Genomic DNA, 127,374 nt, shown 5'->3' on the forward strand with positions numbered 1-127,374 from the left:
TGGGCCTTGGTCTTGTGTCGAGGCCTGGTCTGGGACCAGTGCCGTGTCTCGAGGCCAGCGTCGGGTCTGGAGCCGGTTCTGGGAAGGGGGCTGGATCTGGCTCCGGGCCTAGAGTCGGTTCTGGGACCCAGGCCCGGATTCTGGGTCCTCGTGTGGGGATGGTCCGGTGCCGGATCTGGGGTTGGGGTTGGGGTCGGGTCTGGGGCCTAGTATGGGCCGAGGCTGAGTGTGGGGCTGGGTATGGGGCTAGGACCTTGCCTCGGGCCGGGTCCGCGGCCGGGACCGAGTCCTGGGCCTGGCTGTGACCGGAGCAAGGCAAGGAATAGGGCTTGGGCTGGGTTGAGCAAAGCTGGAGGAATTCGAAGGTTGAGCTGATCACCAGAGTTGTTTGGAGCTGGAACTGGGGCTGGGTGGAGCTGGAGACCCAGCCCCACTAGCCCTAGTTCCAGCCCCACCAGCCCCAGCCATTCAGTCCCACCAGCTTCATCTTTATCAGCCCGACAGTCCCAGTCCTCGTGCCCACCAGCTCCAGCACTCACCAACCCTATTAGTGTCACAGCCAGCTCCAGCCATACTCTCCAGCCTTAGCTTTCAGCCACAGACCCAGCCCTGGCTACAGATCCGACGTCGATCCCAGACCCAGCCCCAGACCCAGCCCTGGCCCGAGTCTCGATCATAGAGCCGACGCCAGACCCGGCCCCAGGTCCAGCCCCGTCTCTGGGCCCGGCTCCAGACCGACTCCGGCTCTTGAACAGGCCCTATACCAGACACCATACCCATCCCCGGGCCCGGGTCCAGACATGGATACGGACCCAGCCATGGCACCAGGCCGGAGACCCGACCCCAAACCTGGTTCTGGTCCACTCAGCCGACAAACCTGGTTAGCATCATGAAAACGGGTGCATCGTTAGAGCATAACGATTAGAACAATTCATGAATGTGATATGGAAAGTGATTGACATGCAAACTGAAATATAAAAAATGAATTTATAGCAGCATTGACGGACTACAGATTCGTGCCCTAAACTAACCTACCAACTTGACGTTGCCCCCACAAAAAACGATCGGTTGGATCCGCCCCTGTACTTAGTCACCTGCTAGTTTGTAATCCCATTATCCACTCCAGCTTTCTCTTTCAATTGCTAACATACCGTATCCCTTCTATGATGTCTCTGCGTCTTCTTGCAGGGAGTTCCACGTTTAAACTTTAAGATATCGCAGTAACAGATTTCCTTTCTACTTTTCTGTTGGTGTTACGCCTCCTCTTTCCTTTACATTATTATCGATGCACCTTTCTCAGTTACCGAAGTCCCATTAGTGATAGCTTAATAAGTTGACATCTGATAAGTAGAAGGGTATTGCTGTAGCTATTGCAGTCGGGTATTATGCTAGTGGTATTCGATACTTATAGCTTTCTTAGTGATCGACACCCTGAATCAACTGGGTATTTCGAACTTGCGACCACCGAGAAAATGAGCACAGTGTAATGGACACTGAATGGGTGTCATACTGAAGTTTGGTGATTGGAGTGCGGCCACCCCCCCCCCCCCCCCCCATATATCCCCGATAGCCGAGTGGTTAAGGTGTCTGGACGTTTGGCCGGCGTGATCAGTCGGTGGTTGCCGGTTCGAGTCCGGCCCGGTCCTTTGCTTTTGTAACGTGCGCCGAGTTTGTGTCCGTACCGCGCTGTGATTGGTGGTGACGTCTGACCCGAGGTCACGACCGGTGCGTGCCGGCGGCGGCGGTCAGTGTGTGCGTGGCGGTGCCCGGGTAAGTGCGGGGACACCTGAGAGGTTGACCGTTTTGGGAGGGCTCCTGTAATCATAATAATCATAATCATGTATTTCGGAAAACATCCATCGGGTGGGTTTTCAGTTATCCACGTCATACAAGTACCCAACATAATTCCTACAATATATCACACAAAAGAAGGACATGTACCCGACTAAAATCCTTAAAATGGTTAAAATACCTACAAGGTCTCAAGCGAGATCACTAGATCAACCGGCACCGGTCACCTGCCTCTTGAAAGAAGCGTAGGTGGCGGAGCTCCTCACACATCGTGGCAGCTCATTCCACGCCCTTACGGCTCGGGCGTAGAACGACCGTCTGGCGAATTCGGTGCGCGTGCGCGGCACCTCGAGTTGGCCATCGACAGTGGCCCTCGTCTCACGTGCAGCTACATCGGAACGACTGGTAATCCGTGTGCGTAACACCTCCGAGGCCCTGGTATCGTGTAACAGTCGGTACATGACACAGCTGTCGTGCTCAGTTACCATCTGCTCGATCCGTTTCCACCCTAGCTCTCGCAGCGTTTCCGTGACATGTTCTCGGTATCCTAGGCCGGTTACAACGCGAGCGCCAAAGTTGATGCACTTCTGCAGTCTGCGTTTCTGTGTGACGGAACAGCTTCCCCACACAGAGCTACAGTACCGCAGGTGGGGAAACACCAGCGTCTCCACCAGCAGCTGCCTCGTCTCTCGAGGTATACGGCGCTGCATTCTCGCGAGACCAATCAGAATCGAGTAGCATCGCTTGACAACCGCCGTTACATGCTGCTCCCACGACAGACACGAGTCAAGAGTCACACCCAGAATCTTGGACGATCGTACAGAGTTAATAGAAGAGCTGCCAAATTTCACTGTGAAGTCACCGGTGACAATTTTTCGAGCTGATTTGAGAAGAAGCATGTCGGTTTTCGTAGGGTTGACCTTAAGCCTATTTTGGGTGAACCACCGCAAGGCGACAGACAGCATGTTCTCCACGCGACACTTCAGCAGAGGTAAGTTCTCCGACAGGTCGGTGTCCAAGAACTGTACATCATCGGCGTACATGACAAGCTTGCCGTACGGCACGTGCTGCGGCAGGTCGTTGGTGAACAGGAGGAACAGTACGGGGCCCAGGATCGACCCCTGTACCACCCCGTGCGTCACCGGTAGTGTCTCGCCTGTTCCTCCCTTCACCGTCTGACAGCGACCAGAGAGCCACGCGCGAAACCAACGCTCGTCCACCCCATACCATCCCAGCTTCTCCAGGAGACGGCCATGCTCGACGCTGTCAAATGCCTTGGATGTGTCTGCCGTCACCAATGACGTCACGCGTCCATTGTCCACGTTATCGACGGCGAACGTGACAGCATCGAGCAGGGCCGCCTCCGTGGAGAGTCCGGGGCGGAAGCCATACTGTTGGTGGCACAGAATGTTATGGCTCACGAGGTAATCAGTGAGCTGCGTGCATACAACACGCTCACAGAGCTTAGAAACGACAGGCAGTATTGACACAGGTCGGTAGTTGCTCGGCACATCCACGTCACCACCCTTATGCAGAGGAACAACTACAGCGGTCTGCCATGCCAGTGGCAGCTCACAGCGCGTGATGCAGCTGTTCACAACATGCAGTATGTGCGGTCCGGTAACACTAAAAGTCATTCGGAGCATCGCGATGGTTATGCCGTCAGCTCCGCTGGCCTTTGACGCCCCCATTCTCTGAAGCGCTGCCGATAGCTCCGGCAGCGTGGCCGGCCGCGGGCTGAATGCCCCGCTGCAGACGCGCGGCGGCCTAGGGCTGAGCGTCTCTCCAGCATTCTCTTCTGCCAGGGCTTCTGCCACAGCAGGACCGACGGTTGCGAAGTCCCGTCCGCTGACCGGTGCTGCTGCCTGGGTTGCTCCAGAGGTGCTGCCGGACCCAGCCATTTTGCCGCTCTGCTGCCCGGGTGCTGTGCGACCTGGGGTAGCGTCTCAGTTGTACATCGCCTGGGCTGTGGGGAACGAGATTTGTGCCGCGGGTTGGGTGGTCGGAGGTGCCTCGGGTGTGGTCCGAGAGCCACCGGCGACTGATTCCGCCGTTCACCATTCTTGCGTCGGCCGGCCTCGGGTAATTCCGGGACGTCCGACGTGGGAAACCCACGGCAGCCCTGTTTGGGGGGAACCAGTGGGTTTGGGGTACTCGAGTTTGTTCCGGGCCCCGGGTTAAGCGAAGGGATTGCCGGCCTGACTGGTATTAACGGGGCACAAATACAGGCACAAAGAGCGACACACTTTTTACTGCTGAGGCTGGACGGCGGGGTCGTCGGATTCTCCGACAGAGCGGAGCGACCGAGCACAACAATAGCATGGCTTCCCGACTAAGAAACTAAATTTATGAAGATGACTTTACGCAATAACGCCGACTCCGATCCCTCCCGAAACTGTCGACTCCGACTCCGACTCCGCAGCCCTGCCATGAATGACATTACCGCTGACACTACCACATCGACATCAAACCCCACGCCACTCAATAACTGACGGGTTTATTGACCTCCGGTCAAGCACATCGTTTTGAAGCAGCGCGCACAGTATTGTACACAAAGTACTTAACACCCTTCCAAGTTCGGCTGCTCAGTGCATTCTCGGCAGCGATCGCCCTCTCGCACGCCACCTTTCCAGGTATTTCCAGCCTGTCCAGGAAGAAGGACAGCTGCCACCTGACCGCGGCTTTTTCTTCATCCGACTGCATGTACTGCGTCATAAGCGTAGGAACCATGGGTGCAAGGGTGCAGCTGCACCCACAATATTTATCCAGTGGGTGCAGACAATGTATTCTGCACCCACAATAATCTGAACCAAAAACCCCTTTTTCATCAACACCCTTTCATTCCCATGCAGCACGGCAAATTCAGGATATGTTGCCTACTATCCATCTTTCGAAGCATTTGCTACTGTGATCAGTGATGGTCTTCAAAACCTACATTTGTGCTGAAAAAAGGGAAATGGAGCATGTGATTGAACACATACCGAACCGATGACCCACTGTCAAAAATTTTAGCCCGATATCTTCGAAAATGGCTAAATTGGCCGCTTTTACTTTTTGCGGTAGTCAATATTGACAATATTAGCCCTCGAATGTGTGCAGCGTTTTCCAGCTTCTAATGTGTAGGGGGAGGGGGAGGGGGTCGGTCGGACCCCCTGCCGTTCGGCCCCTGATCGAGCTAGAGCTTCGCGGAAAAAAACGAGGGTGTTGCCCGTGACGAGAGGAAGCCGATGATACCCAATTTTAAGGTCCTACTTCATTGGTTGACCTTCCAGGTCAGGTCAATATTCCAAAAGTCGGGAAAATCGGGACCTGCTAGAACTGCGTAAAGTGAAGCTGTTATCGACTTTTTCGAGGTGCTGATCACAAATATCTGATGTTAGTTTTGATCACAGATGATTTCTTCATGCATTTAGGCCAGATCGGGTTAGGTCAGGTCAGGTCAACCATTAGGCGTCCTACCGGCTATCCATAGTAGGTGTCAACTACCACTGACGGCGTCGTAGCATGTCACGAAAGCACTAAAACTACTTCGTAAACGTTCAAATGGATGCTTAATTCGAAATCAACCCTATTAACTACCCTAGAAACATGTAAAACCCGAAAAAGTGAACCGAGGTCATCAAAGGTCAATGACCTGACCTGACCTTCAGGTTATCTTCACACCCACCGTGATGCATGGGAAGAACATCATTTCACATGTTTGGACGTCTACAATCACAAAAAGACTGGAAACGCGCGGATAATGTGAGCTGACATACGCCAAATCGCGATTCCGGCCGAACATAGTCTCGAGAATCAGGTCACAGGTCAAAGGTCTTTTGGGTCAGGGTCACGAAATTTTTAGAGTAGGTGTAAAACTGATCAACTCGAGGGTACTAAAAGTTTCGTCGCGATCGGCCGCTTTTTGCGCGAGTTATTTGCGAACAACCATTGGGGGGGGGGGGGGTCATCCGACCCCCTACACATGCGAGGGTCTTCTTCTTCTGTCGTTGGCTCCATCCATCGGATGCAGTGTCGAACTTGCCGACCGCCTTTCCGTTACGTTAAACTGTTTACTACGCCATCTGACGCCGGGATTAGGATAGGTCTGTGGGTGGATATTCGTGTTTGGCTAGGAATGACCGTGTGGGGAGCTCTGATTCAGCTCCTTCTCCACTCTTGCCTTATAGATTTGATGAATCAGGCAAGAGATTTGATGATGAGGGTCAATGCTTCCAAATGCACTTATCGGTTGGTACCTTTTCGACATGGTACACCCTCAAAGCTCGTAACGAGCCTTCGCTCGGGTGTCGCCCCCCCCCCCCCCCGCTTCACCGGCCATGGCTGGATTTCTGCACCTATGCACCCACAATGTTCCAGCCGTTCCTACGCCCATGTACTGCGTCGTGCCCGCCGCGGCGCCGATGGACCCGCACCGTGCGCCGTTGGCGCGCTGCGTTCCCCTGCTTCACCCCCGCCCTCTGGAGTAGTCATCTCCTCCCGGACCGTCACCCCTGCTTTCCGCTCTGCCACCCATGTGTCCCGTCTCAGGAGCCGCTTCATACTCAACCGTAAGCTCGTCAAGGGTTTTGCCATTTAAATTCCCCACACCGCGTTCCATACACATCAATATCTTACTAATTTTGGCAACCTGCATGGTTGCCTCAGGCAGGCGGTAAAATTCTCGATGGACACGAACGTCGTGCCCCAGAAAATTGGCCAGCATGTCCAGCCCATTGTCCCGCCGAGCTAGCACCTGAGATAGTGTAGCTATGTGCCGCCTGAGACCTGTTGACGTAATCGCCTCCAGCGCAGTCGCGCCACATTCAGCTGCACACTTGCGAAGGCAGTCATTTCCCCGCAGCGCGTTCTGCTCGGTAGCCGTGGCGTTCACGAATATGTACGGGTTGTTGTCGTCAATACCAGGGGGGCGACACGGCTATTCGCGCAATGTATTAATTTATGGGCCGCGCGGGGCCTCGCGATGACGCGGCTGGAGGCAACTGCTCAGCGCGCTAGGATACTTCTGGCGGGGCGGGGCGCTGAACGGTGTGCAATGAATGGGTTATGGTCGGGCCGACAGAGATGAGGTATTGAATTTGAATTGACATCAGCAATCGGGTGGGGAAGGAGAACGTTCCTAATCGAGCTTGGGTTGGGGAAAGCCGAAAATATCGCGATCGGCTCATAGCTCAGACAGGGCCGGGTGCCGTACCATGTGTTGTATACATATTTAGGCGGGCAGACAGAGATGAGTTATTGGATTTAAATTCACCTTACCATCGGTTTCTGGTGGGGTTTGAAAATGGTTTTAGTCAAGCTCGGAGTGGGGCAACCCACTGGCGGATCCAGGGGAAGGCATTTGGGGCAAATGTCTTCCCCCACATTGGCAGCGCCCGAAATCGCTTTTCGAGAATCAAAGAAAACTTCACAACTTTTCTGAGGAAATGTTGGTTAATCACACTGCACAGCAGTGCGCAAGGAATCGAAATCAGAGTTTTTTTTTAATTAATTCCGAAAAACCTTTTTGGGGTAAGCCCCCGCAGTGTCCAAGACCGCTTCCTGGATCCGCCAGTTGTGAATAAGTCACGGTCGATACAGAGCTTCGGCGGGACCAGGCGCTGTATACGTTGTTCTTTCAATGAAGAGGTGGACAGACACCTAGCCCCACATCCTACTGCTATGCCCGTGCTTCTGTGGGTGAAGCACTAAAGCATCACGGAATCCCACAGGACCTGCGAGTCGACGAGGTGGGCCGCTTTGGCCGCCGGGTACTGCAGCTCCCTGGAGTTGCCTGGGACCGATGGCAAAACAACAGCTCCGGCGGTGCCCCTATGGGCCGTAGTAATTAGCGAATTCCTGTAATGTAGAGATCATATCCTCAATAATCTCCATTACCATTTTATATTCCTAAACAGTATGACAGAACAATTATGCTTGCCTACGTTCAGGCATTACCTCTGATGGTCATACGTCCAGTACAACATGTGTTGTCTGTCAAACAACAATCGACGACGGGATCTCTTCTCATTATCTCTTAAGCCATCGGTTGTCAATTCACCCACCCCGTTTCCCTAAAAATAGACGGTCAGATTCGGCCTGGGTCCTTACGACCCCTCTAGATTCGCCAGAGACGGGATCGGATCGCCGTTATTGCACCCGTCTTAGTGTCTTTAATACTATGACAGCTTCGACCACGGACTTCGGACGGGGTGATCGTTCCACGAATGTACGAACCATCCAGGCCTAGAGTGCATCGAGGTTTAAAAGAATGCAGTCTGTAGATCAATAAACATAACAATGGTGGTATACAACCACATTAAAATATCTCCCCGGCTCCCGCAACGTTCCAACGCCCCTCCGTTATGCATTCGCCTTGTGTGTCCGCCGAGCCGGCTTGCCTCCAATGACGTCATCGGCCGGCCGGCGGCGTTCAAGGTCAAACGGCTGGTGTCCTTACCTGGAGTTCTATAGCCTTGGTCAATACCAACGGCGTTCCTCTTCTCAATGAGGAGTTCAATGCTACTTTGCAGTTCATCAGTGAGTAGCACGGGCACGCCGCGTCCCTTTTTTCCTTTGATAACAACTCGTGTCAAAGAGGCAGCCAGTTCTTTTTCAAGAGGGCTGAGAGAGTCCACAACGACATCATCGGGAGTGGATTGCCGTCTCATAGAAAAATCTGATACTTTCATGCGCCCAGCTTCGCCTTGGCGACGCCGATTAAAAAGCATGAGACGGGTGAGAATAACTTCTGCGAAGGCTTTGTGAGCGGCGGGCGAAGCTTCATCCTGCAGCAGCACAGTCCTTCGAGACTGCATTTCCTTGTCCAGGTATTTCTGGAGAAGTTCAACATCCGTCGTCAAAGGGATGAGTGGAGGCTTGTTCCAGTGCTTCTCTTTGAGTGTGTTCAACGCTCCTCTGGCGACCTGGTCCGTCCACTCCAGGTCATAGAGTTCCAGAAACCTGCACACTCCTGTGGTGTCCTGACCTTTCTGAATCTGCTCTGCTTTCATGATAAGGGCGCACTTCACCAGGCTCTGGCCAATTTTAGGGCTAGGGACGGGACGCCGTACTTGTTGTTAACCCTATTCCTGGCGGGGGGGGGGCCTCAGGAGCCCCCCCTGAGGTTTTTTGGTTATTTCTCCCAAACGCGTTGAGCTAGGAAGCTCAAATTTTCTGACTTTTCCTAAAAGGCTTCTACGCAACATGTCTGAAAATTTTGAGTTGATCTGACCTCAGGTCAGGTCACCAGAGGCGGTTTGGTGACCCTACCTCAGAAAAGTTTGCAATCACGCCAGAGCTAGAGTTTCTGACCGATCAATTTCTTCTCTTCAGGCTTTAGTTAGGGTACCAGTATGTGCAATTTGTATATCTCGGAATTTTGATATCGGTGACCTAAGGTCAGGTCAGTTTCACGACCTCCCCATTATAAGTCAATGGGGGAAAAATCAACTCCCTGTTTTTACCACTAAAACGGGTCGGAATGGCCCCATATACCATACATGACTTCATATACGATCAACCTTCACTACCTTGAGGTCTGTTTTGCTGTTGGGCAGCTGTGAGGTCATGTGACGTCATCAAAGGTCACCAAAGGTTTTTGGCCAATAACTCCGTACAGGAACAAGATACAGACGCGTGGATGGTCTCATTGTGTTCAGCTCGTCAAGACGCATCGAATGATATACATGATGACCTCGAGGTCACGTGACCTGAGGTCAACCTTTGACCTTGACCTTGCGAGGTCAACATATATATCATTCGATGCGGATTGACGAGAGGATCACGATGATGCCCTTAGTTTGTTCCTATATTGACTAATTCGAAAGTTATTCGAGAAAAACTCTCTCCATATCTAGCGCCGCCATTTTGACTTTTTCGACCCCTGTGACGCCATCTTTGACCTGACCTGAAAATGACCTTTGTAAAAATTGTAGATCTTGACCGTGCGTATCCGATGCCGTTTACCGTTTGTCGCTATCTTGCTTCGTTCTCGAGATCTCAGGGGGGGCCGAATCGGCCCCCCCCCCGCCAGTTTCTTGTCCCGGCGGAGCCCGCCAGGAATAGGGTTAAGGCCTTCATATGATCATAGTGTAATAAATAACAAGTGAAGACACTTCACCAATGTATAATGCAAACTCATGTAACAACTTTTCTTCAGCTGGGAGTGGGCTATGTAGCTACTCACGCTGCAGTATGACGTAATAAAACGTCATAAAACGTCACTCCCTAAATCATTGAACGTTATCCTCAGCCTACATCATCGTCTTCCATGCCCCGTCATGATGGATTTTTTAATTGACTAAGACATGAAAACCCACGTTTTTTATTCCACTAAATGAAGGTAAATAATCCCAGTCTCTTACAGAATGCCTTGGTACACACAAAACCAGAGGACATCGATGTGCCACAGCCCGATGAAAGTCCTACTCGATCTAACTGCGCTCTAACATGCTGAACATCGTATCAGCATTCACTCTTATTCCGTAACGTTACTCTCGAGAACCCACTGTTTTTATTGCATGTATGGTCGTTTACTGAATGCAATTTGACAGAACCGGTATGAAAATATTCAAAAACAGAGGACATCATAACACCACCGGCTCCTAAAAAGTGTAGGGTATTTTGACAACGTCTCTAAAACATAACCCATTTTGATCGGTCCTTTGATTGACATAGACTTGAGAACCCATGTTTTTTATTGCATTTAATGAAAGAAAATAATCGCATTTTCTTATAAAATGCGTGAAAATATTCAAAATCAGAGGACATCGATGTGCCACAGCCCGATGAAAGTCCTTCTCGATCTAACTGCGCTCCAACATGTTGAACATTTTGTTTGTTTGTTTGTTTGTTTGTTTGTTTTGTTGGGTTAGGCCCTTTCGGTCGACAAGACCATTGCAGAGCCGGAAGGATGATAGGAATTAGGGGGAGACATTGGTCTGGGCAGGCACCCTAGTGAGTCGCCGGGGCTGAGCCCGTCCAGAGGACAGGCCACCCAGCCCCAAGGCACTCACTGCACCCGGCTACGGGGTGCGCTCCCTCAGGAGCAGCGGTGCCGCTCCAAGGGAGCAGCCCGCATGAGATAAAGTTGCCTGTCCAGCCCGGAGGGGGTTGCGGCGTGGAGGAGAAGGATTTCTGTATCCTGAGGATAGAAGCACGGAACGGTGACGTTACTCTTGAGAACCCACTGTTTTTATTGCATGTATGGTCGCTTACTGAATGCAATTTGACAGAACCGGTATGAAAATATTCAAAAACAGAGGACATCATAACACCACCGGCTCCTAAAAAGTGTAGGGTATTTTGACAACGTCTCTAAAACATAACCCATTTTGATCGGTCCTATGAATGACATAGGCTCGAGAACCCATGTTTTTATTGCATTTAATGAAAGAAAATAATCGCATTTTCTTATAAAATGCGTGAAAATATTCAAAATCAGAGGACATCGATGTGCCACAGCCCGATGAAAGTCCTCGATCTAACTGCGCTCCAACATGTTGAACATCGTATCAGCATTCACTCTATTCCGTAACGTTACTCTTGAGAACCCACTGTTTTTATTGCATGTATGGTCGCTTACTGAATGCAATTTGACAGAACCGGTATGAAAATATTCAAAAACAGAGGACATCATAACACCACCGGCTCCTAAAAAGTGTAGGGTATTTTGACAACGTCTCTAAAACATAACCCATTTTGATCGGTCCTATGAATGACATAGGCTCGAGAACCCATGTTTTTTATTGCATTTAATGAAAGAAAATAATCGCATTTTCTTATAAAATGCGTGAAAATATTCAAAATCAGAGGACATCGATGTGCCACAGCCCGATGAAAGTGCTCTTCGATCTAACTGCGCTCCAACATGCTGAACATCGTATCAGCATTCACTCTATTCCGTAACGTTACTCTCGAGAACCCACTGTTTTTATTGCATGTATGGTCGCTTACTGAATGCAATTTGACAGAACCGGTATGGAAATATTCAAAAACAGAGGACATCATAACACCACCAGCTCCTAAAAAGTGTAGGGTATTTTGACAACGTCTCTAAAACATAGCCCATTTTGATCGGTCCTTTGATTGACATAGACTCGAGAACCCATGTTTTTTATTGCATTTAATGAAAGAAAATAATCGCATTTTCTTATAAAATGCGTGAAAATGTTCAAAATCAGAGGACATCGATGTGCCACAGCCCAATGAAAGTCCTACTCGATCTAACTGCGCTCCAACATGCTGAACATCGTATCAGCATTCACTCTATTCCGTAACGTTACTCTCGAGAACCCACTGTTTTTATTGCATGTATGGTCGCTTACTGAATGCAATTTGACAGAACCGGTATGAAAATATTCAAAAACAGAGGACATCATAAGACCACCAGCTCCAAAAAGTGTAGGGTATTTTGACAACGTCTCTAAAACATGACCCATTTTGATCGGTCCTTTGATTGACATAGACTCGAGAACCCATGTTTCTTATTGCATTTAATGAAAGAAAATAATCGCATTTTCTTATAAAATGCGTGAAAATGTTCAAAATCAGAGGACATCGATGTGCCACAGCCCAATGAAAGTCCTACTCGATCTAACTGCGCTCCAACATGCTGAACATCGTATCAGCATTCACTCTATTCCGTAACTTTACTCTCGAGAACCCACTGTTTTTATTGCATGTATGATCGCTAACTGAATGCAATGTGACAGAACCGGTATGAAAATATTTAATAATAGAGGACACCATAACAGTTAGTACCAGCCCCTAAATGTGTACAGTATTTAAACGAAGTCTGTATTATACGAGTCATTTTGATCGGTCTTTTCCTTCACTTTGACTTGAGAACCTATGCTTTTTATTGCGCGAAATGAATGAGAGTCATCGCATGTTCATTGTTCCTATTGAATGCATTATAATATGCAAAATCAGGGGACATCGATGCGTTTCAGCCCGGTGAAATGCCCAGTTGATGAATAGCTGGTTGGCTCATTTTAACACTGCGTCGGCATTTACACAGCTTCCGAACGATATGCCTGATAAGAGAACATGAATTCTTAGGTATTGCGAGCTGTGGGGCCTGTCCCTGTGTTCATACGCTATACCCATTCTGGCATAAAGAAGACATTCTTAGCTTGTAAAGATGTGTAGTAAAAATAGGTTTTTGGTCTTCTCATTATGTTTAAGTGATATTTCATTTCAAGTTGCGTGTAGAGGGATTTATTTTCAGTGTTTTTTAGAAAATAAGGGTGAATTAGCTGTTAAAACCAACACTTATATAACTACAAGCTTGGATAGTAGTTTCTTGGGTTAAAGTTTTCACTACAGGGATGAAACTTTTGCACTACAATGACAAAAACGTCATCAAACGTCATCAGATATCGTTGATTTTCTGAGAGAGCACTTCCGGCAGAAGAAAACGCATTACACAAAATAATCGAAGTGTCTTCACTTGTTATTTATTACACTATGATATGATGCAATGCTCCTCACAGACTCAGTGACGTCTGGGAACTTCTCAGGAGACAGGTGGGGCATTCCACGATAGATCGTACCAGGCCCGTCACCCTCATCTCTAAGATTTTAATGAAAATCCGTCCTAGGGGTAATCATAGGCCCCAAAGACGCCTGGCAAAATATCAGACTTCTCAGATCAAAACTTTTTGAGTTATATTGCATTACATTTTTTTTTAACTTTGGTTTGTAACGGTGAGTTTGATGGCATATAACTCAAGAACGGGTTAAGCTACCAACAAACAGTAAACAACACTAAGCTTGCGATGAATCAAAAATTAATATTACCATTTAAAAATTCAAAAGAAAAATTTTCATTGTTTAATGACCTTTGGGACCAAAATTTTTCAATTTTTTTTTATTTTTCAAAATAAACTTCATGTCATTGCAAATCGACATGCAAAATTAGAAAGGTGTTCTTTCTATAAAATCCTCATTTTCCCGCAAACAAAATGGGTTTCGGAGGGGTTGATACGACCCCAGCACGCCGTTTCGCTTCTAATAGAGCTAGAGCTTCGCGGAAAAACCAGCGTGTGTGCCGCAACAAGTTGCAGCGATTGGTACCCGATTTTAAGATCTCAATTTAACCGGTAGCGTCTGAGGTCAGGTCAAGTGACTGAAGTTACGGGTTCGGTTTTTAGTAAATAGCTTCGCAAAAAATGGACGCAGAGCCGCGATTTTGGCAGCATTGTCTTCGCCTAGCTCAGGTGCATCGAATGGTATTTTTTTTTTGCTAGGGTGAGGTCAACTTAAGTAGTTGACCTCGGATCAAGGTCAAGTCAGAGCCCCTCAGGTCACGAAGCTGGGCAAAGGGTATCATATGGCATATCATTCGATTTGGAAGGTCTTCCCGAGTCCATTGGTGGCCTTTCCGACTCTCTAGCTCCATTTGATCGAGAGTTATTGACGAAAAACTCGTACAACCCTAGTGACGTCATAAATGACGTCACGCAAGGTTACCAATGCAAAAGAAAAGCATTGGACTTTGCAAGAAGAGCATGAAATCACGATACCATGTACGTGGGATAGTTTTAGATCATTCTCGGCGCCAAAATAACAGTTTTTTATATTTCCCCATTGACTTATAACAGTGATGTCACGTGACCGACCTGACCTCACGTAACCTTCAAAATTCCCAGATATACAAGTTGTGAGACCTCTGGAGGACACCATGTATGCGTCCTGTAACTTGCATCTCGGACAGATATGGTCGTTGGCGTCCAAAACAATTTCAGAACCAAACAGTCTTTTTCACCCTCGCGCTTATAGGAAAGAGGGTTGGATGAACCCTCTTTTCACTTTTTTCAGATGACTCAGACTTCAATTGAAATTTCAGTAACCCGTGATGTCACTAGGCAGCTTTACCACGCCATTTGTAAGCTCCCCTCCCGAAATCACTATTCGAAACCGTTATCGTGACGTAAAATAAATACCTTAATAGAAAGAACACCTTCCTAATTTTTTGCATATTTGTTGACAATGAGCCAAATATTTTTTTAACCCGCGCCCTGCTGGGGGTCCTGGATTTCCACGCCCTGCTGGGGGGGGGGGGGGTGTTTGAACACCCCCCCCTTCTAACTCGGCTCCTGGGCCACGTAGCGATACGCGGAAGGCGGCGTTCGAAAGAGCGTCAAAAATAATGAGGAAATCACTTCGGTCAATTTTTTGGTCAGGTCAAAGGTCAGGTCACCAGAGGTCATTGAAGGCAAAATTTCGCCGATTTCCAGGTCGAATGTCGACAATTTCCAAGAAGCCAACGCATAACTCGGGAACCAATAGAGCTACAGCGCCGCGGAAAAGCGCATTCGATAGCTCTACTAACGCCCTTTCTGAATAATTTTCTCAGATTTGACCTAACCTCATCGGTTTTGCCTGCAGGGGGCAAAAACTGCAAAAATAGCCGATTTTTTTTCGGAAACAGTTTTTCTGCAATAACTTTTGACCCAAGCCTTGTACGAGCTTACTTTTACCGGCATCGTGTTCCTCTTGTCAAGACGCATCGAATGAACTATAATTTGACCTTGAAAGGTCATTTTGAAAATTTGACCTCAGGTCAAGGTCATGACCTGACCGGAAAGGGTAATGTTGCATATCAGTCGATCCGTATCTTCGAGCTGAACACATCTAAGGCGTTTTTATCGCTCTAGCATGCCTCTATCAAAAGTTATTTGCGAAAAACTGTTAGATACCATTCGTGACCTAAGATGACCTCAGGGCATAAACAGGGGTCACGGACACCATTTTCATGTTCAGTGTGTCTAAACCACTTGTAATTCAGTGTTTGGGAGTGTTTATAATGTCTTTCGTCCAAAAGTGGCGCATTTCAATTTTCTCCCATTGACTTATAATGGGGAGGTCGCAAAATTGACCTGACCTTAGGTCATCGATATCAAAATTCTGAGATATACATTTTGTACATACTATTGCTCTTAGCAATCGCTTAAAGTTTCAAAGCGATCGGTCACTCGGTGTAGCTATGACAGACATTGAAACTTTTTATGTGGTGAGGTCACTTCAAGTGACCTGGTGACCTGACCTTGAATGACCTTGGTCTGAAATTTTCACAACATGTGTAGAATTGATGTATGATAAGGTGTACCAAAAACGGCGGCGCTCCGCGCCGCCTTTTTGAGATACCTATACGCGAAAAACCACAAGGGGGGTGTTCAAACACCCCCCCCAGCAGGGCGCGGGTTAAAGAAATAAAAATGAAAAAATTGGTCCCAAAGTCCGAAAAATACAAATGAAAGAAAACTCGATATGTCATATATCAAAAATAGTGTATTTTTCGAAATTTCAAAAATACATATTAATCTCTGTTTCATTGCAAGTTCAATGCTATATAACATTTGGCATTTGAATAATCCGTCTTAGAGTTACAGCCCGCCAAACTCAGCGCTGCAAAGCAAGATCCAAAACATGTTATACACCATAACTCAAAAAATACTTATCTGATAAGCCTGAAATTGTTACAGGTGGATTCAGAGCCCCTGATTACCCCTGAGACCAATTCTCGTCAAATTCCGAGAGATGAGGGTGTCAAATTGGAAAAAAGTGGTACGATCTATCGTGGAATGCCCCAGGTAGTCACTCAACGCGGACCCCGGACTTTTATTTCTCAGAGCTTTCAGAAGTCTCCCGAGTTCTCTCATTTTGGTACTTATATAGTGTTTCTGGTGTGCTTCATGACCCAGCTTTGAAGTGGAGCTTTTCGCCATACTTCAAAATCATTGGGTCCGTCTTGCATATCAGAGATATCTCATCCACAATCATGCTGTCTAGGACTCGCTTCAGCCCCTCTGATGTTCCCTGGTTAGGAGGAATCAGGCTTCTGACGCGGACCTGTACACGCCCACGACTGGTTTTGCCACTCTTCTTCCCGCAGTTTCTCTTATGGTGCCACAGAGTTTTGCGAAAGAAGAAGGCTTGTCAGTCCTCACAGACCAGGAAGTCATCCATATCTTTTGCGCCGGAACTGCTATCACCAGCCGCTCTACCCCATGGCACGAGCTCTCCGTCCTTAGCTCCCCTTCTCACCTTCATGCTGTGGATGTAATTACCCTTGTTTTTCAGCTCCTGGAACGCTTCGAATCGCTATTTCGAACGTTTTTTCATTGCTAAAATTCGCTGCACTTCTACATCAGAGGCGTGATGGCGCTCCAAATGTCGCGCCATCTTCATGACCATTCGTTCGCAGAAATAGCAAGCATTCTTACGGTCCCAAACGCGCTTGGAGGAGGTGTTACCTGTGCTTCAGATGTCCCTGGCTGTTCACAACATGTTCCAGAAGCAGCTCCAGGCGACGTGAAAAGAAAACGCCAGCGACGTGCGGGTTTCTCACGACGCGGCCGTTCCTGCCACCATCATCAACGACGATGTCGTCCACCGCTGCACCTTCTTGCTGCATCATCAGGAGCTGCAGGTCAGGCCAATGAAGGTCGGCTGCGCTGGTCGTCAAGAAGAAGGTGGGCATGCCAACCTCTTCTATGAGGTCCAGCAGCTCGAATCGTCGAGCGCGCTTCCATTGTGGGGTACCGCGCAGGCTGCTGGCGAAGTAGTGCAGCTGGTGTTCGATGGTCCTGTTCCCGCCAGCCAGCACCTGTTGCAGCTCCTCAGCCGAGATGCCTCTAGCCTCCTCGTCTCTTTTCATAAATACACGCCCGGTCTGGGCTGCTCGTTTTTGCTGGAGAAGGTTCCACACATAATATCTGAACCTCGGGTGACTTGCGTAGCGGCCATCCGCGAGCGACATCAGGTGAGCCAGCCACTCTCCATACTCCACGCGTTTTGTTCTGGGGCAGGTCGGGTCTACATGGCTGATGTCAGCAGAGGCCTTCGGTAAGAAGGTGGGGAACGTCTGGGTGAACAGTCCGATGTGACTATATTCGTTCACCGGCTGCTGTCCTCTCCGCGGCCATTCCAGTAGCGGTTCGGCGTTGCGCCCCACGGCCTGAGCAATGCGCTCGAGCTCAGTTTGCTGTGGCCTTAGCTGGTCCACGGCCGTGACGGTGGTGGCCTCCTCCCGGTCAACATCTCCGGCAGCCATGTCTGCGCCGCCGCCAGGCGCCTCCTCTTGCCAGTCCAGGTCGTCGTCTCCATCATCCTCCAGCTCAGGCAGGTTGTCCGGGACTCCGTCTTCAGGTAGCTCGGTGATGCTTCAGGTAGACTGATGATGATGTCCCTGTAGTACGGGTTGTTCTGCTGAAGCCAGTGTAGAGCTGCTGCTACTTTTGCCTGCCGCACCCGGTAGTCGCGTTGGGTGTTGTTTATCCCCCGCTTCCTGATGAGCAGCACACCTGTGTCCGATGGGCGTCTGGACAGCTCGACGGCGAGGCTTTCCAGCTCCTGTGGGAATGCGATGCCGTGGTTTGAGTAGCCGTACTGGCCTCCACCACGGAGGCGGCAGACGTAGATGTTGGGCAGCACCTTACTAATCAACATTTCCTCCAGGAAAGTGAGGGAGCTCAATTCCTCCGGCACGGCGTCAGGAATCATACCGTTAGCGGCCGAAAATGTATGTGGCATCGCCCCCTCCCGATGACAACGGGCGCAGGTGCCGGATGTATTTATCTTGCTGCCGGAGAGGATGTCCACTTCGTGGCAGATGGTAGAGGTCTTGGTAGAGCGTAATGCACTCACTGCAACTACGAAGGGATGCATGCTTTGTCTTGTTCGTGCAGGCTCCGAGAACGAACGGAATCTGTTGCGGAGGTGGATGTCCGCGTGCGTGCCTTCAGCACGGCGCCTCTGGGAGCGCTGGCGTTGGTCCAGTTCGTCTGTGCCTTCGGCACGGCGCCTCTGGGAGCGCTGTTGCTGATTTAGCTCGTGCGTGCCTTCGGCGCAGCGCCGTTGGGACCGCTGTTGTTCGTATGCAGTGTTGTCTGCATCTCGGCGCAGCTGGGAGATGTCTCTCAGTTGGTCACGGCGTGCCTCGCGGTAACGCCGCCGGCGCTCAATGGCTAACCTCCGACGTCTCTCCGCAGGTGTCTCTGAGTCAGCAGGCACCGGGCCCACTTCCATGATAGAATAGGATGTGTCTAACCAAGTGGATATGATTGATCCAGGGATATGTATAATCTGCCAAGGAAAGAGGAATAGTATGTAATAAGTATGTATGAATGAATTATGTAAGTATGTATGTATGTATGAATAGTATGTAAGCCAAAGTTAATGGCGCTCCGGTATATAACGAAGAGAAATAAGAGTTTTAAATACATGCAGACATCCATCCGAGGCCTCTTGCACCAAACTACCTACCCAGGTAAATTCAGATTTTACCTAGATTCTCTTGCACTAAACTACCTACCAAAAAACGCTACCGTGAAAATTTACGTAGAAATTCTACCGAGCGGCATAAGAACTTACCAATTGTTAAAGTCCGACTGGCTGTTTTCCTCTTGCACCGAAAGCCGGAAAGAAGTACTCGCGGAGGAATTTTTGACGGTTTGACGGTAAACGCGGGCTTCCAAAATAACTAGCAAAACCTTAGGTAAAATGATTCAATTAGTAACAATAGGCACAATACATGATAATCAACGGGTACTTTTATGTAAATTAGGCATTACAAAATGTTTAGACAATGGTAAATCAATATTTTATGAGTGAATAATAATATTATTGACCAAATGCTCCATGGGTTCACAGAGGTGCTTCTCCGTACCAAGGCGATAAACCTCCGTAGCAGAACAGCCAGGTTGAAGACTCACGTCGTTGCCATGGAAACGAAGCTTATTTGTTCATGTGGTCGCCGCGCTCTATCGTTTCCTTTTTTCCTTCCGTTCCCTTATCTTTTGTTCCAATATGATTTGTCCGTAGTTCACCGTGCGCCTTTCTGGCTCGACGCCAACTTGGCCGGCTACCCGAGCCTGTAAATGTGACCACTGCCGATAGATGCCGCTAATGATTAACCGCGAGTGACCTGAGAAGTAGTGCCGTCCGACACAATATAGCATAAGCGTTTTTATATGTATCTGTAATTGCAATTGCTTAAAGTTGATTGTTTCGGATGCTTATTTATTCAACAATATTTCCAACACTGTTATAAGTATCCCGATGTTGTGCGATTTACTTTCGAGCTGCCACGTCATGTGTTCGTGCGCGGGGCGTGTCGCAGTGACCGGCGACTGGGTCGCGGCGCCATTGCTGGTCGAGAGGCGATAAGCGTGTGACGTTGTGTGCTGTGCTCCGTCGCAACTGATGGTGAGTTGAGAGACCTGAAATTGATATTGTTCTTTTATTTACGTCGGCATGAAATATGTGATATTCAGTTCAGTGTTATTGGCGCAGATACCTGAGAAAACTTATTGACCTGTTCTAGGTATGATTCGATGGTGACCGTCGTGTCAGGAGCGAGCCGCGTGGAATGTCCCGCAGGAGGCGTTACCTGTCGGTATGTAACGAATGATATTGGTCCCTGGCACATTGAAATGTTACTGCTGAACCCATTTACTATCGGATTTGCAAGCTGAAGTTAGATGTTAATTATCGGGAGAATTGCCGCGCTGTTCGGATTATGTGAGGGGATTGGCGCACGGTGACGTAATTTGTCTCGTTAGTTTTATTGTGTTATTTGCTTTTGTTGTCGCCCGCGTTATGTGCATGTTTTGCTGTTTTCGTTGCATTAATTTTCGTAGGTACTGTTTGTTTCTACAGAAACGACCAAATACAGGCCAGTTACGGCTGAGCGCCGTTTGTATGGGAGCGGGTACCGCGGCTACAGTTCAAGTAATTTAATATCAAAATAACTTCTATCGGTATTTGCGTAAATGAAAAATGATTTCATAATCCCAAAATGTATTTTAATAAAAACAATATCCAATTAATTGTTTTCTTTATTTACTATTTGTTTGCGCCCACAAATAATTCGTCGCCAAACAGCCAATCAAAACAAATCCTATAAACGCGAGCTGTCAAATTTACCTAGGTAGGTAGGTAGGATGGTGCAAGAGAAGCTACCGCCGTAGGTAGTTTTACTAGGTAGGTATTTTGCCGATTCACGTGCACGTGCAGAATGCCACTTCCAGATCCCAGGAACGGCTGGGCCGATCGCGTAGCGACCGGTTAGAAGGGTGCCTTGCATAAGTCCGTTGGAAGTACCCTCTCGCCCTTCCGCACGTGCAGGGCTCACTAGCTCGCTCGCTCGTTCTTCGCCCAAAAGGCGTTTTACTGGTAACATAAGGCGACGTTCGAGTTTTTTAGGCTCAGTTTCTGCCCGTTTCGCTGGCTAAAACGCGTGCTTAGTTGAAAAACATACTTTTTCGGACTTTTCGAGCGAGCGAGCGCAGCGAGCGAAGCGAAATCTTTTCAATGTAACGGAAAAATCTCAGTATGAGCGGCCCGGCCCGGCCCGGCCCGGCCTGTAACGCTTTTGAGAGGCTTATATCTCAGCAACCGCTGGACCGAATGGCCTGCGGTCTTTTTTGCTGGGTAGCCCCATCCCTTCTACCCCGTAATTGACTACTTTTGATACATCTCAGTGACCGTCGTGGCACGTGCCAGCTGGGAAGCTGGGGCATAAACTTCTCTGTCGGTGGGGATAGAGGGTAGCGGGGAGGGGGAAAGAAAGGGTTACGTCGGCGCCGACGATTGGCTGTTTTGCCCCGGGCTTTCCGTGCGCAGCCGCCAGCCGGCGCCACCGTCGGAAGGCCGGCCATGCTGATTGACAGAGGCGTCGTCAGGTGAGAAGCTGTGGAGAGTCGTTCAGCCGACGCTGGACCAGAGGGTGTAACGCTCTTATAGTAGGTGAATACCACCGCTGAAAGTTTTGCAGCATGTTGCAAGGGCTCAGAAAGTCGTATTCTAATGAAGAAACGAATGAGCCTAAGTTTTGAGCCTAGCATAGTTACAGGTGACGAAGATTAATGAAACTTTGGTCACATATTTTGCCAGTATTTAATGTGAAAGTTTGAATGTGTTTGTTATCGTCAGTATGTATTATGTAATAACACAGAAGCTATGTCCAACTGATCATTGCTTATTGAACGACCTAATTACGGAGCGAGCGAAGCGAGCGTAGTCTTTCCTGATTAACGGAAATTTCTGAGTATGAGCGGCCGGCCGTGGTCACGCTTTTGCGAGGCTTATATCTCGGCAACCACTTGACCGATTTACATGCGGTAAATTTTGTAGGGTAGCTTCATTCCTTCTACCAAGTATTGGACTATTCCCGATGCATGTGGGTGACCCCTTATGCACGTGCCACGTGCAAAACGAAGAGGTGTCAGTTTTGTAATTGTTGCAATATCTCGGTAACTACTTGGCCGATTGCGCTGAAAGTTGGCATGTAGGTAGGCACCCACTAGGCACTGCATATCCATGTGCCAGAGTTGGGGTGCTGCTGCACGTGCGCACGTGCAGGGGTCGTTTCCAGATCTCGAGAACGGCTCGACCGATTGCGCTCAAATTTGGTACACAGTTAGGGACCGGTTAGTAGGGTGCCGTGCACAAGTCAGTTGGGACCCATTTTGCACGTGCGCACGTGCAGGGTGCCGCTTCCAGATCTCGAGAACGGCTGGGCCGATTGTGCCCAAATTTGGCACATCGCTAGAGACCGGTTAGTAGGGTGCCGTGCACAAGTCAGTTGGAGGTACCCCCTCGCAATTTCGCACGTGCAAGGCCCACCCTCTCGCTCGCTCCGTTAGTCGCCCCAAAAGGCGTTATACTGGTAATAAAGATCTCAACGTAACTGAGTAGACCTCACCCGGTCCATGTTCCAAATACAGGGCCCGGCGAAAGTTTAGTCCTCTACCTATGACAACAGTTACCCGGTTCCCAATCTAAGGCATAACGGGGGTTTTGGCATGATGTCAAGGTCAGATCAGGTCTGACCAGGTGAAAACGCTTAAACTACGCATACAAGCTGCACCCCTGCATTGCACGGTCATTGGCCTAAAAACTGAAGTGAACGGATCTCGGGCCATGGGTCACCGAACTACGGCCAGTTTCACACAGATTGTCCACCCGAACGGCAGCGTCGCAGAATGAAGGTCAGAAATTTCTGCATCGGGAAGCTGAACAAGACATTCGGTATCCTCCAGGCCGAACTGACACGGCATGCCATTGCTGATCAGTTGGGACATCTGCCTGCAATTGCATAGTCCGGCGATGGTGGGATAAACATACGGCTACTGGCAGTGACGCCGATCATCCCAGGTCGGGCGTTCGCCCACCATTTCGACCGTGACAGAAATCGCATTTTAAAAGGCGGTCGGGAAGAGGAGCCAGTTGTTGACAAAATTGGCCAAGCGGCTCACGCGCAAGGACTATCTCATCTCCAGACAGACCGTGAGACGCTATTAGAAGAGCTCTCTGAGGCCCATTACTTACAGCTACAAGAGCCTCCAGCGGCTCCGAGTTCTGTTCTGAATCGACGCACGTTTGATGACAGGTCGACATGCATTTTCGTGCAGGACGGACTCAAACGGCTCATCGTTCTGCCAAGGCCCAGCGGTGGTGCGAACTGCGAATCGAACCTGCCGGACTTCTGAAGGAAGGAGGTGTTAGCCGGCTACCATCCGGACCAAATCCTGATCGAGCTATCGTCCAGCAGGGCCTGAACAAACAGAAGCCGGCGGCCAGCCCCGGCGCCCTGCAGTTACAGCTCAAAAGGGAATGGTCGAAAAGCAAGCCGTCTGTGCTGCATAACCTGATTGCCAGCAGACCAAATCGTGCTTGTGCTCAAATCCCTGTTCGTGGGGAATATAGGTGCTGAACGTTAAAATGAATTACATATATGGCATCTTACAGAGTTTTTAACATATTTTTGATACGACAAAACTCATGCCAGACCCGATATAGACACGCAACTAAAATGAGATGAGTGTGTACGTACAATACGTTACCTACACTGATACCAAAATGAGTTGTGGGTACACTGCTGCTAACCTGGTTGTCAGCATGACAAATTGCGTTTGTGTGTAAATCCCTGTTTATGGGAAACATACTGAACGTTAAAAGGAATCGCCACCTTTTATGTAGAAACTCGCAGATGATATTTTTGAATAGAACAAAACTTTGCCGGACCCGGCCGGAATAGACCTGCAACTACATAAAATGAGATGTACATTGCTGCAACTAAAATGAAATGTTCACTACCTTTTCGCCACTTTCTAAACGTGTCCTCTTCCTTGCAAAAGCTCCTCTGGCATTGAATGCGCTGGAGACAGCAATATTTTGGGACCGAGCAGATTCACTTATGTCACAGATCAGTGACCTCACCCTACCTGAAAATGAAATTGTTGCCAAAAGGTCCTGTCTGAGTCAAATGTCAGTTAGGCCACCTTTCAGCTATCTAACGTGTTCCGTTCAAAGGTGAAAGAACTGTGAAATGCATGACACCAGAATGAGCTTAACCCTCGCCCGTATTGGTGTTTTTCCAGCCGCGAACGTATAGGGGGGGGGGGGGATCAACGGACCTCCCCTTGCCGTTTCGCCCCTGATCGAGGTAGAGCTTCGCGGGAAAAAACGAGCGTGTTGCCCGTGACGAGAGAAAGCTGAAGATACCCAATTTTAAGGTCCTAGGTCATTGGTTGACCTTCCAGGTCAGGTCAATGACCCAAAAGTCGGGAAAATCGGGACTTGTTAGAATGTCGTTAAAGGAAATAGTTCACTTTCACGAAATTATTTTTTTTTGCAACGATTTATTATTTTTTATGTTCAAAATAATCAGCAAAGAAAATAAAACCTTTTTATAACAAAAGATTTTTTTCTCTATATTTTGATATAGGAAGAACTTTTCAGTTTCTGTAAGGCACACGCGATCCAGTATGAAAAGAGCATGGGTCCCGAAAATTCTTCAGAAACAGAGAAATTATCGCAGCCACCGGCATTTGGGCGATCTGCTCGATCTAATAATGTTCCCCTGAATGTCCTAATTGATCAGTACGAGAATTTCTCTAGAGTTCTCGTAGATAATTTCTCTAGTTTCTGAAGAATTTTCGGGACCCATGCTCTTTTCATACTGGATGGAAATATATGCAAGGCACACATCCTCAACGCAAGACACCTTTTTCGGGACGAGAAATAGAAAATCTTTGCCTAGGGTGATCGTTGGGCTGTAAAAGCTCCTGATTTATGCTCGTCTCAGCCCAAGCTACGGAACTGCTATTCCAGTTCAAAACCCATGTTAAAAAGTGAACTATTTCCTTTAAGTGTGGCTGCTATGGTATTTTTTCGGGGTGCTGATCACAAATATCATGTTAGTTTTGATCACAGATGATGTATTCACGCATTTAGGCCAGGTCGGGTAGGGTCAGGTCAACCAGTAGGGGTGCTGCCGGGTATTCGTAGTAGGTGTCAACCGCCTCTGACAGCTTCGTAGCATGTTACGAAGGCACCAAAACTACTTCGTAAACGTTCATATGGTTGTTAATTTCTAATTCAGCTAAAAAAAAACTGGCCTAGAAACATGTAAAACTCGAAAAAGTGAACCGAGGTCATCAAAGGTCAATGACTTGACCTAACCTTCAGGTGACCGACACCCACCCTAATGCATGGGGCCAACATCATTTCAGATGTTTGAACGCTTGAAACTACGAAAAGACTGCAAACGCGCCGCTAATGCGAGCCGACATACGCCGAATCGCGATTCCGGCCAAACATGGTCTCGAAAAGTACCATGTCGAAAAGTAGGTCACAGGTCAAAGGTCATTTGGGTCAGGGTCATGAAATTTTCAGGGTAGGTGTAAAATTGATCAACTCATAGGTACTGAAAGCTTCGTCGCGATCGGCCGTTTTTTACGCGAGTTATTCGCGAAAAACCGAGGGGGGTCCATTCGACCCCCCCCCTATACGGGCGAGGGTTAAAGTTAAAGTTAGCTAGCGCATGACGGGGTTATTCTCCATAACGCAGCTGACTGGGGTGTTGGTGGTGGGGGTGGGGGGGTGGGGTGGGGGGTTGATCTACAGAGCCTCCCTCCTATATCCGAAGCTGCTAGGCTGATTGTCAAAATTCAAATAACGTCTGATAGCCATGGAAAAAGTACAAACTGTCTTGTGAAACCTAATTTCATTGCCCTTGAGATCACCGATGACGTCACAAGTCAGGTCAAAGTAAAAATCATCAATAGTTTGGCTTGTTCACCATTTAGGCTCTGACCGCCGGCTGCCTCGCCAGACCAGGCTCATTTTTGTTTTACATACTCATTGATATATGCCTAAGATACCCTGAGGGTATCAAACTTGTACTAAGGATTTGTCATGTCAAGGTCAGGTCATCATAGGTCACGTAAATTTTATATCACGCATCGGTTACGTGACACATGTTTTATGGTTCATTTCAGCAACATATTTCCAAAACAGTCGTCTGTGTCAATTGATGCCATTTTCAGCTGCATTTAGCTGAGGTCAGGTCACGTTCAGGTCAAAAAGGTCAAATTTTCAAGTTATAAATTTTTCAACAAGTAAGTTGTTTACCAGATGCAGTTTGAGCTCAGGAATACGTTGCGGTGCTATTCATTTTGGTGTGCGATGTTGAAAACGTATACTGAAAAATTGTTTTGAGAAAAAATTGATAATGGTGAAATGCTGACTACAAAGTGTATAACTTAGCTATTTTTGAAGATATTGGTCCAAAACTTCTTAGAGTAGATTTGGGGTCGGCAACTCACGGTTCCGGTTCCGGCTGGTCGGATCCGGTCCGCAACCATCTGACGTCCGGCCCATGGCTGGTAATCAGCAACTAAGATTGTGTTCCGGCCCGCGGTCAATTCAGAAATATACTTTTCCATGCAAAAGTGACTAAAGTGTGCGTTGACACAATAGTCTTTCCTACACTATCTGATATTTATGTAGGTATAGGTATCTAATCAGATAATAGAATAGGCACAAACATTCCTTTTATTGTCAGACTCGCCAATTCCTCTGCCAGAGTCTGTCTTTAAAAAAGTCGTGTCATGGCAATCGCAACAAGCGCTGCTTAGTAGGGCACCCGGGCCCACAGCCACCCATTCAGCCATTCGGACAAAATTTCTATTAAAAGTACGTTTCATCCTTTGACGCAGGACAAAGCATGTTAGCTGTCACAATTAAAAATCCGCTACGCGCTACGCTACCATATTTCCCAAATATTGCGTATGAACTATGATTGTTGCAAATTGTTATCATACTATAGGGGAAAACGGGGGAACACCGACCCCCTTAACCTTTTAGGGTCTAGTCACGTAATTTTTGGCCAAATCAATCTCTCAAATGATCAAAAGTGATCAATCTCTCAGTTTCATTGGATTGTCGCATCAATGCTACATACATTTCAACCAATTGTTTTCTTGTAGTGTCGTTCATAATTGCATTATTCCACATTTAGTGAGGGCCTACATTTTTTCGGGTTAACACCGACCGTTGTTTAACACCGCCCGAGCTCATCAGGCAAAGAAAGTTGCAGATTGCTGGACTATTAAGGAAAACATCCGAGATATAAGTTGTGAGACCTCTAGAGGATACCAATTCCTGTAAGTTTTATCTCCCTGTAAAAGCTTCTCTGGCACTGAGTCTACATTTTCAGACCGTGGAGAAGTTCACGTATGACGTCATAGGTCAGTGACCTGACGCGACCTGAAAATGCGGTTGGTGTTTCAAGGTTTGCCTTGAATCAAAGCCATGTTTCCTGGTCCCCAGCCGTGTACCAAATTTGAGCGCAATCGGCCCAGCCGTTTTCGAGATCTGGAAACGCCCCCTGCACGTGCGCACTGCGCACGTGCAGTAGCACCCAAGCTGCAACACGTGGGAATGCATTGCCTGGTGGGTGCCTACCTGTATGCCAAGTTTCAGCGAAATCGCCCCAGTAATTACCGAGTTATTAAAATGGGAACAAATTTGACACCTCTTATTGTTGTATTTTGCACGTGCACTGGGGGTGACCCACATGCATCGAGAGTATCCTATTTTCGGTAGAAGGGATGCAGCTACCCTACAAAAATTACCGCAAGACAATCGCCCAAGCGGCTGCTGATATATGAGCCTCTCAAAATCACTACTTTTGCAAAACAGCTTGAACACCCTTGACTTTTCACGTGGCACGTGCCACGACGGTCACTGAGAATTATCAAAAGTAGTCAATTACGGGGTAGAAGGGATGGGGCTACCCAGCAAAAAAGACCGCAGGCCAATCGGTCCAGCGGTTGCTGAGATATAAGCCTCTCAAAAGCGTTACAGGCCGGGTCGGGCCGGGCCGGGCCGGGCCGCTCATACTGAGATTTTTCCGTTACCTAACTACATATATTGAAAAGACTCGCTTCGCTCGCTGCGCTCGCTCGCTCGTAACAACGCAGCAGTTCGATAGACGACAGACGGCCGCTTTGTGGCATATCCCTAAGCTAATATGCACGAGGTTGCAAATCAGCTAAAAAAAAGCCAGTGAGCGCAAGCGAAAGCGAGCTTCCAAGCACTTTTCAAGCAGTTTCTAGCATTGACCTGGTATTCGTCTTAATCGGCGTAATTAACCAGATCCAAGACCAGATCGAAACCAATGACGGGTTTGAAACACCGATGCACAGAAGCTTTTTCGATTTGTGAGTGTGTGGTCAAACGGTAATTGTTGGAGATGAGCAAGAAAACTTCCTAGTCTTTTTTTCTTCTAGAAAAGAAAAATAATGTAGAAATTCTATAACAATAAGTAGAATAGTGAATACGTCTACAAACATTGAAGTTCGTCTGAGTAATACGTGGCACCGATAAAGAAATACTGTGGAACATACGCATTCAGATCATTGCAGAAAAGAATGTCAACTTCAAGCATCGCTAGTTGTGGAGGAGCGTCCATCCGCAGTCAGGCGGACGCGTTCAGAGCCGTCACAGACCAACAGGTGAGAGCACACTCAGCAGTCAGCGCGCGCCACCCGCGGCAGAGCAATGAACTGGCACTTTAGCCAGCCAATTGTTTCAAGTCAGGTCAGTTCAGGTCACTGACCACTGACCAGTGGCCAGTAACTTATGACGTTATAAGTGAGACTGAGCCTCTGCAAGGTCTGAGAACGACGCAACTTCGTAATACCCTCAAAGTCAGAGGAGCTTTCAGAGGGAGAACCTCTTTTCCGAGACCATGTTTGGCCGGAATCGCGATTCGGCGTATGTCGGCTCGCATTAAGGCCTGGCTACACTATGCGTTTTCTGCGTGCGTTTTTTGCGTGTTTGCGGGTTTTGCGTAACATCGTTCTAGAGAAATAAACGATATTACGTTTTTGTGATGTTCTTTATATTCAATTGTAGTTAATATAAGAGTTATAATAACTTCTGCATATAACTAATGTAAAAATTATATTATTTTTTACTTTTTTCTTGAACGATATTAGGCAAAAAACGCAAACCCGCAAAAAAACGCACGCAGAAAACGCATAGTGTAGCCAGGCCTTTAGCCGCGCGTTCGCAAGCTTTTCGTGGTTTCAAACGTTCAGACATGTGATTTGATGTTGCTCCCATGCATTAGGGTGGGTGTCAAGGTCACCTGAAGGTCAGGTCAGGGTCGTTGACCTTTGGTGACCTCGGTTCACTTTTTCGAGTTTTACATGTCTCTAGGCTAGTTTTTGGAGCTGATTTCGAATTTAGCAACCATTTGGTCATTTGCGAAGTAGTTTTGGCGCCTTCGTAACATGTTACGAAGCTGTCAGAGGTGGATGACAGGTACTACGAATACCCGTCACGACCCCTACCGGTTGACCTGACCTGACCTGACCTGACCTGACCCGACCTGGTTATACGCTTAACGACATCATCTGTGATCAAAACTAACACGATATTCGTGATCAGCACCCCGGAAAACCCCTTTGCAGCCACACTTTACGACTTTCTAACAGGTCCCGATATTCCCGATTTTTGGTCATTGAACTGACCTGGAAGGTCAACCGATGACCTAGGACCTTAAAGTTGGGTATCATTGGCTTCCTCTCGTGACGGGCAACACGCTCTTTTTTCCGCGAAGCTCTAGCTCCATCAGGGGCCAAACGCGAGAGGGGTCGTACACCCCCCCCCCCTTGTGCCGTCGAAGGACTCAAATGGCCTGTGCCGGCGAGGGTTAAACTATATCAGGCACATGGAATCGTAATTTCATACACTCCTTGCAAGGTGCGTTTCACTTTTGAATCGCTGACCCTGCGTGACGTCATATATGGTTACGGTTATGAGTTTTTCGTCAGTAACTCCCGATCTAATTGAGGTAGCAAGTCGGGAACGCCTCCAACGGACTCAGCAGGTCCGTTGGCAGCAGTAGCCATATTAGTCTTATGCCATATTAGTCTTACATTGTTTAACCCTCGCCCGTAAACGGCGATCTGCCACCTTCGCCCATGCAGGGGGGGGGTTGGTGCGACCCCCCCCCCCTTGGCGTTTGAAAACGGAGCGTCGTAGAGCTTAGCGGAAAAGATCAACGGATTGCTCTCGCCGAGATCTCGCGATTGGTGGTATATTTTTTGGTCCTAGGTCAACATTTGACCTACTTTTGACCGGTCAAAGGCCAAATTTTCGGAAAAATAGACTTTTTTCAACTTTCCGCGGCGATTGCGGCAAAACGGTGGGAGATATCGACTTGAAACCTTCACTATCGTGTTCCTTGATCAATTCTCTATCGGTTGGTATGTATTTCGTTTCCCTAGCTCTAAAATGGCGCGTTGGGAGCGCCGGAAGTCGGCAAGGTCACAGTCGGCGGCAGAAATCGAAAAATCAAAATTTAAATTTTTGAAATCTGATTGTATTTTTGGATTTGGAAGGTCCATTTGCTCCCTATAGAAGCTAATATTGCTGCATATTCCCATTGAGGTGACAAGAATTAGCAAAATAGTGGTTCGGGCGCTTTTCAAAAATAGTACCGGACGCTGTTCCTCTTGTGACGTCATAGCTCCGTGACCTGACCTGACCCGGTCAAGTTTCTTATACCATATGATAGCCAATACTTGCCCCAACATGCATGGGAAGTTTCATCACGATCCATCAACCGATGTCCGTACCACCGGCAGGAAACCTCGGGCGTTGGCACTCAGTTTGTGAAAATCCGGCCGGAGGCTGTTCCCTTTGTGACGTCATAACTCCGTGACCTGACATGACCCGGTCAATTTTTTTTATCAAAAGATGCGCAAGGTTTGCCCCATAAGGTACCCAAAATTTGGCGGCGCTGCGCGCCGCCGTTTTTGCACTATTTCCGAAAAACCTCAGGGGGGTTGCACCAACCCCCCCCCCTACATAGGCGAGGGTTAAAAGAGGCCGTGCTACTTATATGGCACGAGAATGTCATTAATATCCTTTGGTGGGATCAGTTAATTCGGCGCTTTTGTGACGTTCAATAATCTGTACATTTCTGTAGGGGGATGTCGTCCCGGTTCTCCCCATGTATTATTCGCCAATCAGCTTAACACTACCAGTGACGTCACTGGTGGATCGCCAATCGCGGCCGTCCGGCCGGCCGGGCCCGTAGAAGGCCAAACGCAGACGTTTTCAGAAAAGCGTAAGCCGTATAGACACAGTCGCGGATGGAGTTTTGCTGTGATTCGGCTCTCCAAGAGTGCGTCAGCGGACCAGAAACCGGTTAAAGGTCATAGCGGCGCCGCTGACCCATGGGGGGGGGGGGCTGCTAATTAGTTGAGCCGGAATTGGGATAGGATAAGCCGGTATGGGATTGGGATAGAAACTCAGCGAGACTAAGGGATTGTGTTGTGCCTTCGGTAGGCCCCCCAAAATCACCGGTGTAGTGCCCTCAGGGCCGCCGGTTATGAAGCCTTTGGAGGCACTGGTGTGGGCCCTCACAGGTAGGTACCGGTGTGAGGCCCTCAGAGGCATTGGTGCGGGGCCCCAGAGGTGCCGCTGTGGGCCCTCTGAGGTGCTAGTGTGTGGCCCTCAGAGGCGCCGGTGAGGGTCCTCACAGTTGCAATTGTGGGCCCTCAGAGACACTGCAGTGTGGGGTCATCAACTTCGGGTGTGGGACCCTTAGAGCTGCTGGCTCGAACTCTATAAGACGACAGGGGCTCTCAGAGACCGACAAGGGCCCTCAAGAGGTCTGCGGTGTCTTCAGGAGCCCTGTGGAGTCCTCAGAGACCAGCAAGGTACTCTCAGACGCCGGTGGGGGCCCTCAGAGTCGTCGGTGTGGGGCCCTCAAAAGTCACCGGTGAGTGGCCGTCCGATGCGAAGGTCCCGTCTTAGGCCGTCAGAGGCTCCGGCGTTGAGCCCTCAGAGCCGCCGATATATGGCCTTAAGAAGCACTGGTTTGGGCCTTTGGAACTTCATTCAGGGGTGCCGGTTGAACTCAGAGGTGGCAGTGTGGGGCCCTCAGCTGGGCACCGGTTTGGGGCTTTCACAGCCGCCGGTGAGGGCCCTCGCAGGCGCCGTTATGGGGGCCTTCAATCATTGGGTTAAGGGGTCATCACAGGCGTGTGTGGAACCCTTAGAGCTGCTGGTCCCTGATAGGCCGGTAAGGTCCCTCAAAGGTCGCCAATGGGCCCTGAGAGGCCGGCAAGGGGCCTTCAAATGCCGACAAGAAACAATAAAAAGCCGGTGTGTGGCTCTTATGGAGAGAAGTGTGGCTATTCGGAGCACGTAACAGTGGTCGATAAAACTTCCAACGTGCCAACGCTCGTTGGAGCAAGATATTAGCAATACTTGGAAGAGCTGGAGACAGTCCGCCCGTCTACATGGATGCTTCCTTACGCCTAAAATACAGCATTGACTTATGACTTTCTAATCGTCCGGTGCTGTTATCGGCTGCTCGGTACCGCGTGTATGTTCCCTCATTCACTCCTGGTCATCCTTCGGTCACCCCTCGCTGGGTCGGGCCAGTCGGCTATTTTTATCCTCTTTCCGGCTAGGCCACCCGCTAAGCTCCCGCCGTGCCGCGCCGTCTGCGAGGGACCTGACCCTTCTGCCGGCAGAGGTTTCTCCAGGTGTCTCCAAGGAGCCATCGTAGCGCTAAGGGTGTGCTCCGCATACACATGCATTGATTTTCGCCCTTACTAGCAGGGCCGCTGGCACGCGTTGGCAGCGCCCCGCGGGCATTTTTTCGCTTAGGGTCATTTTGTGGTAAGGAGGATCAGAAAATCACCCTTCCAACTTTCTCCAGGCCTGGGTGTTTTATCGAGCGCGCCTGAAAACGCACAGTGGACCGGAATCACACTTCGATTGCGTTACTTCGTATAAGGTAATACGATCAAAAGTGCGCTCTTTTCTCAATCAATAAGGACAAGTGCGTTGAAACACACTTTTAAAGTTTTAGGTTAAAAGCTTTAAAATGCTAAATTTCAACATTTCTACGCTGATGATAATCGTTAGTTGTTTCAGACTTTGGCATGAAAACGTAGGCATTCAGATCCACCGTGTGACCGGTCACCGTATGCAGTAGTGTGATGGTGTGACTGTGAGTTGGGGAGTCAAGGCCGTGTGGGGATAAGGTGAGGAGATGCCGGTGTGCCGACGCGGCAATTGGCAGTGATTAGACAGTTGTGCATGCATTGTTCATCTAGCATATCATTTGCTTGGGCAAATTTATAGGCATGGCGCCTGTTTATCCGTCTAATTCAAAGGAAAGGTGTGAGTACCAATACCGGTCGTACTTTTCATAGTCATAGTCCAGGTCCTGAAATGACTGGCACCTGAAATTTTCAGGATATGTAGAGGCTCATTCCCAGACGTTGTGCCAAATTTTGCGGCGCTACGCGACACCACCTTTTACGCTATTCGCGAAAAAAAACTTAGGGAGGCTGCATCCCCCTCCCGCCAGTCGAGGGCTAAGTTGGAGACAGTGATGGGACTAAGATGTTCGTTGGAGCAACTCCAAGCATTTTATCGACCTCTGGCACGTAAGGTGTTCTTTCGAGCCCTGTGGGGCCCTTCTGAGTCGAAAATGCCATCGTGGACCCTCAGCCGCCAATTGGCGTCGCAGGGCCCATCGGGCCCGAGAGGCCCCCTGATCCGATGGGGGCACGTGCCCCCTGCCCCCCCTCCGGGTGCAGATAGAGAATGAAATCGGCTTGCGGGACACAACAATTGCAATCGTTCCTTCTCCCGTCGCGAGGTCGCCCATCCGACCCATATCCCAAGATTGTCAACCCTGGGGCTCGGGTCGGCAATGTATCGGCAAGGAAATTAGCTTTAGGTGGGTAAAAAAGTTACTAAGAGTCATTAGTTGTCGTTACTTTCAGTAATAACAACGATAAAGTGCCAAATGTACCCGACGTACGGCTTGGAGCCGGGCGCCGCGCAGTCTCCACCAGTGATGTCACGCTAATGCTTAGCGACCAGTCCATTGGAAATTGCGGGATGATTCTACCTCTCTTATACGGCCTTGCATTTCTGTGCCTTGTATAGTTAACTTTTGAACTGAAGAAGGAACGTTTCCGAAATATATTCATTCATTTTAGGCTAATTTTGGATTGTTAAAAGATAGTGAGCATACGGTTATTCTTCTACGATATTCAATTATGCTGCTCATTCGAGTACTTCGCCACCTTATTACATTTATCATCGCCTGTTTTACTGACGACGGGCAGTAATAGCCACATGTTCCAGTGGAATGTCCTGAATAAATTGTTACGAGCGAGCGAGCGTAGCGAGCGAAGTGAGTCTTTTCAATATAACGGAAAAATCTCAGTATGAGCGGCCCGGCCCGGCCCGGCCCGGCCCGGCCTGTAACGCTTTTGAGAGGCTTATAGCTCAGCAACCGCTGGACCGATTGGCCTGCGGTCTTTTTTGTTGGGTAGCCCCATCACTTCTACCCCGTAATTGACTACTTTTGATACATCTCAGTGACCGTCGTGGCACGTGCCACGTGAAAAGTCAAGGGTGTTCAAGCTGTTTTGCAAAAGTAGTGATTTTGAGAGGCTCATATCTCAGCAGCCGTTTGGGCGATTGACTTGCGGTAATTTTTGTAGGGTAGCAGCATCCCTTCTACCCAAAATAGGATACTCTCGATGTATGTGGGTCACCCCCAGTGCACGTGCAAAATACAACAATAAGAGGTGCCAAATTTGTTCCCATTTCAGTAACTCGGTAATTACTGGGGCGATTTCGCTGAAACTTGGCATACAGGTAGGCACCCACCAGGCAATGCATTCCCATGTATTGCGGTTAGGGTGCTACTGCACGTGCGCACGTGCAGGGGGCGTTTCCAGATCTCGAGAACGGCTGGGCCGATTGCGCTCAAATTTGGTACACGGTTGGGGACCAGTTAGTAGGGTGCCGTGCAAAAGTCATTTTGGACACCGTTTGCACGTGCGCACGTGCAGAATGCCGCTTCCAGATCTCAGGAACGTCTGGGCCGATTGCGTTCAAATTTGGCACACCGCTAGCGACCGGTTAGAAGGGTGCTTTGCACAAGCCCGTTGGAAGCACCCTCTCGCCCTTCCGCACGTGCAGGGCTCACTATCTCGCTCGCTCGTTCTTCGCCCAAAAGGCGTTTTACTGGTCTATTGTTATTACGAGCGAGCGAGCGCAGCGAGCGAAGTGAGTCTTTTCAATATAACGGAAAAATCTCAGTATTAGCGGCCCGGCCCGGCCTGTAACGCTTTTGAGAGGCTTATATCTCAGCAACCGCTGGACCGATTGGCCTGCGGTCTTTTTTGCTGGGTAGCCCCATCCCTTCTACCCCGTAATTGACTACTTTTGATACAACTCAGTGACCGTCGTGGCACGTGCCACGTGAAAAGTCAAGGGTGTTCAGGCTGTTTTGCAAAAGTAGTGATTTTGAGAGGCTCATATCTCAGCAGCCGCTTGGGTGATTGTCTCGCGGTAAATTTTGTAGGGTAGCTGCATCCCTTCTACCAAAGGTCGCATACTCTTGATCTATGTGAGTGACCCCCACTGCACGTGCAAAATACAAAAAGAAGAGGTGCCAAATTTGTTCCCATTTCCATAACTCGGTAATTACTGGGGCGATTTCACTGAAACTTGGCATACATGTAGGCACCCACCAGGCAATGCATTCCCATGTCTTGCGGTTAGGGTGTTACTGCACGTGCGCACGTGCAGGGGGCGCTTCCAGATCTCGAGAACGGCTGGGCCGATTGCGCTCAAATTTGGTACACGGTTGGGGACTGGTTAGTAGGGTGCCGTGCAAAAGTCAGTTTGGACCCGTTTGCACGTGCGCACGTGCAAAATGCCGCTTCCAGATCTCAGGAACGGCTGGGCCGATCGCGTTCATATTTGGCACACCGCTAGCGACCGGTTAGAAGGGTGCTTTGCACAAGCCCGTTGGAAGTACCCTCTCGCCCTTCCGCACGTGGCACGTGCAGGGCTCACTATCTCGCTCGCTCGTTCTTCGCCCAAAAGGCGTTTTACTGGTTTTAACCAGCCAAGTGAGTCAGTAATTCCGAAGTCGTGCTTACTCTTGTACAACAGTCCATCATGCCAGATCTCGTCAAAGTATTTAGAAATGTCGAGGTATATAGCAGTAAAGTCTCGTCCCATGTCAAGTGATTTCTACAAGTTGTGAGTCAGATATAAAAGCTGTTGTTCTATACTGTGGCTACGCCGGTATCCACTCTGCTTATCGGTCAAAAGAGAATGATTCAGTAAATGGGAATATATACCTTTGAAGACGATTTTTTCGAAGACTTTAGATAACGATGAAAGTATACTGATGGGGCGGTAACAAGTGTACAGGGTGTTTCATAAAGAATGTCAATTTTAAATTCGCCATATTAACCATATAAAACAATATATTTGCACACTTTACAGATTCACATACACCAGAAGACTTGGACATTTGATTTTTGTCGGTTCTATTTCCTCTATCTAGACAAACGGTTCCACTATAGCCCCGTGAAGATCAACGCACTATCGGGCCCGTCCACGGATATGGCGCACGGTTCGGGGCACTTCTTCTCAGTCCATGGGGAGTCAACGAAGTCTTGCTCTAACTCTAAAATGAACTCTAAAGTGAAGGGTAAACTCTTAAAATGAAGCCGAAACTTTCTCATTAATTTGGAGATGTTCTTAAGACTTCCGAGCTGCAACACTATCCACGCCTGCTGTTCTTTCGAAAATGGCTTTGAGCGCGGCGAGCCGCGAGGTGACCCCGACACTGCCCAATCCCGTTCTGAAAAAGGAATGACGACAACTTTGGTATTGAATGCTACTAGTATTTATATAAAATGTCCATCAATTTCCAACAATTCTTGAAAGTTTGCACGTGCTAGACACATTTTTATTTATGAACTCCCAAGTTTAAAATTGACATTCATTATGAAACACCCTGTAGTCAGAAGGTGATCCTTTGTTTTTGAAAATTGGTTTTATGTCCGCTTCTTTAAACTTCGATGGATAAATTCCCTGACTTAGTGACATATTAAAAAGTTTGGATAATGGTTCTGCGATGATAAGAGTGGTTAACTTGATAAGCTTAACTGGGATTTCATCGGGGCCTGTTGATTTGTTAGAATCGAGTGAATTTAGTATTTGGAGAACCTCTCTCTCGAATGTCATCAGTTCACCCAGAGTGGGCACCGGCGTTCTGTCTGAGTCATGATTTAGTGGATGTCTGTGTGTGCCTGTTAAGTCGACCGTCGCTTGACTGGCGAAATGATTGTTTAATAGCGTCGCTTTTTCGAAGTCGTCAGTTAATATGTCTCCGTTATGTCCCTCTAGTGGTGGAATAGCGTAGTCGCGTGTTCGTCCTGTCATTGTGCGTAGTGTCTCGTGGTACTTGTGTGGGTCGTGCTTAACCCTATTAGTGGCAGGGGGGGGGGGTTGTTTTCATCCACCCCTCAGGTTTTTCGGGAATATCTCCGAAACCGCTGAAGCTACGATGCTGACATTTTCTGACTTTTCCTAAAACTAAATTGGGCACATTCCCTGAAAATTTCAAAATCATAACTTTACCAGGGGCGGCTTCAGAGCACTGGGAATTGGGGGGTCCTATTCGCGAAGCGAGTCATTTGGGCGAAGATCCCGATGCTGATGTATTATAACTGTATGCACCAGTTTTACGAACAGTGAATGAAAGGTATCATGTGATAACATATACAAAGTTATTGTGCATCCTCTTTTGACACGGTTTTGCTATAATAGGCGAATCCAGGCGTCCAAAAAGGGGGGTTATGTTTTACCTCCCAACATAGGTGCCCTGACACCGCCTATGCATGACCAATACAATTGCAGTCCTTCTAAAGATCACAGTCGCCCCATCAATCCGAGGTCGCTGGCGCCCCTCTAGAGCCACTGGCGCCTACCTGAACCGGGACTTCAGTCGGCCAATCCTTGATCAATGGCGCCCCTCTGAAACCACTGATGCTCCTCTGAAAATCCCAGTCGGACCATCCGAGATCAATGGCGCCCCTCCAGAGCGTCCGACGCCCTACTGAAGGCAGCAGTGACACCATCCAAGTATTGTACCCCTCTAGAGCACCCGGTGCCCTTCTGAAGATCACATTCGCCCTATCCGAGGTCGTTGACGCCCTCCAGTAGTCACTGACGCGAAACTGTATGGAGACTTCGGTCGCCCCGCCCCATTCAAGATTGATAGCCCCCCCCCCCGAAACCACTGACGCTAGGCAAGTATTGGACAATGGGGCTTTTTCATCGAGACCAAGGGACCTTTTCAAGATGCAGCAGCCGAGCTGGGCTAGGATGTGCCAAGCGTTCCTTATAAGGCTGTCTCGTAAGTGCCACCCCTCGTTGCGATACCGCCCCTCAATGCGACGCTGCCCTTTCACCCTACAATGCCACCCCTCAATGCAAGTGGCGCCCCTCAGCGCTGTGCCGCCCATTATTGCGATGCCGACAGCGCCTAGCAGTGGGGTGCCGCCCCCAGCGTAAGCGTTTTTTTATTGAACGTGCTGGGGGTGTTTGAACACCCACTTCTAACTCAGCTTGTGGGCCACGTCGAGACACGCAGTAGGCGGCGTTCGAAAGAGCGTCAAAAACTATTACAAAACTACTTAGATCATTTTTAAGGTTAGTTCGCACTGGTCGAAGGTCAAGTCACCAGCGACAACCGAAAATCAAATTTCGCCGATGTTGACATTTTTCGACAGAGCGGCGCATGTCAGGATTCAGAAAGAGATTGACCTACAGCGCTTCAGCAAAGCGCATATTCGATAGCTCTTTTTATGCTCTCTCTTATTGATTATCTCAGATTTGACCTAAGGTACACGTTTTAGCCTCAAAATATACTTTTCGCGGAGGACGTTTATCTGTAATACCTCTTGGCTCAGACCTGCACGAGATTAGCTTATCCAGCATCGTGTTCCATTTTTTTCGAGACAGACGAGTCGCTTGGCGCGCACGATCAGCTGAGCGCCGGCAGGGGCGCTCCCAGGCACACAGAGGCGGTCCAAGTACACACCCCCTATACCCGATTAACACAACAGCACACACCCTAAAAAGCAAAATAATCGGTATTAAAATATCGTCATGTTTTGTCATTCGCGCGCCATAATTGCATTCAACATTCTTCTGCTGTCAAATGTTTTGCGTGTTATTTTCTTTCAATAATAGGATAATGTGAACTATCATTTATACGTTTTTCCAACAGCATCATTATTTATAATTTAATTAGGCAGCTTTTGACATGAATACTAGACAAAATTTGATAAAAAGAAGCAATATCTTTAACATGCTATAGTTCTTGATTTAAAACAATTTTACTGTTTACAAGTTTATTTGCAAACTTTTTCTTATCGGAGGTGCCACTGGCGATGAAGCTTAGTGAAATCGGTTTTTGTGTAGTTGGTAAAAATACTTATGAATTGTTAACTACAAACACTTGTAATTACAAGTTTTTAGTGAAACAGGCCTCAGGTCATAAACGTTCACCAGCAGTTTTTTGGCTATAACTTTTGATAGACGTGCTAGAGGCGGCGAAAACACGTCAGATGTGGTCAGCTGTTGTTGTTGTTGTTCGTCCTCTCGGCGTCTAGCGACGCGAAGCCTCGCGGCTTAGCATCCCTCTGCGCGCGGCCGCCATGGCCGCGATGTAACTTGTGCTCCTTGCAGTCTCTCTGGTTGGGGCGTGTATGCTTCCCGTCAGGCGGAACCGAAGCCCCATCTGCGCTGGGCACCGCAACAGAATGTGATCTGGGGTGTCGGCTTCCTCCTTACAGAGTGGGCAGAGGGCTCCGCCGCATGCTCGTTCATTGCAGGCGTCGCACTGCCGTGTGGGGCTCTTGCCGATGCGATGCAGGTATTGTTGCGACCCTGACCAGTGTCCGGCTCTCAGCTGGTGGACGTCGATAGCCGTCAGACGGTCTAGGCCAGACACTGTGGGTGGGCGCGTTGTCCCCATCAGGGTTCGGAACCAGCCTGGGGGTCGCTGCTCTCGTGTGCGAGCGTCCGCCGCTCGCGCCGCTGCTCTATGCACTGTGCGCATGTCCACCGGTACCTGCTCTTGGGGGAGAGATGCCGCCTCCTTGGCTAGGCTGTCGGCCATCTCATTCCCAGGCAGCCCGCAGTGGGACGGGACCCATTGTAGGCGCACCTGCCGCTCTCCATTGTCGGACACCAGGGCCAGAGCGTCCCAGACAGCTCGGTTCAGCTGCGTCCTTTGCTCGGCCGGGCCACTCCGTAGGGCAGATAGAGCTGCTTGCGAGTCGGTACACAGTATGATGGGGTCCTCCTCATGATCAGTGTGGTTGCCGATGTAGTTAAGTGTCTCGCGGAGTGCCACCATCTCCGCTCGGTAACTCGAGCAGAGCTTGCCCGCTGGTGCGCGGAGCTCGTGGCTCCCCCGTCGGGCCACTCGATATAGCCGCCCGCTCCACCGTCCAGCACTCCTCCCGTGGCGGATCCGTCCGTCCAGGCCCAGGTCGCGCACTGGGGGAGGGACGCCAGGTGCAGGGCGGCCGCCTGTCGGCGGGTCTCCGCGGACGCTCCGGAGGGGGGTGTGGCTCCTATCCCCAGGTCAAAGACCACCGGGGGGGCCTCCTCCCACGGGGCGACGCTGGGCGGCAGCACCGGCTCGATCGGGGCCACGACACCTGCCATGTGCCAGGCCTCCAGACCCACCGTGCGCCAGCCCGTCACCGCCTTCAACCGTGGGTTGACGGTCGCGTCCGCTACTCGGCGTAGTGGGTCCTCTTCTGGGAGGGCTCTTGCCTTCGCGAGGAATCGCGCCGCCAGGGTGGTTTTCCGGGCCGTCACCGGAGCCAGTCCTGCCTCCGCCATCAGGGCTTCGGTGGGGGTTGAGCGCGTGCAGCCCGTTATGACGCGGGCGGCCTCCCTCATCTCCCTCTCCAGTACCTCCACGTGGGAGGGGGACGCGGCCGGTAGCCACGCTGCGGCGGCGTGCTCCAGCGCGCCTCTGACGTAGCCGTTGGCCACGATGCGGAGTTGCCGCTCTTCCAGCCCCCAGTCCCTGCCCGTCAGTCTCCTGAGGTGTTGCAGTCTCGGTCGGGTTCTCTGTCGCATCCTCTTGCAGTGCGGGCCGAAGTGGAGGAGGCGATCCAGCGTTACTCCGAGCAGGTTGAGAGTCTCGCGGGCCTCAACTCTCGCTCCAGCCACCCTGATGGACAGGTCCACTGCGTCCTTCGGCCACTGCGAGAGCACCAGGACCTGGGTTTTCTCTCCCGAGACGACCATCTTCGATGTCCTGGCCCATCTTGTCAGCGTGTCAGCGGCTTGCTGGGCTCGGTGTCTGGCCGTCTCGATGCTCGCACCCGCGCACAGGGTTGCAGTGTCGTCGGCGTACATATAGGGTGTGCATCCTTGGATCGCCTTGAGGGAGTGTGCGAGGGGTGCCGCCCACAACAGAAACAAGAGCGGGGACAGGACGCTACCTTGCGGTAGGCCCGCCCGAAACACCCGTTCGCCACTCTTCACTCCGTTCACCTCGACGGCGACTCGTCGGTCTCGGAGCCACTGCCACGTCCACTGCACCATGCAGCGCGGGAGTCCCAGTTCTAGCAGTCTCAGACGTAGGAGGCGATGGTCCACCACGTCATAGGCGCGCGCGAAGTCATACCCGACCAGCACGTACTTCTGGGCGGTGGTGCCTTCTGGTGGGTCTGCACGTCTGGACTTGGGCCGATTCCATCCGTCTTGCACTTGCTGGACGAGTCTGCCGATGCTGTCCTCGACCGATCGACCAGCCCTGAAGCCGACCTGCTCCGGTGGGACCAGTCCGCGGGACTCGGCCAGGAAGGTGAGACGTCGCTTGATGAGTCGCTCAGCCAACTTGCCGACGTGCGAGGTCAGAGCAATGGGGCGGTAGCTCGCGGTGAGTCGCTTGTCCTTCCCCGCCTTGGGGATGGGGACCACCGTCGCTTGTCGCCACTGCCTCGGGACCTCTGCGGTCCGCCACGACATGTTGATGATGGTCAGCAGGACCTTGCGAGCCACCGGTCCCAGATGTCGGAGCATCTCGTTCGAGATGCCGTCTGGTCCGGGGGCCTTCTTGAGCTGGAGTCCGCTGAGCTCTCTGACCAGGTCCTGCAGGCTGAAGGGACCGCATGCTCCTTCTCGACGATCGCCGCACCCGCGGCAGGAGCGGTGCTCTTCCCGTAGCTGCCTCTTGGTATCGCGGTCCAGCTTCGGTATGCGCACCTGCTTCGAGACCCTCGCATACTCTTGGACGAAGGCCTCTGCCTTATCGCGGTCGGTTACGATGAGGCGGTCTCCCTTCAGCATCGCTTGGCCGTCCCTGGGCTCATCGTCACAACATCGCTCCCACTTCTTCAGCGTCTTGTGGACCCTGCCGACGTTGGCTGGCCTGTTCAAGGTGGTGGAGACGAAGTCCTTGAAGTGTGCGATGGTGGCCTTCTTCTCCAGTTCGGCCGCGCGCCGCTTGGCCGCGATCCAGCGCTCCCGGGACGGTGTGTCACCATCGCGCAGGGCCGCGCGCGCCGCGCGCCGTTCTATGATCGCCTCCTGGAGGTCGGGGTCCAAGGCCCACGGGCGAGGATCCGCCCTGGCGCCTCGCGGGATGTGGCGCACTGCAGCCCGTTGCAGCGCCGACTCGAACCGGTCCGCCAATACCTGAGTCGTCAGGTCCGGCTCCAGTTCGGCCAGCGACTGCTCGCAGTCGGCCGCGAACGCCTGCCACTCCGCCTTGTGGAACGCCCACTTGGTCTTGCGGACCCTCCTGGGGGCGCCGTCTCGGACCTCACCTCCACCACCATGGGAAGGTGGTCGCTCCCAAGGTCAGGGCCGAGAGACCACACTGCCCTGCGGGCCAGGGGGGCACTGCACGCGACGAGGTCTGGGGCCGTCTGAGCACCTGATCGGTAGCTCGCGAAGGTGGGTTCTCCGCTGTTGAGCGGGACCCATCCCTCCGCTTCCATCCAGTCAGCCATCCTCTCCCCCACCGCGTCAGCCGCTTCGCAGGCCCTGTCCCAGCTGGGGTGATGGCCGTTGATGTCGCCGATGATGATGGTCTTGTTGTTGTTGGGGAGGCATCGCAGGTCGAAGCGGTCCTCTCGGTCGTCACCCGTCGCCCGGATGGGCGGTCTGTAGATGTTGAACACATCCAGTGTCTGCGGTCCTAGCAGACGGACTCCACAGAGCTCCGTGGTGTCGTCCGCTGCCGCCAGGTACCGGTCGGAGAGAGGTGAGAAGTGCAGTCCAGCTCGGACATACACTGCGACGTCTCCTCCCTTCGCCGACACCGCGCCGGTCTGTCTTCCGCGCGCCCTGCGCACTACGACGGGGGGCTGGAACCCTGGTATGCTCGGCACCGCCTTCGGCAGCTGAGCCTCTTGAATGGCCACTACATCTGCTTTAATCGCGGAAAGCCAGCCTCCCAGTTCTTGCACCTTGGTGCGCAAACCTTCGGCATTCCATGAGACAAGCGTCACGTGGCTTCTCCTGGCCCGATTCTTGCGGTAGCGGCGGTTCTTGAGGCGGCGCCTACTGCCAGTCCCCACCCCGTCGGTGCTCCCTCCTCCGGCGACGGAGGGGGGCGCGGCCGGCGCGCTAATCACTCAGCGGGCCGGGGCCGCGCTGCGAGCGCGGCTCCCAGGCCCGCGGGGGCATTGAGCGCTGCCCAGGCGACGGACGACCCTCGGCGAGGAAGAGTCGGTAGATGGAGTACGTGCCACCAGGCAGTGGCCGCGCGCAGAGGAAGAGAGGCAAGTTGAGTCCGTTTGGCGTTCCGTCCGCGGCTGTCCACCGCAGACGGCGGTCGCAGGCGACCACACCCCCCACCACTTGAAGGCGGACTCGTCCAGGGGGCTGTGGTCAGCTCGACGATACGGATCGACTGATATGCAGCATGGCCCTTTCCGGTCAGGTCATGACCTTGACGTGCGGTCAAATTTTTAAAATGACCTTTCAAGGTCAACGTATAGTTCATTCGACGCGTCTCGACGAGAGGAACACGTTCCGCGGCGCTGTAGCTCTATTGGTTCCCGAGTTAGCCGTTGGCAGTTTACAAATTGTTGAAATGGACTAAATTTTACCTTTGATGACCTCTGGTGACCTGACCTTTGACCTGACCTAAATATTAAAACGAAGTCTTTTCCGTCAGTATTTTTGACGCTCTTTCGATTTCCTCTTACTGCGTGTCGCTACGTAGCCCAGGAGCCGAGTTAGAGTGGGGACGTGAAAATGCCCCCCCCCCCCAGCACGACACGGAAAGCACAGGCCACCAGCACGGCGCAGGTTAACTACCTAATATATAATGGAGAGGTCGCAAAATTGACCTGGCCATCTCAATGTAGATATTTGGTCGTCTGAGGATTACGCAAGGCGAATGTTCGGTGAGATCAGCAGGTTTCTATGGCGCTTATTTAAAGTCGACCATGCACACTCACATCATCAAAAGTCGTCTTCTATACTACGCCGGCCGAAGACATTCTTAACCTTCGTGCCACTATATGGGACAGTCTCACGCCTCACCCATCTGGCACTCATGCAGTCATGAGTGTCTGAGATTCTAAGCACGGCCACCCCGGTCGACCAGAGGCCCACAGGTCCACAGGTCACTTTGGATCAGTGAGTGAACCTGTATGTTTTTTTTTTTTTTGCAAAGAATACAGATTGTGCCTATCGATCCACGTATATTTTACCGTTTCGAATTCGCATGGGTGTGTGTTTTGAGAATAACATGTCCGTAGCCTGAGCTCGTTTCCTAATCCTAATATCGTGCTAAATATGCATAAAGATCAAGGCTTTTGATAAAAAACACCGGGCTGCAAATTGCATTGGATTTTATGAAAAATCAGCGAAGCGTTCTTATACTCGTATTTTGCAACACCTAGTAAATAATGCATGAATATATGACGTTACATTTTAGATTGACCCCCTGTCACTAGCTCACAATGGCGCCCCTCTCAAGGGAAAAGTCGCCCCCTCGAGCACCATGCCCCCCTTTCGCTGATTTCTGGCTACGCCACTGTAAACAGCCCCCCCCCCCCGCCACTAATAGGGGTAGCCAGGAGCCTGCCACTAATAGGGTTAACGCAACTTTTGCCGATCGATAGAGAATGAACCAGGAATTCACATGGATCCTAAAAATATGCATTTTCAAAAATCATAGGCGGATACAGATCATTGAGATTGGGGGTACACAAAAAGTATAGTAAATAAGGTTTTTGTTGGTACTATTTCTAAAAAGGGTGGTAATGGTTTTGTTATGTTACAATTTTCTTATGAGAGAACGACTACAATTGTATTGGTCATGCATAGGTGGTGTCAGGGCACATATGTTGGGAGGTAAAACATAACCCCCTTTTTTGGACGCCTGGATCTGCCTATTATAGCAAAAACGTGTCAAAAGAGGATGCACAATAACTTTGTATATGTTATCACATGATAACTTTCATTCACTGATCGTAAAACTGGTGCATACAGTTATAATACACCAGCATCGTGATCTTCACCCAAATAACTCTCTTCACGAATAGGACCCCCCAGGACCCCCCAATTCCCAGTGCTCTGGATCCGCCCCTGGTAAAGTCACGAACTTGAAATTTTCAGGGAATGTGCCCAATTTAGTTTTAGAAAAAGTCAGAAAATTTCAGCATCGTAGCTTCAGCGGTTTCGGAGATATTCTCAAAAAACCTGAGGGTTGATGAAAACAACCCCCCTGCCACTAATAGGGTTAAGATTGGTTCAGAAACCTGGCCGTGATAAACAGTCTAAAATGTATCTGCAATTTGCCCGTTTTACCCCCCCCCCCCCTCTACCCCCCTATTGACATTTTTTAATTTTCATTTTTGTAGAAATGTAGATCACGTTGAGCGAAATCGAATGCCGTTTGAATTGTGAAAATCGGCCCGTTAGATCTCGAGATATCAGGGGGGGGGTCGTAAACAGCCCCCCCCTGCCACTAACCCGGCAGTTGCTGGGGTATTTCGCCACCCACCGTTTGCTGGGGGGGGGCGTTAAACGCCCCCAGCCGATAACTCGAGAACCAATAGGCGCAGCGAAACGCACGAGGCGGCAAACGAAAGAACGCGACGAGACGCTTCAGATGAGTACTTTAAAGTTGAATTTTGAGGTCACAGGTCAGGTCAAGGTCAGGTCAAACACCTGAAATCGGGCTTTCAGTAGCATGGACTTCAGGACTTCGCAATGGGCGCCTCTCGTCATAAACTCTGTCAAAACGGTGCACAATCCATCATATAAGGCCTACAAGAGTGTCAGCTCCATGCAGGGGTCAGTCAAGCATAGGTCAGGGTCAAGGTCAGGTCAACCGGGCAGGCACATATCCCCGAAAATAAAAACTGATATTCGCAGCCTGTGACTCATGTTTTATGGGTAATTTGGGGCGTAGAACACGATGGTGACATTCATTTTATCATATGTGTACGTGTTTGGCTAAAAAAGTTCAATTTAAGAAATTCATGTATCATGGTCGTGAAGTAGTCACGAGAAATTGCCAAGATTCAGTTCAAGATTTTGGAAAATGCGGAACGATAATCAATAATCGAAGATAGCCATTTGATTCTCCATGGTATTGGCAGTCTAATGGCGTTTCTGGCATGTCTATATGTCTATTTGTGATTTTATATGATTTTTTGAACATATGCCGTTTTTGGTCGAAAACTCAGAAATCATGACGTCACTAAAACCTCGATATCTCAAAAATTTCCCGACCGATTTTTTTGAAACTTTGTCACAATAAACTTCAATCAATTCCCTACAGGTACCCAAAATTTGGCGCGCCTGCGGCGCGCCGTTTTTATGCTATGGCCCGGCGAAAAAAGTGGGGGCGTTTAACGCCCCCCCCCAGCAACTCGCGGGCTAATAGGGGTAGCCAGGAGCCTGCCACTAATAGGGTTAATATGACAGTGAGAGTTTATTCATAAGAAATAAACAATAATATGTTCATGTTGCATAATCAATGCATTGTTAACAGTGTTTAACTTCCAAGCAACTTCCAAGCACATCCCCCGGTAGGTATCCCTGGTATTCTTGTCTTCTAGCACACAATTACAAATATCCGCCGATCCGAAGTCCGAGACCTAGGAGTAAATAATCCTCGACTCCAAGCTTACGTTTGCCGCCCACGTTGACCAGACTGTTGCCAAGGCAAACCGGATGTTAGGACTGATTATCCGTAGTATGCAACTGTCTCGACGCTACAGCAGAGCCGCCTTTGATCACAAAACCATGTTGTGTACGTACTACGCTCATGTGCGTTCAATCATCGAGTATGGCTGTGTCATATGGGCTGGAGCGGCTGCATCTCACCTGACAAGGCTCGAGCGAGTGCAGCACAAGTTTCTGATGTGGTTAGCTCGTTACTCTGACAGGCGCTCTGACGACATGGACTACTCGGTTTTACTCTCACATTTTAAAGTGCGCTCCATCAAGTCTAGATTCATACAGTACGATATCATGTTTTTATTCCACATTCATCGTGGGAAGCTGGACAATGATGTGTTAGTCGGTGCGTTCGGTCTTGCCGTATACCGGCACGGAGGACGAGGAGCACGGTTCTGTGGAACACACCAAGATACCTATAAGAAACAGGTAGGTCCGATGTTTTGAGTAAAGCCCTGGTGACGTCACTGACATTTCTTATATGGAGAATTTCGCCCATAAGGAAAATATTTTACATACGAAAATTTGTATTTCATTAGGAAAAAATACATTCTTTCAATTTCATCATGAAACTTATATAATTTAATTAAGAAACTTGAAATCCTTTGAGTGCTTGTCCCAACCCCTGCTATACCTTTGGTCACGTGACTGTCATGATAAACTTTGTGTTTTGCAATGTTATGACTTAAACAGAAGCAATAAATGTTACAAGCGTATTATTTATGATGTTTTAGGCAGCAATCGTGCAATAACATCCTTGAATTACATACATTCTGCTTAAAAGAGGTCACGTGATACTACCAGATTGTGCTCGGACAGCATCTTCTTGAACTTCGATTTTGAGTACTTTTTACCTTCATTGAGGCCTAATAACGGACGTTTTTAGTTATAAAATGAAGCAATGAATCTATTGAGGTCAATATTTAATCATTTTTGCACTTTCAAGCCGGGCTATCCTGGCATGAACTTCGGCCAGTTTGTGTGTGAAGCCTATGGTGAAGGGAAAACTTCACGCCCGGCTGACGTCACAGACCTCGGCTACCAAATCGTGTCCGGTGGGGGTCGGAACACACCGCGTGCGCGAGTGAACACTGTGCAACGATGTCTGTTTGTCAGGATCCCAGCTGCATGCAACTCATTCTTGCTCCACGACCCTACCACCGACTTCTTTACTGGTAGTTCATACTCATTTAAAACACGCGCTATCGGATTCACAATTACGCAAGGCACTTTCATGTGATCTTTTACATCATACTCACGTGCTTTACTTTTATCGATCTTGTATGTAGGTAGAGGTACCGTTTACGAGACTTCTTACTTATTAGTCATAGTGTGACCTCTTACTCCTTAGTCATAGTTCTTTCTCATGAACCGATTTTATGTCTACTGTTCTTGTGATTTTATCTTGTACTCAATAACTGTATACTCCTGCCGATTATAAATTTACCGTATTTATCACATTTTCTTACGTTTACTCTAATGTAGGTACTGTCATCTTGTGTATTGCTTGCAGCTTGTGTGTAACTGACTTAGTCAGTAAAAGGGCGATGGGCCTGTTGGCGATCTAATAAATACAAATACAAATATAAATATACACGTGCGCGTGACAACTGCATGACAGAACTCTTAATTTGATATACTTCACAACAATACGTTCAAGGGTTTGGAAGATATTGCCGAAAAACCGGGGGAGGCTCAGAGCCCCCCCCCCTAGTCATGCGCGGGTTAAATGATCGCATGAACAATTTTGTTTGTTGTTGTATGGTTTGTGACAATGTGGTGTGTTTTTTTTTTCAATTTCGAGCCTAGGGTACCAAAGGCTGATTTCACCCTGACCGGGAATGAGTTGAGCTCCGAGGCCGCGGACCGTTGACTGGGATGACTAGAGACTGGGGTTGACTGGACGCCGACCGTTGACTGGGGTGCGCGCTGTGCCGCAGATGGACCAGCTATCGGACGAGCAGCTGCAACGCTCCACCGAGCAGCTGCAGACGGCCGTCCGGCAGCTGCAGCTGGAGACAGACGTCTTTGAGCGCTTTCTCCAGCGGGTCGACCCATGGGAGCACGCCGCCAGCGCCGCGCCCGCCGCCAGCTCCGTCCAGTCGGCCACGCCCTCAATCAGCCCCGCCCAGTCAGCCTCTGACGTCAGCACCAGTGACCAATCAGCGCGCAGCACTCTACGCGGCGCACGGCGCGCCGGCAAACCGAGTGGCAAGGTATGTAGGGGAGAGTGAGGTGGGTTGTATCAGTTTTTACTCCGAGACCCATAACCTCGTAACTATCCGTGATAAACTCATTATTTCCATACTATCCCCTTCCTTGATTCTTCTGCTTTTTTGTGCAAAGTAACTTTTCCGCTACCTCTACCAGTTTTTCTTCTACGGTCTCCCGAATAGAACAATGTTTTTGATACAACTTGCCCCATGGCTTGGGTGAGTTGTATCACATGGTGGGGTAATTTGTATCACTATTTCACGTTTCAGGGAGTGTGCTTGCTACTGGTTTTGAACATAACAACAACATTAAATGGGGTCAATGCAATGTATAGGTATGCTCAAAGGCTTCACTTTATCAGACCAAACTTAGGTCAATGCAATCCGAACGAAACATCAACAGACTAGACGCAAAAGTGGCCCGTTAAGAGCAAAGAAGCTAACACATTGTGCCGAAATGGAACGAGCATTGACTAGCTACCTACAAACGCGAGCCAGGGCTTAGCTTTCGCGATCAAAAGCAACATACCCATACATACATACATACATACATGTTACAACATACCCCACCCGGCTCTGATACAACATGTACCTAGCCGCCATCTTGGAAAAAAACATCCTCGTGCTAAAAAAAACAGCGGACAGCTGGAGAAATCCGTTTTCACTCACGCAGCCTTAGAACCTACCCTCACCACCGCTACGGAGATCTTTCAAATTCGTGCACATCTAAATGCCCAGAACACACATTTTCTTGCAACTTATTTTTTTAGAATGACATTAAAAAAACATAAAATCGGCTCTCACCTAGAGACGCGTCCAGTCAGCCACAAGACAGAACAGGGAAAGATGGCGCCCGGAAAACCTCGTCGGCTGGTCGTGTCGCGAGCGCCATCCATTGGATAAGTTTGGCACAATTCGCCCTGATACAACTTGGACATGATACAACTCTCCCCGCTCTCCCCTACGTACGGCTCTCCAGTAAAACAGTGGTTGGTTTTGCTTTTTAGGTTATATCTGGTCTTACATCAAGTGCAAATGCATAAGTATTTTGTGCCCGATTTGTGCGTATGCACATTTGCCACGACACTGTGGTCTGTGAAATTGCATCGTCGTAAGCCAAATACTTTCTGAGATATTTAGCAAAAACCTCATTTTCTGCCGTTTGGGGCATTCTGGCCGCAGTCTTCCTGGGATCGCCTATGACATCCGTGGTGCCACCTAGCGAGAGGGACGCAGAAACACAGAATCATGAATGAATCGAGCGCGTAGTAAACGGAGCATGAAAGGGAGAATCAGCAGAGGCTATCCGGGTGGCCGGCGCGCAGCGTGCCCTGGCACCGGCTGACCCTTCGGCCTTCGGACTACCTGACATGATGCATATGAAACAGTGGCGTAGCTAGGGGTCTAAGGGGACACGTACCCCCCCCCCCATCGGGTTCAAAGGGACCCTCGGGTTCGAAGGGCCCTGCGGCGCCATTTGACCGCTGAAGGTTAACGATGGCCATATTTCGACTAAGAAGGGCCCCATGGGACTCGTTAGAGCACCTCATGGGCCCTAAATAGCCACACTAAGATCTCCATAAGGACCTCACACCGGCTTCTGAGGACCTCTTGCGGTTTTAAGGGCCCCTCGGTGGTCTCCAAAGGCCCGTTACTGGCCTCTGAGAGTTCTTACCGGCCTCTGTGGGGCCAGTTCTAGGGGCATTTCCCACATGTGATGGTCCCATACTTATTTTTCCGAGGGCCAAATAACGGTAACTTTGGGGACCCTCATCGGCGCCTATGAGGGGGGCCCACACCGGTGTCTCTGAGGGTTTCACACGCCCAACTCCAGTGCCTACACCAGAGTGCCTACACCAGTGCCTATTAAAGTCCTAACACCTGCGCATCTAAAGGCCACCCACTGCACTGGTGAGTCCTGATGGTCTTATAACCAACACCATTGAGTTGGAAATGAAAAACTGGCCATAAAACATGCATCGCACAGCCTTAGTAAAGTTGGGTATGTGGTGACTAGTGATGTCAATTATAGAAAATCGGAATACCGATACCAAACCAAATACCAACCAAAACCACGGAGAAATACCGAAACCGAACCAACTTGGGGAAATGACAGTAATACCAACTTTTTACCGATTTCTTAGCCTCTCATGCATTAGGGAGAGATCATGATTAGTGATGTCAATTACGGAAAATCGGAATACCGATACCAAACCAAATACCAACCAAAACCGTGGAGAAATACCGAAACCAAACCAACTTGGGAACATGAGGAAAATACCAAACGTTTACTGATTTCTTAGCCTCTTCAACATTAGCGAGGGTTCATGATACCAACAAAATACCAAACACATTGGGATTGAAATACCAAATACTGAGTTGGTATCGGTTTTGTATCATTATACCAAAAAGTTGGTATCCGATTGACATCTCTAGTGGTGACCCTTGGTGACCTTTGGGCTTTGGTGACCTGACCTGTGACCTGACCTGGTATGACCAGTGACCTCTAAAAGCAACATATGTGCTAGACAACTGACGCCCTATCGCTGATTTTCGACAAAATGCGTTGTACTCGGTGTTATAGCGCTTTCCTTAGAAGCCCCGTGAACGGTGAAACATTTTATCTTTGACCTGACCTGTGACGTCATCGGTGACCCCGAGGTCAATGAAATTTGGTTTCCCTTGGCAAAGATGACAGGGCTATCGAACGCCGTTTGAATTTTCCGGATTCGTCCAGTAGTTTCGGAGATACGGGGGGGGGGGGGCAAAAAATGCCCCCCGCACCGCGCGGAAGGTGGCCGGGAGGCCCACCGCCTGCCGGGTTAAAGTATTCTGTTCATGTAGGTAGATACAGGTCTCGCGGGTTTTAACGGTAGGTTTTGCACCTGTGTACTTCATGCTATATCTTCGTCGTCTTAAGCTTTTAAGTGTTGAAGATGCGATCGACTTGTTGGGTAACAAGCCGGCCATGATCGTGTAAAATGGCTTCATCGTAGATCGATTAGTTTCTGAGATATAACCGGAAATGTAAAAGTGCAAAACCTACCGCTTAATCTCGCGAGACCTGTACCTACCTATCTTTCTTAACCCCTTGCAAGCTTGTGCAGCTATGCTTCATGAGCTTGAGAATCTATAGCCATTTGCAATGTGCTATTGTCTATATGTTGAACTAAAAACAACTTATTTTTGCTATTTGGCTGCCATCAACTTGGCTGACATCAAAAGTAGGTATCCACGGCCGGTTGACGGCTGGCTGCCCACAGTTTGCCACGGCTGTGGGTGGCTGTGGCTGTGGGGCCACGGCTGCGGGGCGGCTAGGCTGTGGAGCATTGCAGCCGCGCAGAACTCTAGTCTCTCGCCATTAAAAGTCAGCGGGGAAGGGGGGAGGGAATATGGAAATTGCTAGTTTGGCTCCGGAAATGATCTGCAACTACATATCTCAAATTCTCAAGCACATGGAATCGTGATTTCATGCGCTCCTTGCAAGGTCTGATGCTTTTCTTTTGCTTTGTTGATCTTGCGTGACGTCATTTATCACGTTACTAGCTCGCCCAGCCTGTGCCAGCCTCTAGGCGGGGCACTGACGACCTTAACATTATCAGTCAATGACAAGTGCCTTTATTGTTCATTTTTTATTAACAGACCATATTGATAAAAATTAGGTAGGGATCTCAAACTACCAATGCCAAAGTTTGGTTAAATTCAAACGCATATACAATGAGAAATAGCCGAAAAGGAATGTTCTACAGGGTCTGAAAAGCATAGTAGTAGACATTTCGTCTAGTCTGAAATGTGTCCTATTTTTCATACAAAATGTATTTTTTATCTTTAAGCGCCCGAAAGATATCGGCGCTTTGGGATAGCATTATAAAAAACGCTCGTAGGTATAAAAAAAATAATTCAAACGTCTCGCCTATCGGCTCGACGTTTAAAAAAGACCAATCTGTTAGGCTAATCCGTTCCCGTTAACTTGAAATCTAGGCTCTTTCTTGCTAACGTCATACACCTCTGGTCATATCTGGCAAAGACCTTGGCAATCTGGTAAAGACAATCGAAATTGCTCTCTAGCGCTGTCCATTTATATTTTTGAGACGAATGGCTCCGGATTATGTGGTTTTAGCATATAACGAGCAAAACTGCTATCTCAACTCCATTCCCCATGTTAGATATGAACATGTCCATTTAATATTTTTATTTTTTGCTTTCCGCGGTGTTTTGTGGTGGCGTTTTTCTTCTCAGGTGGACCGCGGTGGTGCGGTGCGGGCATTTTTCTCTTATTTTAATTGCTATCTGTTTTGTTTCTTTATTTTGTTGTTTCTTTCTTTTCCGCATCGTTTGCGGTGGCATTGTTGCCGGCGGGCTGATGGCGTTCGGTGTGGTATTTTTTCTTATTTTTATTGCGCTCGCGGATATTTTTTTTTTTGCGATTCGGAGCGGGCGTCCACGGCGGGCAGGGCGGCTGTTTTTTATGTATCGTTTTTTTTTGTTCATCTTTATTTTTTGGTGTTTGCTATGACTTTTTTCCGGCGGGCAGCGTTTCATTTATTTTTTATTTCGCCGCGTTTGGGGTGTCGTTGTTTGCGGTTGACTGCGGGCATGCGGAGACGTACAGTCCATGGCATAAGTAATGTGCGGTTTTAGTCCTGGGTATGTTCTGCTTTTGAACCTGAAGCTTAGGAATGAGTAGCCAGACCACAATGAAACTTTGAATGTAGCTAACCTGTATCGTTACCCTTGCAGCTGCAACTTTATCTATTGACGTCTTCTTTTCGATCACTCCGCATTAAAAAATCGCCAGTCACAGCCATCCATTGAGATTGGTAAAACCGCACATTACTTTAGCGGTGGGCTGTACAAGGCGGGGGCGTTTTTTCATTGTTTTTATTTTCCTGCGGCGTTTGTGTTGTCATTGTTAGCTGCGAGCGTTTCTTTCTATGTATTTAATTCAATTTCTAGGTCCTTTTTTCCTTTGGTCCGGCGATGGTAGGTATTGCATTGCCACTCCGTGTATCGGACTGTCAATAAAGAAATATTTCGTGTGGTCTGATAAATTTGTGACACGGAATGGAAAGAAATATACCATTCCAAAATGTCGGAAAATAAGATATTGGCCACTTGTCAGCCGCTGATAGTCTGTTTAGGTCGGCTGTGACGCCGCCCCGCGGCTGTGCGTGCAGGGACGGGTCGGCCTGAGCGGCGGCGTGCGAGGAGCGCCACTCAGTCGGCTGACACCTGAGCAGCGCTGTGACGTGGCCAGCCGGGAGCTGGAGGAGCTCAACGACTCGCTGCGCCAGCAGGAGGGCCAGCACGAGCGCAGCCTGCACAACCTCAGGCAAGCTCAGCGGCTGGCGCCAGGGGGGGGGAAGGGAGGGAGGGAGAGAGAGAGAGAGAGAGAGAGAGAGAGAGAGAGAGAGAGAGAGAGAGAGAGAGAGAGAGAGAGAGAGAGAGAGAGAGAGAGAGAGAGAGAGAGAGAGAGAGAGAGAGAGAGAGAGAGAGAGAGAGAGAGAAAAAAAACAGTGGTCCACGGTCAGTATTCTCTTCCCGCCGCTCTGCTTCCGTGAAACCATCTCACCGGACTTGATCTCACCATTACGAAGTCAGGATGAACACTGGCGCCATCTACAAAATTAGTACAAAACGACATCTGTTCGTGGCATTTAACCCTCGCCCTGGCAGGGGGGGGGGTCGATGCGACCCCCCCTAAGGTTTTTCAAAGATAGCGTAAAAACGGCGGCGCGCAGCGCCGCCAAATTTGGCACAGCCTATGGGGCAACCTTTTTACATGTGACCTGAAAATTTCAGGTCCGGGTGACCTTGGGTCAGGTCACCAGGTCAGAAAAACCGGTACAAGGTCATGGTCAAATTTCAATTTTCTTTTCGCACCTGTCCTGCTCACAGTTTTGAACTGATTTCCTTCAAACTTTCAGGGTGTGCTAAGTTCACCGAGTTGTATAACATATAGTTCGGGTTTTTTGAGGTCACTGACCTGAGGTCAGTTAGAGGTCATTACGTCGTAATGTTAAGCCTATGGGAAAATACAAAATTAGGAAAATACTGGGGATATCCGCTTCGTTCTATCACTTTTGTGCTTTGAAACCACAGTACTTAACAGCAGGTCACTTGGTGCTTCTTTGTTTGGTGTACTTATCCATGGGTCAGGTCAAATGAGGTCAACTGAGGTCAAATGACGTTTTTGCCAATAACTTGGCACATAATGACGCTAGAGCTTAAAAATAGTGTCATTGTGTTCCTGGTGATCAGCCGAATCGAATGATATGCAATATGATGCAATTTGGTTAACTTGAACTTAATTGATTAATTAAAGTTTACTTAAAAATTAAGAAAAACTTTAAGTACACGTAAGAAAGCTAAAAAGTATATCATTCGACGCGCCTTGACGTGCTGAGTTCACTGGTGCTTTTCTTTCTGCTCTATCTTAATTAGATCAAAAGTTATAAGCGAAAAACTTTTGACCTGTTTTTAGCGAAATTTTTACATTTATACCCCCCAAAACCCCCCTAAATATTGACCTAGAGCAACCAACTTTGCACAGGGGCGAGAACTCCGGGGGGCCCACCTACCTACTAAATTTGGTGTTTCTAGGTGCCATAGGGGCCAATCGCGAGGGGGGGGGGGGGTCGCATCGACCCCCCCCCCTGCCAGGCCGTGTTATGAAAAATGCCCTGCCAGGGCGAGGGTTAAGCACAATTCACTTCGTGGACGCAAATGTTTTTATGCAAAATTACGTGGACGATAAGAAAAGAACCCAAGGAAAAAAGCGGGGTCACGGAGTTGGAGTTGCTTGACGTCATGGCGACTAGCCAGGGCCAAGTCTTATACAGGGCGTTAACTGGATATTAGCGGTACACGCTGCTCTCGATTTTTGAAAGTTGTGGGTTGGTGTAATTTCCCCCCATTATTTCACGGCTCCTGATTCCAATGATGCTTAAAAAATGGAAATCAAATAGCTGGTCGGACTTAAACAATTGGTAAGTTCCTATGCCGCTCGGTAGAATTTCTAGGTAAATTTTCACGGTAGCGTTTTTTGCAGTGGTCGATAAAACTTCCAACGTGCCAACGCTCGTTGGAGCAAGATATTAGCAATACTTGGAAGAGCTGGAGACAGTCCGCCCGTCTACATGGATGCTTCATTACGCCTAAAATACAGCATTGACTCATGACTTTCTAATCGTCCGGTGCTGTCAGTGGTCGATAAAACTTTCAACGTGCGAACGCTCGTTGGAGCAAGATATTAGCAATACTTGGAAGAGCTGGAGACAGTTCGCCCGTCTACATGGATGCTTCCTTACGCCTAAAATACAGCATTGACTTATGACTTTCTAATCGTTCGGTGCTGTTATCGGCTGCTCGGTACCGCGTGTATGTTCCCTCATTCACTCCTGGTCACCCTTTGGTCACCCCTCGCTTGGTCGGGCCAGTCGGCTATTTTTATCCTCTTTCCGGCTAGGCCACCCGCTGAGCTCCCGCCGTGCCGCGCCGTCTGCGAGGGACCTGACCCTTCTGCCGGCAGAGGTTTCTCCAGGTGTCTCCAAGGAGCCATCGTAGCGCTAAGGGTGTGCTCCGCATACACATACATTGATTTTCGCCCTTACTAGCAGGGCCGCTGGCACGCGTTGGCAGCGCCCCGCGGGCATTTTTTCGCTTAGGGTCATTTTGTGGTAAGGAGGATCAGAAAATCACCCTTCCAACTTTCTCCAGGCCTGGGTGTTTTATCGAGCGCGCCTGAAAACGCACAGTGGACCGGAATCACACTTCGATTGCGTTACTTCGTATTAGGTAATACGATCAAAAGTGCGCTCTTTCTCAATCAATAAGGACAAGTGCGTTAAAACACACTTATAAACTTTTAAATTAAAAGCTTTAAAATGTTAAATTTCAACATTTCTACTCTGATGATAATCGTTAGTTGTTTCAGACTTTGGCATGAAAACGTAGGCATTCAGATCCACCGTGTGACCGGTCACCGTATGCAGTAGTGTGATGGTGTGAGTTGGGGAGTCAAGGCCGTGTGGGGAGAAGGTGAGGAGATACCGGTGTGCCGACGCGGCGGATGGCAGTGATTATAGACAGTTGTGCATGTATTGTTCATCTAGCATATCATTTGCTTGGGCAAATTTATAGGCATGGCGCCTGTTTATCCGTCTAATTCAAAAGAAAGGTGTGAGTACCAATACTGGTCGTACTTTTCATAGTCTCAAAGAGAGCCTGAAGAAACACACGGAAGGATTACATAAGGACCGGCCTATTCGGAAAGAAAAATGCTGGCGTCGGCATTGTTGGGCACTGGCCAATATCAGTCTGGGACACAACCATCAGGTAAGAAGGACGTTTAAATTATCGTTGGTTGTATACGTGCATTCTTGCATTGTTATGTTTTCTAATGGTGGTCATATGCAAGTTAGTGTAGTGTTGATGTTTGTATGCTGCTCCAGAACGTTTCGGTGCCCAAGTAGATATCTTGGTCGAAACGACACCATCCTTTAGAAATTAGTCACGGCTTAATTAACCCTCGCACTTAGAGAGGTGGGGCCTGAGGGGTGTGTCGAAAGCCCCCCTCGTTTTTTTTTCGCGAATAACTCGCGCAAACAGTGGCTGATCGCGACAAAACTTACAACATCTACAAGTGAATTCATTTTGTACATACCATAAATGTTTCATGACCATGACCCAAATGACCTTTGACCAGTCACCTGCTTCTTCAGATTATTCAGGCCGGAAGCGAGATTAGCGCATACTCGTATGTCAGCACACATATTCCGTGTGTTTTCTGTTTTTTTTTTGTAGCTATTAACGTTGTAACATGTGAGATGTTGTTTGTGCCATGCATAATAGTGGCTCCAAAGGTCACTTGAAGGTCATGTCAAAGTCATTCACCTTAGATGACCTTAGATGACTTTTCGGGGTGTACATGCTTGTAAGGTAGTTTTTGGAGCTGATTTCGAATGAAGCGTCCATTCGAACATTTAGGAAGTAATTGTGGTGCCTATGTAACATGTCACTATAAAGTTTTAGCCCGATATCGTTGAAAATAGCTAAGGTATACGCGTCATAGTCAAAACTTCACTATAATTAACTTTTCAAATCGTACGTTTTTTTCGTGCATTTTAAACATCGTACACCAATATAAAAAGTACCGGCGAGTTACTGAGCTTAAATAGCATCCAATAGACATCCTTTTTGTTGAAAATTTTCAACTTTAAAATTTGACCTTTTTGACCCGAAAGTGACCTGACCTCAGCTATACCTATTAAGCTGAAGATGACCTTCAATGACACAAACGTCACTTATTTCAAAATCTATGGCCTGAATGAACCATATAGGTCACGAAACATGTGACATGTGACCCGTGACCGAGTCATGATTTAAGCTTTCTGTTGTGATGACCTGGCCTTGACCTGAAAATCAAAGTACAAGTTTTTCAGCCTCAGGGTATCTTAACCCTCGCATGTGTAGGGGGGATCGGATGGACCCCACCCCTCCCCCCATGGTTTTTCGCAAATAACTCGCGCAAAAAGCGACCGAGCGCAACGAAACTTTCAGTGCCCTCGAGTTGATCAATTTTACACCTACCCTGAAAATTTCATGACCCTGACCCAAGTGACCTTTGACCTGTGACCTATTTCTCGAGGCCATGTTTGGCCGGAATCGCGATTCGGCGTATGTCGGCTCGCATTAGCCGCGCGTTTGCAAGCTTCTCGTGGTTTCAAACGCTGAAACACGATATTTGATGCTGCTCCCATGCATTTGGGTACATGTCAAGGTCACCTGAAGGTCAGGTCAGGTCATTGACCTTTGGTGACCTCGGTTCACTTTTTCGAGCTGTACATGTTTCTAGGCTAGTTTTTGGAGCTGAATTCGAATTTAGCATTCATTTGAACATCTACGAAGTAGTTTTAGTGCCTTTGTAACATGTTACGAAGCTGTGAGAGGCGGTTGACACGTACTACGAATACCCGTCCCGACGCCTATTGGTTGACCTGACCTGACCTGACCCGACCTGGTCTAAATGCTTGAAGACATCATTTGTGATCAGAACTAACACGATATTCGTGATCAGCACCCCGAAAAACCCTTTAGCAGCCACACTTTACGACTTTCTAACAGGTCCCGATATTCCCGACTTTGGGTCATTGACCTGACCTGGAAGGTCAACTAATGACCTAGGACCTTAAAATCGGGTATCATCGGATTCCTCTCGTCAAGGGCAACAGGCTCGTTTTTCCGCGAAGCTCTAGCTCTCTTTACTCTCAATCTTTACTCTCGCCAGCTGCGAGGGCTTTTTTCATAACGCGGACTGTGAGGGAAAGGGTTGATACGACCCCTCCCCCTTGGCGATTGGCTCCTATGACACTGTAAATAAGACACCAAATTCACAGGGTAGGTGGGCCCATAGTGAATCTCGTCCTTGTGCAACGTTGGTGACTTTAGGCCAATACTTTAGGGGATTTTTTTGTGGGGGGCTGGTACCTATAAATGAATATTTTTCTAAAAGAGGGTAAACGATTTTCCCTAATTACTTTTTTCATATCGCAAATCATTCGACTCGGCGGATCACAAGGAATGCAATGAAATCATTTCTAGCCTAGCGTAATGCTCTAGCCATGGTGTGCCAAGTCATTAGTAAAACCGTAGTTTGACCTCAGTCGACCTCAGTTGACCCGATTTAGTGTTCTTGCAGCATGCAAACACCAACTTGATGAATACTAAGGTATCACAACACACAAACGTTGAAATCGAGCATATGTCTCAAGTTTTCACAGTTGGAGCCATTCGGGAAAATTTATTTAGACTTCGTCATGACCTCTAGATGACCTCAGGTCAACCGAATCGGAAAAACGGGATGCATGTGATGGTATGCGATGAGCTTAGCATATCCTGAAAGTTGGAATACATCGATGAACAACTCTAGATTTTATGGAAAGAAATAGTGTTTTTCGCAGGCATTTTGACAATGTACCGGTTGTTTACCTTGGGATTTGACCTGAGGTCACCGGAGCTCAGTGCTCCCAGGACACGTGTCAAATGAATGCTTCAAATTGTGTCTGATACTTGGTAGCGCTACGTTCCACGGCACTCACGTCGAAAAGCTCTTCATTCGGTTTCCGCTCAATACTCGTATGTCCAATTTAACCTGACCTTGTACCGATTTGTACCGGTTTTTGTGACCTGGTGTCCTGTCCTGAAATGACTGACACCTGAAATTTTCAGGATATGTGGCAAAAGGCTCATTCCCAGACGTTGTGCCAAATTTTGCGGCGCGCGCTACGCGACACCACCTTTTACGCTATTCGCGAAAAAAAAACTTAGGGAGGCTGCATCCCCCCCCTCCCGCCAGGCCAGGGCTAAGTTGGAGACAGTGATGAGACTAAGATGTTCGTTGGAGCAACTCCAAGCATTTTATCGACCTCTGGGTGCTGTTATCGGCTGCTCGGTACCGCGTGTATGTTCCCTCATTCACTCCTGGTCACCCTTCGGTCACCCCTCGCTGGGTCGGGCCAGTCGGCTATTTTTATCCTCTTTCCGGCTAGGCCACCCGCTAAGCTCCCGCCGTGCCGCGCCGTCTGCGAGGGACCTGACCCTTCTGCCGGCAGAGGTTTCTCCAGGTGTCTCCAAGGAGCCATCGTAGCGCTAAGGGTGTGCTCCGCATACACATGCATTGATTTTCGCCCTTACTAGCAGGGCCGCTGGCACGCGTTGGCAGCGCCCCGCGGGCATTTTTTCGCTTAGGGTCATTTTGTGGTAAGGAGGATCAGAAAATCGCCCTTCCAACTTTCTCCAGGCCTGGGTGTTTTATCGAGCGCGCCTGAAAACGCACAGTGGACCGGAATCACACTTCGATTGCGTTACTTCGTATAAGGTAATACGATCAAAAGTTACTCTTTTCTCAATTAATAAGGACAAGTGCGTTAAAACACACTTATAAAGTTTTAAGTTAAAAGCTTTAAAATGCTAAATTTCAACATTTCTTCGCTGATGATAATCGTTAGTTCTTTCAGACTTTGGCATGAAAACGTAGGCATTCAGATCCACCGTGTGACCGGTCACCATATGCAGTAGTGTGATGGTGTGAGTTGGGGAGTCAAGGCCGTGTGGGGAGAAGGTGAGGAGATGCCGGTGTGCCGACGCGGCAATTGGCAGTGATTAGACAGTTGTGCATGCATTGTTCATCTAGCATATCATTTGCTTGGGCGAATTTATAGGCATGGCGCCTGTTTATCCGTCTAATTCAAAGGAAAGGTGTGAGTACCAACACTGGTCGTACTTTTCATAGTCATAGTCCAGGTCCTGAAATGACTGGCACCTGAAATTTTCAGGATATATCGCAAGAGGCTCATTCCCAGACGTTGTGCCAAATTTTGCGGCGCTACGCGACACCACCTTTTACGCCATTCGCGAAAAAAAAACTTAGGGAGGCTGTATCCCCCTCCCGCCAGGCGAGGGCTAAGTTGGAGCCAGTGATGGGACTAAGATGTTCGTTGGAGCAACTCCAAGCATTTTATCGACCTCTGGTTTTTTGGTAGGTAGTTTGGTGCAAGAGAATCTAGGTAAAATCGGAATTAACCTAAGTAGGTAGTTTGGTGCAAGAGGCCTCGGCTGCTTTCCTCTTGCACCGAAAACCGGAAAGAAGTACTCGCGGAGCAATTTTTGACGATTTGACGGTGAACTCGGGCTTCCAAAATAACTGGCAAAACCTTAGGTAAAATGATTCAATTAGTAACAATAGGCACAATACATGATAATCTATGGGTACTTTTATGTAAATTAGGCATTACAAAATGCTTAGACAATGATAAATCAATGCTTTATGAGTGAATAATAATACAATTGACCAAATGCTCCATGGGTTCGCAGAGGTGCTTCCCCGTACCAAGGCAATAAACTTCCGTACCAAAACAACCACGTTGAACACTCACTCGTTGTCATGGAAACGAAGCTTATTCGTTCAAATAATTTAATGTATAAATAACTTTCATCGGTACTTACATAAATGAAAAATGATTTCATAATACCAAAATGTATATTAATAAAAACAATATCCACTTCATAGTTTCCTTTAGTTATTATTTGCTTCCGCCCACAAATAATTCGTCGCCAAACAGCCAATCAAAACAAGTCAAATCCTTAACCCTCTGCAATAGGGTTGGGACCTATCTGTATGCTCTGTATGTTTTGGTAAAATAAAAAAGCTCAAAATTTTTAATGATTTAATTTAAAATCACTTTGTTAAAAAAATGCCTAGTTAGTTCAGAAATTAATTATTTGTGGCTGAAAACAACTTGCTTCTGATTGGTCGGGCTAATCATGACGTCACATGTAGGTATATGACTGTCTGTATATTTGGCGCAGTTGAGACATACATTGTCTATGTATTTTCCTATGGTAAATCGGAGTGATTGGTCGTGTTTTCAGTGTCTCTTTATTTTGCGCTTGTATTGCGTGGCTAAGAAGTTTTATAAAGAATGGCATATACTAAAATGTTCCTTTAATAATGGAGCTTCAATGTCTGTGAGTTTTATTGGCAAGCGAAAACTGATTTCGCTGTTATTTTATCTGGAAATTACTCATTTTTTTAGGTCAATATTCAAAATATTTTACGGGAACAAGTTGGCACTTTTCTTGATTTTTGCACTCAAATCGCGTGCGATTCAACTATATTGGAACTTACAAAACAGCTTGGTGATTAATTAACTGTGTTGTTATGGCACTGTTTGCAAAGCATGGATAATGAAACTCTGCCAAAGACTTAGCTACATAGCAATGCCTCAAGTAATACGCAGGAGGGACAGAATTCAGAGTCCGATCGAGAAGAATCGGTGCAAATGCTACGAAGACCAGGCAGCTCTGATACAATAGCTAGTCGTCTCACTACTCTCACTCCATTAGACCAGCTGATTCCTGACAGCACCGACTCGGATGCAAAGATGGAGCTCATCTTCCAAGCCAGAAACCAGTTCTTTGATGGAAGATGTGATGCTGCCTCTGTCTCTGCTTTGTTGGCCAGTTTGGACGGGGCGGAGCTCCGCTCCTTGCGTGAGCGGTTATTCGCCTGTCATCCAGAAATAGTTCCTCCGTTTGCTGGCCGTTCCCTGATTAGGTGCAATACGGGGAGATGTAATCAGGGAAGTAACTTTCCATATGAAAGTGGTGCATGTGCACCCCCGTCCCCATCCACTAGAAGTGCACCCCCATAGGCTAAGCGGCGCCCCACACGCAGTGTTGCCAGGTCGAGTGATGCCAATACCTCCAGAAAATGCTGTAAAAATCTCTAGAAACCTCTGTTCCATTACCGCTGATTATGACTCCTATACCTCCATACTTGCCTCCGTATCACAAACCGTGGCGCTGTTTCAAAGCACGCTGCCAGCGCGTGATGACATCATCAAGCCCATTGCTGCAACACTACCAAAGTGTTGACGTCAGCGCGCTGGCAGCGGCTGGCAGCGTGCTTTGAAACACCGCATTTGTATCACCAATGAAGATTAATTAATATCGCTCATCTTTCGCATGCCTTCGCATTTGTCGACAATGCTTGGTGCCCACGGAATGACGATCGAACTTTTAGCTGCAGCCGGCTGCCTGTCGCCAGACCCTAAATTGTGATCAAGCCAAAATGTTGATAATTTTTACTTTGACCTAACCTGTGGGCTGTGACGTCATCGGTTACCTTGAGGTAAATGAAAGATGGTTTCGGTTGACAGTTTTATCAGCCGTCATTTGAATTTTGACAATCGGCTCGGCAGTTTCGGACTTCGGAGATAGGAGGGGGCTCTGAAGTGCTTCTCCCTCTCCCCCCCCCCCCAGTCAGCCGCGCTATAGAAAATACCTACCTCAGTCAGGCGCGGGTTAATCAATTACATTTCGTTTCCATCAATCTGTAAAAAGGGTGTTTTAGCATGCAATACTTTAAAATAATTGCATGAAATAAAGTATCTATGCAAATAGTTCTCAAGACAAGAGATATTGATGCTACTTCTCGCATTTTCAAATTACCTCTAGAAAAAACCTCTAGAATCCGGTATTTTTCGAAAACCTCCAGGAGCCCCAAAACGCTCCCCTAAAACCTCTAGATCTGGAGGTTTACCTCTAGACCTGGCAACACTGCCCACACGCCGCCCCACACGATTAGCTCTAGAGCAGATGGCGAGGGTGATTTCCCGGCTACATTCCATCTCGGCGTCGTGATGCTTGTGGGCTTGGAAAGCGTCCAGTCGTATGTAGGGTAGTGTAGGGGTAGGGTTGAGTTCAATAAGGTCCTTACATTTGAAAGGTTTGAACAACCCGCAATCAGCACAACATACCACAAGTTAAATAAAAAACTACCACTAACTCTAAAACTAAAAAAAACTAACTCCGCCCAACTAATATTAATAAACATTACAGCCAAACTAATGGCCAAAATAAAAATATATCTCAAATCCTAACAGTTATCGCGGGTGATGACGCCATGAGTTGCTATTATCCAAAACAGATGCAAATAAACATGTTTGTATGTCCTATGTATGTTTTTTTGTCTTAGATCTGGGTATGTTTGGCATCTGCAACTCTTCATATACACATTAACCCTATTTCGGACGGGGAGGCCTTTCAGGATTTTCTTGTACAATTGCCAAACGCCGCGAGACATGAGCGGGTTTGTTGACCCCACCTCAGAAAAGTTTGCAAACACGTCAGAGCTTGAGTTTTTCACGAAGTTATTTCCCGACCCCCACCAAACACGATTTGGCAGCACTGTAATGAGGCCTGCTGGGCGTGAAGTTTTCCCTTCACCATAGGGTTTACACACAAACTGGTCAAAGTTTGAGCCAGGATATACTAGTCTAAAAATGCAAAAAAACGAACAAATTTTGGCATCAATAGATTCAGCATTTCATCGTATGCCTCAAACCGTCCATCATTTGGCCTCAAAGGAGGTAAAAATTGTTCAAAATCGAAGTTGAAAAGATGCTTTCTGAGCACATAATCTGGTAGCAATCACGTGACCTGCTATAAGCAGCTTATCGATAATTTACAAACATAATTATTAATATGCTGCTTTAAACAACATTAACCATACATTTTGAGCTTTCAGTACTTCAAATAAGGTCAAAACATCGCAAAACACAAAAGTTAATACAATAGTCACGTGGGTGTCAGGAAATGTCACAGGTGCGTCAAATTTGTGACTGGGGCTTTACTTTCAAACATCGGATCTACCTGTTTCTTATAGGTATCTTGTTATTTCCTCTCATCAAGTCTTCAAAACAGTACCTGCAGTATGTGTCGTTCGTATATCTCAGAATTTTTGATCTGTGACCTGAGGTTAGGTCAGAGTCGTGACCTTTACATTGCAAGCCTATGGAAAAGTATTGAAATGCGACCTGCACCTCGGGTAAACGAGTCAAAACCACCCAATTCTTTAAGAATAATGACAAATTATCTTATCTGTAATGATCCAGGTGCCATTTACTGACAGGGACACCGGAGAGGGTTATCTGAGCCGAGATCATGTGAGGTGATATCTATCATACATCAATGCTCACAATACTTACAATATTGACAATGCTTTTGCTTACAACACTTACAATACCTACTTACGATGAGACCAGCAAGCACTCTGCCGTTACAGTTCTAACTTCTGTTTCGAAAACCGACGTTACACACATTCGCTGCCAGCATAACATGTATTGCTTGACAGTAACAAAATACAATTGACATCTGAACCCCAAACGGACCGCCATCCACTCAAATTTTATTACCCTGACCGGTCAGGGGGCGAATGGAGGTCATCTCCTGGGCATTACACTCAGCCCTTGCACAAAATATCTCACCTCACAGTGATCATTACAACAATAGCACCGACTTGATAGTGGATTTCAAAGTACTTGCATCAGCTCTTCCTGCTATTGCAGACGATCATCTCCTCAGGGTAATGTTGTTCGGGACATGAACTAAGATCGTTTTCGGAGTTTCATAAGTGCTACTGCAACAGCCTGGCACAGAACAGGACTTGTACGCTCTTCTCTGCACTTTGCGCTTCAGTATATCACAAAAGAATTGTTTAGAATCCATCTTACGCTTCTTTCACAGTCTCCCTTGCCACCGTATGGGCGTAGATAGATTGCTGTTGCTGGTAAGTTAAGGCACGGTAGATAGAAATTGCCTCGGCTCTCAACGCCTTAAGCTATTTTCATAAAAAAAGAACAAATAAATGATCAATAAGATGACAGGAATGTAAACATTTTAATCGTAAAGTAGTCCAAATATTGGAATGAGCTTTTGCTTTTCAGCATCCTCCGATTCATCATCTTTATCATTTGAAAATTCGAGGTACATAAAATGTTTATCACGCGCTCAATGTTAAGTGGGAATATAGTACACGGCAGACACATCAATTTTTGACACTGAACATTTCATCCGTAAATGTTTTAGCATAATTTAAAGTTAAAAACAGCGCGAATGGCAGAGTGAAACAAACAACATCTTTCACCCATTGATATAACATGTAATCTGTGGTGCGCCAGATGCGCCATTATTTGTCAACCGCAGAAGGTGACATGTGACGTAACAGCATCAAGAGCATCTTTTTTCAAGAACTTTTCAAAACAAGTTTCCTACCTTTCTTCCCCCATTTCTCCCAGGATATTGATTTTATGAGGCAATGGTATGCACCATAAATTATGTGAAAATAGTTTGATCATTTTCATGCATTCTTAAAAAATCGAGTTCCCAACCCCATTGAATGACGAACTTTAGCGCATCTATGGCCATTTCTTTTTTGGAACGCTGAAAAGGAAGCGGAGGCAGGAGTGGAGGGATACGTACCGTTTTGTCAAGTCACAGAACATGACCGTGATTTTATGAGTTATTGCGCCAGGAAGCACCTCCAGCGCGGCTGAGGCCGCCGCCACCACCGCCAGCCGCGCCGAGGCGAGCACCACCGCCAGCCGCGTCGAGGCGAGAGCCGCCGCCAACAGCGCCGTGACGCGCACCGCCACCAACAACGCGAGGACCAGCGCCACCGCCAACAACGCGAGGACCAGCACCACCGCCAACAGCGCGAGGACCAGCGCCACCGCCAACAACGCGAGGACCAGCGCCACCGCCAACCACGCCGAGGCAGAAGAGCAGGAAGAAGAGCAACATACAGAACACAAGAAGACTCGGAAAATGAGGAATGAGCGAGAATGAAAAAAGCAATGGTAATTGTTTACAAAGTAATATAAAGGCATGTGTCGGGTGGGCTACCATTTATATATTTTCATTTTTAGTTAAAAAAAATATTCATAGTGTCAGGGCTGTGACGAAAAATAAGTGGCCTAAATCCGATGAGAAAACAGGATTTGGGGGTACCCTAGGTTTGGCTCCTGCATGAGTTGGCCCCCCCCAAAAACGCAAGCCTGGATCTGCCAGTGCTAGGTTTAGATCCAGGGCTAACGGGTGTCTACTAATTTTTGGCACAAAACTAAATGTCTCATAAATCACATATATTTTGCTCAAACGTCACCAAATTTCACACATGGTTGGAAGCACTCATACTTAACGCTATCAGATCAGTGCAGGCTGCTGTTGACTCCTCGTCGCTCGGCACGGCGCACGCGATCCGGGACCCTCTCCATCATGGTGCGCGGCACCTCCTCTCGGATCGAACGAAGAACCCTCTGAATACGGTTCTTCAGCTGGACTTCTAATGCCACTCTCCATCCGCCCTTGTATACTTCTTGCTTGACGATGCCCCAGAAGTCCTCGATGGGGCGCAGCTGAGGCACGCAGGGCGGGTTTTCATCACGCGCAACAAACGGCACCCCAGCCTCCTCCAGAAGCGTGACCGTTTTCTTGGCATAGTGGGCCGGTGCCAGGTCTGGCCAAAAGATAAACCCACCATGAGGGTACTGTTTTCTCAAAAATGGGAAAAGTTTCTTCTGGAGACACTCTCTCTTGGCGGTAGAAGTCGCCCCCTACGTTGTTGCGGCTCGGGCAGATGACAGGGCTTGACACCCCCCTGGGAGAGATCGCCACCCAGACGAGAAGCTTTCTCGGGAACTTTCCCACAGGCCGGAATCTGACGTCATCCGGTACATCTCCTCCAGGGCCAGCGTAGAAGCCGGAGTTTGCGGGCATATAACTTCCTGAGAACGTAAAATAGCTCTCATCATCCATGACCACCTCCAGTTCGGCGTTCCTCGAGAACGACCCACGGGCCAGCCGTCTTATCCGGGTCTTCTGCCGCTTTTCTTGCTCAGGAGTGACCTCGGGCACCTTGATCCTTTTCTTATACTTTATGTTGTTATCATGAAGGATTTTCGCCACATACTGATGAGATACGCCAAAACGCCGGGCCAGCACGCGCAGGGATGTTCCAACGCGTCCCTTGGCGGCATTCAAAAGAAGGCGCTTCTTCTGGGGCCCAAGTTTGGAGGGTTTTGCGCCAGCTTTCCCTTTACCGGCGTGCTTAATGCTACCCCTAGTCTCAATGTTCTTTAATATACGGTAGGCAGTTCTTCTCGACACTCCTGCTACCTCCAGCCGTGACACAAGCTCGCTTTTTGGTAGGAAATGGTGTTCTTTGGCAAAATCGGCCACAAATTCACGAACCTGCGTTTTAGTGAAAGTCTCCATGATAAGTGAATATTGCACGAAGATAAAATAAAAATGTTGTGGTGCGTGCACAATTGTCAGGTCTTCATATGCAAAGAATTTCAGTGACATTGGGTGACGTTAGTGTAAATAAAAATAAATCAAACTTTTGTGCCAAAAATTAGAAGACACCCGTTAGATCATTCTCGGCGTCAAAATTACAGTTTCCATATTTTCCCCATTGACTTGTAATGGTGACGTCACGCGATCGGCCTGACCTCATGTGACCTCTAGGAGAAATCCGAGATATACAAGTTTTGAGACTTCTAGAGGATACTAGGTCCTGTAACTATCATCTCGCTGTGACAGCTCCTCTGGCACCGAGGGCATTGCGGAGTTTCGGTATTTTGGGACTATTGCAGAGGTTCACGTGTGACGTCATAAGTCAGTGATCTGACCTGAGACGGAAATGCAATTGGTTTCCAAAGATGCGTATGGAAGCAAAGATAAGGTGTGCCAAATAGCAGCCCTCTAGCTGTAAGGTGTGTTGAGCTATCGCCAAAAGTCGTGAGTGAAGCGCTACTGACTCCTCCGGTTGGCCGCCGGGGGTTAGGACTTAGGAGGCGTGCATGGTATCGGAAAACCACCTGGTTCTTAGCGAATTTTGCCGATAAAAATACGTTTCTTATGCCGACTTATAGCCAAAAGACGACTGAATCTCAAACCAGTCGTATCCTTGCACTAAATGGCTTGGTTTAGACACGATAGGTCTGGAAAGAAAAGGTCCCATGTATTCTCTATGGGCGCCGCGAGGCCGTTGGCACCAGAGTTTCGGGAAGTGCCCTCACCACAACAGAACGTGCAGATTTGGACACGTGACCAAGCGCATTTGCCGCCACTGTATTTATCTATATTACTATTTGAGGAGCGTGCGTCTGTCCGTTACCGAGGTCCCGACTTGGTGGTGCTTTGCGTGGACTACAGGCCAGACCGTTGCACCTAGCCCGGTGAAATTTGCACAACTTATAGATCAAGGATGCGCGACGTGCCTTTGAGGGGTCTCAGCTCGATCGGATTGATAGGGAGCGCGTGGCGCGTGCTCAAAAAGTGCAAATTCGCGTCATAGACTTTACATGTATAAATCGGCGTGCGAAATCGGGCGAAAATGGCTAATTTTGGCCGACACGGGTCCAGTCCCCGTGCAATATCTTGGTGACCAGGGGTCCGACCGGCACGGGGAAAACAGCATCGTGTACAGAATTGAACGGGCTATTGAATGGTGTGCAATGCAGAGGATAGCACGCGCCACGTGCACCGGAGAGGGCACTTTTATTTGAAAAATTGCGGTTTTTGAGGGATTTTGGAATTAATTTTATTTTTAGGTGACCGTTAAACGGAGCGAGTTGAATCAACGCCTATTTGCAAGAGAAAGGTACCGCCTCTCATATAAAAATTGTGAAAAGCTGATTGATCCAAATCAAGGTGGTGCAAATCACAGGAGAAAATGGTGTTTGTCAATTTTGTGCCACTTTATTAATCACACGGGGTTTGCTGCATAACCTGATACCTTTGGCAATTGAATATGGTACCATTGGATAGAGCATTCAATTTTGTCCAATATTCACTCTTCATTTTTGCATGATTAGCAACAGTATCCTTAAAAATGTAAATGTTGCAGACCATTACATTGTCATTTTTAGCGAAATTCATCGATGGCCTCAAAAGACTTAACGCCAGTTTTCGAATCATTCTAAAGTAGAACGCATGATAATACGACACGGGCACCTCGATGCGATGTATCTTTTTGTTTTCTTACAAAATGCTTGGCCGTCAAAAAGCAATCGAACGAAATGGATATCTACCAACCAAATCGACACAGACCAACCCAATACCCACGGGTCAAAAAATCCCCCCTTCGCGTTGCGGAGCACGCGGGTAACCCTAGTATACACTGTGGAAAACGTGGAAAACGCAAGCACCCAACCTATCTTAAAGGAAAAGGGCCACCTTCGTGAAACATGAAGATATCGTTGTTTTTCATTTTGACATTATTATTTTTCATTTTCTTTTTAAAACTGGTGCCAGAAGTGCACAATTCGCGAAAAAGTATTTAAAACTATTTAACATATTGGTACTATGTTGATACTCTCTACGGCACCTACTGTATGATGGCATAGCGATGACGTCACACTCAAGCCAATCAGCGTTCAGAAGACAGACTCGTCGGATTGTGTCAGATAAGCTGATTGGTTAAAGCTGAGCTGGTTGAAGCTGATTGGTAAAAAAACAAAGCCTCGCCGCGGGTGGCTGTATAGTCGGATAAGAACGCATTCCTGGGATAAGGACGCATTCCTGGCGTATTTTCTTTTAAAATTGCCGATAACTACGAATGGAGGCCGAAATCGGCCGTAAGTAGGTAGACAGGAAGGTTTTCGGACACGGGCTACAAGATGGCTATCTCAGTTTCAATCCCCATGTTAAAGGTGGCCCTTTTCCTTTAAAGGGACACTCCCACCTTTACATGAGTTTTGAGTTGAGATAGCCAAATTGGTGGCCATGGCCTGCAAATACCGGTTTGGGCACTCACAACATCGAAAAATGCTTTAATTCGAAGATATGGAATTTCAAACTTGCAGTTTTCGGATTCTAAGGGGCTAATGCATTGGAATGCCCCCTTAGAATTTGTGACGTCAGCGGAGATCTAACGATTTTTAAATCTTAGACTAAAACCATCGTTAACACGTGGTGGTATACGCTGCTTTGCGCGCAACGTCTGCCGCACTTTGAGGCTGCCAAATTATTGCTTCCAAATAAAGTCGCTAGTAACAGGGGAGATCCCAAAAAGTAAACAAAAGTAAAAGCCTAATATCTTGAAAACCAGTGAATATTTTTCGGTGAAATTTGGTAGATATTCGTTTTCGCTCTTTCTGAACCAAGGAACATCACTTTCATGCCAATTCATTAACTTTTTTGAAGGTGGGAGGGTCCCTTTAACCCTCACCGGCACAGGCCATTTTGCGTCCTTCGACGGCACAGGGGGGGGGGGGGTGGTACCCCCCTTCGCGTTTGGCCCCTAATCGAGCTAGAGCTTCGCGGAAAAAAAAACGAGCGTGTTGCCCGTCACGTGAGGAAGCCGATGATATCCAATTTTAACCCGGCACCGCCTGGGCTATTTCCGTACCCACGACAGCCTGGGGGGGGGGGGGGGGGTCGCATCCCTGTTATCTCGAGAACCAATGGTCGTATCGAGCCCCGCGAGGCGGCGTTCGAAAGGTCTCTACGAGACCTTCCCAAAGCATTGTTAAGATTTTTAGATTGAGGTCAACTTTCGGGTCAAGGTCAGGTCAAAGGTCAAATTCTGGGGTTTTGCATGATTAGGCTTACGGACAGCGGAATCGATAGCTGCTGCTCGAAACTCACCAAAAATGACCTCAAAGGCCTAGTGAAGGTACGATGTGCGTATAGGGGTCATACTAAGTACGGGTCAAGGTCAGGCCAGGTCACGAAAGGTCACGGTTTTCACTTTCTGCTACATGGGCGTGCGACACATGTTTTATGGCTCATTTTTCACGCCGAATCCGATGGTAATGGTTATATGTGACCCCAAGTCACTGTGCTGGTGATAAGTGTGCATTGAAAGCATAAAAAATCGTTTATACCATACATAAGTGTTGTGCCCTCGGGGTGGGGGAGGTTTGGACAAACCTGCGTCCGCCTCACTTGCGGTTTATTCCCCCACACACACAACAGAAAAACACATGGCACTATCTCGGCCAAGGTCAAGAACGGAAGAAGCTCTAGAGGTGACTCGACACCTCTTTGTCCTTACGACCCAAAACAGTTGACAATCATAAAGAGAGGGGGTGAACAGGTTATGCGAAATAAAGGATCGAAACTGAACAAAGCCATTTCGAACCAAACATATTACTAACTAAGTGTCGATCGTAATATAAAATCATAATCACCGCAACGACCAACACTATCAACAAAGGCGTAAAACTCAAACGATAATTGCGCGTCCGCGCCAATCGGCTGCGCGGTCAGCGCCACTAAATTAGTTCTCGCCACAACACCACCCCTCTCTTTAATGGGAAACACTCCCGCTTCTTAAGCCTCCCACTATCCGCGGAAACCATTACACTCACAGCTATCAAACGTAACTTACGATGATAGCCCAATCCTAACGCTACTCGCCCGGAGTGAACCGATCTGGGCCTCTGCGACCCCGCCTGCTACGGCGGGGCCCTGGCTCACCCGCCGGGGCGGTACACTTTGGGGTTGGACAGCGGCTGTGAGCAGGACTTCTGAGTGCCGAGGAGCGGGTGCGCACTGGCGTGGGGCGGGGCTCAGGAACTGGATTAGCACCACCGCCGGGACCACCCCGCGGCGCGGCCGCGTCCTCACCTTCTGGCCGGCCGGGCACCAAGCGTCTAGCGTGGACACGCTCGCCGCTGGTGAGCCGGTAACTTACCGGGCCAGTCCTCCGGCTGATCTGCACGGCCTTCTGGCCCTCCACACGCCCACTCACCGGCTGTCGGACCCGAACCCAGTCGCCGACGCGCCAGCGCGGGGCGCCAGTCGACCCCCGGTCATATCTGGCTTTGTAGGCCGCCTGATACTTTTCGTGTCGCGCACGAAGCTCACTGCCGGTGTCCGGCGAGGAAACCTCACCTGGCACGACGTCCAGCAACGTCCGTGCCTCCCGCCCCCGCATCAGCCGGAACGGCGTCTCTCCCGTACCGGCGTGCGGGGTAGCCCGGTACTCAGTGAGGAACCGCCTCAAGTACGCCGAGCGCGGCTCCCGGGCCAGCCGGGCCGACTGGATGGCGTCCTTTACCGTCCGATTCAGACGCTCCACCATGCCGCAGGACTGCGGAGAGTATGGTGAGCTGAAAGTCTGCTTGACCCCCAGTCGGGTCAAAAAATCACGGAGTTGGGCAGACCGGAACGCTGGACCGTTGTCGGAGACCAGCTCCAACGGCGTCCCCTCGCGGCTGAACACCGCCTCCAGGAAGCTGATTATAGACGCCGCCGTCGCGTCCCGACACAGCGCCACCTCTGGCCACCTGCTTAACATGTCGCACAAGACGATGCCGTACCGCTCGTGCTGGGGCCCCTGCATGGGCCCAATCACATCGATCATGAGGCGCTGCCACGGACCGTCCGGAAGAGGAATCGGCTGGAGAGGGGGCCGCTCCTGCCGCACGTGGCCGTCATGCTGCGTGCACACCTCACAGCTCCGCAGGAGGTCACGTACCTCCTTGTCCAGCCGCGGCCACCAGAACTGCGCGCGCAGGCGCTGCTTGGTCCTTGTCTCACCTTGGTGACCCTCGTGGGCGTTCCTCAGGACGCGCTCACGCAGCGCCGCCGGCACAACCAGTCGCTCGCCGCGGAAAAGCAGCGGTCCGAGCTGGGACAGTTCGTCTCTCACCTGGTAAAAACCAGTCGCCCGAGGATCGACATCCCTCTGGCGAGGCCACCGTCCGGCGAGGTACCCCCGGATCACGTCCAGACACTCGTCTGACGCCGAGGCGTCCCGCAGCTCCTCCTCCGTGACTGCTGCCGCTAACGACAGAGCCGCGATCTGGATAGAATCATCATCAGGCCACCAGGTCTCGGCGACCGGCAGACGGGACAGGCCGTCCGCCACTCCGTTCCGCTCCGACCTGACGTACTCGACGTCGAACGCAAACTCCAGCAGCCGGGCCTCCCACCTCGCGACTCGCCGGCCGACGCGGTTGGAGCCCTTGACACCGAAAATGGTGCAAAGAGCCTGGTGATCGGTTCGGAGGGTGAATCGCCGACCCCACAGGTAGTGGCGAAACTTCTCGACGGCCCATACACATGCCAGCGCCTCCTTCTCCACTACCGAGTAGTTGCGTTCGGCCGCCGAGAAAGACTTCGAGGCGTACGCAATGACCCTGGGCTGACCCGAGGCGTCCATTTGCGTCACGCACGCACCGCAGCCGACGTCACTGGCGTCAGTGGAGAGCACCGTTCGTAGCTCCGTGCTGAACATGCACAGTGCTGGTGCTTCGCTTATCGCGTCCTTGACGCGGCGGACCGCGCTGGACAGCGCCGCCGTCCACTCGAACTGGTCTGCCCGGAGCGCGGCCCTCAGCGGCTCTACTGCGTCCGAGAACCGTGGCAGAAACCGCGCATGATACCCCACGGCACCGAGGAATGCGCGCAGGCTCTTTTCGTCCCGCGGCTCGGCCGCCTCCAATAACGGCCTGATCCGCTCCCGGTCGATGCGGACACCCGCTGACGAGACCAGATATCCCAGAAAGGAGAGCTCGCTCTGATTCGTCACGCTCTTGGGCCAGTTGACCCGCACCTTGTGGGCATCGAAACGCCGCAGCACTTCCCTCAGACGGGCGTCGTGCTCGGCCTGGGACGGCGCGTGGACCAGGATGTCGTCCAGGTATACCTCCACGCCTGGCACCCCCTCCAGCATGGACGCCATCACTCTCTGGAAGCACGGCCCGGCGCTCGCGAGGCCGAAGTTGACGCGCCGGAACCGGTAGAGCCCCTGATGACTTATAAAAGTCGTTAGGTCTCTGCTGTCAGGATGGAGCTCCAGCTGGTGATATGCATCCTTTAAGTCCAGCCTGGAAAAGACCTGAGATCCACTCAGGCGGTCAAGGACATCTTCGATCCTGGGGAGCGGGTAGCCATCCGTAATCACAGCTTTGTTGACCCGCCTCATGTCTACACACAGGCGGATGGACCTATCCCGCTTCCTTCCCACCACAAGAGGAGAGACCCAGGTAGATGCACTGACCTTTTCAATTATCCCTTGCTCCTCCAGCTCCTTGAGCCTGGCACTCACCTCGTCCAGCACTGCCAAGGGCAGCCTCCGCAGGGGCTGGCGCACTGGCGCCACCCCTGGATCGATGGTCACCCGGTGCTGGTAGCCCAGGATGGCTGGCTGCTCTCCTGACGGAGAAGCAGGTCCAGTCGGAGAGGCAGGTTCGGACGGTGAGGCAGGTTGACCGGCGTGAGGGCTGGCAGGTTCGGCTGGCCCGACGGGCGAAGGGACTGGGCTGGCGTGACAGGACGGGTCTGTGGACACAGAGCATACACTGTCACCAATGATGCACACTTTGAACAGTTTCATCATGTCCAGGCCCATCAGAGCACGACCATGCGGCACAACATACACAGTTACATCATGACACTCCCCCCTGCATGACACATTTACACTTTTCACCCCTAACACATCTAACACACTCCCCCCATATGAGCACAGGCGCTCTGCTGCTGGCTCAAGGGCCCCAGGCGCCAGGTGTCTGGGGAGGAGGGACACTGGGGAGCCAGAGTCTACCGTGAACACGACCTCCCTCCCCTCCACCTGGGCTGTCAGAGTCATTGGTGATGCCCCGATTGCCAGCACTTGAACACTGGACACCACTCGCTTCTGGACACAGTGCTGGGCAAAGTGATTCACTTTCCCACATTTGGAGCACCTCACATTGACAGCAGGGCAACACTGGTCCCCTCGCCTGTGTCCAGCACGCCCGCACCCCCAGCACAGGCCACTGCTACTCCCTGCCGGCCTCGGCTGCTGAGGCTGCTGCTGATGAGTGGAGACCCGACCAGCAGCACGGGTCCTGGCCCCACCACGCTGAGGCCGCCGACGCTGCTGCTGCTGCTGCTGGACAGCCTGAACAGGAACTGGAGCAGCTGGTGCCTCCATCACCCGAGCCTCACGTTCAGCCGACTCAAGTGTGTCACTGATGGTGAGGGTGCGCTCCAAAGTCAGGTCAGAGCCCTCCATAAGAAGTCTCTGTCGCAACTTGGAAGAGTTAGTACGCTCGATGACCTGGTCCCTTATGAACTCGTCGGTTCTGTCGCCATATTCACAGGAGCTGGCCAGCTGGCGCAGTATCGACACCCACTGCTGGACTGTTTCCTCAGTTTGCTGCACCCGGCTCCTGAAACGGTAACGCTCCACACACACATTCTGGCGAGGAGCGAACTGGGCCTCCAGGCGCCGCCTGGTGAAGGCGTACTGGTCCTCGCCTTCCTGCTTGACAGCAGCTGGGAGGGACTCGAAAATTCGCTGCCCCTCCGCCCCCAGGCACGTGAGAAGGATGGCCTCCTTGCGCGCAGCTGAAAATGAGCCGCCGCCCACGGCCACCAGGAAGTTATCGAACATCCTTATCCACCGCGGCCAGGCCGTACCGGGCTCGGCGCCGGCCGCCGGCAAAAACGGCGCAGGGGCCACCGAAAAATCCATTGCCGACAGTTATCACGGCCGCGTAAAAACTTACGCCTCGTCGCCACTTGTTGTGCCCTCGGGGTGGGGGAGGTTTGGACAAACCTGCGTCCGCCTCACTTGCGGTTTATTCCCCCACACACACAACAGAAAAACACATGGCACTACCTCGGCCAAGGTCAAGAACGGAAGAAGCTCTAGAGGTGACTCGACACCTCTTTGTCCTTACGACCCAAAACAGTTGACAATCATAAAGAGAGGGGGTGAACAGGTTATGCGAAATAAAGGATCGAAACTGAACAAAGCCATTTCGAACCAAACATATTACTAACTAAGTGTCGATCGTAATATAAAATCATAATCACCGCAACGACCAACACTATCAACAAAGGCGTAAAACTCAAACGATAATTGCGCGTCCGCGCCAATCGGCTGCGCGGTCAGCGCCACTAAATTAGTTCTCGCCACAACAATAAGTAAACGAGGGCTATGAAAAAAGGTCAATTTTTCAACTTTTTATTTTTGATATAAAAATGCACTTTTCTAGGTACTAGACGAGCTTTGTCCCAGGAATCAATTGGTGCCATTTGTTTTCACATGCGATGTTCAAAAGTGGCTGTAATTCACGAAAATGCTTATGACGTCACCATGTCCTATGCATGTTGGAGCTATTTTTTACAATATGAGCGTCAAAAATTAAGATAGAAAGTTGAAATTTGGGACATCTTATGTTCTAATGGAGCTCTGTAACATGTATTCCGTTTTTTGGAATTTCTCAAAATTTTGGATTTTTTTAGATGTTTTCCAAAAAATATAGTTTTTTGAATTTTTTTTTTTGGGAAAAACGCCTTTTATGCAAAATCCGAGATAGCCATTTTTAAGAGCTCGTCGAGCTGCGTCTATTCATGTCCTTAATTTGCAATTTGCTTGAAACCTTGATTTTTGGCGATTTTTTTAAACATTTACCACTTTTTGACTGAAAACGCCATGTAGTTACATCACTTAAATCGATGTATCTCAAAATTTCTTGAAACATTTTCTTACAAATTACACAGAAAACGTCAAATTGATTGGGGAGAAGGTATGCGACGTTTCAAATTGATAGCGTAAGCGGTTCCTGAGTTATTCAAGAAAAAACGGAGGGGGTCGGATCCGACCCCTCCCCAGGCGGTCGCGGGTTAACCCGCGACCGCCTGTCCTTAGTGTCCTAGATCATCGGGTGACCTTCCAGGTCAGGTCAATGACCCGAAAATCGGGAAAATCGGGAACTGTTAGAAAGTCGTTAAGTGTGGCTGCTATGGGGTTTTCCGGGGTGCTGATCACGAATATCGTGTTAGTTTTGATCAGAGATGATTTCTTTAAGCATTTAGACCAGGTCGGGTCAGGTCAGGTCAGGTCAACCGGTAGGGGTCGTGACGGGTATTCGTAATACGTGTCAATCACCTCTGACAGCTTCGTAACATGTTACGAAGGCACCAAAACTACTTCGTAAATGTTCAAATGGTTGCTAGATTCAAATTCAGCTCCAAAAACTAGCCTAGAAACATGTAAAACTCGAAAAAGTGAACCGAGGTCACCAAAGGTCAATGACCTGACCTGATCTTCAGGTGACCTTGACACCCACCCTAATGCATGGGAGCAATATCAAATCACATGTTTGAACGTTTGAAACCACGAAAAGCTTGCAAACGCGCGGCTAATGCGAGCCGACATACGCCGAATCGCGATTCCGTCCAAACATGGTCTTGGAAAAGGGGTAACAGGTCAAAGGTCATTTGGGCCAGGATCATGAAATTTTCAGGGTAGATGTAGAATTGATCAATGCGAGAGTACTTGAAAGTTTCGTTGCGATCGGCCGCTTTTTACGCGAGTTATTCGCTAAAAATCTTAGGGGGTTTGCATCACCCCCCCCCTGTGCCGGCGAGGGTTAAACAATAAACATAAACAATAAACACACATCAGGCACATCGGTTTTAGGACTCCGTTCGACAACATAGCGATGAAACAAAGCACCGCCCGGCGCCCACAGGCGCGATCGACTTTACGGTTAAGCTCAGGACTTTACCGAGTATCACTTCTTAAAGGGACTATCCCACCTTCTAAAATGTTGTTAAAACCAGTTAAATTGTGCCCGACTTTATAGATTGGATGACCAGGAACACGGTTCTGGCATTTATTTTTCATTCAACATCTTAGGCTTCCCATATTCCAAACACAAACTTTCAAATATGTGACGTCACAGCCCAAAATTACCTCCTTCCCCAGGCCACATTACTGTCATAAAGCTGATTCTTTTTACTCTGTAGGCACCACAACAAAGTTCAGACCAAGTTTTAAGCGATTTTTCAACGAACAAACCCATTTAAATCAGAATGACTAAACGAGGTGACGTCACACTAACGGTCGCTCCATGTTGAAGATAGGGCCTTGCGCAAGGCCCATTTTCAAATGAAGGGAACGAATTTCTTCAACACCAAGAGGCCGCGGGGGTTGCAACCTAGATAGACAGTGGTTTCTGAACCTCGCCGCAAACTTGGCTATCTCAACTCAAACCCCATGTTAAAGGTGGGATAGTCCCTTTAACTGCTTACTGCGATACTTAGCTCGCGCAGCTTCTCTACACCATCTACGCGCGTGCTAGTGCCAAATTTTTCGGCTTTGAAATATACATGTCCCCACCTTAAGAAAAATGTGTAGATCTTCTTGGCCTTGTTTGCGTCGAGGAGAGAGCGGTACAGCACGTTCTTCTGCGTCAAGCTCTCGTTGACGAACAGAGGCACATATCCCCGAAAATGAAACCTGATATTCGCAGCCTGTGACACATGTTTTATGGGTAATTTGGGGCGTAGATCACGATGGTGACATTCATTTTATCATATGTGTACGTGTTTGGCTCAAAAAGTTCAATTTAAGAAATGCCTTTATCATGGTCGTGAAATAGTCACGAAAATTGCCAAGGTTCAGTTCAAGATTTTGGAAAATGCGGAACAATAATCAATAATCGAAGATAGCCATTTGCTTGGTCAAGGTATTGGCAGTCTAATGGCGTTTACGGCATGTCTGTATGTCTATTTTGTGATTTTATATGATTTTTTTTAACATATGCCGTTTTTGTTTGAAAACACAGAAATGATGCCGTCATTAAAACCTCGATATCTCAAAAAATTTTCCGACCGATTTTTTTTAACTTTGTCACAATAAACCTCAATCAGTTCCTTACAGGTACCCAAAATTTGGCGGCGGGGGCGTTTAACCCGCGCCCGGCTGGGGGTCCTGGATTTCCACGCCATGCTGGGGGGGTGTTTGAAAACCCCCCCCTTCTAACTCGGCTCCTGGGCCACGTAGCGATACGCGGAAGGCGGCGTTCGAAAGAGCGTCAAAAATAATGACGAAATCACATTGGTCAATTTTTGGTCAGTTCAAAGGTCAGGTCACCAGAGGTCATTGAAGGCAAAATTTCTCAGATTTCCAGGTCGAATGTCGACAATTTCCAAGAAGCCAACGGATAACTCGGGAACCAATAGAGCTACAGCGTCGCGGAAAAGCGCATTCGATAGCCCTATTAACGCCCTTTCTGGATAATTTTCTCAGATTTGACCTAACGTCAACGGTTTTGCCTGCAGGGGGCAAAAACTGCAAAAATAGCCGATTTTTTCGGAAACAGTTTTTCTGCAATAACTTTTGATCCAAGACTTGTACGAGCTTACTTTTACCGGCATCGTGTTCCTCTCGTCAAGACGCATCGAATGAACTATATCTTGACCTTGAAAGGTCAACTTGAAAATTTGACCTCAGGTCAAGGTCATGACCTGACCGGAAAGGGTCATGTTGCATATCAGTCGATCCGTATCGTCGAGCTGAACACAGCTAAGGCGTTTTCATCGCTCTAGCATGCCTCTATCAAAAGTTATTTGCGAAAAACTGTTAGATACCATTCGTGACCTAAGATGACCTCAGGGCATAAACAGGGGTCACGGACACCATTTTCATGTTCAGTGTGTCTTAAACAATTGTAATTCAGTGTTTGGGCCTGTTTATAATGTATTTCGTCCAAAAGAGGCGCATTTCAGTTTTCTCCCATTGACTTATAATGGGAGAGGTCGCAAAATTGACCTGACCTTAGGTCATCGATATCAAGATTTTGAGACATACATTTTGTACATGCTATTTTTGTGTCTTTTTCATTTATCTATTTATTTTTCTCAATCACATAGCTCGTCGTATACATACCAACACATATCTGCCAACAAGCACGCATCACATACATATAGGTACGGTTCTCCAGGGTATTAGTCGTAGGTCGCTCGGCGAGCGGGAGGGCAACCAGTTCCGCCCCTGTATCGCGTGACCCCTTGCTCCGCCCAGTTACGCACGAGCGTACTCCACGCCGCGTAGTAGCGTGGGGAGGGGAGGGTTAGGATGGTGGCACGGGTAGAGGCTAGAACCGGTTTCCACCGCCATGCCACCGCCCAGCGACATGGAGCGGGGTCAGTGACCAGGGCGCAGGGAAGGGTCAGAGGTCAGCTATAACGTAGAGCTTTGTGTCTCCCTCCCCTCCGCGTGTAACGACCGCACGACAGCGGCCGGCCGCCGATCAGGCTTGATATGTCAAGGTCACCCGCAGTCAACGGGCTCAAAGGGTTTAGAGTTGCAAAGTTTTCCCAATGGGCTGCTACCGGCACCACAAACATTTTCTGGGATACCGGCATGCTACCACGCCCCAAGCAAAAAAACCGCCAAATTACCGGCATACTAAAAAACCTGCATTCTTGATTCTGGCTTACCCCTACATGAGATGCCACATTTTGGCAATTTCAGTAACCGCCCCACCCAACAGCCACCCATTGTCCAACTTATTACAATTCAATAGCCTCTCAGTGTCCAAAGTTTGAATCATATGCTGATAATTTTTTGTGCAAAATCAAAAATACCGGCATGCTACCGGCAAGACATGCCAGATACCACGAAAAAACCTGCGGTAGTGAAAAATTACCGGCATGCCGGTAGTGCGGTAGGGAAATTTTGCAACTCTAAAAGGGTTGGTCGAGTGCGCGTCCGTGGCTGACGACAGTCTCGACCATGTGCTATGGTGCCGATAGACTAGCGTGGGTAATAAGTTTTCGTTCAGTGCATATGGCTGCTGGGGTGTGTTATCTTGATATGATGCTTTGTAACGTGTATGATACGCTTAAAACCTCGCTGGCAGTGGCCGAGAGGAGAGGGGGGGGGGGGGGGCGGGAAGGCGGGTGCCGCCTCCACATGTTTATTTTTGTTGATAGCTGCGAGAGCTGAAATTTGGCAAGCATGACCTTTGATTCAAGGTGAATTTTTATGACAGCAGCTGTATTTTCACCCTCGCCCATATTGGTGTTTTGCAAGCGTCTATCGTAAAGGGGGGAGGGTCCGTTGGACCCCTTTGCCGTCCAGCCCCTGATCGAGCTAGAGCTTCGCGGAAAGAGAGCGTGTTTCCCGTGACGAGAGGAGGCCGATGATACCCAATGTTAAGGTCCTAGGTCATGGGTTGACAGGTCAATATAACTCAAAAGTCGGGGAATCGGGACCTGTTAGAGCTTCGTAAAGTGAAGCTGTTATAGGGTTTTGCGGGGTGCTGATCACGAATTTCAAGTTAGTTTTGATCACAGATGATGTTTTCGTGCATTTAGGCCAGGTCGGGTCAGGTCAGGTCAGGTCACATGTTACGAGGGAACCAAAACTACTTCTTAAATGCTCAAACGGTTTCTAAATGCGAAATCAACTCCAAAATCTACCCTAGAAACATGTAGAACTCGAAAGAGTGATCAAAGGTCATCAAAGGTCAGTAACCTGACTGACCTTCACGTGACCTTGACACCCACTAGAATCCATGGGATCAACATCCTTTCACATGTTTGATCGCTTAAAGCTACAAAAAGACAATAAAACGCGCTGTACTCGAAATACGCCAAAACGCGATTCCGGCCAAACATGGTCTCGGAAAACAGGTCACAAGTCAAAGGTCTTTTGAGTCAGGGTCATACAAATTATAGGGTAGGCGTTATATTGATTAACTCGAGGGTACTGAAAGTTTCGTCGCAATCAGCCGCTTTTTGCGCGAGTTATTTGCGAAAAAAACTGAGGGTAGGAGGTCTGTTCGACACCCTCCTACAAGTGCGAAGGATAAGGTCAGGCCGTTGACCAATGACGTCAAAAGTGAACCTCTGTAAGGTCCCAAAATGTCGCGACGTCGCAACAGCCTTTGTGCCAGGGGACTTTTCAACGGGGAATGAAGCTTATATGATCTAGTACTATCTCCCAGAGGCTTCACAACTTGTATGTAGCTATCTCGTATTTTTCTTAGGTCACCTGAAGTCAGGTCGGTCACGCAACCTCACGATTATTAATCAATTGGGAAATATGAAAGCTGTTATTTTGGCGCCGGGAACCATCTAAAGCTGTCTCAAGCGCATTAATTCGCGATTTTATACAATCTTTGGAAGCCCCAGCATTCACTTTTCCATTCTTAAAGTTAGGCGACTTCATTTATGACGTCACTAAGGTCACAGGAGTTTTCACCAAAAAGTCCCGATCAAATTGAGCTAGCGAGTCGGGAAACCACCAGTGGACTTGTGAGGACCTACCGAATCAAAGAAGCGATATGACCTCCTTGAGCCAGCCTCGTGGCCTGAGTGGCTCTGCCCTGACATGACCTGAGGTGAACACCTTAACCCTATTAGTGGCAGGCTCCTGGCTACCCCTATTAGTGGCAGGGGGGGGCTGTTTACGACCCCCCCCCTGATATCTCGAGATCTAACGGGCCGATTTTCAAAATTCAAACGGCATTCGATTTCACTCAACGTGATCTACATTTCTAAAAAATAAAAATTAAAAAATGTCAATAGGGGGTAGAGGGGGGTAAAAACGGGCAAATTGCAGATACATTTTAGACTGTTAATCACGGCCAGGTTTCTGAACCAATCTTAACACAACTTTTGGCGATGGATAGAGAATGAACCAGGAATTCACATGGATCCTAAATATATGCATTTTCAAAAATCATAGGCGGATACAGATCATTGAGATTGGGGGTACACAAAAAGTATAGTAAATAAGGTTTTTGATGGTACTGTTTCTAAAAAGGGTGGTAATGGTCTTTTTATGTTACAATTTTCTTATGAGGGAACGACTATAATTGTATTGGTCATGCATAGGCGGTGTCAGGGCACCTATGTTGGGAGGTAAAACATAACCCCCCTTTTTGGACGCCTGGATCCGCCTATTATAGCAAAAACGTGTCAAAAGAGGATGCACAATAACTTTGTATATGTTATCACATGATACCTTTCATTCACTGTTCGTAAAACTGGTGCATACAGTTATAATACATCAGCATCGTGATCTTCGCCCAAATGACTCGCTTTACGAATAGGACCTTCCAATTCCCAGTGCTCTGGAGCCGCCCCTGGTAAAGTTATGAACTTGAAATTTTCAGGGAATGTGCCCAATTTAGTTTTAGGAAAAGTCAGAAAATGTCAGCATCGTAGCTTCAGGGTTTTCGGAGATATTCCCGAAAAACCTGAGGGGTGGATGAAAACAACCCCCCTGCCACTAATAGGGTTAAATTGACCTCAACAAAAACAAAGCGCTATTCGACGCGCTTGAGCATGCAAAACTCGATGGTGCCATTATCTTGGCTCTGTAACCACGTATGGTGAAGTTGTTTACCAAAAACCGATCCCGCGACTTGGAGCACTTATACCTACTGACCTCAGAGTTTATCGGTTGACCTGAGACATTCAACTCGGGTACCAGTTGCTGCATCTCATACGACGCACGCGCTCAGTTGATCCGCAAGGCGCTAGCTCAATTAGGGGCAAAAAGACGGAGAGGGGTCGTAATCGCCCCCTCCCCTCGGCCGGGGTTTATGCAGAAAACCCAAAATTCCGTTGAGGGTTAAGCACTGAAGTGATGTATTATGATGTGAGAAGGTATAGGTCAAAACAAGTATGCACACGAGCGGATGTGAATAAAACTGTGTTTGAAGTATGCCTTTTTTATTAAACATTCGATTTGCTTTAGTTATTGGTAAGAACAGATACAACCAAGAAGAGCGCCCCAGAAGAAAAGGTGGCGCACCGGACGGGTGTGATTTTAAGGTCATAAGGTCAGTCGGGGACCTCTAAGTTCGGATCAAGCGCTGCATGTTAGGGGTAAAAAATGGGGGCAAAAAAGCATCCCGATTTTGGCAGCATCGTCATGCTTTGTCACGGCACTCATCCACTCCCTCGGCCGAAATATTGTATGAGTTCTGGCATAATCCCGCACATTATGCTGCATGTTGTTTGCTATGAAAAAATGCATGTTCAGCTACGTTCTACGCAGTACGCACTAACCTAACCACCATCCCATCATCCACCACTAGCCACCATCCCGTTCTGTGCTCCCTTCCACCCCACACGAATCAGCCGAGATACTAGTCAGTCGGGCTAGCGCTATCCTATCCTCCCTTCCTGACTGCACAGCGCTAAAACCCAGAGCCGAGACTTCCCGAGCGCGACCTCTGACCCCACACGGTCCGACGGGTCGGCCGATGCCTAAGGGCGCGCCGCGCGCCGGCCACCCGGATAGCCTCTGCCGAGTCTCCCTTTCATACACCGTTAACTACGCGCTCGATTCATTCATGTTTCTGTGTTTCCGCGTTCCTCTCGTTAGATGGCTCTACTGATGTCATAGGCGATCCCAGGAAGATTGCGGCCAGAATACCCCAAACGGCAAAAAATTAGGTTTTTGGTGAATATCTCGGAAAGTATTTGGCATACAACGATGCAATTTCACAGTCTCGTGGTAAATGTGCATACACATAATTCGGGTTGATACTTATTAGGGTGGTCCTTATTTCCATACAAAATTTTTATTTTTATTTTTTTCGCGCTTGCGCCCCCTCAAATGATGCCATTCGTCTAGAAACGTGGAAAAAGAGCAAAAAGAGCGAAATCGGCGGATGCTTTTTGGTGGCTCAATGCATATTAACCCTCGTATGTGTAGGGGTGGGATGGACCCCCATGAGTTTTCGCGAATAACTCACGTAAAAAGCGGCCGATCGCGACGAGACTTTCAGTATTCTCGAGATGATCAATTTTATACATACTCTGAAAATTTCATGACCCTGACCCAGATGACCTTTGACCTGTGACCTATTTCTCGAGACCATGTTTGGCCGGAGTCGCGATTCAGTGTATATGTCAGCTCTCATTATCCGCGTGTTTCTAATATTTTTGCGATTATAAACGTCCAAACATGTGAAATGATGTTCGCCCCATGCATTACGGTGGGTGTCAACTGTCAAGGTCACCTGAAGGTCAGGTCAGGTCAGGTCATTGACCTATGATGACCTCGTGTCACTTTTCCGAGGTATACAAAAACTGTCTTTGAAGTTTTACGATAAGGTCTTCTGGAGGACCAGGTAATACAGTTAATAGGTTCGTTAGTTTCGAAAGTGCTAGCGTTTTGAGTACCGTGCGCTTACCGTACACAGTAAGCTTTCTTCTGAGCCACCCCTTCAGAAGGTTTCTAATATCGATCATTTTTGCTTCAAAATTTATTGAGCTCATATCTAGCATGTTGCTTGTAAAAATAATGCCCAAGTACTTAAATTTTTCTTTAATAATGTAGCAAGGTATTTAGAGAAAGAAAAAAGAAGGGATAAAAAAAGAGAGGTATGGTTCCAGATAGGGATCTTCAGATGACGTCCACCTGGGAGAGGTGTAGATCCAGATCCACCTGGGAGAGATGATGTAGATATAGATCCACCTTGCGTACAAATACATCTGATGGAAGATGCTTTTTAATTTAGAGGCGTGATGATTCTGTTCATTGTATAGACCATAACGCACGAGATGCTTCTTCACTGCTCGGATTAGGGATAGAGGGACCCGATCAGCTGGGTTTGCGGCACAGTTGGGCAGGTGAAGGACAGGGCATTCGAAGTCCCGATGACCACTGCCAAACTTATGGGTGGTAATTACATTGATTAATTGAATGTGATCATTCGTCCAGTCACCCATTCCTATATCACTGGCCTCCCCATTACGAAAATTGCCCACTTACTTCGTATTAGCGTTGCTATAGTTTAGTTGCCCTCGAGGGTCATTAGTTTGACTGTCCTAACTGAGCTTCGCTAAACTCCCATCGGCCTTATCCTAAGATTCATTCTTTACCATTCTCACGCTCATCCTCTCTCTACATTCGTTCGTCATATATTCACCCAAATTTATTTAGCGCCCCTCGAATTCCCTCCGATGGTGTTAGGTGCCTGACTAATAGCGATCTCCCCGGCGAGATAAATGTCTCTTTCCGAAATCCATATGCATGCTCCGCTAACCGGCGACAAAGATACTTATCGCAGGGCCGTCCAGAATAATTATGCACAAATATCCACCCTGCCATTTTATGGGATTCACTACACGTCCAATAGACTTATGGTACACACATACGCGATTTACATCCGACTTATCTCTCTATCCGGGAGAGATTACCTATGCCCTCTTCCGGTCCGCGTGTAACACCTCCGTTCACGACCCAGGGACCACCGTTCATATCCTGGAACTCTCCTCAGGAACTCTCCTTAAACCCTGGGATTTACTTTCAAGGCCTTACGTGTCCTGGAGTACATCGTTACCTCCCCTGAGGCTGTCCAGTACCGATTAAGGTACACTTACAAAATAAGTATGAGGACTTATTCGGGACACTACAGCTTGCCTTATCCGCCCTTTGGGTGACTCACCCCTGACCTTCGACTTCTTACCTTTGGCATATCTCCAACTTACTCTCCGACTGCACTGTACCAGTCTACTCCTTCCCCTGCCATAGAAACCTCTCACTGCCTCGTTACCCAGTATTACCTAAGCGGGAAATCTAACAGTAGCCGGTACCACTGGCGGAAAACGTGCATATGCCCTGCGTACGTGACGGTGTGTCCCTCTTATTATTCCGGTCTGGACGTGTGGTTAGAGAAGTGCATCTGTGTCTCATACGGTCATGCTGGTAAACGTTACGCCATAGGAGACGGGCAAACAAGCCGTCTGTGCCTCACAATGCCCTGTGCCAATATTGGTGGAGTAATTATTGGCGCTAACTCGCAAGAACGCCAATAACAGAAACGCATTATTGATCCAAACCTAATCGTAATCTCAAGTCCTAATTGCTGCTGCACGCGTGAACCTAATCATCAGTTCTCGTATACAATCCTAGCAGGCCTTGAACTGCTCTTGATTTAATCAGATGATCTAGAACCAATTAGTACGCACCGATCAATCGTCTGGTTGTGATCCACCGTATCATATTAAATTACTGAATGCTCAAACGGAAATGACTCCTTGAAACTCGTTCGATAGCTTCTGATGGGCTACTAGTTACCTATACAAATTATCTTTATAGAGTGCCAGAACATTGTCATAGGGTTCCCGATAGCCTTTCATAGAAAATCTAATTTAAATCATCCTATTAGCAGTAACCAATGCACATCAAACGAACTGCAGTCCTAGATATCATATAGCATGTCATATTTAAAATTATGCATTAACTGTTTACGTTCTTATCCCGTTGCAACTTCCACAACTAACCATGTTTCTATACGATGACCTTCACCTACCGCACGCGCCCCAATTACGGCTAACCCACTGCCCCTGTTGTGGCTGCTCCTCGCGCCCTCTGGCGGCTCAACGCCCGCGTCGGGGACGACGATACTGGCCGCCGCGCCGGCTGGCGTCGCGTCGACAGTCAGTCAAGGCCACGCCCCGATGGGCGCGTCATCACTCGCGGTGTAGTGCTCGTGCGTGTTGTCTCTTCTGGCTGGGTAGATTCACCGGGTGTGTCAGTGAGTGTGAATCTGGTAAAATATCGCTACAATATCTCCCTGTTCGACATCTCATCAGCTCCGTTCTACGTAAGTTTTTTTTCTCCTTGTCCCATTTAATCGTTCCCCAACAAAGATGGTCCTTTCTAGTATTTATTCTACAAAAGCACAACGATCGGTACCGATATTAGTCGCATATTAGTTCTAACCACAAACAATTCTACATCTACCTGTTACTCGACATTTCGCAATTTCAATGACGCAAAGTGACCATCTAAAGTCGCAAAGTGTCAAACCGTCAACCTCAAACCACTGCTCACAACTCTGCACCTAAGTAACAGAAGAAATTCCGCCGTAAGCTCAAGCATTCGTATCTGTCGAAAATCATAACTCATAGCCATATTCATAGATCGATTGCATGAATCAGTAGCCACCTTAAACATTACATTCCCTTTCAGCCGTATTTACCTGTTGAATAATTGATTTCGACTTCGCAATTAATTCCTATAGCAATATTACCAATGATTTCGCAATGCAACTTTTAGTGAGTACAGCATGAATCTACACCCTTAATTTCACAAACTTCCCAACCTCAAATCTTAATCGCACCTGACTACCCCGATAATAAATCAACGAACCAGCTTGGCCAAACACAACGACATATTCATTATTCAATGCTGACATGCATCATGTCATCAATCTCAACGTTCGTGACAATGAGCTGCTTATTCAAATTTTAGCATCTCGCTCCCGGCCTAATCGTGAACTCCAACTGACAATAACGTATTTACTGGCGGCTCTGACATGACCTCACAATTCAGATCCTATAATATGCTACTAGGGTGTCTGGACCAATAAGTTCAAAGTAATTTAAGTTTTCCAATTCCAATTGAGAGTGCATTTTATGGCAACCGAAAATGTTTGGCAGTCGTCACGGCACGGCAACCGGGCAGAGGGGGGGGGGGGGGTTCAAGGATTGGGATTGAGCAGACTTTTCAACAACACTCACATTCTGGAGTTTCTCAGTGTGGTCACAAGCGTCGGCGGTTGTCCTCCGGCTCTGATCACTTGAACTGAAGAGGCTTCTCGCGGGTGACCCCGGACTGACGGTGGCTCCCAGATGGCGTCTCCGGCTCCAGCTGTGGACTGTGACTCTCGGCTGCTCGACTCTGTCTCACTCTCTGGTTGGGTGGTGCACCCTTTTATAGCTTGGGGGGAGGGGGTGACTGCCACGCCCTTGCGCCGTCATCTTCCTCTGCCTTCCTCTTGTGGGTGGGCCCGTAAGATGGCGCCCTCTGTCCTGTTTAGTCACCTTGCTCATCTGTTTCTGCAATTTTTGGCCGTCGAATCGTCTTCGTGTTGAGTGCTTTATCATCTTAGTAGTTGCTGGCATAAACCAATCCCCGAAAGGTTGGTGCTTTTCGAGTTTTAATTTTGATTCTTCAATTTCATTTTATTCAAACTTTTGTTTCCTTCCGTTTCGTCTGCCGGCAACGCCCCTTGTGACGTCACTCTTGCTCCGCCCACTGACGTCATCTTGGTTGGGAGGGTCGGTAGAACAGCGCCTTCTGTCCGCGGTGGGGACGTCCTGAACTACGTTTGTTTCGGACAACAGCGCTTTCTGTCCGCAGTGGAGACGTCCTGAACTACGTTTGTTCCGGACAACTGTTTGCTAAGTTTAGCAGATTCCGTTGCAGTGAGACGCACTGTTGTGCTACCATGGCTACGTGAGACCCAATGTGCTACGTGCCTTAAGCCTGCGCGTGGTCTCACAGTGTGCCGACGTTTGCTTGTAGCTTCAGCTGCTTTGTAATGACTACCAATGACTCATCCTGATGTGACTGTCTTCGAGGTGCTTGTCTTAATTGGAGTTTAATGGCGGCCCATTCTGTGCGGACAGTGAGAAATGATTGGGGAGGGTGGACCTGGGGACGGGTGGGAGGAGGAAGGGAATAATGACAAGGGAGGGAAGCGTGCGGCAGCGCTCTGCTCAGCTGCGCGTCACCGGGCCGACCGTGCCGAAAAGATACTACGTTAGATGGTCAAGATGTAGCGTGCTACAATAACATCAAACGAAGAATCAGTTACAAACGCAGGAGCCTGAAAAGACCCTAGCCACAAAAGTTGTGTTTTGTGCATGTTTAGGAACAGACCGGAAATCAAGCTGAACTCGGATACCGTTTCCACACAACTAGTATAACTGCTATACGTTCCATCTAAGATAAAAGTACAGTCATCTGCATATTGTTCAACTTTTTTCCACATCACCTATCCTGTATCCTGAAATGGAAGCATCATTCTGTATCATAATCCCTAATACTTCTACGCAGAGAATGAAAAGCAGCGGTGAAATACAATCACCCTGCCGACAACCTTGGCTTATCGGAAAAAAATCAGTCGAAGTCTTGTTTTGAGTTATACATGAATTTGCTCCAGTCAACATAATCTTGATCCATCGGATCAACTCCGGACCAAAATTAAAAGTTCCAGCGTTTCAATAATAAAGACGTGATTAAGAGTATCAAACGCCCTTTTGAGATCTGCAAATATGATCAGTCCCTTTTTATCAACGCCTGCGTGCTTGGCGTCCCACATAATGTCGTATACTGTTCGGATGCATTCCCCTATATATCTGTTTTTCATAAACCCCTTCTGATTGACAGATATCAGTTTGTCCATTACCTTACGGAGACAATTTGCTATCGCTGCTGATAGTATTTTTTGAGTCGTATTTAACAAAGAGATAGGTCTCCAGTTTTCTATTCTATCTTTTGGCTTTCCACTCTTCGGGATTAAAGTAATCATGCCTTGTTTCTGAGAGATGGACAACTGACCATTTTCGAAACCATAGTTTAGGGATCTGACTAAGAATATTCCTAAATCTTTCCAAAAGAACTTGAAAAAGTTCGACGTAAAGCCGTCAGGCCCAGGAGACTTATCATTATGCAATTTGGCCACCGCACTACTTGCCTCCTGAACAGATAGCATTCCTTCTATCTCCATTCTCTCATCCGTTGAAAGTCTCGGAAAATTATCGCCCAGTCGGTGCCTGATATCACCTAGCTTCTTACGCCTCCCTTTAGACCTAAATACTTCCTCAAAGAAATCTTTCAAATGGATCATTATTACATTTTGGTCATGGGTTTCATGCCCATTTACCTCTAAACTACCTATGTACTTTCTAGCATATTGGCGCTTTTCGAGAGAACAAAAATATCTTGTTGGACGCTCACCGAGCTCAATCCATTTGGCTTTTGCCCGAAGAAGCATCCCTTCTACCTTCTTCTCCCGAATCAGATAAAGTTCGTTCCTCAGCCTCTCTTCTTCCTCGATAACCCTAGAGTCGCCTGTTGCATCATTCATTAGATTCTGTAACCTGTTGACGATGCGTTTTTCTTCTAAATTTGTATTCCTCTTTTTACGGGCTGCATATTGAATACAAATGCCTTTCAAGTGACACAGCAAGGTTTCAAAAAAGAGTTGATCGTTTACTGTAAACTGAATATCTGGATCCCCTTGTATTGCTTCCATAGAGTACGGGGGTAAAATGTAAAGCCTTTTAATGTGTGATATCTCCGTCTTGACAAGATTGACAAATTTCTCATCCTTAAGCAGACTTAAGCTTAAGCAGCTTAAGTCTGCTTAAGTCTGGAAGTTTAATCTGCTTAAGCTTAAGCAGATTAAACTTCCAAAATAAGCCTCTCTTATCTACTTGTGGATTCTTAAATGTTATTGTAACTGCATTATGATCCGTTCTATACCCATAAGAAATATCCGATGACGTGATATGTGACAAAAGTTCTGGTGACACCAAGAAGAAATCCAGTCTAGAATACTTGGCTGGATTTTGTTTTCTCCAAGTATACCTTAATAAATTTAAATGCTGCTCTCGCCAAACATCTATAAGATTTTCTTGTTCAATTACATCTAACACTACCCTTCTAGCTCTAGGATTGCCTATCTGTCGATAAAACTTGGTATCTTTTCATCGAAACAAAACTATGAACTATCACCGGCGCCCCAGGGCTGGGCAATACCACTATGCCTCTTGAATTACCGGATCCACAAGTCACAACTCATGAATACATCAGTGCCCCACTCCGAGCGAATCCTATCCTTCATTTCTGGGGTAATGTGCGTGTCCACAAGACAATACAGTGCGCAGCTAAGTCCCTTAATGTACTGAAACACGTCTCGTCTCTTTTTGAACTGACGTATCCCTCTAACGTTAACGCTAAGCACTGTTAGACACATACTCATTCTCTATCCTTTTTGTGTGACTTGATTGCGTATTTGACAAAATAAAAAAGGAAACTGATGAAAAACAAAGCATTAACATAGACGAAAAAATCAAATACAGCTCGTTCACTACGTCGCTCGTCGGAAGGATCCAAAGCATCGCTACGTTCCGTGGATGCCACATACCTGCAAGCACAAATAACATAAAGAACACTTGCTGATCACCAGTCAATACAAGTACAAACACCTTACAATGGTACCTTAGACACCTTACTAACAAACGACGCGTAATAACTCGCACAACATATAACATCGAGCCTATGAGACTGCGTAGGGTATAACTCAACAGAAAAACTCCCGTATGTCCCGTGAGCCCCCACTAGGACCACGAGACGGCTGCTACGATCGGACCACGTCGGCAGACAAACGGTCCTCTACTGGACCCGAACCTGGTGACTGCTCCGACACCTTAACACTCCCCCGCCCCCGAGCAGGCCCCTTAGCTCTCGTTCCCCCCTGAGCAGACGCACTCGCTCCCAGGTCCCCGTCGTTCCCGCCAAAGCGCCGAGTGCGCTCCTCCCTCTGCAACCCACCGCCCCGCGACGAGAGCCCCATCGCCCCCTCGGAGGTGGCCGGAGACACAGTCTGCATTGGAGACTCCCCGCCACCAGACTCACATGATAGAGTGGCGACAGACCGGTCACCAGTCACGTCGCCGGCGGGGGTCAGGCTCTCCTTGTCTTTGTCCGCCTCTCTAGAGCACGCTGAGTCTCTAGGAGTAGACTGCATCACCCCCGGCGGCTGTCGGTGATCTCTGCCTGGTGTCCCAGTAACACCGCTGACCCCATTCCCCGTCGGCACAGCCGCAGCATCAGCGGTGGAGGCGGCCTGCAGCGGCGGCAGCAGGCGCACCTGCCGTACCGGCTCTCTGGCGCAGTCTAGCAGAGAAGACGACGAGCGCCGACTCCTGTCCTCCGTGACGTCATCGGGAGACACCCCGGCTGCGCCGGCTCCCTCCTCCATCGAGTGTCCGGAACGCGCGGCGGGAGTTCCTCTTAGCTCTCCTCCACGAATCACGATCCCGATCTCCAGTTCCAGGGTTGAGGCTGGGAGACGTCCTTAGGCTGGGTTGAGGCTGGGAGACGAGCAGAGGTTCACTTATGACGTCAAAGGTCAGTGACCTGACCTGACCTGAAAAAGCTGCTGGTATCACAAAATTCGGCTTGAATCAGAGGTCAGGTTCATCACCACTCGGTACGTTCCGAGCATTCGAGAAAGCAACCATCAAGATGTAATTGAATGATATTGTTTAGGATGACATCTTCCCCCTATCGCCATATTTCAGCGTTTTTTGTATGTACCATCGCCAAAATGGATGCGGGCATCGATAGAAGAAAGATAAGGCTGTCGTGTGGTACATTCGGTTTTTACGTATATCGACTAATAAGTTAAAAAATCGACTTTTAGTTTTGCCCTCGAAATCGGTTTCTCCCATAGGTTTAGCACTAGTGAAGGGACAATAAAAACCTTCACGCTCTGACTGACCAGAGCTGAAGCTACCAATATCATTGACTGGGGGCCGTAACCAGCCGCTGTGTGTCGGCAGAGCTGTTCTGGAGGCAGCAGATATCCGGCTGAAGGAGATCCAGAGCATAACGGCCATGTTTGAAAAGGACGTCATCAAGGGAGCCGTCAACCCTCGCTCCAGTCGGGTGATGTCAGAGAAGGTATGTGCCCGGCCCGGCCGTCTTGTCGGACAGTTACCCGGGCTACATGAGCGATCCGTTCCAAAAACCCATTACGCTAATACTGCTCCCCAAAAAGTCTTTATGGCACTGGCTACATGAGACAAATTCGTGTTAGCGACGTCAAACGGATCTAGTTTGGCTAACCCCTCGACGGCCGGTAATTCGCATCACAAACTGAATAGGAATTGTGAATTTGACATGGACTGGACTAAGGTTCAACGCCATGTAGTTACGTCTGGAGATCCTTACTAAATCCACTGTACAATAGTGGGGCAGTTGCGGCATTTACTAAACCGCCTGAATTACATATTTACATATACTAGGTGTCCAGCATTACGCGCAGCGTAATAAATCAAGTTTCAATAAAATCGGCCCAGTAGCGGCCGAGTTATGGCCAGAATAAATTTGGCGTCTCCTCCTGGCCGGCGGTGCTCTGTTCCGGTATTCATTGGCAAAGGTCAATGACCTGCCGGCTCTGATTTCGCTCAGTTTTGCAAGCGAAGAAACTGAGCCTATGGCGCGTGCTCTCTGATCGGCGCCGGCCGCGGCCCAAAATGCTGCAAAGATGCGCCCGCCACGTGCACACCGCTGCACGCACCCCCTCCAAAATTTAATACAACAAACAGATGCACGCGTCCGACTTACGTCGAAAATTTCACCCCCGTAGCCCGCACCGTTCCAGAGCAATAGCCCGCCAAGCGTGACTGACGCGTCACATACATACATACATACATACATACATACGGACATTTTGATTTTTATATATGTAAACTAGAGGGACAGCATTACGCGCAGCGTAAAGAGGGACAGCATTACGTGCACCGTAATAAATCAAGTTTCAATAAAATCGGCCCAGTAGCGGCCGAGTTATTGCCAGAATAAATGTTGAGTCTCCTCCTGGCCGGCGGTGCCCTGTTCCGGTGTTCATTGCCAAAGGTCAGTGACCTTCCGGCTCTGTTTCCGCTCAGTTTTGCAAGCGAAGAAACTGAGGCTAATGCGCGTGCTCTCTGATCGGCGCCGGCCGCGGCCCAAAATCCCGCAAAGATGCGCCCGCCACGTGCAAACCGCCGAGCGCACCCCCACCAAAATTTAATACGACAAACAGATGCACGCGTCTGACTTGCGCCCAAAATTCCACCCCCGTAGCCCGCACCGTTCCGGAGCAATAGCCCGCCAAGCGTGACTGACGCGTTACATACATACATACATACATACATACATACGTACAGACGTTTTGATTTTTATATATGTGATAAAAATCAAAATGTCCGTATGTATGTAACGCGTCAGTCACGCTTGGCGGGCTATTGCTCCGGAACGGTGCGGGCTACGGGGGTGAAATTTTGGGCGCAAGTCAAACGCGTGCATCTGTTTGTCGTATCAACTTTTCGAGGGGGTGCGTGCAGCGGTGTGCACGTGGCGGGCGCATCTTTGCGGAATTTTGGCCGCGGCCGGCGCCGAGCAATGAGCACGTGCCTTAGGCTCAGTTTCTTCGCTTGCAAAACTGAGCGAAATCAGAGCCGGAAGGTCACTGACCTTTGGCAATGAATACCGGAACAGAGCACCGCCGGCCAAGAGGAGACGCAACATTTATTCTGGCCATAACTCGGCCGCTACTGGGCCGATTTTAATGAAAATTGATTTATTACGCTGCGCGTAATGCTGCCCCTTTTTACGCTGCGCGTAATGCTGTCCCTCTAGTTACATATATAAAAATCAAAACGTCCGTATGTATGTATGTGACCACAGATAACAGTAGTACTGGATTGGAAACAGAATATTGGCAGTTGCAGTAAGAGGCCGAATGCTTTTATGCGGCGGCGCCAAAATGAGATTCTCGCGTGCTGCTGGGTGGATAATTTGTGTGTTGTGTATTGCAAGAAATCGTCTTTTTTGTGTTTTGTCGTTTACATTTAAAATCGAAGCTACCGAAGTTACTTTCATTTGCTTAAAAAATTAAAGTATTTCACTTTTAATTTGATCATTTAGAGGGCACAATGCGTGGTGTTTTCTTTTGAAAGAAATTGTGGTGCAAAGCCTTACATACGTATAGGTACATCAACAATGGAGGAGGGGAATGAGCGGTAAAAACCTGCCGTTCTGGCTACAACCCAACGAACCAAGAGGAACAAAAGATTAGAACAGGAGATGTCTCACATGCCACCTATTCGCTTTTCTCACCGAACATCTCTACGCGCTCAGTGGGTTGGCGCCATGGGTCACCGTGACCGGGCTTAGTGGGATCAGGACTATTCCGCTGTGTGTGAGCTGCATTTCAGAAAGGAATATTTCGAAGAAGATCGGTCATTTCGCACCGGCATGCACAGACAGCGCCGTCGGCTCGAGAGCGGCGCAGCCCTGTCAGTATTGACCAGCGTGGATTACGCGATGCCCCCTGGCCCCTGTGCACGAGCGGCCAGCGAAACTAGCCATGGCATCCGCACGCCACTCACACCAGAAGCAGGTTATGAAGGGCCAGACCGATGCGTTCTTCACGAATGACAATATCAGCTATCAGGTGGCAACTACAACTGGTTGAGTGTCCGACAGTTCCTGGAGAATGAGGCGGTACTCCGGGTCACTGGTCACGTTTCAGCCCCGCCGACGCCTCCGCCCGAATGGCACCATCACAGCAGAAGTGACAGCAGGATGGTGCTCTTGTCATCCAGGAGCTAGTGGCCGCGGTGGCGACATCCACTGAAATGGAGGACCTGGATGACAGCGCCAAGGCCTCCCTGGGACACAGCTCCGGCGCCTTGGCACGCTCGGCTCTGCGCTCGGCCACCAGGCGTAACAAGTACGGTGCCTCCGCCCTGCCTCCGCCAGCCTGCTGATCTATCATGGGGCTACGCCGCTGGAGGCACGACTGGAGAAAGACGAGGAAGACATCGACCTCACCGTGAGGATCTGCCAGATTTGGAGGCAACTGCCGAAGACGGAAGCTAACAGGAACCAGCTGCTGGTCTGCGATCAACCAAGAAGTGACGCAGAAGTGACGAAGATAGTCGTAAACCGAGATGTCGAAGTGACCGGAAGTCGTTTGCAATGATAGCCAGCCACGACGTCCTTAGGAGCCTCCTTCCAGAGATGTATGCGACGGTTTTCAATCTATTTGCTGGAAAGTGTGGAAACATGGTAACTGATAAGTGAGACAGACACTCAAGACAGTGCTGTCCATCGAAAGTCAGGAAGCAGACACCCCAGCCACTGGTGCAACCCGATCGAGGAGCGACAAGAGGCCAAAGCTCAGCAGGGTCAAGAAGATGTAAGGCGGGGAAGTAAGGTCGCTGATGAAATTGGGAGGGCAGGCGAAGCAAAGTGACACTTGAAGGGGTGTTTTGTGACGTTGGTTTGAATCGTGAAGTTTGGATGGTTCGTTGTGACAGGACTGGTATCGATTAGCATGTAAATAAAGAGATCAAACTCCCATGTATGTACAAGTACTCTTTGTGGATGAGAGTGAGAAATCATTATAATCAAATCAGTGGCATACGTTCCCTCACAACGGTGAGGAAAGTGTAACCAGCAACGTTTAGTAAATAAGTTGCCATTATTCAAAAATGCAGCAATAAACACGAGCACGGCTAGTCGATTGCTTCTTTATAAGTTTCATTCACATAAACCAATATTTTTTTGTTGCCTGTGAGAGGAGATATCGAAATATGGGCACGAAATATTCGGTTCTGTTTTCGGCCTCTTACTGCAACCACCGGAATCCTGTTTCCAACCCAGTACTTCTCAGCTGCCGGACATTGGTCACGTGACCACATTTTCCGTTTGACCTTGAGTTGGCACCAGATTTTGTCGACAGATGTGGCGCAGCTTATTTTACTGCATTATTTTATATACTTAATATTTAGACGTGTGGTGGTAAATGATACCATGCAAATGACATTGAATCATCTGTGACATAGTTACCATTGAAACTAGAAAAGCATCAATAAAATACAATAAAACTATTATTAGGTACTCTTCCATTGATTTTATTGTGTTTGCAGGCATAGATAGAAACTGAAGAGCTGAGCCTGCAGCTTACAGTTGTTTTATAACTCACATAACATAAATCAAGGCTACTGAGGGCTGCAACTTTGTTTCACTTATCTTTAATAACTTATACCCTACCGTCATCAACCATTATCTGTAAGAATCTTGCATCAACCATCACCAGACTTATTAGTTTTTTACATACCTACGCCGCGAGAGAGGGCGGGTACGACTCCCTCGCCCTAATTTGAATTGAGCTAGCCTCGCGGGAAAAACGAGCATGTGTGCCGTTACGGGACCAGGGACGCAGCGATTGATGCACGGTTTAAAAGCCTCAGGTCAACTGGTGGCCTCTGAGGGTCAGGTCAAGTGCCCCGAGGGCCAAAATACGATTTCGGGTTTTGAGCAATAACTGCCAAAAAAAAAAAAAAAAACGGCGCAGCGTCGCGATTTTAGTACCATCATGTTTGTCATGCTCAGGTGCGTCAAATGGTACCTACACTTTTGTTTGGGTGGGGTCAACATAAGGTGTTCACATCGTGTCAAAGTCAGGTCAGAGGCACTTCAGGTCACGAAGTTGGTCGGAGGAGGTTATATCGTATATCATTCGATTCGGTAGGTCTTCCCGAGTCCATTGGCGACTTTTCCGACTTGCCAGTTCAATTTTATCAGGAGCTATTGACGAAAAAACTTGTGACCTTTTTGACGTCATAAATGACGTCACGCTAGGTTAAAGATGCAAAAGTGAGGATTGAACATTGCAAGAAGTGCATGAAAATGCGATTCCATGTGCTTGAGCTAGGTTTAGATCATTCTCGGCGTCAAAACTACAGTTTCCATATTTTCCCCATTGACTTGTAATGGTGACGTCACGCGATCGGCCTGACCTCATGTGACCTCTAGGAGAAATCCGAGATATACAAGTTTTGGGAATTCTAGAGGACTCTAGGTTCTGTATCATCTCGCTGTGACAGCTCCTCTGGCACCGAGGGCATTGCGAAGTTTCGGTATTTTGGGACCAGGGTTGCGGAGTCGATGGATTTTAGGGTGACTCTGACTCCGACTCCGACTCCGGCTTTAAAAATCGACTCCGACTCCGACTCCAACTCCGACTCCGACTCCGGATGATTCTAATAAAATCCATATCCTGATATTGAGGTTCATAATGGAGATGTTTTTATTTTGCCTGAAACGATCCCTTGTGCGTTCTAAGGCTTTGCGTTGCAAATACGCATAGTAAATAGCATGCAGAATTAAAAAGCAGGTTCTGGGGCATTCACCGTCCTTGCTTCTTTCGCTGAAAACCTTCGTCCAAAACAGCAAAATGTTTTTTTTTTTCTACAAAATCTAATTTCGAGTGCAGTATCGTCAATCAAACAGGTGCGGTGCATGACGTTGAGCCATGAGGCGTCAACTCAGACTCCGGAGTCGGAGTCGGAAAGGTTTTGGCGACTCCGACTCCGACTCCGACTCCGGGTAGAACTGTCGACTCCGACCGACTCCAACTCCGACTCCGACTCCGCAGCCCTGTTTGTGACTATTGCAGAGGTTCACGTGTGACGTCATAAGTCAGTGATCTGACCTGAGACGGAAATGCAATTGATTTCCAAAGATGCGTATGGAAGCAAAGATAAGGTGTGCCAAATAGCAGCCCTCTAGCTGTAAGGTGTTTTGAGCTATCGCCAAAAGTCGTGAGTAGAGCGCTACTGACTCCTCCGGTCGGCCGCCGGGGGTTAGGAGGCGTGCAGGGTATCGGAAAACCACCTGGTACTTTGCGAATTTTGCCGATAAAAATACGTTTCTTATGCTGACTTATAGCCAAAAGACTACTGAATCTCAAACCAGTCGTATCCTTGCACTAAATGGCTTGGTTTAGACACGATAGGTCTGAAAAGAAAAGGTCCCATGTATTCTCTATGGGCGCCGCGAGGCCGTTGGCACCAGAGTTTCGGGAAGTGCCCTCGCCACAACTGCACGTGCAGATTTGGTCACGTGACCAAGCGCATTTGCCGCCACTGTATTTATATACACTGTGGTACTACTGTTATCTGTGATGTGACGCGTCAGTCACGCTTGGCGGGCTATTGCTGTGGAACTGTGCGGGCTACGGGGGTGAAATTTTCGACGTTAGTCGGACGCGTGCATCTGTTTGTTGTATCAACTTTTCGAGGGGATGCGTGCAGCGGTGTGCACGTGACGGGCGCATCTTTGCGGAATTTTGGCCGCGGCCGGCGCCGAGCAGTGAGCACGTGCCTTAGGCTCAGTTTCTTCGCTTGCAAAACTGAGCGAAATCAGAGCCGGAAGGTCACTGACCTTTGGCAATGAATACCGGAACAGAGCACCGCTGGCCAGGAGGAGACGTCAAATTTATTCTGGCCATAACTCGGCCGCTACTGGGCCGATTTTATTGAAACTTGATTTATTACGCTGCACGTAATGCTGTCCCTCTTTACGCTGTGCGTAATGCTGTCCCTCTAGTTACTTATATAAAAGTCAAAATATCCGTATGTATGTGACGAGTCCGTCACGCTTGGAACTGTGCGAGCTACGGGGTTGAAACTTTCGCGCCGAGTCGGACGCGTGCAACCATTTGTCGTATTAAATTTTGGTAGGGGTGCGCTCGCCGGTTTGCACGTGGCGGGCGCATCTTTGCAGCATTTTGGGCCGCGGCCGGCGCTGATCAGAGAGCAAGCGCTTTAGGCTCAGTTTCCTCGCTTGCAAAACTGAGTGAAATCAGAGCCGGCAGGTCACTGACCTTTGGCAATGAACACCGGAGCAGGGCACCACCGGCCAAGAGGAGTCACCAACTTTATTCTGGCAATAACTCGGACGCTACTGGGCCGATTTTATTGAAACTTGATTATTACGCTGCATGTAATGCTGTCCCTCTTTACGCTGCGCGTAATGCTGTCCCTCTAGTTGCCTATATAAAAATCAAAACGTCTGTACGTATGTATGTATGTATGTATGTATGTAACGCGTCAGTTCCCTTTGGCGGGCTGTTGCGAGGTGACGGTGAGGGCTGCGGGGGTGAAATTTTGGCGCCGAGTCGGGCGCGTGCAACCATTTGTCATATTGAAATTTGGATGGGGTGCGCTCGACGGTTTGCACGTGGTGGACGCATCTCTGCGGCATTTTGGGCCGCGGCTGGCGCCGGTCAGAGAGCACGCGCCTTAGGCTCAGTTTCTTCGCTTGCAAAACTGAGCGAAATCAGAGCCGGAAGGTCGTTGACCTTTGGCAATGAATACCGGAACAGAGCACTGCCGGCTAAGAGGAGTCGCCAAATTTATTCTGGCAATAACTCCGCCGCTACTGGGCCGATTTTGATGAAACTTGATTTATTACGCTGCGCGTAATGCTGTCCCTCTAGTTATTTACATATATAAAAATCAAAATGTCTGTACGTATGTATGTATGGATGTATGTATGTAACGCGTCAGTCATGCTTGGCGGGCTATTGCTCAGGAACGGTGCGGGCTACGGGGGTGAATTTTTGGGCGCAAGTCGGACGCGTGCATCTGTTTGTCGATCAACTTTTCGAGGGGGTGCGTGCGGCGGTTTGCACGTGGCGGGCGCATCTTTGCGGGATTTTGGGCCGCGGCCGGCGCCGAGCAGACGGCACGCGCCCTAGGCTCAGATTGTTCGCTGCGAAAATGAGGGAAAACAGAGTCGGAGGTCGTTGACCTTTGGCAATGAATACCGGAACAGAGCACCGCCGGCCAGGAGGAGACGCCAAATTCATTCTGGCCATAACTCGGCCGCTACTGGGCCGATTGCAATGAAACTTGGTTTATTACGCTGCGCTTAATGCTGTCCCTCTTTACGCTGCGCGTAATGCTGTCCCTCTAGTTTACATATATAAAAATCAAAATGTCTGTACGTATGTATGTAACGCGTCCGTCACGCTTGGCGGGCTATTGCTGTAGAACGGTGCGGGCTGCGGGGGTGAAATTTTGGACTTAAGTCGGACGCGTGCATCTGTTTGTCGTATTAAACTTTGGTGGGGGTGCGTTCGCCGGTTTGCACGTGGTGGGCGCATCTTTGCGGAATTTTGGCCGCGGCCGGCGCCGATCAGACGGCACGCGCCTTAGGTTCAGTTTCTTCGCTTGATTAACTGAGCGGAATCAGAGCCGGCAGGTCACTGACCTTTGGCAATGAATACCGGAACAGAGCACCGCCGGCCAGGAGGAGACGCTAAATTTATTCTGGCCATAACTCGGCCGCTTCTGGGCCGATTGTAATGAAACTTGGTTTATTACGCTGCGCGTAATGCTGGACACCTAGTTTACATATATAAAAATCAAAATGTCTGTATGTATGTATGTATGTAACGCGTCAGTCACGCTTGGCGGGCTATTGCTCCGGAACGGTGCGGGCTACGGGGGTGAAATTTTGAACGTAAGTCGGACGCGTGCATCTGTTTGTCGTATTAAATTTTCGAGGGGGTGCGTGCAGCGGTGTGCCCGTGGCGGGCGCATCTTTGCGGGATTTTGGGCCGCGGCCGGCGCCGATCAGAGAGCACGCGCCTTAGGCTCAGTTTCTTCGCTTGCAAAACTGAGCGAAATCAGAGCCGGAAGGTCACTGACCTTTGGCAATGAATACCGGAACAAGGCACCGCCGGCCAAGAGGAGTCACCAAATTTATTTTTGCAATTCAAGTTTCAAAGGTCACTGACCTTTGGCAATGAATACCGGAACAGAGCACCGCCGGCCAGGAGGAGATGCTAAATTTATTCTGGCCATAACTCGGCCGCTACTGGGCCGATTTTATTGAAACTTGATTTATTACGCTGCGCGTAATGCTGTCCCTCTAGTTGAATATTTAATTTCCATAACATAATTAAATCTGCTAATTTCCATTGAGCCGTTTTAATCCTCGCTGGCACAGGCCATTTTAAGTCCAGTTCGACGGCACAAGGGGGGGGCGTTGGTACGACCCCCCAAGTTTGACCACTGATCGAGCTAGACTTCGAGGAAAACACGAGCGCGTTGCTCGTGACATGAGGAAGCCGATGATACCCGATTTTAACCCTCGCCGGCACAGGGGGGTTGATGCAACCCCCCTAAGGTTTTTCGCGAATAACTCAAGTAAAAAGCGGCCGATCGCGACGAAACTCTCAATACCCTCGCATCGATCAATTTTACACCCACCCTGAAAATTTCATGACCCCTACCCAAATGACCTTTGACCTGTGATCTTTTTTCTGAGACGATGTTTGGCCGGAATCGCGATTCGGCGTATGTCGGCTCGCATTAGCCGCGCGTTTGCAAGCTTTTCGTGGTTTCAAACGTTCAAACATGTGACTTGATGTTGCTCCCATGCATTAGGGTGGGTGTCAAGGTCACCTGAAGGTCAGGTCAGGTTATTGACCTTTGGTGACCTCGGTTCACTTTTTCGAGTTTTTTATGTTTCTAGGCTAGTTTTTTTTTAGCTGAGTTCGAATTTAGCAACCATTTGAACATTTACGAAGTAGTTTTGGTGCCTTAACCCGCGCCCTGCTGGGGGGGGGGTGGTGTTTGAACACCCCCCTTGTGGTTTTTTCGCGAATATCTCAAAAACGGCGGCGCGGAGCGCCGCCGTCTTTGGTACACCTTATCATACATACATCAATTCTACACATGTTGTGAAAATTTCAGACCAAGGTCATTCAAGGTCAGGTCACCAGGTCAGGGGTGTCGTTTTCCGAAAATGATTGGTAGGGCCCAAAGGCGGCGGCCGGCCACATGTGGCGGGGCTTAAAAGGTAGGGCATCCCCAAATCTGCCTTTCTCATCGGATTTCGGCCACTTATTTTTTCGCCCTGGTCATTGACAAGACAAACCAAAATCTTAAAAAAAAAACATTTCAGAGTGCTGCCATATTCACGGTCAGCTGGTGGTGTGAGCTCCGTCTGTTTTTTAGCTATTCCAGCGGAAGTAGCGTGAGTACCGGAGCGAAAGTATTTTCAAGAGGTACTTAACGCCCTAACACCGGCGTGGATATCATTTTCAAGTTGTGAATTTGAAAGGCATTGATTAAAAATCACCGTGATTATTCTCACTGGGTGCGCCGGTTTTGTCTCGTCTGACACGTCTGGCAGCCCGGAGGTCACGACAGACAGGGGCGACGGTGGTGACATCTAGCGAACACCCACTCAAGCTGGACCTCGCCATCAAGTCGCCCGGTCACGTCAGCAGAGCCGGGGTGACGGTAGTGACACCTTCCGGCCAGTCCGAGAAGCTGAGTTTCTTCACCGCGCCACCATGGGAAGAAACAAGCGGAAAACCGTCAGCCCACTCCACAAGGACGGTGGAAAAAAACCCCGCACCGCCGATGTGGACGATGATGGCAGCAGCCAGGCGGGGCAGGACGGAGACGGTGATGTGGATGTCATCACGGACCTGAAAGAGTTCATCCGCTCGGAGAACGCTCGCAACAGCAAGTCATTAGCGGAGGAGATACGGCGCCACAACGATGAGCGGATGACTGCCCTAGAAACCTCTCTCAGCTTCGCGCTCACCACGAACGAAACTCTGGCGAAAAGACTTGGAGAGGTGGAGCAGCGAGCCCAGCAGGCAGATAAAAACTACCGCCACCAAGCCGAGCGCCTGGCGGTGATGGAGGAGCAGCTGGATCAGCTGCAGCAGAGGGAGATGCACGGCTGGCTGGTGTTCAGCGGACCGGCGACCGCCCGAGTACCACGCTCCAGCAGAGGCGAGGACACAGCCCGCCAACTCCAAGACTTGATCCAGAGCCTCATGAACTATGACCTGGACATGAGTCAGATCGGAGAGGTGCAGCGCGATGAACGTCAGATCCGGGTGCACTTCACCACAGTGGCAGCTGGTTCGGACAGATTCTTCCTAGTGCGCAACAAGACGAGACTGAGAGGCACGGGCCTCTACATCAGGGAGCGCCTCACCCCATTCAGGCAGTGGCTGTTCAACGAGCTGATGAAGCTGAAGCGGAACAGCCTGATTAGCACGGTGTTCACCAGGGAGGGCACCGTGTTCGTAGTCACCAGCCAGCACGACCGGCCGCGTCCGGTGCGGTCGGAGGCGGCGCTGGAGCGGCTGTGGAGGCACCTGGCCGAACAGTCTGCCAACCAGAGGATCGAAGCATCACATTCACCACGTCAGTCTCCGCGGGTCTCACTGGGAGCGGCTGAGGCGACACCTGCGGTGGAAGGTGGAGACTCGGCTGACCCAGGGGGAGCGGCAGTGGCGCGTCTCGGAGACTCAGCCCCGCGATCAGCGGCACGGCGGCGAACGCTGAGCCGCAGCCCGCAGGATGTCAACACAGAGCAGCGGCAGCACATGTACGCAGACGGTGGCGGCAGAGAAATCGGAGAAGAGCGGACCTGGACGCAAGTCGTTTCTGCTCCGTTGGACCGTGGTCTCCCGGCCGCGGCGACTCTCCCGGCGGTTTCCGCCGCCGCGGAGACCGGCCCGGATCCGGCGGCGATCGGCTCCACCGCCACGGGAGCTGGCTCCGACGCCGCGGCGGGGACCGGTCCTCAGCCTGGTGTTTCCGAGAGTGACGGCGGCTGCGGTACCGGTGACAGCGCAACTTCTGCACCGGGCAAAGGTAGAGGTCGAGCGGCCGCTGGCGGGGGGACTTCGGCGGGTCGGGTGGGAGGTAGCCGCGATGTGATGGCGTCGGCGTCTGGGGCACGTCACCGCTTCGGTGGCGATATTCGCAAATTCGTGCGAGGGGGACACAGTAAAGTAGACTAGAGGGGGAGCGAGTAGAGATAAACGTGCAAAAGTCGCAGTTATGCAGGTGTACATACCGACTAAGGAGGGAACCAGTGGCGATATGGCATGTAGTGTCACTGACCAAACAACTGTATGCCACGATGGGCCGCGCTTTAGATATAAGGTACTCAGCGCAGTAAACGTGTGTTGCGTGTGCATATGTGCGCGCGTTAGCTATGATGTAGTGTTAAGATTGTGTATACGAGTGAACATTAGAAAAGTGCAAATGTATGGTGGCATGTATGGCGTGGGTATGAGTGTTTATACCAAGAGAAAAAGTTTATGTATAGGTAGGAGAGGAGCGGTGGTAACAAAAAACTAAAAAAGAAAGAAAAAACTAAGATGCTAAACGTTATAACATTTAACGTTAACGGTTTGGCCAGTAACGATGCAATGGTGCCCAAAAGGCGTAAAGTATTCACTTGGCTGAAGGCTCAGCGTTGCGATGTGGCTTTATTACAGGAGACGCACTGTTCTGATTCGATGCAGCACATTCTGTCGCATGAATGGGGTGGAGATAGTTACTTCTCTAACGGTACTAGTAACAGTAGGGGTGTTTGCATACTCATGCGGCGAGGTCTTGATCTTGAGATAAAAGAAATTCGAAGAGATGATCAGGGCAGAGCCCTATTCATTAAAGGGATATTTGAAGGCAAATCGATTTTGATCGGAAATATTTATTGTCCAAACACAGACGAGATCGAATCAATCATGCTCGCGAACAATTGGTTGACTGAAATGCAGGTGGTTAATATAGTTATTGCAGGAGATTTCAATGTAACGTTAGATCCGAATCTGGACCGAGATGGGCAAAATCAGAGAACGGTCCGAGACTACTGTCGGCTAAGAAGTAGAGCTCTGAGAGAGACTTTAGATGAGTTTAGTCTTGTTGATATATGGCGCAAACTGCATCCTACTGCCGCGCAATTTACATTTTCAAGGGGGTCTTCTAGATCTCGATTAGATTACTTTTTATATCAGAAAATTTATGTTTGCCAGAAGCGCATGTTAAATGCAGCATATTGCCACCTTTCCTAGCCGATCATCGGGCTGTGCAGCTGACAGTTTGCCCCATGAGTCAAACCAGAGGTCCAGGGTATTGGAAATTTAATAATTCGTTACTGACAGACGAAGCTTTTGTCGACGAGACAAGCGTTTTCATTCGAGAAGCCTTAAGAGAGAACGATACAAATGAAATATCCCGTACGCTTCTTTTTGATACAGTGCTTTGCATGACACGTGGTAAGGTAATTCAGTACGCGTCACGGAAGAAACGACTTAGAGAGGAACGGCTGAAAAGGCTAGAAAATATAATTTCTGTTAAAAGTGATGCAAACGAAAATGATGAGCAACTGCAAGGAGCTATAGAAGAGAGAAACGAGATAATAGAGCTTAGAACAAAAGCGAACATGTTCAGATGCAAAGTCAATTGGGCAGCGTATGCCGAAAAGAGCTCGGCTTATTTCTTTTCACTTGAACAACGTAAAGCGAGGTCACGCTCTATACCATCTTTGTTCTTACATCATGTAAGAGATACTGGAGAACTGTCTGACAGCGCAGATCAGATGTTGAACGAATGCACCGCCTTTTATGGCAAGCTTTATAAACGTGTGCCGACGCCAGAAAGAGAAACCGTTTCTTTTTTAGAGTCGATCGATGCAATTACGGAAGCACAAAGAGAGGAATGTGACATGCGGTTTACAGAGGCGGAGTTGACGGCTGCGCTCTCCTCTATGAAGTTAAATACAGCGCCTGGTCCTTGCGGTTGGACAGTTGAATTTTTTAAAACTTTTTGGGACATTTTCTGTCCGTTGCTGCTCGCGCTGATAGCTGAAATTTATGAACGCGGTACATTACCAGACTCTTTTTCCGGAAGTATAATAACGCTAATCCCAAAGAAAGGCAAAGATAAAAGGTGTGTGGAAAACTTAAGGCCAATAAGCTTACTGCCAGTACCGTACAAAATTCTTGCAAAAGCTATGGCGCTACGCTTAAAGAAAGTAATAGGTGACTTTATCCACTCTGACCAGACTGGGTTCATGAAAGGACGCTATATCGGAGAAAACATAAGACTGATTATGGATTTAATGGAATATGCAAAAAGAAAGAAAATTAAAGCGTTGCTAATGCAATGTGATTTTTTGAAGGCCTATGATTCTATAAGCTGGGACTATTTGAATGAAGTAATTCGAGCGTATGGATTTGGAGAAACTTTTCAAAGATGGATAGCTATGCTTTATCCAACCACTTCGTATAGTAACAGTAGAGTAAACGTGAGCAACTTTCTATCATCGAATTTTCAAATAGAGCGCGGTATAAGACAAGGATGCCCTTTGAGCTGCTTGATATGGTTGTTGTGCATCGAACCGCTTTTGAGAAAAATCCGTGCAGCTGAGCGGATTAAAGGGATAACAACTTCCGGAAGAGAAATAAAATTGTCGGCATATGCAGACGATCTAACTCTGATCTTAGATGGATCGGAAAGCTCCTTAAGGCATGCAGTAAATGTGTTGAATGAATTCAGAGTGGTCTCAGGTCTACAGCTTAATATGGGAAAGACGATCTGTTCATGGATGGGTGTTACAAGGCATCGGGGTGCCCCGATTTGTCAGGAGTTAAATCTGAAATGGTTAAAAATAGGAGAGCCTTTAGAACTGCTCGGTGTCAAAATACTTCCCGATAGTCAAAGTACAAGAGATATAAATTATAGTTGTAAGCTTGAAGAAATAGAGAAGGCCATGTCCCCATGGGTACAAAGGAGTCTAACGCCACTTGGCAGAGTAATTCTAGTGAAATCACTCTTGCTCTCTAAATTCGTCCACGTTTTCGCTGTAATTGAGAATCCTGATAAGGCCTACATAAGAAAGTTGGAATCGTTGTTATTTAAATTCATATGGGGAAAGAAGGATAAAATAAAACGTGGAATAGCAAAGAGACAGTTCTTAGAAGGTGGCATTGGGGCGCCAGACGTTGAATCGTTCGCAAACGCACTTAAAGTAGCATGGATCAAACGTTGGTTGGACCCGAAGGAATCGAGCTGGAAATTATTTGTAAATGAGTACCTTCAGGTCAGCGACAGGTTAAATATCTTTCAATGTAACATTGGCGTCCTGCAAATCCGACGGAGACATCTCCCGATGTTCTGGGACCAGGCACTGTCAGCATGGGCCCAGATACTACAGAGCAGTGGTGAAACAGACGAGATTATGACACAGGTTTTGTTTTTAAATCGGAACTTAAACATTGAATCATCATTTACGAACTATCAATTGCGAGTAATGAAGGCATTGCAGATCACACATGTAAAACATTTGTATAACTTTCCGTCAAAGAAGTGGTTCACTGCACTAGAACTAAAACAGAAATGGAGTGGTTTGGACATAATGACGTGTAACTCACTGGTCAGCAAGATACCATCGGAATGGCGATCGGTGCAACGATGCTCTGAACCTGCGTCAGATGCTCACATAACATTGGAAAGGTTATTCAACGTAGAAAGTACTACGAAATGGGCTTATATAATTTTAGTAAAACCTAAACTAAATGAAACGTGTTCATGCGAACGTAAATGGGTTGCAGAACTTGGTTTGGCTCCGGACTGGAGACAGATAACGAAATATCTAACCGAAAGTACAAAGAATATTGATCTAAGATGGCTGCAATTTCGCATCTTGCACAGAATATTGCCAACGAGAAAAATGTTAAAGATGTTCGGAATGGTCGAAAATGACCAGTGCGTGTTTTGTAAACGAGCTGTAGAAACAGCATCACATTTATTTGTACACTGCCCAAAAGTTGAGGCTTTTTGGGATGAAGTATGGAGAGCGTTTAAAAGAGGAAACCGGTCATATAACAATATGGAGCTATCTCCTCGTAAGATATTGTTTGGTGTTGATTCAAACAAACATTATGGTTTAAACCTATTGCTATTACTGGCCAAATCTTTTATATGGAAACAAAGTAAAAAGGAAGTGATGTAACGGTGCGGTTGTTTTTGATTCATTTGCAGACGTTTTTTAATGTGCAGGTAGGTGTACATAGACTAAACGATAAAGCCGAACAGTTTAGCACACTCTGGTGTGCTACGGCAAAAACCATTGGAGTGCTGTCTGGGCGATCGTGAAGAAGCGCTCAATGATGTGTCTGTATCAGTGGAAAACGATGTGCGCGAAACAAGCCCCCGCCCCTATGACCCATCCGGGCCAACCCGGGACTGGCCCCTACTGTGAGGGGCCGGTCGGCCGGCCGGGCGTGCGGAGCGCCGACCTAGACGGGTCGACGTTTCGCTCGCCCGGTCGGCGGTTAGGGGGCACCGCCCGGGGTTGCTTGCCGGGCGGTGCGGGCGGGGGCTGGCGGCCCGCCTGGAGCGCCGGGGAGGTAGCCATCAGATCTCCCCGGCTGGGGAAGCATCCCCCAGCTCTCCCCAGGGCCGTGGACGGCACCGTCCCGGCCTGGCCAGGCGGGTCGCCGATGGTGACCACAACAATGTTTCATGCCGGTGTTTTTATGCGAATTATGTAAATAAAACTGTGGAAAAAAAAACATTTTGGAAGTCTAGGTCCTCAACGAGCTCCATGCACAAAACGTGCAGTTAAATAGGCAGTTATAATAGTGTCGGAGGAATGCACGCCATTCTGAAAGAGGCCCACGCCGACTTAAAAGCACGGCTGTGCTGAAAGGGGCCAGGAACGGTTTTGATGGCCCAAGCCGAATGAAAAAGACGGCTACGGGGCCAGGAACGGCTTTGAAGGCCCACGCCAATCGCAGGGTTCGACAACTAACGAGGTCTCGAAACACCACGATAGTTAGAAAGACCTGCTTGCCAAAATAAAAGGATGACGGTACAAGCCGGCATTCAGAAAGTTACATGCCCGACCATGAAGAAGCAGAGAGATACATCATCGACTTATTAGACAAAAAAGTTCATTTATTCAAATAACCACCGCTAAGACAAACACATTTCGCGCAGCGCTTCGGCCTTCGGGAGAGCCCTCAAAGTCTCCATAATCATTGGGTTTTGGACCCATCCCACGTCCAAGACAGCTGCTTTAGTCTCCCTGCAGTCAGCGAAGCTGCCACTGCTAATTTCCTTATGTTGGGGAAGAGGTGGCAACCAGAGGGTGCAGGGTTCGGAAAAAAAGTGGATGCGACAACAACTCGAAGCCACATTTCATCACTTAACTTATCGTCACCCCGCGCAAGTACGCAGGTGCGTGGCCGTGGATCAGTTGCACACTTTATGTCAGCTTCCCTATAGCCTCTCCTCGATGTCTATCGAATGGACGCACATCATCAATTGTGCGCCCCTGTTTTAGAAAGTTGACAAGCAGAGCCCCGTCGGCATACCAAAATGTAACCACTATCACTTTGCCGACTAACTTCAACTCGTACCACTCATTTGGTGGCCGTTACTCGGTGTGCACTGTGCTTCCACTTGCGCAACTCGGCACGATGTCCCTTAGTGTCAACGTGTGACGCCCACAATTCCTTTACGGTGACAAGTCAATGATATCTTCTACAGCATTTTAGGCGCAATTTCAAAAAGTTAAAGACCAAATTCAAAACGTTCACGTGCATTTTGAATGTAAACTTTTTGAATTTGGTCTTTAAATTTTTGAAATTGCGCCTAAAAAGGTGTAGATATTCGATAAGGGGCCAAACACCCCGCTAAGCCTCCTTTCGAGCTTGCCTTTTCTCCGCAGTGTCAGCAAACGGGGGATACATCTTGCAGAGATCTTAAACATAGCATGATAGATTCCAGTGGCGTAGCCAAGTGGGGGGGGGGGGGGCACAGGGGGCGCGTGCCCCTCCCATCGGGTCCAGGGGGCCCTTCGGGTCCCTGCGGCGCCAATCGGCCGCTGAGGGTCCACGCTGGCCATATTTCGTCTCAAAGGGACCCCACAGGGCTCGTCAGAGCATCTCATGGGCCCCTAAGTGGCGTATTAAGATATTCGTAAGTGCCCCACGCCGGCTTCTTAGAGCCCTTGTCACCAGTTAAGGCCCTAAGAGGCCGCCAAGGGCCTCTTACCAGCCTGCCCCTCACGGTCTCTGAGAATCTCTTGCTGGCCTCTGAGGGCCCATTGGTGGCCTTGGCTCTGAGGGCGCATTGGTGGCCTCGGCTCTGAGAGCCTATTGGTGGCCTCTGAGGGCCCTTACCGGCCTATTAGGGCCCAAATAAACATTGGTAGGGCTCGGGCCCTACCAGGCCTATACAAAACGACGCCCCTGCCTACCGGTTGACCTGACCTGACCTGACCCGACCTGGTCTAAATGCTTACAAACATCATCTCTGATCAAAACAAACACGATATTCGTGATCAGCACCCCGGAAAACCCTTAGCAGCCACACTTTACGACTTTCTAACAGGTCCCGATATTCCCGATTTTTGGGTCATTGACCTGACCTGGAAGGTCACCCGATGACCTAGGACCTTAAAATTGGGTATCATTGGCTTCTTTTCGTGACGGACAACACGCTCGTTTTTTTTTTCTGCGAAGCTGTAGCTCGATCAGGGGCCAAACGCGAGGGAGGGGGTGTCGTACCAACGCCTTGTGCCGTCGAAGGACTAAAAATGGCCTGTGCCGGCGAGGGTTAAGGTCCTAGGTCATCGATTGACCTTCCAGGTCAGGTCAATGACCCAAAAGTCTTGAAAATCGGGACTTGTTAGAACGTCGTCGTTAAGTGTGGCTGCTATGTTTTTTTTCGGGGTGCTGATCACGAATATCATATAAGTTTTGATTGCAGGTGATGACTTTATGCATTTAGGCCAGGTCGGGTCAGGTCAGGTCAGGTCAACCAGTAGGGGTCGTGACGGGTATTCGTAGCACGTGTGAACAGCCTCTGACAGCTTCGTAGCATGTTACGAAGATACCAAAACTACTTCGTAAATGTTCAAATGTTTGCTAAATTTGAATTCAGCTCCAAAAACTAGCCTAGAAACATGCTACAACTCGAAAAAGTGAACCGAGGTCATCAAAGGTCAATGACGTGGCCTGACCTTCAGGTGACCTTGAGATCCACCCTAATACAGGGGACCGGCATCATATTACATGTTTAAACACTTACAACCACAAAAATCTGCAAACGCCCGGCTAATGCCAGCCGACATACGCCGGATCGCGATTCCGGCGAAACATGGTCTCGAGAAATAGGTCACAGGTCAAAGGTCATTTGGGTCAGGGTCATGAAATTTTGAGGGTAGGTGTAAAAATAAATTAACTCGAGGGTACGGAAAGTTTCGTCGCAATCGGCCGTTTTACGCGAGTTATTCGCGTAAAACCAAGGGGGTCCATTCGACACCCCCCATACGGGCGAGGGTTCAGACTAGAGATGTCAATCGGATACCAACTTTTTGGTATAACAATACCAAACTTATACCAGCTTGGTATTTGGTATTTCATGGCGAATGCAGTTGGTATTTTGTTGGTGTTACGAATCCTCTCTAATGTAAAGTGAGTAGTGGTGTCAATCGGTTACCAAAATTTCGGTATACCGATACCGAACCAATACCGATTCGGTATTCGGTATTATATACCAAAAGCATTTGGTATTTTGTCGGTATCATGAAAATCAACTACTGTCATAAAATATTTGAAAGCATTTTTGATAAACCTTCTGAACTCAAATTTGATTTTGCTAAATGACACTGGATGAAGAAAAATGGCAATCATGACACATTTCTCCCAAATGCATGATGTCCTAACAAATGGGCAAACACATCAACTGTAATATCAAATACATCAGTCTACCAATGTTAAATGGCAACATATCAGTGTTAGCAAATTCCAATGCCATGAGGATAATTATCCTACAAAGAAAGTCAATGTGCAAGACATAAACATGAATTAATGTTTAACTCACTGAATGCTGGAAAACATACTTAAACTACCTTTCTCAAAATTTCCAAAGCATTTATTAGCAACAAATTTGACTTTGCTTTGAGGAGTCTGTGATTGATCTTGACCTTGTCTTCCTCTCCATTTTACTGCAATGCAATTACATTATCCAAAACCCTGTTTAATACAGCACTAGCTTCACCATTATCATTTAATATTTAAGGCAGCATTTGTCACTTCATCATCACCCGCATCACCCCACAAATCTTCAACTTCGCTCAACTTCAAAAAGCCTTGTAGTGAGCGATGCTGTCATGATCCTGTGGATAATTTATTTTCTTCAATTAGTGTTCTTTCCTGCTCTCTCAACAGATACAGGTCGCTAGCAATTTAATCATAAGCACTCAAAAATATAATTGGCTTTTGGCTTGACTCGCACACAGCAGTTTCAAAACTGAACACATCTAAAAACATTTCAATGTCTCAGCTGCGCCAGGTTGAGGAACCGATATAGCTCAAAAACTAATTGAAAATAATTGAACAAGTATGTTTTTCTGGTACTTCATTTCTCAGCAAAAGTGGCCTACAACTTTCTTGAATTAATTTTAAGATGTCAAAATTTATACAAGGAATTTTGATTTAAGTGGATTTAAGCAAAAAAGAAAAGAAAAACTTTATTTTATACAGTTAAATCATTAATGCAAATGGCCGCCGCCTGTAAGGCCGCCATTATGGAAGAGATGACACGTGACGTGTGTCAATGCTTCCGTAAAATTATGGACATTTTACTTAGATCTCATCGCGATATCATTACAGTGGTGTCTGCTATCTATCAGTGTGCCTCGTAAGTAATTATTTATCAAGTTTTGTTGTGTTACACATTTGTTTATGAAGAAAAATTGGCTGCGTCAGTATCGTCACCAATCACCATGCTACTTGGGTTTAACTGTAGAGGCCTGGTCGGAATCGGCTGACAGAACTTTGTCAGCCGAGAATAAGCCCCGCCCACACCACGCTGCTGACGGGCTTGTTCATAATCGGCTGACAGGAAACGTCAGCCCAGATGGCGCTGAGATGCTAAGATGGCGCTCGACAGATAGGGTTGAGCATAGGGGTTGAGAGTTGAGGCTTGAGGAGAGGTAGCATTTTCGCGCTTTTTTCAACGACTATCTTCCGTTAGTCGTTACATTATATTTCTGAGGTTTATTTGCCGAGGCTGTAGAAAAAATTACAGGATTGATAATTGAGGCGGTGCTGGCATTTCGATTTGTAGGTACTGTTTTCAGGCTGACTCGCACATTGCGCCATGAAAAAGAAATAATTGCTATCTTTCGCGAAAAATATTTAATACAAAATACGTCAAAAATCGTATATAAAAATAACCACCTGCACTATAAAGCTGCGCTTTGACTTACATGCGCCACTTTCGAGCCACTTTGAATTTCGGCTGACGTGCTGCTGCCTTCTCCCAGCAGCCGAAAAGCCGGCTGTCAGCAGAGGTATGACGTCACAGCGCGGGAAGGCGTTATACGTCATCAATATCTCAACCAATCAGGGGCTTGGATCTCAGCTGACAACAGCACAGCAGCCGATTCCGACCAGGCCTTAGGTATCATGGGCTTTGTTTACATTAATGGTGTAGCCAGCCCAAGGTGTAGCCCATCATTGTCAATTGGGTCACCACTTTTGGATCATGATAACACACTTAACCCTGTCTTGACCGGACTGGAAATGAATGACTTGAATTGAAAGAATGTTTGATGGTTCAGGCATGGACAAGATTCAGGGTTCAAGTTATTTTCCAAACACCTCATGCAGTTGACTTGAATCCACATTCCAGTAAAATGACTGACCTGAATATTTGTTAATAGTTACAAAAAGTTATAAATGTTTTTTGCAATGCAAAATAAGAGACTGCCTGATTTGTTTTTGTTACCTTATTTCAAAGTTTTAGGTGCCTTTCAAGGCTTATCATATGTCTTGAGAAAGTTTGAAGATAATTCCCTGATTTCGGTATCTAGTCGGTATTTCCCCCTGTTTCTGAAAATCGGTTCGGTTTTGGTATACTCTCAGTGGTTTTGGTCGGTATCGGTTTGGTATTGGTTTCCAAAATTTCTGAAATTGACATCACTAAAAGTGAGTATCTAATGTAAATGAGTATCTAATGTAATATCTATCATCTAATGATCTCTAATGTATCTAATGTAAATGAGTCTGTGAGTTTGGTAAAAATTGGTATTTCCCTCATGTTCCCAAGTCGGTTAGGTTTCAGTATTTTTCCATGGGTATTGTTTGTATTTGGTTTGGTATCGGTATCACGATTTTCCGTAATTGACATCACTAGTTCATACCTTTGATAAATTGATAGTGAAGCTTCCCGATATTTTAGTCACCTTTTAGTGTTATACATGTGATCCGGCCAGAGGGCAGGGTGCAAACCCTGTCGTCGTTTCGCTCCTGATTATTTTAGCTAGATCTTCGCAAAAAGCGTGTGCGCCGTTACGAGACGCAGTGACTGGAAAGCGGGTATCAAATTTTAACCCCGCCCGTATTGGCCGTTTCATAGCTTCTTAAGTAGGTATGGGGGATCGTAGTAACCCGCCCTACAGCCGTTCGGCCCCTGATCCAACATGTGATATGATCATGTCGGCCCTGGTCATGACCATGTTGGTTCGTTTTCTATCACAAAAGCCTAGAAACGTGCAGATAAATATGTCGACATGCGTGGAACTCACTGGCTAACATGTTAACTGGTGGGCCAAATGGCCCACCAGTGACCCGAAATGGCCCACCAGCCTCAAAGATTTGCCCCACCAGTAATTTTCTGAAAAATCGAAGTTTTCACATTTTACATCACGACATAGGTAACATTGTGATACAGACAGAGACAGAGGCCCTACTACATTGTTGATTTATTAAAAGTAAGAACTTGATCGTCGTTGCCCGCCTCATACCATCACCATTCCCGGTGTCTTGAGACAGCCGTAGGTTAAGCCCCGGTCACACTTCACCGGATTGGACTAAAGGACGAGAAACGGACGGCGTCCGGTGATGTCGGGGGATGTCCGTTCATTTCCGTTGGACGTCCGTTTCTCATCCGTTAATATCTGTTCCATGTCCGGTGGTGTCCGGTGTGCTCAACCGGACACCACCGGACATGGAACGGATATTAATGGATGACAAACGGACGTCCAACGGAAACAAACGGACATCACCGGACGCTGACAGTTCTCGTCCGTTTCTCGTCCGTTGGTCCAATCCGTTTAAGTGTGACCGAGGCTTTAAATTTTATGCAATAATCGTGAAAGACGTTTGCCTCTGTCTTTTTTTTTCAGTTTGCCCAGGCTTCCGCCGGGGGTGTATTTATACATCAATCATCACGTGGTCATACACTCAACAGTTGCCAATTATATCACGTATTGTGTCCAATCCCACACATAATTACAATAAACAGTTCACACGCTAGGTTGTCCCTGTCTACCTCTACTAACCTACGGCGGATGCTTGCTGTTTTTAACATTTCCCTCAGCTGGTGCCATTCCTGGTTAATGTATGCATTGTGCTAGTAACTAAAGCATGATATCGCTCGACCCGAATATAATCACTACACATACCCACGAACCCCTGCATGTTCGGTGCTGCGCTATTCAGTCTGCATCGCCATATATACCATTTCCCTAGTAACACAATCATATATAACTGATTCCCAGATCCGCGACAGTGTGGCAGGTTTACACAAGCAGTACAGCCGGAGCCGACAATGGATCTCGCAGCCTCAGCAGCTGTCGCAACTGGCCCAAAAGCGCAACACTGCTGGACAGAGCCAGAACAAATGCAAGATAGACTCGCGTGAACTTGGGCAACGGTCGCAGCTATCTGAGGGAAGGATTCCGTACAGGTGCAAACGGCTATTAGTTGGGATAATACGATGCATTATTCGTAGTTGAAGCCATCTGAGCCTAAAGTCGGCGGGTACTAACGTATAACTTCTTAAAAGATTGGTCCAAACCGTAGGTGACAGGACTAATTCCGATTGCCATTTCCTTATGGCGGTTTCTGGTGCCGATATGGGACTGATTTCAGAAGCTTGGATAAGACCACTGGGCACACTTGTGAATAGAACTAATATCGCTTAAAATTTCCGGCTCGTCGTCGTTTATCGGTTTTTCCATCTCGAGGGTTCGCTTCCATTGGGCTGGAATTGATAAGAGCAAACTGTTCCAGCCGATAAAATGCGAAATATGGAAGCGCAGTTGTAGCTCGCTAGCTGTCATTAGCCGTCTTTCAGTGGGTTGTGTATATCTTTTATTTGAACGACTCCTCTTGCAATCATTTGACTAATTTTAATGGACTTATACATTTTACGTCTTTATTTGTACCATATCATCTTGGAGAGAATTTGCCGACCTGATGGGGTACAATCATCGGCTAATTTATACCAGGCATCAGCGACTCCTACCCAAACTCCATTGCGCAGCCTTTGACTGATGCATTTTTTATCGCCGTTACAATGAAATACCGTTATGTCTCGTCTGATAGTAAGCTTTTCGTGCATTAATACCTTCCATGGACTTGTACAGTCTGGGTCCAAGAATTTCTTAACCCAATGTATCTTTAAGCTGTTCGCCTGTGACCTGATGTCTGGAACCTGTAAGCCGCCTTCGTTTTTCAAATTTTTCATTGTTGAACGTTTTATTTTCTCTGTGCTCCCCCAAATAAATCTGAACATAATTCTTTCCAGCTGCTTAATGAGCTGTTGTGAGGGCATAGGGAGAACTGACATTAGATATACTAGTTGTGATAGGGCCTCAGATTTTAATACATGCACTTTCCCAAAAGGCGTTAAATCATGGCTTAGCCATGGGTTCAGCCGCTTTTTAAGGTTATCAATTTTCTTTGAATAGGATAAGTCATGTCACGTTTGTCTAGGGTTACTGTGACGCCTAAGTATTCAACAACATCAAACTTCCATTCTAAGTTTAATTCCGAACAGATGCCCTCTTTTCTCCTAGCAAACCGCCCTATCCATGCAGCCTGTGTCTTGTGTCTATTTAATTTCAAACCAGAAACTGCATTAAACTCTTCCAAGCACTGTATCGTGTTACGCAAAGAAGATGGCTTACCATCCAATATGAATAACGTGTCATCCGCATATGCAGACACTTTAAAGCAAGTATTATCTACGTGAAACCCTCCTATCAACGGATTGGACCGAATCTTTTGTAGCATGGGCTCAATGCTTAACAGAAATAAACTGCAACTAAGTGGGCACCCTTGTCTCAGACCCCTAAGAATTGTGTACGGATCAGACAGTTGGCCGTTTATCTGCAACTGAGCCTTCGGAGGAGGGTTGTCTGGGCTGGGATAAATAAGGTCGATCCATCTGAGGAAATTATCCCCGAAGTTGAACCGCTTCAAAACGAACTTCAAATACTCCCAATTTAGAGAATCATATGCTTTCTCCCAATCACAGAACAAAAGCATGCCACCCTTCTCCTTTTCTGCCGCAAACGTAATCAAATCGAGCACCAATCTAATGTTTTCGCCTATATAGCGACCCTTTATGAATCCTGTTTGATCTCCATTTATTAGACGTCCAATTACCCTCGAGACACGCCGCGCAATGGTTTTTGTGAATATTTTAAATAGAACATTTAGCAGACTAATGGGTCGTAAATTCTCAACGAATCTTGTATCCTTATTTTTCTTATGTATCAATATAGTGACACTCCTCTGTAATTCCTCAGCGAAAAAACCTCGCTCATAACTTTCATTTAACGCTGATTGAATAAGAACTCCCAATTCTGTCCAAAACGCTTTATAAAAGGGCACAGTGAATCCGTCAGGACCTGGACTAGTAGAGCTTTTCATCGAAAAGAGGGCATCTTTAAGTTCGTCTAACGAAAGCTCGCCATCTAGTTCCTTACATTGTTCCGGTGACAATGACGGTAAATTAACGTTCGCCAGAAAACTATCAGCGTTTATGCGATCTTTTCGATTATATAGACCACCAAAAAATGTTTTGCACTCGAGCAGCATTTTGGAAGTTTCCTGCGAGTAACTGCCATCCCCGGAGTGCACCAGAGCCATGCACTTTAAAGGTGCTTTAACCCGCGCCCTGCTGGGGGTCCTGGATTTCCACGCCCTGCTGGGGGGGGGTGTTTGAACACCCCCCCTTGTAACTCGGCTCCTGGGCCACGTAGCGATACGCGGAAGGCGGCGTTCGAAAGAGCGTCAAAAATAATGACGAAATCACTTCGGTCAATTTTTTGGTCAGGTCAAAGGTCAGGTCACCAGAGGTCATTGAAGGCAAAATTTCGCCGATTTCCAGGTCGAATGTAGACAATTTCCAAGAAGCCAACGCATAACTCGGGAACCAATAGAGCTACAGCGCCGCGGAAAAGCGCATTCGATAGCCCTATTAACACCCTTTCTGAGTAATTCTCTCAGATTTGACCTAACGTCAACGGTTTTGCCTGCAGGGGGCAAAAACTGCAAAAATAGCCGATTTTTTCGAAAACAGTTTTTCTGCAATAACTTTTGACCCAAGCCTTGCGCGAGCTTACTTTTACCGGCGTCGTGTTCCTCTCGTCAAGACGCATCGAATGAACTATAACTTGACCTTGAAAGGTCAACTTGAAAATTTGACCTCAGGTCAAGGTCATGACCTGACCGGAAAGGGTCATGTTGCATATCAGTCGATCCGTATCGTCGAGCTGAACACATCTAAGGCGTTTTCATTGCTCTAGCATGCCTCTATCAAAAGTTATTTGCGAAAAACTGTTAGATACCATTCGTGACCTAAGATGACCTCAGGGCACAAACAAGGGTCACGGACACCATTTTCAAGTTCAGTGTGTCTAAACCACTTGTAATTCGGTGTTTGGGAGTGTTTATAATGTCTTTCATCCAAAAGAGGCGCATTTCAATTTTCTCCCATTGACTTATAATGGGGAGGTCGCAAAATTGACCTGACCTTAGGTCATCGATATCAAAATTCGAGATATACATTTTGTACATGCTATTGCTCTTAGCAATCGCTGAAAGTTTCAAAGCGATCGGTCACTCGGTGTAGCTATGACAGACATTGAAACTTTTTATGAGGTGAGGTCACTTCAAGTGACCTGGTGACCTGACCTTGAATGACCTTGGTCTAAAATTTTCACAACATGTGTAGAATTGATGTATGATAAGGTGTACCAAAAATGGCGGCGCTCCGCGCCGCCGTTTTTGAGATATTCGCGAAAAACCACAAGGGGGGGTGTTCAAACACCCCCCCCCCCAGCAGGGCGCGGGTTAACCCGATATCGCGTATTAAGTCCATGGAAGTAAGCCGTACCCCGCTCGGCAAAGTGCCTCCACCGGGCTCGATTCCTATCAATGCTGATTCTGGTCACCTTCTCCAATAGCTTATCTCGCTCTGAAATCATCCGGTTCAGCTCTGCACTGTCCGGCTCCTCAGTGACATTGTTAGCGGCATTAATTTTTGCTTCTAAACTTCTTAAATCAAAATCTATCTGCCTTCTGGCCCGTGCTGAGTACTGAATAACCCAGCCTCGAAAAACACACAACACCGTTTGGAGACGAAGGTTATGAGAGTTACAAACATTTTCCTGCAGTATTAAATTAATGTTTTCCTTAGCATCATTAACAAAATTTTCGTCCGCTAGCAGGGCGTTGTTAAATTTCCAATACGATTTGCCAACTTCAGGCTGCTCGATGACCAACTCTAAAAGGACTAGCTTATGGTCCGCAAGATAGCCGTCAAGTATTTTAGCATATGGTTCCTTAGACTGGCGTAAGAATGAGTTGCTAATGAGGAAAAATATATGCGCGATTTACTCGCAGGATTTGAACGATGGAATGAAAATTCCCTTTTGCAAGGATGAAGATGCCTCCAAATATCAATCAAATTATTTGCGACCATGTAGTCCACTACAGCTTTCTTGCATTTGTTGTTGTTGCGTACGTTACGAGCTGTTGACATTCTATCAATATCTTGCATAGTAAAGTTGAAATCTCCACCTCAGATCATTTCAGTGCATTCAATATCATTACATCTATTCAGCAATTCGGTGAATGTTGCAGGATTATCAACGTTTGGACCATAAGAACACACCAAGACTATCTCGCACCTATTCAAATTTACACAGGCTATGATAAATCGGCCGTTATCACAACGTATTGTACGCGTTACATCGACTTTGACACTAGGGTTGAAAAGTATAGCTACACCGCGGCTCCTCGAGTCCCCGTGTGCGAACAGTGCTCGGCCTCCCCACTCTTTCTGCCACATGTTTTCTACTGTCGGATCTGAGTGCGTTTCTTGAAGAAAAACAATATCAACCCTATGTAACTTCAGCCATTTAAACAATTTACGTCGCTTCAACGGATCATTTGATGACCTTAATCCATTGACATTTAGCGTAGCGATTTTAGTGTATCTTGTCATAGCACACAGAAAGATATAACATGCGATTTGACGGACTGGCTGTTACCACGCGTTGCAAACGCCGCATGTACCAGCAACGACACATCTTGATATTCAGCAGTGTATATACTCTTAACACAAGACGCAATACAAATACTACGCAAAGACCCCGTCTCCAACCCACAATCCCAACGCCCCCCACCTCCCGTACGTCCCACTCCCACCCTCCCGCACCACACATTCGCGCCCTCCTGCACCGAACGCGACGGCGCGGTGGCTGGGCGGCGCGGGCAGCCCGGCAAAAGCGCAGCCCAGCAGTCCAGCCACCCCTCATAGTCTTTACTTCTAAGGATTCACTGTATCACAGAACGTAATCGGACCTTATAGAATCCAAAATAAACTTAAAAATTTCAGACCAGCTAGTGACGCAACCCGTGGAAAACGCCACAGTCGCATTGACTCACCGCCTCAACGGATGTCTCACCGCACGCGAGTCCGTCATGTCGCTCCACACCAGAGGCCGTTCACGCCGGGAGCGCGGGGCCGAACGTCCGCGTCCACGGGAAGAGTTCGGCACTCCGGATCATGCGTCAGCTGACGGGGGAGCCAACGACGCTACCGCCGGAGACACCCCCGCAGTCACGTCGCCGCCCCCAGGAGGCGGCGCCGCCGGACCCGCGGAGGAGACGGCGAGCGCCGAGCCGCCAGACGCCGCAGAACGGACCGGCCGCGGGGCGCCGAGCTCCCCCGCCGTTCCGATCGCAGAAGAGACGGCGGCACCGTCACGCGTGGCACCTCGGTCGCCGGGGCGCTCCTCCAGACTTTGGTTATGATGGCCCAGACTCGGCTCCGTGTGAGAGTGCAGTTGTTCGTTTACACCGTCGGCCCGGGCTCCGCTGCCAGACGACTGCGCCTCCCCGCCGCGCGAGGGGACCCGGAACAGCCCGCCCGCCCCGCCGACCGGTCCCGTCCGGCCCGCTCCGCTGACGTTTGCCTCTGTCAATTACAGATAGTGTCGGCGGCTTCCAGCCGATCGAGGTCTGCGAGAGTTCTTGCAAGCTTTCCGATCGATCGAGTCGAGTGGTTACAGTCACACAAACATCTGCCGCAGACCAGTCGGATACAAGAAAAACTACGAATAAAGAACAGACCAGTTCAGACGGTCGGGGATAAGCCTGCGAGCGATCTCAGACGGCTCGCCGATAGACACGATATAAGCCAGAGTCAAACTAAAGGTAGTGTCGGCAACTTCCAGCCGATTGAAGTCTGCAAGCGATATTATGCGTCTTCACGAGCGGTATGATGCTTGCAGTCGCACATCTGACCAGTTGGACGAATTTCGAACCGTTCACAGTCAGCGTTCCAAAAATTTCTCATTTGGGCTGAAGATGACACTCAAGAATAAGAATGGATAATTTTCCACTCTCACATTTTGGGTGGCTAGAATTTTCCGCTCAGACACCCAAGAGAAATATGAAGTTTGGGACACTGTTCACCAGAAGTGTACATAACTTAGTTTTTTTTTAAAGAAAATATTAGGGTTGCGCAGTGTGCTTGGGCTTTTGAGTGAATTCTTTTCCATGCGACACCAATAGGCTTAATGATAATTTTCAGAGATGTTGGGGTTGCTGCTACAACCCCCTTTTGGGGTTCCTGCTACAACCCCCTTTTGGGGTTCCTGCTACAACCCACTTTATATGTAAAGTTGCACTTGTGCTGTTCACAATTCCTCCCGATCCACCCGACAACGCCCGATCCCGTCCGACCACTTCCGAATCTCCGACTACTATGGACGTCAAACTCCTCGACACCCCACTTTTTTGCGATAATTTTTAAATGCGTTAACGCTCGTTGACGGTATTCTGGCAATGTGTGTTTCAGAACCTGCCGAAACTTTTATTACTAAGGTATTTTGACGCCAAACAATTATGAAAGGTACTTCTCATTCACTCGTAATGTTAAATTTCACGGAACGAATCTGCTGTTTGGGTAGAGGCTACGCGCTCATGGGGCGGAGCCACGTAATGACGTCAGCGCTAAGCTCCGCCCTACCCCTCCGGCGCTTCTTGCCCGGTGACCGGTCACTCGCATCTCGCGCTCCATCCAGGCTTGATGGTGGGCGGTAGCTGGTAGCGGTAGCGGGCGCTGGTAGATAGCATTAAGAGTAGATGGCGCTGGTGGCGGGGCTCGAGTGTGGCCGAGCGCAAGCCTCTGCCCGGGCCTGAATTGACCTTCGCATTACGAGTGAATGAGAAGTACCTTTCATAATCGTTTGGCGTCAAAATATCTTAGTAATAAAAGTTTCGGCAGGTTCTGAAACACACATTGCCAGAACATCGTCAGCGAGAGTTCACGCATTTAAAAATTATCGCAAAAAAGTGGGGTCTCAAGGGGTTTGACGTCCATAGTAGTCGGCGAGCGATCTATTCAGGGCTCGCTGATTTTTAACATCCGACCGGCCGTAAGTTATCGTCCAAAGTTTTATAATCTGCGTCAATATTTTGTGCATATTTGTGCGATTTTATGTGCACCGCCGGAGTATCACCACTGAGAGGGTTGTGGGTCCCTACTCTCTCTTCTCTCTCTGAAGAGTCGGGGGGGGGGGGGGTCGAGCCCCGTTTTTTTTTACATTTTTTAATGCCATCCTGACTTTTTTTGCAGAATATATGTAGTGGCCGAAATCTGGGGAGAAATCGAAAATGGGGGGGGGGGGGGCTATGGCTACGAAGGTCAGTCCATGTCGCTGCCCAAGTGGCCCACCAGTCAAAATTCCTTAGCCGAGGCCCTACGTGGAACCACTATTGAGACCTGACATGGTATCGAGAAAAAGGTTAATGGCCAAAAGTTATTGGTTGCATGGTCATGACTATTTGCGGAAAGATATAACATTGATCACCTGGAGGGTACTGAAAGCTGTATCGTGATCGGCCTCTTTTACGTGAGTTGTTCGTGAAAAACAAACAGGAGTCCGTTTGACCTCCCCCACTGAGTTCAAGGGTTAAGTTTGCAGGTCAACCGGTGACCTCTCAAGCATTCTTTGACGCTGGCAAGCATTAAAGTTCCTGAGGCTTCCTGAGGCTAGGGCACTTGACGCGATCTGACATTAGCCGCGTTTACATAGGGCTAGTTGCCAGATAGGGCCGGATAGGTCGTCAGAACTAGCGGAATGTGCCTGAAATGTCTCGTTAGTGGAATAAATGTCTCGGTATCGGAATTCCACTATCTGGCAACTAGCCCTATGTAAACGCGGCTACTGAAATCCTTGGCCTGATTTATTCTGCCACACAATTGCAAAACAAGATTCATTGTAAGATGTGCCGAAAATGGCGGAGCCACGTAGTTTCTAGTCATTTGCTGAAAACCGTGAGTGGTGGGATGTAGGACCTCTCCCACGCAGCAGTGCACAATTGGCGTGCATTGTAAGATAATGGTAGGGGAAAGTGGAGCAAGACGGCCACCCCCTCTGCAGATCACACCAGTAGCGCTAAAATATTATTATTTTTAATTCTGCTCCCGACGGGCACAGCCCTAGTCGGGGTTGAGAGAGAAAAGCTAGGACCATGGTGTTGCCTTTCACAACACACACCAGGGCCTAACATGCTAACTGGGGGGCCAAGCCCCCGTCGCTAACGGCCTGCCCCCCCCCCCCCTCCCCAGTCAGGGCAAAATGTCACTTCCGGGGCCGGCAATAGCGAAATGGCAAGCGAGTGTTTACTGCAAGGCGTCAATGCACATGAAACAAATGCGTAAACGACACTAATGTGAGCACATTGATATACCCGACTACCTCTGGATGTTATCACATTATTTTGTTTACCTGTTGCCAATTTTTTCGCTCCGCAGCATTATGTTACAGCTCGTCTTTTCAGGCGACCAACTCCGTGCCCGGGATATTTTCATTTACGTATGGGGCTAAGACGGGTTTTGACAACGTTCTGCGAAAATAGCTTCAATGCATTTGTTGCATATGCGCTAAGTTCCATCCTTTGGAAAATGGAAGTAAATGTATAAGAACGTTTTCACTCAGCTTAACGTCTCGTTGTTATTTCTAAGTAGCCGAAAATGCCTCCAAGTTACGTTGACCGTCTTACCCCACTTTCCCCTGAATATAGCCAGCTTCTTTTGAAGCCGAAAATGTTGAGAAAAAACAGTTTCGGAGTCGTGGCAGCGTTACTCCTGTTGCGCTCTGACTGCGACTCCGGCCTCAGGGTCAGCCCTGACTGACTTCGACTAACTCCAAAACTATGAAAAACGTTCGACTGATATGACATACATTATAACTCCAACAACCCGCTGTCAAACTCATAATAAAATCAGTTTCAAATCACAAACGAACCCGGACGTGCATAGCTGTTCGTTCATCGGTTAGACGTTCTTTGGGCTGCTG

At 48.4% G+C, this 127,374-nt stretch overlaps 1 protein-coding gene across 1 annotated transcript; it reads left to right on the forward strand.

Annotated features, from left to right (window-relative positions):
- Positions 1-27,939: 27,939 nt before the first annotated feature.
- On the forward strand, positions 27,940-118,405 carry LOC122380501 (coiled-coil domain-containing protein 113-like; the record flags this gene model as incomplete). Its single annotated transcript, XM_043363693.1, has 5 exons — positions 27,940-28,586; positions 49,116-49,391; positions 54,566-54,720; positions 94,860-94,980; positions 118,267-118,405. Coding segments are annotated over exons 1-5 (775 nt in total), but the record flags the coding sequence as incomplete, so codon positions are not given.
- Positions 118,406-127,374: the final 8,969 nt, after the last annotated feature.

This window comes from Amphibalanus amphitrite, unplaced genomic scaffold (genome assembly GCF_019059575.1).
Source record: "Amphibalanus amphitrite isolate SeventyFive unplaced genomic scaffold, NRLGWU_Aamphi_draft 000099F_arrow, whole genome shotgun sequence".
NCBI lineage: Eukaryota > Metazoa > Arthropoda > Thecostraca > Balanomorpha > Balanidae > Amphibalanus > Amphibalanus amphitrite.